Below are 126463 nucleotides of genomic sequence, written 5' to 3' on the forward strand. Positions count from 1 at the left end.
AACTAACGACAGAACACAGATAACTAAATGATGTGCAGCTGTGGTGGGAGATTAGTCTCCATGGGAACAGATGAGTGGCAGGAAACAAAGACAAAGAAACATGTGATTGATAACAACAAACTGAAAGTCCATGAAAGTGAAACTAAAGATGAATGAGTCCAGATAACCGTGACAATATACAACTAGGCTATATAGTGTGTGTCTAGTGTATGCCTCTTCTACCTCTTCGTCTGTTAAGCCTCCCTACCCTTCCACCACACATCCTTACCCTTCTTCTTCCCGGCTGTTGACCCTGTTTGTTTTCTTGTTTTTCTTCCATTGTCAGAATTAGTAACACTATGTTGTGCTCTGTCTATATGATTGCCAAATGAAGCTTATGAGATGCACCTCTGAGCTCTTTTAGAGAAATGGTTGATCATTGGTTGATCTAGCCCTTTACATTTCCCTTTATTAGTGAAATTCAAAATTCTCCTCCGCAATTCATCAATTCACAAAACATTTACTAAAAAAGTCTAATAGAAATGTATATAAAAATACTTGATGCATTACTGTATGAAAACTAGTTTAACCATTTTGCATTTAATGACTTGTGCAAGAAACTAATGCCTAGATTTACAGATTTACACATCTGTTTAGCTGTGCATTTACTGAATGAGCACTGTGCCACTGTTCGTCCGACTGTTTGCACTGTATTTTATTTTATGTTTTAATTATTCTGATTTCTGTATTTTATCTTTTATTCTAAACTGTTTTAATTATTCTGCCTTCTTTTGATTATTTTAATTTCTTCTATGTAAAGCACTTTGAATTACCATTGTGTATGAAATGTGCTATATAAATAAACTTGCCTTGCCTTGCCTTGCCTAGATGTTTTGAGGGGTAAAACTATTCAACAGAGAACCAGTATAAAGCATTTTGATAAACATGACATAAGCAATTGATAATTTGGGAAACAGCAGACAATTGCACATTATCAATTGCATGAATGTACCAAAACATTTGCAATTTGTTCAAAACAATAAGAAATTGCTTTTATGATGTTCACAAGTGACTTGTGGAGGTTGAACAAGTGGTTTTGAAAATTTCTTTTGTGATCTGAGAAATGCACCAAAGCGACTGAGGAAAACTGTGTTATGTGCCTCAAGGAAATATGCAGTTCAAAGTACAATAAAGCAAGAGTTTTCATCCTGCTGGAAGATTATTATTATTGCATTCAAGGATTCTGAAAGTCCCGATGAAAGGCTGTTCCATTGTGATAGGTGGTACCTGTAGTACCTAATGCTTTTTCCTGAAATAATTTACAGTTCAAGCTGTGTTATAGTTTAAAAATAGCTCACACCAGAGAAACTATGGTAAAAATAAGACTGAAAAAAACAAAAAACAATCCAATGTGTTAAGTGTATTTTAATGTTTTTATTACTGTAAACTCAATGTGTATGTGCGGAATAGAACAATTGCTTTTAGTACAATGTCAGTGCAAATATAAGTACTAGATTCTACATCTGACAGTTATAAATATTCACATTTTAATGCTTTAAAATCCAGAGAAAAAAAAAAGACGAAAGACAAACCATGAGATTATAAATGTCAGCTCATTCGATCTGCTTTTTTGCATTCATTCACTCACATGTGCTGTCTCTCTCTCTCCTTCCTTCCTTCCTTACATGTTTCTTTTATATCTCTCTTTCCATCCTCAGAACTGTTTCTTTTTTCTCCTTTTTCTCTATCCCTCCTTCTCTCTATCTTTATCTGGGATAGGCCTATAAACCCCTCCCCCTCTCCCATTCCGGCTGGATTTATTGGTGCAGGAATCGAAGTGAGTTCAGCACCTTTGCTGGCTTTCTATTGCCAAACACAGCATTAAAGATCACTAGTTCTAACACCAAGATGAGCACTTCACATTTGGATCTGGTTAACACAGCCGCAAGGCTTTGTTAACAACCAAACCAGTCACAGTGAGACTAATGCAAGAACACGAGACAAATGTGCTAGACTTATAAGGTAATAATGGAAAGAGTAACTTCAATCAATAAAACATTTTAGGTACACATTAGGTAATCAGAACGACATGGGCTTTCATAGCAGTAGGGAGTGAGACAAACTTGCATTTTAAAAAGGTCAATAGCTATTTGCATGCTCACCCTAGCAATCAACTTGGTTAGCAAACCATTAGTGAATGGCTTGTTTGTTTTATCCTCCGGGTCACATACCCTATTTTGAAAGCTTAGAAAGGTTAATATAATCATGCAGTCCTGAATCAAATTTCTTAAAAGCCAATTAGGAGAGCCTTTTAGACACATATATGCCCTATTGTTCATTAATTATGTTTATAATTTATTAAGAAAAAGGCTGAAAAGTAGTAGTAGGTGAATAAAGAGGGTGAATCTAGGTGTGTAAGAGAGACATGACAGGTGTTAGAAAGAAAGAAAGAAAGAAAGAGAATGGGAGAAGAGCGAGTAGACAGTATGACGAAGGATCACATGAAGCTTTAATAGAATCCTGAGTCGGTTATGATCTGTCCTCTCCAACTGCAGCTTTAATAAGAAAAGCTCTTTGCAGGGGGCAGATTAAAAATATAATTTCCTGACTTCAGCTTTTTTTCTTGTTGCAGGCATGCAGACGGGAAGGAAGTTCATACAGAGAGCAGAAGGTATAATAACAGAGAGATAAAGATAGCTTACACACATATGTTCACATAGACACCACCATACTAATGCATCAGTCTGAAGAAAGATTCATGCATGCAGACAGACACACAATGCTAACATGTATAAAAAACACAGATATATATTTATAAAAAACATATACACTAACTGAGACTTACAGGCATTGTAAAGCTGCTTTAATCAAAATTTGACAACATTGCTTTGATTTGTTTTCATTCTATATTCTAGCGGACCGGCTGCCTAAATGCCGCACGCACGCGCGCGCGCGCGCACACACACACACACACACACACACACACACACACACACACACACAGACACTAAATGAGTAGCTTTATAAAGATAAAGTGATAGTGCAGTGTTTACGGCTCTAAATCCTTATTTCAATCTCATTCACTGATTATCATGCATTAATATCATTATTATTTTTAATCTCTGAGCTGACGTGCATCATTGTTCAGCATTTTTTTTTTTTTTTTTTTTTTTTTGTCATAAAGGGGTCCATGGACAGGTTTGTAGTCTGCATACAGACATGTAGGCCTATGTGGTTAGTTCAGTATCAGGAATGAAATTTGGGAGAGTGATGAATGTTCTAGCTCACAGATGAGCCAAGCATGGCCACAAGGCATCTGCTCTTCCCGCTGGTGTCATCTGGAGATAATAAGCCAGTCCAGCTGGATTCAAGACCATAGCCAACGCCTGACCATAGCCATAGCCTGGCAAGGGGTTTGGAAAGATATGACCACCTGCACAGTTAGAGAAGGTGTGAGTGGAATCTGGCTGCACCAGTGGTTCGAATGAGCCAGTTGCATTGCATTAAGCCTCTTCTGAAATAGTCTAAAAGAACATGTACAACCAAGGATAATAAAGAAAGCAACCACAGCAGACAGGGAAATTACAGCTGAACTTCGGCATTCAGCTCAATAAAGGAAAGTGAGGGTGAGATCTGGCAAACTGTGGATGTAGGGAGTGTGTCTGAGACTAGATCCCCCTGCTAGTTTGATCTGCCACCTGAGGGCACTAGTGTGGTATAAGCAAGGTAACAACACACTCTGGCTGTCAGACACGCTGAGCGCAAAGTAACACGTTTCTAGTTGCACGTCTGCTGAGATGTGACAAATACACACAGCCTCAGCATGCAAGAAGGCTGCCAAAAACCTTCACTACTTTTAAGCCCAATTTATACTTCTGCGCCGTAGCTACGTCGTATGGCTGTGTAGCGCGCGTACCCTTCGGCGTACCCTGACGCGCACCTCTCCAAAAATGTAACAACGTGTCAATTATACGCTAACGCAAGCACTGTGATTGGTCATGCTAGAACCCCTCCCTCGGGTTTCACATGCTCCCTCTGCATGTGTATTTGCACGTCAACGCGGACAACGACGCAGAAGTATAAATGAAAACCAACGCGTAGTCTAGGCTAGTCTAGTCTAGGCCCCTGCATAGGTCCGACGCAGAAGTATAAATCAGCCTGTATATTATTAGCTTTTTTTCAGTTAGATTACAAAATAAAACACAAATTTTATGTAAATCCTTGGGTATTCATACCCGTGATGCACACCCCACAGAATAAAAAAGTAAACTCCTTTAATTTTTTTATATATATATATATATATATATATATATATATATATATATATATATATATTTAAAGAAAAATTCTGCTCCAGATATTTATAAGCAGTATTGTTTCTAAATATGGTCTCAAACAATGTTTTGTTCAATAGTTGTTTCCATTATGTTCATTTACTGACAATGAACTGTACAGATTACACATTGTGGATTTACTTCTTTTTTTTTAAACAAACCTTGCAAGTAAAACACAACCAAGATTCAGTCTGTGGATCAATGATAAAAAATTAGTGTTCATGACAAGGAAACTGAAAATCTTGTTTAAAACATGGTTCTTAGAAATGTACTCTTTGTATTAATGTTGTATTAATGTTATATTCATATATATATATATATATATATATATATATATATATATATATATATATATATATATATATATTATAAAATATTTATTATGCCGAACTAAGGTAGGTTACCCCCAAAAAAATTAATTTTGTTTTGGTAATGAAAAAAAAAACATTCCCAAAAAATATCTATGTTCCACAGAGAAGAGAAGAGAATTTTAATTCAGCTGCGTATGAGTGTGTGATTTGCTTATACAGGTCCTTTATATATATATATAAAAATAAAATAAATTAAAATAATTATTAATATAATTAATAGAACTTTTATTGTTAAAGAATGAAAGAACTTTTTGCTTTCTATCTGTTAATTTATATATATATATATATATATATATATATATATATATATATATATATATATATACATATAGACCAAAAAAGTGTCATGTCATTTACACCAAAATCTGAATAATTATGTTGGCTCTGACTATAATCACTAACCCCCATGTCATCCAAGATGTCCATGTCTTTCTTTCTTCAGTCGAAAAGAAATTAAGGTTTTTGATGAAAACATTCTAGGATTTTTCTCCATATAATGTACTTCACTGGGTACCAAACGGTCCAAGGTCCAAATGACAGTTTCAGTGCAGCTTCAAATGGCTTTATGTTCGTGACTCTCCTGTTCGATCTCGTTCATCAAAATGACAAATCTTTTTTCAAGTCATTTCGTTCATTCAACGAACAAAATAAACAAAATGACTCGTTCGAAGATTAGTTCATTTTGATGAACCAGTTCGAACAGGAGAGTCACGAACGTGCATCACAGAACAGAGCAAGGCGAGCATTTGTGCTTATAAAACTACAAGCATCAGTCAGTTTCGTCCTATTTCACTATTAAACGTCTAAGGTAAGATATTCTTCAGCATTATTGCTCAGAGATTGTCAACCTACCTATTAAAGCATGGCTTCATTGACACTTCAGTTCAAAAAGCAGGCATTCCAGGGTTCTCAGGATGCTTAGAACACGTCAATGTTATCTGGCAACGAATTCAATCAGTTAAAAAGGAGAGGAAGGAGCTCCAGGTGACATTCCTGGATTTGGCTAATGCATACGGTTCAGTGCCACATGAGCTTCTTTGGGCAGCATTTGATTTTTTCAGCAGGGATGTGATTTTTCCAGATTAATCCGGAATTCCGGATTTTCCGACCTGAAAATGTGACCTACGTGAATCATGCAGATCTGTAAAAAAAATAAAAATAATAATAAGGGGGGGTGGGGGGGGGGTGAAAGCTGTCGGAGTGAAAAGGAGAGGATATGAGGACATAACAGGCTGACGTGCGTACAGATTTGCGTTCAGCTTGTTCCCCTGCTCAATTTCGTACCTCAGTCGCTATCGCGCTACAGTGGTATCGTTGTCAGTTGACAAGAACATCGCCGTTAGGCCACCAGTAGGGCTGGGCGATATATCGATATAAAAAATATATAGATATATTTTTAAATGTGATATAGAATTAGACCATATCGCATATATCGATATAGTTCAAATTTGCGCTATGATCCTTGCTCCAAGCAAGCTGCTGACTGCTTTTGTAGAAATATGTATATCGTGCATTCTATCAGTTGCAGTTCTGGCGCCTCCGTCTCAACAGCATTAGTGTACAACGCGACAAATAGCCTACTCACATCAGATATTAACGTAGCGAAACGGGACACAGCACTTCACTGAGTTCATAAAAGTTCATTGTTTGCATGTGCTTTAAAGAGTTGGTTCGCACAGTAAAGAACTTATCTGAAGCAGCAGAGAGGAGCAGCAACTGGCTTTGGTTGAGACGGAAAGAGTCTGGCTGGCTGTAAAAATTTGATGAGTCTGTTGGTTTATTTGTATAGTTAGCATAGTAATTACAGTTATTGCGTTCCTGTGTATTTTGCGTGAATGAGGATTGGTGTTTGGACAGATATTGTGTTTTGCGGTAGTATGCCATACGGAACCGTTGCCACTGACCGCTTTAACGTCCGCAGTGGGGCTCGACAGCCTTAGTCAAACGGGTTGGCGCGTATGGTCGGGTTGTGGAGAGGTTGTGAGAGATTGTGGTTAGGTCAAAGGAGCAGCCTCAGCAGCAGGAGGGATGTAAAGGTCAGTAAGCTGGGCTGAGTTGAGTGGGGGACGGAGGGGGGTGATTCTGGGACGCCAGAGTCACTGTCAAGCCCTCTTGAGGTGTCGTGGGCTAGTCGACGAAACACTGAGGACGGAAGGTGCCCATTTGAAGACCCTAGAGATGTCCCCTACTCGGCTCAATTCAGAGGGTTGTCATGAGGCGACCGCACTGTGGTTGCAGCTGTTGTGTGTGCAAATACACTGCAGCTATTAAAACAAGACAGAAGGTGATTCACATCACCATTTGGAAAGAAGCGTAAATGGATGGAGAAGCATAGGTTACTGTAAAGCTACGTCTTAGTTGGTGCTTATGTTGGCGAAAGCCGAGTACAAATAAGCATGAAGTTTTAACATCTACTCTCGTGTAATGGAAATCAAACTTTTTTATTTATTATTGAAATGACCGATCGTTTCGCAAGATAAGACCCTTATGCATCATCTGGTGTCGTTTAAAGCCATTTGAAGCTGCACTGAAACTGTCATTTGGACATTGGACCGTTTGGTACCCAGTGAAGTCCATTATATGAAGAAAAATCATAGAATGTTTTCATCAAAAACGCCTCGGTTACGTATGTAACTCTCGTTCCTTGAGTAGGGAACGGAGACGTTACGACGGATGACGACGAATGGGGGTTTCGCTTAGAACACCTATCGACTTCGAGTATTACAAAACGAGCCAATAGCGATGAAATGCCATGGGTCTGCGGAATTTGCATAGCGTATCTCCGCCCCACCGCGTGGGTATAAAAGTAGGACGCCGGCAACATGCAGATATGTCTTCGGTGAAGAGCCGAGACTAAACTCAGGCATCTACCCAGCGGTACAGCGGAAGTGGCAGGGAGACGTAACGTCTCCGTTCCCTACTCAGGGAACGAGGGTTACATACGTAACCGAGACGTTCACTTTCGTAGTCACTCCGAGCTACGTCGGATGACGACGAATGGGGGTCCCCGTGTAATCACGCCACTTCACAGCTGTCTTCCAGTGCCCAGCGTAAAACTGAGATCCCTGTCGTAAGACTAGCAAGGACTCCTATTTAACACAGGAATACCAAGGTACACTGGGGAGCATATTTAGAGGAAATATGCAAAATATTGCCAGCCCAAACGGGGGGGACTTAGAGAATACACATATGACCCGAAGGATGCATATGGAGAACACTGGGGTGTCCAGCCGCAGGTGGAATATTTCAACCCCAGGGGTGGCAAGGTGGCTTGCCAAGGGAAAGACACATGCTCAAGGAGGCTTACAGTGGAAATACACATGTGGGGGTTACTCAGGGGAGGAACCATGCACACGGAGGCACCTAGCCGACGCACAGGCAATAGACACTGGTGCCAGCGTCAACAGTGCTGGAGGGACTCAGGGCCTCAGGGCCTCAGATAGGAGGCTCACCTGAGGAATATATCGCACGTATCCAGTCCGTAGAGTGGAATGGCGAGCAAGCGAGACATCTGAGCGGGTCCAATACTAGCTGGTAGAAGCGAGTACATGAGAGGACACTGGCTCCACTCAGAGATTATAGAATCTGGTGAATGAGTTAGGTGTCGCCCAGCCTGCAGCTCTGCAGATGTCTGTTAGCGAGGCGCCATGCGCTAGAGCCCAAGAGGACGCCACACTCCGGGTGGAGTGGGCGTTCACACCAAGGGGGCACGGTCGACCTTGCTGCTAGTATGCCAAAGCAATGGAGTCCACTATCCAGTGAGACAACCTCTGCTTGGAGAGAGCCTTTCCCTTCAGCTTCCCACCATAACAGACAAAGAGCTGGACTGAGGTCCTGAAACACTGTGTTCTGTCTACATAGGTGCGGAGAGCACATACTGGACAGAGCAGTGCCAAGGCTGGGTCTGCCTCCTCCGAGGGCAGCGCTTGCAGGTTCACCACCTGGTCCCGGAAGGGAGTAGTAGGAAGCTTGGGCACATATCCAGGCCGGGGTCTCAGGATCACGTGAGAGTAAGCCGCCCCGAACTCAAGGCACGCTTCGTCAACAGAGAATGCGTACAGGTCCCCTACCCTCTTGATAGGGGCCAGTGCAACCAGGAGCGCTGCTTAAGCTCCACTGATTGCAAAGGCTCAAAGGGGGAACGAGAGGAGAAGAGGAGGATTCAGTCTCCTCGCTCCTCTCAGGAACCTGATGATCAGGTCGTGCTTCCCCACGGACTTACCTTCTACCAAGTCATGGAATGCTGCAATAGCGGCAACATAGGCTTTGAGGGTGGAGGGAGACAGCCTTCGCTCCAACCCTTCTTGAAGGAAGGAAAGCACTACACCGACGGAGCATCTCCGGGGGTCTTCTTGGCGAGAAGAGCACCAGCTGACGAAGAGGTTCCACTTCAACGCGTAGATGTGTCTCGTGGACGACGCTCTAGCGGAAGTGAAGGTAGCCACCACCACAGGTGGTAGGGTACTCAAACCTGCCTGGTCCCGCCCAGGAGCCACACGTTGAGGCTCCAAAGATCGGGACGAGGGTGCCTTTCATCGCCATTGGCTCGTTTTGTAATACTCGAAGTCGATAGGTGTTCTAAGCGAAACCTCCATTCGTCGTCATCCGATGTAACTCGGAGTGACTACGAAAGAGAACGACTCATGTTGTTCAAAACCTTTATGAACTTATTTCTTCTGCTGAACACAAAAGATGATATTTTAAAGAATGTTGCTAACCAGACAGATGACAGCACCCATTGACTTCCATACTATAGAAAAATATATATTAAGTCAATGACTACCGTAAACTGTCTGGTTACAAACACTATATAAAATATCAACTTTTGTGTTCAGCATAAGAAAGAAATTCTTTCAGTTTGAACAACATGAGGGTGAGTAAATGACAGAATTTTTTTTATTTTATAACTTTCCTTTTACATAGGGTCTTACAGTTAAAGTAAGGCCGTCTAACTCGATCCAATGGCGGTATTCGAATTAGCGAAGGTCTTTGCGTATTACTGTCTTTTCTCGCGGCAAAGTATTTTTGGTTAAATTCAATACATTTTTTCATATGTATATACTCGTTATTTCATCTGACTCCATAAATGAAAAGGCTTTAATGATATCTATGCATCATTAAATGTGAGCGAATGTTTTACTATTCTTACTATTCTATACTATTATAGACTATACTATTCTTTACTAACTCTTGAATGAAAATAATGTCAAAGTCAATTAGAATAATCAAATGTCACAATTTAATATGTCAGGTAAATGTATCATTACAATTTCATAATCAATTGAAAGATAATCAATGCAAAACACAGATTAAACTCTAGAACAAAGAGGAAAAAGTTTACCCGACAAGAAATGCGTGAGGCTGAGAGTCTCGCAACTCGTGAGGCTGAGAGTTCTGCAGAGCAGAAATCCTTGACATCTTTATCCTTAATGATATCATTAAAATCCATTAAAATTCATTAAAATCCAGTCACTGTTTTAATAATCGAGTCATTCATTCAACCGATTTGTTCAAACGGCTGTTTGATTCAACGAAGAAGCAAACAAGGAGTCATTTAATCATTAAATGAATGGATTTGTTCAAAACGCGGATTATTCAGTAACAAATCAACACTATCAGTTTCAGAGATTGTTTCTGCTGTGGTTTCATTTTGGAATTTTCATCGGCGAAGTGACGATAAACATAAACGTAACTCTCAATGTTAACTTATTGGTCAACTCATTTATTGTTGCATAACATATATCATATTAGCAACTGTGCTGATATTTGGGGAAAACTGCGGTTTTACTTGTGAATATATCACATCATTTTATATTAAGTAATATTACAATAAGACAAAAACTCATCAGGGCAAAAATGCCCATGTAGACCTTGGATATTGGACCTTGATGTTCGTCAAAAAAAAGTAATTCGGCTTTTTTTTTTTTATAATATAAAAAACGTGGAAGACCCCGTGGAAGATTTTTACACGGGTGAGTGGTGGGAGAAAAAACACTGACATTCTGGATTCAGACTGCAATAAAATCACCGACTAGCCCCTATAAATATTGAAAATACCTTACGATCCACGAGAAACAATTACCATCCAAATAGTGCTTAACTCATTAACTTACTTCAGCTACTTGTTTACCTTCTTCGACTTATAAAACACGCAGATCGGTGACGACGCAGGAGGGTGAAGCTAACTGTGGGCTGCTGTCGCTGCATTTGGGGTCTTCCACGGTAACGGATGAAAGTGAACCAAAGTATTTAGTTAGTTTAGGAATTATTGCATCCATTTTCTGTCTTTCGAGTTTGTTTTTCCTTTTTTGTGCACCACTATCACTTTTTTTCATAATTTTTGCACTCACAGAAATAAACACTGGTTCAGGAACAGGCGCTGGCTCCGGCTCAGGTACAGCAGACACTGGCTCCAGCTCTGGAACAGCAGACACTGGCTCCAGCTCTGAAACAGGTACTGGCTCTGGTTCAGGCACTGGTTCTGGCTCTGGAACAGCAGACACTGGCTCCGGCTCTGGAACAGCAGACACGGGCTCCGGCTCAGGAACAGCAGACACGGGCTCCGGCTCCGGAACAGCAGACACTGGCATGTCTAGGATCCGAGCCAGACACTCCAGATAGTCCAGCATTGCCTTGGTGGCCAGACGAATGGGCATCTCTTGATCTGTCTCAGACTGGGCATACGGAACGTGAACAGTCTCTGACTGGGCAGACGGGACGTGAACAGTCTCTGACTGGGCAGACGTGACGTGAACATTCTCTGACTGGGCAGACGGGACGTGAACATTCTCTGACTGGGCAGCTGGGACGTGAACATTCTCTGACTGGGCAGATGGAACGTGAACAGTCTCTGACTGGGCAGATGGAACGTGAACAGTCTCTGACTGGGCAGACGGGCTGTGTCTCCTCCTTCTCCGGACCACCGGAACAGGGATCATCTCCCAACTACCTCCTCCACTCTGACCTCCACGGGACCCGCGAAACTTGACCAACCGGGTCCCCTTAAAAAACTCCCTTCTCTCCCGCTCGGTGGCTGGAGAAGAGATATTAGAAAACATACCGCTGGATCTGGGTTTGACGGAGTCCTTCTGTCACGATCCACACTCAGGAAACAAAAGGCAAGAACCAAAAGCAGTAGTTTATTTGAGGGTAATCCAAAATCGTAAACAAGTCCAAGCAAGGGTCAAAATCCAAAGGCAATCCAACATACACAGGAAACAAAACAAGAAGCAAGGAAACCAGGACATCAGAAGTGGTGTGATAAATGCAAGGACTCCGTGACACACACTGAAACAGACAGGGTTATATACACAGGGAATTGTCAATGATAATGGGGAAATGGCTGAGTGAACTAAACTTCTGTATGAAAACAGGTAATGGCAATAAAATAATATATAAATAGCAAATAAAAATAAAATAAATATAGCCTTGCAGTATAAAGATGTTTCTCAAAACACACACACACACACACACACACACACACACACACACACACACACACACACACACACACACACACACACACACACACACACACACACACACACACACACACACACACACACACACCCTATTGCAATCACTTGTACATCAATGGCAAGTTTTATTTCGCAAACAGTTCCTCTCTCGTCTGCCACATGTCCAGCCAGGCTAAACAACAGACTCTGCGCCGAAACCCCGCTTCACTGCTGCTCACGCGACGCTCCTGCTCCACGCTCACGCGCTGCGCCTGCTCTCGGTGTGAATGCACTCATTGATTAACATGCACGCCGGGCTGCTCACGCTTGTGGTGTGAAACGGCCATAATTCACGAGGTTTCCTACATGTGCGTTCTGTGTGCACGTGTGATGCTGATTTTGCACGATGTTAATCATGCGGCGCCCGAGTGCATTTGACCAGCAAAAAAAAAAAATCGGCATTTGTCAGACTGACCGGCCGGTCGCTGATCATGGCCGATCACGTGAAAATCGGCCGATTCCGATCACCAGCCGATCAATCGGTGCATCTCTAGTTTAAACAAATTTGGAAAAAACTTATTTTTGGGGAATTCTACCTACCCTGCCTTTAAGATAGACTCCCCTCACTGCTCAAAACAGACTTTTTGTTCAGAGCTGAATTCTGTATGCTGGCAAATCCCTTAATTATAACAAACAAAGTGTATATATTATGAAAGATTCATTGTGTAGTCAGCTTCATTGATAATAACAGAGATGTGTGAGATCGCGATGAACTGATGTCAGCTTTAGGAAGGTTTAAGGGAGCGCACTTTGTCCGCATTCAGTCATGCCAAACCATGCACGCAGTAGCCTGCTTGATTTTATGTTATAACAGTGGTTTGTGTGTTAATGCTTTAATAACACATAATTTAGAGCATTTATGCTGTTGTGTATAATGGCGACACGTAGGCTAACTTGAAAGTATTTGGAGGTGCAGAACAGAAGAGGAGGAGGAGAAAGTAACATAGAAAGTAGTTGAGAACGTCAGTTATAACGACCCTGTCGACCCACGTATTAAAATGGTCGGGTTTAAATCGGGCTCGGGCTCATAATTATAGTTAATGTGTCGGGCCGGGCTCGGCCACAACGTGCACGGGCTCGGACACAACGTGCACGGGCTCGGGTAGGGTGGGGCTTGATGTTTTGGGCCCGATCTAAGCTCAGTTCAGCATCACTTAAGATTAAACATTAAAAATAGCACTCATATTCATGAATGAATGTGTATTATATTATTAGCCTGCTAATCGCTAGTAAAGCTAATTATTAATTAGCCATCATGCTAGGTAAACTTGCATGAGTGCTATTTTTTAATGTTTAATCTTCAGTGATGCTGAACTTGCTCAGCCATCTACCCATCGAGTTGTGTGTGTGTGTCATCATCTTACCAGTGTTGCCAGATCTCGCGAGACAAATAAGCAACCAGGCCCGTGAAAACAAGCCCAAAACAAGCGACTTTTTCTCATAGACAGCAAAAGAGCTTTTTTTAAAGAGCCCCCATAGGTTCCGGGAAGAGAATAATAAATAAACTGTGTGCACAGTTTTACAATCCGTGGGGACGGATAGTTTTAAACTGTGGGTACAGATTGTCAATTTACATCCATTTGGACAGATTGGTAAACTGTGCCCAGTTTTGTAAAACTGTGCACACGGTACAGTTTATTTTTCTTCTGTAATGAAGCTTGGCTGTCCATCTAGTGAAAAATGTTGGTACTGCGGACAAATAAAATCTTACTGAAAGCTCATTTTTTGAGATATCAACCTAAAATTTGGAACATAACTTCTTCAGATTTTTGGCTTACATTTTCTTGCAGTTTTAGAGTAAAATATATTTTGTAATATATATATTTTATATAAAATATAAATAATTATATTTTTATATTGTTCATTTTCATAAACTCAAACTTGTATAACTTTTTTTCTGTTTCACTTACATAATTTCATAATACTTCACTTCAACAATAATTTGGCAAATGTCTTCTTTAAAACAAGAACCACCAATTACCACCATTTAAGTTTGAATAGTGATTTTCATGTCTATGGGAAAAAAGAGGGAGTGACAGTTAAAGGGTTAAACGATATTAAACTATAATATCTATATCTAAAATATCTAAAATATAATTAATATATAAAAACTCTCCTACAGTCCAGTCACCATCAGTCGCGACTCGCACGTATTTTCGTTTAAACGTCACTCACTGACGTTTTCCTAACCAGAAAAAAACGATTGCCCTGCTCTGCCTCTGATTGGCTAGTACTCATTGCCATCTGAGTCAGAGCCAATTAGAAGCAGGATGTGGGTGGGAAAAAAAATCTGTGTATAGGGAAAGGGGAGAGACAGAGGGAACAGGCAAGACAAACTCCTATGTTTAAATAATATAGAAAATATCTGCTTGACAACGAGCTGAGAACAAGCCCAAAAAAAAGGCGACCCGCGACTACCAATATTTGTAAGCGGCTTTACAGAAAAACAAGCCCTTAAAAATAAGTCGCTTATAATAAGCGGATTTGGCAACACTGCATCTTACCCAAACATTGGAGTGTCCGTGTTCAACTAAGGCAGAGACGGCATCTATCTAGGTGAACCGAACGCGAACAATGGTGTAATGATTCAGTTCGACTCCCAAGACAAGACGATGCTCACCCGACTGGCCAATAGGAACGTTCCAATAGGAAAAAAAGAACGTCGCCCCGCCCATGACACAATTTTCACAGCTTAAAGGGTAACTAAACCCCTGGTCAAAGCCTGACTCCACCCACTGGCAATATTTGAAAAATGCTGGAAAAGTGGGCAGAGCCCAGCGGAGATAGAGGCGACGAAACGAGGGCGGGGCTGAGCGGGGGGGCGTGCACCTGAGACCCTCAGTGACAGCTGCTGTCAAACTAGCTAAAATGGAGTGACGCAAGTAGCTTTGCAACAGAGCGGTCATTTGAAGTCGAGAACTTTTCTCCCCAACCTTCACCTGAAGTGGAGGAGGGTGAATTGTCTGTGGACACCAGCTCAAACTGCGGTCTTGACTCCCGCATCGCGATCGGCATCCAATTATTCTTATATTCAGTCATTTTGAGGTAATTTTTTCCAGGATTATTATTACTATTACGTTCAATATATTTTGCTGCTATGTGAAAAAAATAATCAGCAAATCGTGCCGGCGCGTTTGTCGACACCAGAGGATTAACTTTAGCCTAATAAGAAGGAACATAAATTGTGATTAAAAATATATGCTCACTCACATCATGACGCCGCTGCGGTGGTGGAGTTCATGCAGGTATGAAGAGCAGCGTTTGGCAGCGCGAGCTGTGTGGAGAAGATCATTTCCACCTCCATTGCGTTGGAGAAGCAATCCCACGTAAAATGCAGGTTGCACACTGGAGCGATAGGCGAGATTAACTACCTAGGCTACACAAAATAATCTAAATAACTATATAAATGCTATGCTAACTAGATGCTAATATATACAGTATCTATCCTGATCGTTTTCAATACTTGTAATTACAACTCCTGACTCGCTACAGTAGTTTTGACAGAACCAGATGCTTTTATACCAGGGGCTGCCAAGGGCGTGGTGAGCTTGCACCAAGGGCGTGACCGAGTGACGTCAGAGAGTATTCTACGTCAGAGAGTACCCCTACTGCAGGAGCTTTCCGTTTAACCTGAAGAGGGCAGCACTCAGACGTTTTTACACCATATATTTGAAAATTAAAACACTTTATACCCAAATGTCAAAAAATGTACTCTAATCAATGAACAGCATTTATGAAGCTCCATTCTTACAGATAATTAACTAAAAAAAAGTTGTTTTAGTGTTTAGTTACCCTTTAAGCAAAATCCTGACACGAGAGCAAAAAATTGCATAGAGAGAAAAGAAATGCGTTTTGAGAGAAACACTTTTTTTTTAGAGAAAATGTTTTCACACTGATAGCAAAAAATATATATTTGAGATTTTTTTCAAAGTATTTTGAGAGAGATTTTTTTCTCAAAAATAATTTTTACAAATTTCAAATTTATGTTTTTTTATGTTCTATGAGAAAATACTTTCAACTTTTGTATAAACTTTTTTAGTCTCAAATATTATTTTTTGCTATTGGTATGAAAACTTTCTCTCAAATAATCTTTTTTCTCTCATGAAATGCTTTTTTGCTATCAGTGTGATAACTTTTTCTCTCAAACTTTCTTTTTTCTCTCTCAGATCATTTATTTTCTCCCATATAATAAAGACACATTTCTAGCTCCATAGTGCAGCCGTGCACTTAGTTTAAAGGGTTAGTTCGCCCATTTAAGACATGAAGTTGTATGGAATCCTTACCAGCACTATAGTGCATACACACTGACCCACTCTGTAGTCACCTCCCTGGTCAGAGTTTTGGCCGCTGGAAGTTTTTCAAGAAAGTACTCCCGGTTAGTTTCCAGGGCCTCAAAACTGTGCGTTTTTACGTGGAAAAACTATTTGCGTTTCAAAGCTTGATTAATTTAACACACAAAAAACACGCCGGTCAAAATTCATACCTCAGTTCCCTTTCGAGAGGTCTCTCCTATTGCGTAATGCTTACGCTATGGGAAAACTCCTTTTCTCGAGAAATATTGAAGTCTTTATGTAAAACGCATTGCAGCTGCACAGCATACAGCAATGAGCGAGGCAGCTCGGTCATTGGCTGTGCTGCGGCAACTTGCACGAACCAATGACGGGGCGACTCTGAACCCGCTTCCAATGAGCGTGCTTCACGTCCACGCGCGTCAGAGCCCGCCAAGATGGGCGTGGCCAAGGGCTATTTATTGGGCGCCCCGTCGTCTGAGTTCTTTAGATTTAATCTCCTTCAGCAAAGAACCTTCTCTTCGCTGATCCTCCGGATTTGTTGGAGTCTTTTCGCCGCCGCTGCCGTCGACAAGCCTACAGCAGGACTGCTTCGAGGACGCCGGCGCCTTCAGCCGCCTTCGATCGCCCTTCTGCTAAGCCATCCGGCGCGCATCATCACTATATCCTTTTCAAAGCTTTCAGTGTTCGCCCCCGCGACACTTTTTCTAAAGGATAAATTTTTCAAGGCGTCAAATGCCTTCCTGCGCTTCGTGTCGAGGCCCTCTTCAAGACGGGGATCGTCACATCATTTGCGCCCGCTGCCTGGGACCGGACCACGCAGAGGCTGCCCTTACTCGAGGCGGATGTCCCGAGTGTGACGCCCTGGGCCTCACCGAGCTGCGCGCTCGCTTCGCCGTTTTCACCGCGAAAGAGCCCACCTCTTCCGTGCTGCCATCTCCTCTGGTCGAGCCGCGAAAGAAAAAACGCCGCTCACAGAGGCTGCCGGAGCTTCACCGCCACCCGAAGACTCCCCGCCGCCAGTCCAGTTCACACAGGCGGACCAGCACCCCTCCAGCGGAGCGATGGGGCTCGTCTCGTTTGGCGCGTCAGGGGATGACGAAGATAAGGATGACAGTTTTTCCTGTGATGCTGCATCCGACGACTGGCCGGGCTCGTCCTTCGACCCCGCGCCTTCGACATTAGCGGGCACGAAGGCGGGCTCCAGCATGGACTCAGAGATCGTCTGCATTCTCTCCAAGGCCGTGGAAGACCTCGGGCTCGATTGATCTTCCCCGGAAGAACCCGCCCGCAGCCGACTGGACGAGTGGTTCCTGCAGGGGTGCCGACAGGCCCCTCGACAAAGACCCTCCCCCTTCTTCCCGGAAGTTCACGACGAACTCACGAAGTCGTGGAAAGCCCCGCACTCCGCTCGCCTGAAGCCTTCTTTTTCTTTGTCGCTCTCCTCCGTGGACGGCGTGAAAGAAAGAGGCTATGAGGGGACTCCACCCCTCGAGGAGGCTGTGGCCAATCATCTGTGTCCACCCTCCAACGCTGGATGGAAAGCTAAAGCTTCTCATCCCTCGAAGCCTTGCCGGTCCACTTCAGCTCTCGCCGGTCGCGCATACGCCGCCGCCGGCCAAGCTGCATCAGCGCTTCACTCTATGGCTGTCCTCCAGGTGTTTCAAGCCAAACTTCTCCGCAGTATGGACGAGTCTGGACCCGAGCCTGAGGCATTTAAGGACCGTGTTTGTGTTTGGAGCTCCGTCGAATTGATTCATCAATCCTTGCTTTTCTTCTTTTCAACTAATTTTATAAACAAGCACTTTCTATTTTTATATCATGGGAACTTATCCTCGCTACTATTCCTTATAAAAAACAATCGGATTACTTTGATATCGCTACTTAGATCCAACTTTGCGAATCTCGGCTACTAGCCTTTAGTCCGCTAGCATTTCACGCGTGGCCTCGCGCCTACCGACCGTCTTATTTTACACCCGTTTCACTGAAAGGATACAGGTTATATCCAGCATTTCACTCCTAAATTAGTAGTGATATTGATAGTATCACTACTAATTTACTGTTCATCTGTTATAATGGCGAACATATCGGATGTGTGTCTAACGTTACCTCTGAGTGCAGGTGAGGACACATTCGAGCGGATTTCGGTACGATTGGAGCTGGAATCGGTGGAGAAACAGATCCGTGGTCTGCTGGAGAAACAAGCAGAGCTGCGGGATCGGCGATCAGCGCTTGAAACGTCACGCGCCGATGCTCATAAGTCAGTGGTTAGAAACTTTTTGACTCCGACTTCGTCTACTCCGTGCGTTTCTCTGCCCAGGAGGACGCGATCATCTCTGGCATCATTCACTCCGGCACCGACACAACACCATGGACCCTGGGTGATCCCACAGCAAAAGACACGAGCCAGGACCAGAGCAAGAACCTCACCGCCCCTCCCGGTCTTCGAGATCTCCACCCGGAACCGCTTCTCCCCCCTTCGCGAGTCGGAACGCGACGACGCCGTGATCATCGGCAGTTCCATGGTTCGTCATGTCCGCGCTACCTCAGGTAAGGGTACGGTGCGCACTCACTGCTTTCCTGGTGCTCGTGTTCTTGATGTCGCCGCACAGGTTCCCGAGATCCTGAACGGTGACGAGCGCGTCGGAGCTGTTGTGCTGCATACGGGAGTGAATGACATCAGGCTGCGGCAGACGGAGGTTCTGAAGAAGGACTACAAGAGCCTGATCGAGACGGTACGCAGCACAGCGCCTGAGGCAACGATCATCGTGTCTGGACCGCTTCCCACGTACCGACAAGGACAGGAAAGGTTCAGTAGATTATTTGCACTAAATGAATGGTTAATGTCATGGTGTAATGAACAGAAACTGCTCTTTGTAAATAATTGGAATCTGTTCTGGGAGCGACCTAGGCTCTACCGTGCTGATGGCCTGCACCCCAGCAGAATCGGAGCGGCTGTTCTGTCGGACAACATCTCCAAGACGTTACACACCATATGACTAGAAAATCAAAGTCCAAATCACAGTCTTTGCTGTGCCAAATTAATTGAAATAAGTAGTGTAGAACATTATATAGAAACTGTGTCTATTCCTCGTTTAGTGAGGCCATATAATAAATCTACTGTAGGATCTAGGGAAAATCTTATTGTAATTAAACCTGAAAATCTAAATATCAGTGAACAAAAACAATTTCTAAAACTAGGTCTTCTAAACATTAGATCGCTCACACCTAAGGCGGTTATTGTAAATGAAATGGTCACAGATAATAGCTTCGATGTACTTTGCCTTACTGAAACCTGGCTTAAACCAAATGATTATTTCGGTCTAAATGAGTCCACTCCACCAGGATACTGTTATAAGCATGAGCCCCGTCTGATCGGTCGTGGCGGCGGTGTTGCAACAATCTATAGAGATATTCTTAATGTTATTCAGGAAACAGGTCACAGGTTTAATTCTTTTGAAGTACTTGTACTAAATATTACGCTCTTAGATGTAAGAAAGAAATCCCTATTATCTCTAGCCTTGGCTACTGTATATAGACCTCCAGGGCCCTATGCTGATTTCCTAAAAGAGTTTGCAGAGTTTTTCTCAGATCTATTGGTCAATACCGATAAAGCAATAATTGTTGGAGATCTTAACATACACGTAGATAACACAAATGATGCGTTAGGGACTGCGTTTACAGATTTATTAAACTCTTTTGGGGTCAAGCAAAACGTCAGTGGTCCCACTCATCGTCTAAATCATACACTAGACTTAATTATATCATATGGAACCAATCCAACTGATATAGATATTATACCGCAAAGTGACGATCTCACTGATCATCACATGGTAACTTGTATAATACGTACTGCTGAAATTTGTCATGTTGCGCCACGTTATCGACCAGGCAGAACAATCGTTCCAACCACTATAGATAGATTCTTAAATAGCTTACCTGATCTATCTCAGCTGCTCAGTGAACCCAAACAAACAGATGAACTAGAGGAAATGACTAGCAGTTTGAGCACCATTTTCTCTAGTACATTAGATATTGTTGCACCAATTAGATTAAAAAAGGTTAGAGAGAAAACTAAAGCACCTTGGTACAACAGTGCTACGCATGTTATCAAGAGAGAAACTCGTAACTTAGAGCGTAAATGGAAACAAACTAATTTAGAGGTCTTTAGATTCGCGTGGAAAGACAGTATGTCACGTTATAAAAAGGCTCTAAAAGCAGCCAGGGCTGAGCATCTCCACAAACTAATAGAAAATAACCAAAATAATCCAAGGTTTTTATTTAACACCGTGGCTAGACTAACAAATATACAGACTTCACCAGAGCAAAATATTCCGTTACAGTATAGTAGTAATGATTTTATGAACTACTTTAATGAGAAAATAGAAAGCATCCGTAACACAATTGTAAATGTACACTCTTTTATGGTGTCTTATGATTCAGCCTCAATTATCGCCCCTCTGGAACAACTACACCGCTTTACAACTATAGGACAGGAAGAGCTAAATAAACTTATCATTGCATCGAAACCAACAACATGTTTATTAGATCCAATACCCACTAAACTACTGAAAGAAGTGTTACCTGTAGTGGAAGAGCCTCTTCTCAATATTATTAACTCGTCTTTATTTTTAGGTCATGTTCCAAGAATATTCAAGCTGGCAGTAATAAAACCTCTCATTAAGAAACCGCAATTAGACCCAAATAACTTAGCAAATTACAGACCCATTTCAAATCTTCCATTTAAAATACTAGAAAAAATTGTGTCCGCTCAATTGTGCTCTTTCTTGCAAGAAAATGAGACATATGAAAAATTCCAGTCAGGATTCAGACCGGATCATAGCACAGAAACTGCGCTAGTTAAAATTACAAATGATTTACTTTTAGCTTCTGACCAAGGCTGTATCTCAATACTAGTTCTACTCGATCTAAGCGCTGCGTTCGACACTATCGATCATAAAATACTCCTGGATCGACTACAAAACTACACTGGTGTTCAGGGACAGGCATTAAGCTGGTTTAGATCGTACTTATCAGACCGTTATCATTTTGTCTGTTTAAATGGGGAAAAATCAAAGATAACGTCAGTAGACTATGGAGTGCCGCAGGGATCGGTGTTAGGCCCTCTGCTATTCTCAATATATATGCTCCCACTTGGTAATATTATAAGAAAACATGCAATTAATTTCCACTGTTATGCTGATGACACTCAATTATATATTTCATCACGGCCAGATGAAAACACTAACTTATCAAATTTGACAGAGTGTCTCAAAGATATAAAATGCTGGATGACGCGTAATTTCCTGCTACTAAATTCAGATAAAACGGAGGTATTACTTATTGGTCCAAAAAACTACCCACAAACTAACTTACAATACAACTTTAATATAGAAGGATGTCTAGTTACTTTATCCACTACAGTAAAAGACCTGGGTGTTATACTAGACCGCAACTTGTCTTTCAAAAATCATATTTCATATGTTACAAGAACAGCCTTTTTCCACCTTAGAAACATTACAAAGCTACGTAACATGCTATCTGTTTCTGATGCAGAAAAGTTAGTTCATGCATTCATGACCTCGAGACTAGATTATTGTAATGCTATATTAGCTGGCTGTCCTGCATCCTCAATAAACAAGCTACAGTTAGTGCAAAATGCAGCTGCTAGAGTTCTTACTAGGTCAAGAAAATATGATCATATAACACCAATTTTATCATCTCTACACTGGTTACCTATCAAGTTCCGTATCAATTACAAAGTACTATTACTGACCTATAAAGCCCTAAATGGTTTAGCTCCTGTGTATTTAATGGACCTTCTATCGCCCTACAATCCATCACGTTCTTTAAGATCACTAAATTCGAGGCTTCTGGTCATTCCTAAGGATATCTAAGTCCACTAAAGGAGGAAGGGCGTTCTCACATTTAGCTCAAAAACTCTGGAATAGCCTTCCTGATATTGTTCGAAGCTCTGACTCGCTGTCCCAGTTTAAAACTAGATTAAAGACGCATCTCTTTAGCCAAGCATTTACATAATGCTTACCTTTTATAACACTGCTGAATCAGATCAAATGCATTTAATATTATAAAACTTGAAGAGTCTGTAGGTTATTTGTATAAGTTGCATAGTATTTACAGTCATTACGTTCCTGTGTATATTGCGTGAATGACGGGTGGTTGGGTAGATATTGTGTTTTGCGGTAGTTGGTATGCCATACGGAACCGTTGCCACTGAACCTGCATTAACGACGACAGTGGGGCTCGACAGCCTTAGTCAAACGGGTCGGCGCGTATGGTTGGGTTGCGGAGAGATTGTGAGATTGTGGTTGGGTCTCAGCAGCAGGAGGGATGTAGAGGTCAGTAAGCAGGGCTGAGTTGAGTGGGGGACGGAGGTGGGTGACTCTGGGACGCAAGAATCACTGTCTTCATGTTTTTTATCATTTACGCCCGTGTTATGGAAATCATTATGAACAGCAGCTACGTTAATTATTTTCCCTTTTTGCTTTTCTGCTGTTATCTCGGGACGCGAGTCCCGAGAAAAACGGCGTTCGTCAGCTCCAGTTTGTATCCAGCCTTTCACATAGACTTCAGATACGCCAATCACAAAGCCTGTGAAGAGACGACTCAACACCGGCGATATGGACCCTCTATGGTGGACGGCACTGATCCTCAACAACTCGTCTCAACACCGGCGTGATTACTTGGACTTCCAAAAGATAGAAATGGATAAATAATGTTCATCTAAATGTTCCGATCCAATCTGACTTGTAATGCTGCCCGAATCATAAATCATGCACTGTTCCTTCGTTGGCCAGAGGAGAACTGGCCCTCCGACTGAGTCTGGTTTCTCCCAAGGTTTTTTTCTCCATTCTGTCACCTGATGGAGTTTTGGTTCCTTGCCACTGTTGCCTTGGCTTTTGGCTTGCTTAGTTGGGGACATTTAATATTCAATAATATTATTGATCTGCCTTACTTAAGGTGGACGTTGACTCAATTTTCTTTTAGAAACAAACTCTGTTATATTATTTTTATGTTATCACTGTGAAGCTGCTTTGATACAATCTGTATTGTAAAAAGCGCTATATAAATAAAGGTGACTTGACTTGACTTGACTTGACCTACGCAGCGCCACTGACATAGCGCTGCGAGCCACAAAAGCCACCGCCCAATCCATCGGCCGTGCTATGGCTAACCTGACTGTCCTTGAGCGCCATCTGTGGCTGACGCAAACAGATATGAAGGATGCAGATAAGGCGTCTTTCCTCGACGCGCCTATCTCCCAAGACGGCCTGTTTGGACCAGCGGTGAAGGAGTTCGCCGAGCGCTTCACCGAAGCCCGTAAGGACTCACAGGCTATGCGTCACTTCCTGCCCAAGCGATCTAGCTCATCGCAGAGCCGCCAACGGCCGCCTCAACAGCAGCGAGCTAAGACGGCGCCCCCCGTTTCTCAGTCCAAACCTGAAACGGATTTTCGACGCCGCTCGCGCTCTGCCAACAGGAAGCAACCGCCCGAGCGACGGGGACCTCGGCCCAGGATTGTGCTGAACCCAGAGCCTCGTAAGTCCTCCTAGCTACAGGGAGGAAAAGGGAGTGCGCGTGTCTCGCGAGAGCCGGACCGTTCTCTCCAAAACGTCTAAAGCATTACCCAGTCCCCTTACAGGCGGCTGGAAATGTCTATACAGCAGCCAATGTGCCAGCAACACAGCTCGCCCACCTGCAAACAAACGCCGTTTTTACGGCGACACACAGAAATCACATAAAGAGCTATTTTCTGCCGGTGTCATTAAAGGGTCACTTGTCCACACCGAAGTGCGCATTCCCACATATCAAAACTGTCAACGCAGTGCCAAATGTTTTCCCAGCTCAGGCTGGACGCCCCATAAATGTAGATTGTGTTTCGAACTGTTACGTATGCACCACTACACACAAGCACTGTTCCCACAGTTATAAACACTTCCCCAGTAAAAGCGGGAAGTTGTATAAGAGTAGCGCGTGTGCCCGCTGTTATGCACGCACCCCAACTCACAAACACTGTTTATATGGCCAAAAACCTCCCGCCACGAGCGGGAAGTTTTATGAAAGTGGCGCGCGTGCCTACCACAGTCTATGCACCCCCACCCATAAGCACTATACACACAGTGTTAAACATTTCCCCATCTCACTCTGTGAGCATTACAGCGAGCGTGCCTGTTTTTTGCAGCCGCTATTTTCTCGTCCCGAAAAAGGATGGCGGTCTCCGCCCCATTCTAGATCTCAGACATCTGAACAAAGCTGGTTTTTGCAGCCGCTATTTTCTCGTCCCGAAAAAGGATGGCGGTCTCCGCCCCATTCTAGATCTCAGACATCTGAACAAAGCTGTAATGATTCGTTCGTTCAGAATGATAACTACCAAGCATATCCTCGCGCAAGTTCGCCCGAGGGATTGGTTTCTGTCAGTGGATCTGAAAGACGCTTACTTTCACATTCCAATAGCGCCTCATCACAGGCCATTTCTGAGATTCGCTTTCGAGGGACAGTCATACCAGTACACAGTACTACCATTCGGCCTGTCACTGGCACCCCGTATATTTACGAAATGTATGGATGCAGCACTTTCCCCCCTGAGACAGCGGGGAGTGCGAATACTAAATTATCTCGACGATTGGCTAATACTAGCACAATCAGAGAGCCAGTTAGTGACACACAGGTCTTGGATTATCAGTCATCTAGAGTGCCTAGGTCTAAAAATCAATTTTGCAAAGAGCATGCTATCCCCCAGCCAGAATATTTCTTTTCTGGGAATAGTGCTAGACTCAGTGCAGATGACGGCGCGCCTCTCATCAGAGCGCGCGCTCACTATCCGGCGCCTTGCAACATCGTTCAGAGCGGGCGCGCGCGCCCCCGTCAAGCGGTTTCAGAGGATGCTCGGTCTCATGGCCTCAGCATCAGCTGTACTCCAGCTAGGATTGTTGCACATGCGTCCTCTCCAACGCTGGCTCAAAAGCCGTGTCCCCACCCACGCGTGGCGCTCGGGCCACTTTTTAATCAGAGCAAATCACGGCTGCATAAAAGCCCTGACGCCCTGGAAAGCTGTCGACTGGTATAAGTCCGGCGTGAGTTTGGGTGTAAACACAAGGAGAAAAATGATCACGACAGATGCCTCCAAAATAGGTTGGGGGGCCCTTTACGAGGGCAGGCCTGTCTCCGGCTTGTGGTCAAACACGGAGAAGCGCCTACATATAAACTGTCTGGAATTGAAAGCGGTCGCTTTGGCTCTCAGAGCCCTGCTCCCGTACCTGAGGGACGACCACGTCCTAGTCCGAACGGACAACATGACGGTAGTCTCGCATATAAATCGTCAGGGTGGACTCAGATCGAGCTCCCTGCACTCGATGGCCAGGGAGCTCCTCCTATGGTCCCAGCGCAACCTGCGCTCACTGAGAGCAGCGCATGTGCCAGGTGTTCTGAACCAGGGAGCGGACATGCTGTCCAGAGACAAAGTTCTCCCAGGAGAATGGTCTCTCCACCCCCTGACGATTCAGTGGTTATGGCAAACCTTTGGCAGAGCAGAGGTCGACCTCTTTGCCTCCAAGGAAAATACGCACTGCCCTCTCTTCTTTTCAAAGAGCACGGACGCGCTCGCCCAAGTCTGGCCGAGCCGCCCGCTGTATGCCTTCCCTCCGGTTGCGATGCTACCTCAGGTCATCAGTCGGATCAGGGAGGAGAAATGTGCAGGGCTCCTGGTAGCCCCACTCTGGAAAAAACAGACGTGGTTTCCAGAACTGATGCAGATGATACAATCTGCCCCATGGCCGATTCCACTGAGGCTAGATCTCCTCAGGCAGGCCAATGGGACGATCCTCCATCCCCGCCCCGATCTGTGGGCCCTCCATGCGTGGCCCCTCAACGGATTCCCGGGAACCTCCCCAGTGGAGTGTTGAGAACCATCACTGAGGCGCGAGCGCCCTCTACGAGGCGCTTATATGCCCAGAAATGGAAGGTGTTCAGTGACTGGTGCAAGTCCAGGAACCTGAATCCTGAGACATGCGAAGTACCGAGTGTGCTCGTTTTCTTACAAGAGCTGTTGGAGGCAGGCCGCACCCCCTCCACGCTCAAAGTATATGTGGCTGCCATAGCGGCATCACATGAACCGGTCGAAGGACGCACACTAGGGAAAAACTACCTAGTTGTTCGTTTCTTGAGGGGCGCCAGGAGGATAAATCCCCCACGCCCCCCCTCGGTGCCGATTTGGGACCTGGCCACGGTCCTGGACGCACTTAAGCGTGCCCCGTTCGAACCCCTCCAAACTGTGCACCTTAAACAGCTCTCGCTCAAAACTGCTCTCTTGCTGGCTCTCGCCTCGGTCAAGAGAGTGGGCGACCTGCACGCGCTGTCATCAAGCGCTACCTGCCTGGAGTTTGGACCTAACGACAACAGGGTTGTCCTCAGGCCAAGACACGGGTATATTCCTAAAGTGCTCTCTACTCCTTTCAGAGCACAGGTGATATCTTTGCCCGCGCTATCGTCCCCAGCAGACGAAAGTGACGCTAATTTACTCTGCCCGGTCAGGGCACTCAGAGTATATTTGGAACGTTCTGCCCTGTTCAGACAGACAGAGCAGTTGTTCGTATGCTTTGGCGGCCGCACTAAGGGTCTGGCTGTGTCAAAGCAAAGAATATCGCGCTGGATAGTTGATGCTATAGCGCTGGCTTATGAAGCCAAGGGCCTTCAGTGCCCCTTGGGCATCAGAGCTCACTCTACGAGAGGCATGGCCTCCTCGTGGGCGTGGTCGAGTGGGATACCCATTCAAGATATTTGTGCGGCTGCAGGCTGGGCCTCACCGTCCACATTTATCAGGTTTTATAACCTACAGGTCCCCTCATTGCACTCTAACATACTGTCGGTCTAACTATGCATAGGCTGGGGTGTGTACATGCTGAGCATTGTCTCCTCCCTCATAGAATCACATCTTTGCATCTGATGTGGAGGATTTTTCATACATGACAGTACATAAAAATGTGCTTGTGTGTGTCTTTGGACGCCCTTTGGGCCGTTCCACGTTGTCCCTTTATAAAGCCCGCCTTCGGCTGGCTCGTTGGATAATTACTTCGCTCAAAAGCTCAGGCACCGGCCTCCGGCTTAATAGAAGCGAAGTCAGCACGCACGGCGTTTTACATGGCGTTCCCATAGCGTAAGCATTACGCAATAGGAGAGACCTCTCGAAAGGGAACGACTCGGTTACTAACGTAACCTCGGTTCCCTGAGAGGAGGGAACGAGTATTGCGTAATCTGCCGTGCTTGTGCTTGGTAAATTTGCTTCAGTCGATTGAACCTAAAGAACTCCGACGACGGGGCGCCCAATATATAGCCCTTGGCCACGCCCATCTTGGCGGGCTCTGACGCGCGTGGACGCGAAGCACGCTCATTGGAAGCGGGTTCAGAGTTGCCCCGTCATTGGTTCGTGCAAGTTGCCGCAGCACAGCCAATGACCGAGCTGCCTCGCTCATTGCTGTATGCTGTGCAGCTGCAATGCGTTTTACATAAAGACTTCAATATTTCTCGAGAAAAGGAGTTTTCCCATAGCGTAAGCATTACGAAATACTCGTTCCCTCCTCTCAGGGAACCGAGGTTACGTTAGTAACCGAGTCGTTTTAATCGGCACTATTTTCTTTCCATTTCTATCAATCCGCGCTGCTGTCAACGTCAACAATGCGCACGTTCCGATCAGCTGTTGATAGCGCGACTCGCGGACAACATGTCTGACTGCGAAACTTCTGATGATGAAACCAATTTTAGCACAATTTCAGACGAAACAGATGAGGATGAAATTTATTTTAGCACAACGCCAAAGGGATCCCTTTATGAACCGGAGTATACCGATGCCGAACTTCAACAGATGGAGATAGAACTGGAAGAGAGAGAGCGAGAGACACAAGATCAAATAAAATGTTATTGATTGAAACACAAAACCTCAATTGTGTGTGTGTTCAATCAAATAGTTTTCTCAGCAAATTGTACCTATATCCATATATACTGTTTTTATATTAGAAATCTTTTCACGTGTTTTCCACTGGAGTCTAAACATCAGCTTGTTTACCGTACAGTTTAGACATGGGATCACAAAGTTAGTAAATAGAGCTTAGTGGTACTGGTACAGCAAAACTCTTTAAAATCATTTTTTTTCTTTTTCCTCCTTGGTTGGGGATGTAATCGTCTTCGCTGAAGTGAGCAGTGCACGATAATCGGTCCGTGTAGCCTACTTGTCGGCCAACGGATTTTCGTTTTGAAAGGAAAAAAACAAAAACGAAAAACGGCCGGTTTCCCAATTACCATTAGTAAATAGGAAAACAAAAAACGGAAAACAAACCATTTTTCGTTTTTTGTTTTGATATTAAAAAACGGAAAACGAAAAACAATCTCGTTATCTAATTGTCCTTCATGTGTTTATGGAAATCAAAATACGTCGTAATCCTTAATTCTGCATTGGTATTGTTCGTGACCCGGAAGCGATCGTAAGTAGTAATAAGCGGTTGTCATAGATATAGGCCGTTTCTCAATACCAACAAGTATACGCAAACTTCGGACTTGCCAAGTTCGACTCAGGAGAACGAACTCCCGAGGACGAGAGGACGGTTATTCTGCATATGGAACAGCGCGTTCTTGATCATGTCACTCAGCACGCTCTGGCTAATCCAGTTATATCTTTATGTATATTTTAGGCAACAATAAAACGAAATATGGTATAAAATACAACTCTGCCTCTTTTCATCAACAATAAAACGAAATATGTAATAAAACACCACTCTGCCTCTTTTCATTTAAAAAAATCTTCAACATATTAATGGCCACACAAATGTGTTTCAGGCAATGCACGTTGATTATCTTCACTGCATATATTTATAACAACACAAAATATAAAACACAATTTTGATCATTAAAACTGACATTTAACAAACAGAGACAGGGTGTCATTTTATTTTATTATACAGGTCCTTCTCAAAAAATTAGCATATTGTGATAAAGTTCATTATTTTCCATAATGTAATGATAAAAATTCAACTTTCATATATTTTAGATTCATTGCACACCAACTGAAATATTTCAGGTCTTTTATTGTTTTAATACTGATGATTTTGGCATACAGCTCATGAAAACCCCAAATTCCTATCTCAAAAAATTAGCATATTTCATCCGACCAATAAAAGAAGTGTTTTTAATACAAAAAAAAAGTCAACCTTCAAATAATTATGTTCAGTTATGCACTCAATAGTCAATACTTGGTCGGGAATCCTTTTGCAGAAATGACTGCTTCAATGCGGCGTGGCATGGAGGCAATCAGCCTGTGGCACTGCTGAGGTGTTATGGAGACCCAGGATGCTTCGATAGCGGCCTTAAGCTCATCCAGAGTGTTGGGTCTTGCGTCTCTCAACTTTCTCTTCACAATATCCCACAGATTCTCTATGGGGTTCAGGTCAGGAGAGTTGGCAGGCCAATTGAGCACAGTAATACCATGGTCAGTAAACCATTTACCAGTGGTTTTGGCACTGTGAGCAGGTGCCAGGTCGTGCTGAAAAATTAAATCAGATGGAAGCATGAAGTGCACCAAAATCTCCTGATAGCTAGCTGGATTGACCCTGCCCTTGATAAAACACAGTGGACCAACACCAGCAGCTGACATGGCACCCCAGACCATCACTGACTGTGGGTACTTGACACTGGACTTCAGGCATTTTGGCATTTCCTTCTCCCCAGTCTTCCTCCAGACTCTGGCACCTTGATTTCCGAATGACATGCAAAATTTGCTTTCATCTGAAAAAAGTACTTTGGACCACTGAGCAACAGTCCAGTGCTGCTTCTCTGTAGCCCAGGTCAGGCGCTTCTGCCGCTGTTTCTGGTTCAAAAGTGGCTTGACCTGGGGAATGCGGCACCTGTAGCCCATTTCCTGCACACGCCTGTGCACGGTGGCTCTGGATGTTTCTACTCCAGACTCAGTCCACTGCTTCCGCAGGTCCTCCAAGGTCTGGAATCGGTCCTTCTCCACAATCTTCCTCAGGGTCCGGTCAACTCTTCTCGTTGTGCAGCGTTTTTTGCCACACTTTTTCCTTCCCACAGAGTTCCCACTGAGGTGCCTTGATACAGCACTCTGGGAACAGCCTATTTGTTCAGAAATTTCTTTCTGTGTCTTACCCTCTTTGCTTGAGGGTGTCAATGATGGCCTTCTGGACAGCAGTCAGGTCGGCAGGTTGCGGTTTTGAGTAATGAAACAGGCTGGGAGTTTTTAAAAGCCTCAGGAATCTTTTGCAGGTGTTTAGAGTTAATTAGTTGATTCAGATGATTAGGTTAATAGCTCGTTTATAGACTCTTTCATGATATGCTAATTTTTTGAGACAGGAATTTTGGGTTTTCATGAGCTGTATGCCAAAATCATCAGTATTAAAACAATAAAAGACCTGAAATATTTCAGTTGGTGTGCAATGAATCTAAAATATATGAAAGTTTAATTTTCATCATTACATTATGGAAAATAATGAACTTTATCACAATATGCTAATTTTTTGAGAAGGACCTGTACATGTACATACAGTTAAGAGAATGCATAGTAAAATATATAAAATATTCTATATATTTTAGAATATAAAATTACACAACCCTGTCTTTTTTGTTAAATGTCAGTTTTAATGATCAATAATATCCAATATAAAAGTATAAGTAGCCTAATAGGTATAAGAAGCTATACAATGCATAACAATAAAGCAAACAATGAAGTCAAACATAAGTCAGCTCTCTAATAGGCCACAAAGTTAAAGTTAAATAGCCTAAATATATAAAGTTATGAAACTTCACTTTGCCCTCAGCCAAAACGATTTGCTATGGAACAAACTATAGATTAATAAGACCAAAGATCGATTTATACACAAGACAAATTATATCTCATATTTAACCATTAGACTAAAGACATCAGAGCCAGCGGCAAACATCAGAAGCACTAGCCGAGGAAAAGCTGTTCCAGTCGGGGTTAATGAGCGATGAATGCCTGTGATCGCCTGGATCTCGCAACTCCGAAAACATCCCATACATTTTTCAAATAGGGCGGGTCTTGGCGTGGCGGGAGTAACTTCCGGGTCACGAAAAAATACCAGTGCAGAATTAGTGTTTATATCTATGGAATTAAGGAATACTATTTATAGCCTACATAGGTATTTTGATTTCCATCTATAAACACATGAAGGACAATCGGATAACGAGATTGTTTTTCGTTTTCCGTTTTTTAATATCAAAACAGAAAACGAAAAATGGGTTGTTTTCCGTTTTTTGTTTTCCTATTTACTAATGGTAATTGGGAAACTGGCCGTTCCCTTTCGAGAGGTCTCTCCTATTGCGTAAGTAGCTTACGCTATGGGAAAAACTCCTTTTCTCGAGAATATTGAAGTCTTTATGTAAAACGCATTGCAGCTGCACAGCAGACAGCAATGAGCGAAGGAGCTCGGTCATTGGCTGTGCTGCGGCAACTTGCTCGAACCAATGACGGGGCGACTCTGAATGCGCGACCAATGAGTGCGCCTCGCGCCTGCGCGCGTCAGAGCCCGCCAAGATTGGCGTGGCCAAGAGCTATATATTGGGTGCCCCGTCATGAGAGTTCTTTAGATTTAATCTTCTTCAGCGAACACCTTCTTCGCTGGATCCTCCGGATTATTGAAAGCCTTCGCCACGTGGAAAAGCATACCAGTGGGATTGCTACGACGACGTCGGCATCTTCAGCCACCTTCGAACGCCATCCTACTGAGCCATCCGGCGCACTACACGCAAGTATTTTACATCTGTTCGCCCCGCGACATTTGTAAAAGAGCAATTTTCTGAGGCGTTGTTTCAAATGCCTTCCTGCGCGTCGTGCAGAGACCTTCTTCCAGACGGGGATCGTCACATCATCTGCGCTCGCTGCCTGGGCCGGGACCACGTAGAAGCTGCTTTTACCAAGGGCGGATGCCTGGAATGTGACGACCTGGGTCTCTCCGCACTGCGGGCTCGCTTCGTCGCTTTCACCGCAAGCGAGCCCATCGCCGCCACCCCTCTGTTTGAGCCGCGCGTTAAGAAAAAGCACCGCTCACAGAGGCTTCCTGAACCTGAGCTCAGTGACGTCACGCCGAGCCAGTCTTCGCGTGCTTCACCGCCGCTCTTGTCTTCCCCACCGCCGGTTCAGTTCACTCAGCCGGACCCACACCCCTCTAGCAGAGCGGTGGGCCTTGTGACTTTCGGCGCGTCCGAGGACGACGGGGGAGTAGATGACACCTTGTCCATCGACGCTGCATCTGACGACGCCCCGTCGACGCTAGCTAACACGAGTGGGGGCTCCACTATGGATACAGAGATTGTCCGCATCCTCTTGAAGGCCGTGGAGGACCTCGGGCTCGATTGGTCTTCTCCCGAAGAACCAACCCGAAGCCGACTGGACGAGTCGTTTGCCCTCGGCAAAGGCCTTCTCCTTTCTTCCCGGAAGTTCATGACGAACTCACCAAGTCATGGAAAGCCCCCCACTCTGCGCGTCTGAAGCCTTCTTTTTCTTCGTCGCTCTCCTCTGTGGACGGCGCGAAGGAAAGAGGCTACGAGGGAACGCCGCCCCTCGAGGAGGCTGTGGCCAATCATCTCTGCCCGCCCTCCACCACCGGATGGAAAGCCAAGGCTTCCCACCCCTCGAAGCCCTGCCGCACTACTTCGGCTCTCGCTGGTCGCGCCTACGCCGCCGCCGGCCAAGCTGCGTCAGCGCTTCACTCAATGGCGGTACTTCAAGTGTTCCAAGCCAAGCTTCTCCGCTCCCTGGACGAGTCTGGCCCCAAACCCGAAGCCTTCAATGACCTACGCAGCGCGACTGACATAGCCCTGCGAGCCAAAAAGGCCACCACCCAGTCTATTGGCCGCGCCATGGCTAATTTGACTGTTCTCGAGCGCCATATGTGGCTGACTCTGACGAAGATGAAGGACGCGGATAAGGCCCCGTTTCTCGACGCGCCTATCTCCACCAGCGGGCTGTTTGGACCGGCGGTTAAAGGTTTCGCCGAACGCTTCACTGAGGCCCAGAACGCTTCATAAGCTATGAGCCATTTCCTGCCTAAACGCTCCAGCTCATCGCAGAGCAGACAGAGGCCGCCACAGCCGCAGTGGGCTAGAGCAGCCCCCAACGCCTCTCAGAACCGCAAGCCACCTCCTGAGCGACGGGGTCCTCGGCCCAAGATTGTGCTGAACCCTGAGCCTCGAAAGCCTTCCTAGCCACAGGAATGAGCAAAAGCCGGACCACTCTCTCTGCAAAATCTCAAACATTACCCAGTCCCCTTACAGGCGGCTGGAAATGTCCATACAGCACTCAATGGGCCAGTCACAGAGCTCGCTCACCTGCAAACAAACGCAGTTTTTACGGCGACACACAGAAAACACAAAAAGAGTCTTTTTCTGCCTGTGTCAGTAAGGGTTCACATGTCCACAAAATGTGCATTCCCAGATACTGTCAAAACAGTGCCAAATTCATTCCCAGCTCAGGCTGCACGCCCCATGAATGTAGATCACGTGCCTACGGTCATGTACGCACCACTACACACAAGCACTGTTCACACAGTTATGAATTCATCCCCAGTAAAAGCGGGAAACATTATAAAAGTGACGCGTGTGCATAGCACTGTCTATGCACCACCACTTATAAACACTGTCCCTACATTGTCAAACACAACCCCAGCTCAGGCTGCGAGTTTTACAGACATAGCGCGCGCTGTTGTAATCACACACGTGCCCATTCACTCAGCTGCTCAGCGCGCGCCCGCGCCTCTGAGAGCTGCGAGCTCAGGCGATTCGCTGGCCGGGTCCCTACGTCACAGCGGCCCGCCCCGAGCCTGTATTCAGCCCATATCTGTACACGCAGCGGCATGGGAAAACTTTCCATATATGCCGTATTGGGTATTGAATATAATAAAGCACGTTCTCGCTCCAGTTCGCTCGCAGACCACCACGTTTTACGACTGTGGTCGAGACGAAAGTGAGAAAGGACTGTTCGCATGTTCTACGCACCGAGGTGCGCAAATTAATAGAAAAGGGCGCTGTGGAAACTGTTCCCCCCTCTATGAGCGGGGCAGGTTTTTACAGCCGCTATTTTCTCGTCCCGAAAAAAGATGGCGGTCTCCGCCCCATCCTAGATCTCAGACACCTGAACAAAGCACTAATAATTCGCTCGTTCAGAATGTTAACAACCAAACATACCCTCGCACAAGTACGCCCAGGAGATTGGTTTCTCTCAGTGGATCTGAAAGATGCTTACTTTCACATTCCAATAACGCCTCATCACAGGCCTTTTCTGAGATTCGCTTTCGAGGTACAGTCTTACCAGTACACAGTACTTCCGTTTGGCCTGTCCCTGGCTCCCCGTACATTCACGAAATATATGGATGCAGCACTTTCCCCCTTGAGGCGAAGGGGAGTGCGAATACTGAATTATCTCGACGATTGGCTGGTCCTAGCACAATCAGAGAGTCAGTTAATAACACACAGATCTTGGATTATCAGCCATCTAGAATGCCTGGGTCTAAGAATCAATTTTGCAAAAAGTATACTATCTCCCAGCCAGAAGATTTCTTTCCTGGGAATAGTTCTAGACTCGATGCAAATGACAGCTCGTCTCTCATCAGAGCGCACGCTCACCATCCGGCGCCTTGCAACATCATTCAGGGCGGGCGCGCGTGCCCCCGTCTAGTGGTTTCAGAGGATGCTAGGTCTCATGGCCTCACCATCGGCCGTACTCCAGCTTGGATTGTTGCATATGCGTCCTCTCCAACGCTGGCTCAAGAGCCGCGTCCCTGCTCGCGCGTGGCGTTCGGGCCACCTTTTAATCAGAGCGAACCACGGCTGTATAAAAGCCCTGACGCACTGGAAAGCCGCCGACTGGTACCAGTGAGGCGTGAGTCTGGGTGTGAACACAAGGAGAAAGATGATCACAACAGATGCCTCCAAAGTAGGTTGGGGGGCCCTTTACGAGGGCAGGCCTGTCTCCGGCTTTTGGTCAAACCCGGAGAAGCGCCTACACATAAACTGTCTGGAGATGAAAGCGGTCGCTTTGGCTCTCAGAGCCCTGCTTCCACATCTAAAAAACAAACACGTCCTGGTCCGAACGGACAACATGACGGTAGTGTCGTACATAAATCGCCAGGGTGGACTCAGGTCGAGCTCCATGCATTCAATGGCCAGGAGACTCATCTTATGGTCCCAGCTCAACTTGCGCTCGCTGACGATTCAGTGGTTTTGTAAAATCTTTGGCGAGGCGGAGGTCGACCTCTTCGCCTCCAAGGAGAATGCGCACTGCTCTCTTTTCTTCGCGAAAAGCACGGACGCGCTCGCCCAGAGCTGGCCGAGCCGCCCCTTATATGCTTTTCCCCCGATCGCGATGCTACCACAGGTCATCAGTCGGGTCAGAGAGGAGAAAAACGCAGTGCTCCTGATAGCCCCACTCTGGAAGAACCAAACATGGTTTCCAGAATTGATGCAAATGCAATCTGCACCACGGCCGATTCCACTGAGGCCAGACCTCCTCAGTCAGATGATATTTCATCCCCGCCCCGATCAGTGGGCCCTTCATGCATGGCCCCTCAACGGGTTCCCAGGAACCTCACGAGAGGAGCGCTGAAAACCATCGCTGAGGCGCGGGCGCCCTCCACGAGACACTTATATGCCCAGAAATGGAAAGTGTTCAGTGACTGGTGTAACGCCGAGGGCCTGAACCCTGAAACATGCGAGATTACGAACGTACTCAATGGTTTTGAACATTATGATATGAACATTATATGATTGTAGATGGAAAAGACCATTTACAGCTAATACAGGCAATTTACCATAGGAAATACATGGTTTTGAAGCTTTTTAACAGTTATAGCGCCACCTATGGTCCAATCTCCATGAAACTTTGCATGCTTCTTCGCCATGTTATGACACATATGCTCATCAATTTTTGTGAAGTTTTGACTTTTCGTTTGACTCAACGGTCGATGAGTTATGAGCAATTTAGTACTTTTGGTTGCTGTAGCGCCACCTATGGGCCAATCGGGGTCATACCCTGATAGGTTCTCCCCAAAAGTGTGGCCTACCATCTGACCAAGTTTCAAGTCTCTAGGCCTTAGGGTTTGGGCTGCATGATGCGTTTTAGGGGATTTTTTTTTTTCCAATAGCAATTACAATAGGTCAGGGGTCTCCAACCTTTTTTCATTTGAGAGCTACTTTTTAAAAAATATAGTGGCCGAGAGCTACTCATGTAGGCTAATACAATACTTAAATCTCTTAAATAATGTCTCATAACTCTCATATTAACAACTATCTAAACTGTTTTAGACCTAAAAGAGTTTTTGTAGGCCTATATATGTCACCCTTAAATGTCAGAGAAAAGAACAGAATCAGAGAATAATTTTTTTAAAGAAAATTGTACTTTGCATATTATACTATAAAAACACATAATTATAGTTGATTTTATAGTGCATCTTAACTAGAGATGAAATGGCCTGAAAATTTCATTTCATGATTATAGTGACCAAAATGATCAGTTATCACAGAATCGTGTTCAAAAAGTACTAATACTACACAATAAAATCCATTCACCAAGGTTTATGTCGAAAACCAGCAAATAACAAATATAATTAGAATTCATTTGCACTTTTTGTTTACATAAACAAAATAACAAAATTAAAAATAATGGTCAGATTTTAAAGGAGTGTCTTGCCACATGTTATCTACTAACATGTAGCCTACAAGTTCAAATAAAGTTTTGACAAAAAAAGATTTATAAAAAGCTCGCATATTTCAGCCTTTAAATCATTTTTTAAAAAGAATGAGTCAAAAAAGATAAATTACTGACGTTCACAATGCACATTAGCTTATCTTTCCTTATTAATAGTAAAATTCGGTCCGATTTTCCCGTGGCGTCTGTCATTGCTATGAAACCATGCACTGCGCTCTCCACAATGACAAAGAAGTTTTAGTAGCTAATGGATTTTTCATCTTGGTGCGCATGGAAAAAATGAGTGCGTCGCTTCAATTATGAGCTTCCTTCATTTGAAATAACGAACTTGAGCGCGCAAAAGATGCGATATGTGAACGCCCCCTTGGTGAGCTACCTCCAATCAGGCCACGAGCTACTGGTAGCTCGCGAGCGACGTGTTGGAGACCCCTGCCATAGACCATTGGCAACCGCAATGCGTGCTCCACAGATGAGGCATACAGCTTTATCTTTAACATTAGTGAAGAGGAATTCTGTCTCCCACTCCTCGTTAAAATAATAATTCTTCTTTTTTGCATGACCTGCATCGTCAGCCATAATTAATCTTTTTTTTTATTTTTTATAGTTCAATTTATCGTATGTATAAATTTATCGGTCTGCCCGCGACCGCCTCAACTCACTGAAGTTACGTTACGTTTTTTTTTTTAAACGTGCTCGACGTGCAGATTCTAAATATTTTTAATTATTTTATTATGTTTTAATGGTATATGAAATGTTACCATTAGTTATTTTCTCATGTTATGCCATCATCATAAATAATAATAAAAAAAACTAAATGAAAGACAATTCAGGCTATTTTTAGAACGTGCTCGGGGGGCGACTCAGAGACTCCATGTTGGAGACCACTGCAATAGGTTTTCAGCACTTCGTGCTTGAACACCTAATAATAATGAGACTTTTTGACAGTTATAGCGCCACCTATGGTCCGATCTCCATGAAACATTGCATGCTTCTTCGCCATGTTATGACACATGCTCTTCAATTTTTGTGAAGTTTTGACTTTTCGTTTAGAATTTATAGGCTTTTGACTGTATTTCGCACCCGCCCATTTTCTAAATGACCCTGCTACAGCCACCCAAATGCAAAATTTCAACTTTTTTTCGATAATTATTGATCTAGAGAGTCCAGAGAATAGGCCTAGACTGGTTTTGGTTCCGATCAGGCGAAAAACCAGGGACTAGTTCGCAAAAGTAGATTTTGCACAAAATTCGACATAGCGGACAATTTGTCTTGCCTAAATCGAAATTGGAGATATACATTTTGTCCGTCTTGAGCCAAGGATCATAGCGGTGTAAAAAGCTTGAGGCTAGGACCAACGGTCGATGAGTTATGAGCAATTTAGTACTTTTGGTTGCTGTAGCGCCACCTATGGGCCAATCGGGGTCATACTCTGATAGGTTCTCCCCAAAAGTGTGGCCTACCATCTGACCGAGTTTCAAATCTCTAGGCCTTAAGGTTTGGGCTGCATGATGCGTTTTAGGGGAATTTTTTTTTTTTTAAATAGCAATTACAATAGGTTTTCAGCACTTCGTGCTTGAACACCTAAAAAAGATTTTGAGGACAGTTACACTGTATTGACACTTTATTTTTACAGTTTTCAACAATAATTGTCATTGTTGAACCCTTGCTCTTATTATGTTTCTGATTGCTCAGTTTTGTCATTATTTTAGCAAATAATTTATTTTATATGTTTTGAGACAGTTTGTTCTAAGAAGTTTCAAATAGTTAGTAAAAGAGTAAAGTAAAAGTTAAAACTTTTTTATTTAAGTAGGCATCTATTTTTTATTAAGTATTTATTTTGTATTAATACATAACCTCACTGTATTCATTTATAATGTATCATTATTACCAAAGGGCTGGCAAGACCTGGTAACTGGTAAAGACTCTTGATCAGCACGCATTGTTCAACTGATAGAGTTAAAAGTGCCATGGGAGGATGCTGTAGATGAGGCATATGAGCGGAAGAAACTGCGGTATGCTTAGCTGGCCACTGAAGCAGAACAGCGAGGAAGGAGAGTCCGGGTTTATCCAGTGGAAGTGGGTTGTCGAGGATTTGTGGCACACTCCACAACCCGGTTCCTCAGAAACGTCGGATTCAGTGGCCAAGAGTTGCGTCGCACAGTAAAGAACCTTACTGAAGCAGCAGAGAGGAGCAGCAACTGGCTGTGGTTGAGAAGGAAAGAGTCTGGCTGGCTGTGTACAGGCCGCCATGCTACGGTTTCGAAAAATTCTTGAAAATTTGATGAGTCTGTTGGTTTATTTGTATAGTTTAAATACTAATTACAGTTATTACATTCCTGTGTATTTTGCGTGAATGAGGATTGGTGTTTGGACAGATATTGTGTTTTGCTGTAGTATGCCATACGGAACCGTTGCCACTGACCGCTTTAACGTCCGCAGTGGGGCTCGACAGCCTTAGTCAAACGGGTTGGCGCATATGGTCGGGTTGTGGAGAGGTTGTGAGAGATTGTGGTTAGGTCAAAGGAGTAGCCTCAGCAGCAGGAGGGATGTAAAGGTCAGTAAGCTGGGCTGAGTTGAGTGGGGGACGGAGGGGGGTGACTCTGGGACGCCTTGAGGTGTCGTGGGCTAGTTGACGAAACACTGAGGACGGAAGGGTGCCCACTTGAAGACCCTAGAGATGTCCCCTACTCTGCTCTATCCAGACGGTTGTCATGAGGGGACCGCACTGTGGATGCGGCCGTTGTGTGTGCAAATACACAACAGCTATTAACACCAGACAGAAGGAGATTCACATCACCATTTGGAAAGAAGCGTAAATGGATGGAGAAGCATAGGTTACTGTAAAGGTACGTCTTAGTTGGTGCTTATCTTGGCGAAAGCCGAGTACAAATCAGCATGAAGTTTTAACATCTACTCTTGTGTAATGGAAATCATTATTGTGTGACATTTGTGTCAATAATCGTCAAGCACAGGTGCCTTTGCGTAGTGGGAGGGGGCCCCCCAAATCAAATTCTGCTTAGGGCTCGGACCGGCTCTGGGGTAAAGGCACCGGGGACCGGCTTGGGCCCGTCATCGCTGCTCGCAGCTATATTTTAAGTTAAAGACTCACATCTGACCCTCACAAAGCACTTTTGTAGGCTTTTGTAAGTCCTCTTGTGATGAAAGTATACATTTGTGGTATAGTAACAATGAAAGTTGCAATGAAGAAAAAAAAGTGTTTATTTGGTGTAGTTAAGTTGGACTACATATCAATGGAGAAGAAAAATAAAAATGATTACATATTCAAGACATACTCTATAATAGAATACAAATATAGTATACAATAATAGTACATAAATGGTAAGACAAATGTCATATGATTTCTAAGGAAATAGAATATACAATAAAAGAGAACATTTACATTGTAATGTGTATTGTCTGTAATTCACTATACAATAGTTATTCAATTTCAGTTTTAAACTGGTTGTTATAAAACTGTGAAAAGTAAAACGTTTTGTTTTACAAAGTAAAAACATTCCCAATGTATGAAAGACAGTTTGGTCTGGCGGAATGCATGCAGGTTCGTTGAGATACAAAGCTTGAGGGGAAGTCCGCATTCTTTGGATTTCTGTTTTATTTGTATCTTTCATAAGTTGAACAAAGACCTCTATTTATGAGCCTGAATGAGGTAAACAGCACTTTTAAGTAATATTAACACTGAAGGTTGTGTTTATGCTCTTGAAAGAAAATTATGTAACTGGCTCACTGTAAACAGAAATCCACAAGTTTTTACACACAGATGGTTACTGTGAAATGCCATTAAATATTAATCTATTGTGCCGTTTTGAACATGTTATCTTTTTTAAATTATAAATATCCCTCAGTGGATATGATTTACAGCTTCCTGTAAATGTTCCAGTAAATGTTTAAATGCTTTTTTTATTATTATTAGTATTATTGATGCACAAAACATTCAAAACAGTAGAACAGTATTAAAGAGAAAGAGTAGACTAGTTATAGAAATGATAAAGTATAGCATGCACCATACTATCATGTCCCAATAAAGCCCCTTATATTCCCATTTCTAAGAAATACTTTAATATATAGAAAATTATTTTACTTTAAGTTCTGGTACATATACTGATTGATAGTCATGGAACCCTCAGGGTTCAGCACAAGACAAATGCCTAAAATGGACAAATCCATTCAAAAATATCTTATGCTCACCCTTTATCTGATCAAAAATACAGTAAAAACAGCATATCATAGCATATAATAAAAAATAAGTGTTTTCTATTTTAATATATTTTAAAATGTAATTTATTTTTGTGACGGCAAAGCTGAATTTTAACCAACCATTACTCTAGTCAAATGATCCTTCAGAAATCATTCTAATATGTTGATTTGATACTCAAGTAACATTTTACTATTAATGTTAAAAACATTTGAAAAACTGAAGGAAAAAAAACAGTTGATAAGCTGAAAACAGAAAACATTAATTTAACGTGTCCTTGCTGAGTAAAAGCATGAATTTCTTTTTTTTTATCCTTCTGACCTCAACACTAGTGCTGTTTGAGTATTGCACTAAACGCATGGTTTATAAGTCTGAAACAAGGCAAAATTTCACGTGTTACTTCCTTTAGCTCTGTAGCAGATCTCAATTTTTTTGCCCTCAATGCACAGAAACGGCCCATTATACTTCTGCACTGGACCTGCGGTGTAGCCTCTAAGCCTCAAGAAAAGAGTTTGCATCATTTACACAGTAATAAAATATTGCAATATATTTCAAATATAAAAAATTAAATGCAATCAAAAGAATTAGATGTAGCTGAACCCCTACATATGGACCATGCAACATATTATGCAATTAATTCTAAGCAGTAGAGATTTGTCATTCTTGTTTTGTGACATTTTTTTTACGAGGGTCAAGGGTAAGGAGGAAACTGTGTTAAGAGTGTTGAAAAAGTGACCTTAGTACTGAGAAATGTGTCAGTGATAGTAAAAAAACAACAAAAAAACCCAATGTTTAGTGGAATCCTCTATTCATTATGTTATGACTGATATTGTTGTTATAGGGACAAACAAATATATGAATGATATTTTTGGATAACTATGTTAATTTATGGTTTATCATAATTTCTGTCTAACTTGCTGTGTTTTAATCAGCCTCACTGCTTTCATTAAAACCATCAAGCAATCAGGATCTATTATTCATTATCCATGGATGCACTTTTTTCCATCATCCTGGGGGAAGTTCTGTGGTTATAAAACGTCTCAGTTACGTATGTAACCCTCGTTCCCTGAGTACAGGGAACGGAGACGTGTCGTCGGGGGAGTTCCCTGACGAATTGGGATCACGCTAGGGAGACCAATTGCCTTCGAGTGAATTAAAACGAGCCAATGAAAATTGGCATGCAAGATTTGCATTCCGCGACCCGCCTACCAGCGCGGGTATAAAAGGCGGAAGTAAACATTGCGCAATGCTTTTCGCTGAGGAGCCGAACGGTGTCCAGTCCTCCGCGAAGGTACAGCAACATGGCGAAGGGACGACACGTCTCCGTTCCCTGTACTCAGGGAACGAGGGTTACATACGTAACCGAGACGTTCCCTTTCGTCCTGGGAACTCCGACGTGTCGTCGGGGGAGTTCCCTGACGAATTATGATCCCTAATAAAACGCCATGGTGCTGGCCCCTTCCAGCGCCCGGCAAAGCTTCCCTGCAGCAGTTTCTTGAAATAAGTTGCGGGAGCTAGCACGGGAAACACACTGCTGTTCCGCGAGACCCGCACAGTGGATATTGGATAACACTGGGAAAGCGTTCCCTCAAGAGAGGAGGGAACGCTGCGGAAGCCCCAGCCTGACGGAGGAAGGCCAGGAATATACATATGTACTAGCCCGAAGGAATAGTGAAACATATGGCAGTCCCTGAGATAGTCCCAATCCAAGGGAAGTGGGAGCGTACTCAACAGGGACGACGAACGAGTCCGTCAAGGGGAAGACACGGCTGAACTGCACGTGGCCTCATGGGTCACAAATAGAAACCACTGGAGCACCCAGTCTACTAGCAGCTCCTTACTAGAGGTAGCAGACCTGGTGCCGGGCGGTCCGCCACGCCCAGCACCGGAGGGGTGAAGGAGGAACTCACGAGGCTCACCAACGTAGGGCGCCATACGGAGCAAAGAACGCACGTATCCGCTGTTTGAGGCGGAGTGGCGCAGCAAGCCGACACAACCTATTCCCTCGACCCACTGGCCGTAGCCAGAACTCGGGAGGAAACAGGTTCCACACGAAGGCTATAGAACCTAGCGAACGTGTTAGGTGTCGCCCAGCCCGCAGCACTACAGATGTCTGTCAGCGAGGCGCCTTGAGCCAAAGCCCAGGAAGCGGCAACACCTCTAGTGGAGTGAGCGCGCAACCTGGGAGGACAAGGCTCACCCAGAGACTCATATGCTCGGGTGATAGCATCCACTAACCAGTGGGCTAACCTCTGCTTGGAGACGGCCTTCCCCTTCTGCTGGCCTCCGTAACAGACAAAGAGCTGATCTGAGGTTCTGAAGCTTTGCGTTCTGTCAATATAAACCCGCAGGGCACGGACGGGACAGAGAAAAGCCAGGGCTGGGTCTGCCTCCTCCTCGGGCAGCGCTTGCAGGTTCACTACCTGGTCCTCGAAGGGAGGGGTAGGAACCTTGGGCACATATCCGAGCCGGGGTCTCAACACAACGTGAGAAAGGCCCGGCCCAAACTCTAGGCACGATTCGTCGACCGAAAAAGCCTGCAGATCCCCGACCCTCTTGAAAGAGGCCAATGCCAACAGGAGCGCTGTCTTAATGGACAGGATATTATCTCTACCATCAGCAAAGGCTCAAAGGGAGGACTTTGAAGAGCTCTAAGTACCAGAGCAAGGTCCCAAGAGGGTACAGAGTGCGAAACACGAGGTGGATTTAACCTCCTGGCACCCTTAAGGAATCTGATGACCAGGTCGTGCTTCCCTAGGGACTTACCTTCCACTGCATCGTGATGCGCAGCTATTGCTGCGACATACACTTTGAGGGTGGAGGGGGACAGCCTCCGCTCCAACCCATCCTGCAGGAAGGAAAGCACGACAACGATCGGGCAAGTCCGGGGGTCCTCCTGACGGGAGGAACACCAATCGACGAACAGGTTCCACTTCAACGCATAGAGGCGCCACGTAGAGGGGGCTCTAGCGGAAGTGATGGTGTCTACCACTGCCTGTGGTAGACCACCTAGAACCTCCGCGTCCCGTCCAGGGACCAGACATGGAGTTTCCAGAGGTCTGGACGCGGGTGCCATAGAGTGCCCCATCTCTGAGGAAGAAGGTCCTTCCTCAAAGGAATCGGCCAGGGAGGGGCTGTCGCGAGGAGCATGAGTTGGGTGAACCAAGTCCTGGTGGGCCAATATGGCGCCACAAGAAGGACCTGCTCCTCGTCCTCCCAGACCTTGCACAGAGTTTGTGCAAGAAGGCTCACTGGGGGAAACGCATACTTGTGCAAGTCGCGGGGCCAGCTGTGAGCCAGGGCGTCCGTGCCGAGGGTCCCCTCGGACAGGGAGTAAAACCACTGGCAATGGGTCGTGTCCGGAGAGGCAAACAGGTCTACCTGTGCGACTCCGAAGACACTCCAAATCAGCTGGACCGACTGGGGATGGAGTCGCCACACTCCTGGCAGGGGAGGCAGCCGTGAAAGCTCGTCTGCCACACGGTTGAGGTCCCCTGGAATGTGAATGGCACGAAGCGACCTCAGATGCTTCTGACTCCATAGGAGGAGGTGGGAGGCGAGTCGCGACAAACGACGGGAGCGTAGACCACCTTGATGGTTGATGTACGCAACGGTCGCAGTGCTGTCCGTACGGACCAGTACGTGCTTGTGTCTGAGAACCCCTCTGAGGCGACGCAAGGCTAAGCGTACTGCTTGCAACTCTAGGCAGTTGATATGCCAATGCAGTTGAGGCCCCGTCCACAGACCTGAAACTGCATGCCCGTTGCACGTGGCCCCCCACCCGGTGGCAGAGGCATCTGTGAAAACCACAGCATGCCTGGAAACCTGGACTAAGGGCACTCCGGCCCGTAGAAACACAGGATCTGACCGCGGGGAAAAGGTTTGGCGGCAGTGCGGGGTCACTTTGACCCGGAACGTGCCGCTGTGCCACGCCCACCTCGGGACTCGATCATGAAGCCAGCGCTGAAGCGGTCTCATATGTAACAGGACGAGCGGCGTTACTGCGGCTGCCATATGCCCCAGGAGCCTCTGAAATTGCTTCAGTGGAACCGCTGTTCTGCCTCGAAAAGACCTGAGGCAGGTGAGCACTGACTGGACGCGTTCCTCTGTAAGGTGCGCAGTCCGGGCGACCGAGTCCAGCTCCATACCGAGATAAGAGATCCTCTGCACTGCTCTTGTCCCAGTTGACCTGAAGCCCCAACCGGCTGAGGTGCCGAAGCACCATGTCCCTGTGATCGCACAATACATCTCGCGAGTGAGCTAAAATGAGCCAGTCGTCGAGGTAGTTGAGGATGCGAACGCCTTGTTCACTCATGGGAACAATGGCCGCCTCCGCGACTTTCGTGAAGACGCGGGGTGACAGGGCCAGCCCGAAGGGTAGGACCTTGTACTGATACGCTCGACCGTCGAAAGCAAACCGAAGAAAAGGTCTGTGTCGAGGGAGAATTGAGGCGTGAAAGTACGCATTCTTCAGGTCGATCGCTGCAAACCAATCCTGGGGACGGATGCATTCGAAAATGCGCTTCTGCGTAAGCATTTTGAACGGGAGTTTGTGCAGGGCCCGATTCAAAATACGCAGGTCCAGGATTGGCCGTAACCCACCGCCTTTCTTGGGTACAATGAAGTAAGGGCTGTAAAACCCAGACCTCATCTCGGCAGGAGGGACCGGCTCGATCGCGTCCTTCGCCAGCAGGACATCGATCTCTTTCCTCAAGACCCTGAACCTGGGAGGCCGGCGTGCAAACTAAATTGCATAGCCGAACCGGACGGTGCGGATGAGCCATCGGGACGGACCCGGAAGCGCTCTAGCCAGGCTTCCAGATAGCATCGCAATGAACCCACCCGAACCACCGGCGTACCCGCGGAGGGGCAGCGAGGTGGAAGACAGGGACCCGGCTCTGGTGGCGTTGTAGCGACCGAGAGCGGGGGTCTGGGTGCGCCTGACACCAACCTGCTTCCACCGAGGGGCAGACGGCAGAGAAGGCTCGTGGGCGTTCTGCTGCGGACTGCCCGGTGGCGAGGGGAGGGGGAGAGACGAGGAACGAGGCCCTGACTCCTCGTATGCTGGTCTCTGCGCCTCCGGGCCCAGCTGCAGACCGGAGCGACGCAGCCGAGGCTGCGTCACTGCTATCTGCAAGCTGGGGAGAGGGGAACGGGAGTGGTGCAGCTCGGGGGCGGCACGCACTACTATTCTGACCCTCTCGGACGGAGGAAACTGGTCTTATTATACTGCCAGTCTCGACCGTGAGGGGAACGAGGGACGAGGCCCGGGGGCATCGAGTCCTGGTTTCCCCTCACCCAGCGAGAGACGAGAGTGACAAGGCCGTAGCCCTCACTGCCATCTGAGCGCTGGGGCCCGTGAACGACTCAGAGGAAGTGGACTGCTCAAACTTTGGGTACCGCTGAACAGCGGCGGAACAGAAAAGAAAAATTCTCCACCCTGCCCTCCCCCGGGGGAAGGAGTAGTGATGACACGCACTCCCAGAGAGCAGATCGTCACACACTCTGGGTCGCTCATCTCAGGGTTGCTTCCCTTCGCTGGGGAAACAAACTCTGAGCGGGCTGGTTTTGAGGCGCTTCTGGACCACCAGTGTGGACATCGTCTAACCGAGGGCCAGCGCTGTGACTAATCACGGTCAGTCACTAAGCACAGCTCAACCCCGAGTTAGAACTACGCACGTGCAGTGGTAGTGAGAGAGGAAAAACTTCTGCAGATTTAGGCATGTTTGGCTTGCCATATTGGCACCAAAAATGCTTGCATGCTGCCAAAATTCTTCACACACATCCAGGCACTTTAGAACAGCCCAGGAAAGTGTGGCTGTTAAGTCTGAATCTTCAGCATGAGAACACACCATTATAGTAGGAACTCAGCATCATTTCAGAGTATAACAGCCCTCTCTCCGATGTAGCGATCGACATCTGTCCTCCCTGGGGCCCCGAATGAAATGCTTGGTCCCTCATGAGAAGGACCAGATTCTCATCCGAAAGCTTCGACGGCACACGGCACGCTGAGCGGCTCAACCCTTACGAGAAAGGGGAGACGAACAACGTGCCGACGTGGTCATGCACTCCTGAGAGAACATGAACCACCCACGAACGCAGTCTCAACACCCTGATTAGGCATGTGAAACCGTGATCGTGGCCGTCAACCAGGCATGCAAGATAGTGAACGTGGCCATCGCTTCGATGACACACGGCACGCTGGGCGCTCAAGCCTTCAGGCAGGGCGAACAACGTGCCGACGTGGTCATGCTCTCATAAGAAAGCATAAACCACCCACGAACACAGTCTCAGCATGTTTGCGATGCGCTAGAGGAGTGAGTGGTTCGTGCTCACTGAAACCCTCAGATCACCAATGTTATTCACCAAAGTAGCCCTCCTCTGGTGCACCAGAAGAGAAACTAGATCGGGAAATAAGCAAAGGGACTCACCTCATAGAGGCACGCGAGTCTTGATCTTGACCGCGCATCTTGAGCGCCGAATGACGCGCGCTGGGTTGCCGTGACAACCCGCCCTGTCAGCCGGCGCTCGACGGCACACGGCACGCTGAGCGGCTCAAGCCTTTACGAGAAAGGGGAGACGAACAACGTGCCGACGTGGTCATGCACTCCTGAGAGAACATGAACCACCCACGAACGTAGTCTCACACACTGATTAGGCATGTGAAACAATGAACGTGGCCGTCAAATAAGGACAGGAAACGATCGCATCCAGAAACACACGAGTGAAACGTCATCCTGAAAAGGACGCGATCTTCACTCGTGTTGCACTTTCAGGAAAAAAGTACTCTCTCTATCGTGCTGAAGCACACAGGGACCCAACGCGGCAACACAGCGGGGAAACTGCAAGCCCGCTGTGCGCACTCAACCGTTTACCAGCTGTGAAAACAGCTTTTGAATCAACAGCATATAGACGCAGCCGGCAGACAGGAAACCGCGCGGTCGCTGAAACGCCATCTCACCAACACAGAGAGATCCCCTCCCGAAACAGCAGACTCATAGCCGTAAGAAAAATACAATCTTAAAGCTCACTCACTCAGAGAGGACACAATCGGTCGGCTCCGAAGCTAAAAGCATTGCGCAATGTTTACTTCCGCCTTTTATACCCGCGTTGGTAGGCGGGTCGCGGAATGCAAATCTTGCATGCCAATTTTCATTGGCTCGTTTTAATTCACTCGAAGGCAATTGGTCTCCCTAGCGAGATCCCAATTCGTCAGGGAACTCCCCCGACGACACGTCGGAGTTCCCAGGACGAAAGGGAACTGACCAATCACAGCATTTCTGGAAAGTAACCAAACTACACCGTAACCACCTTTGCTACACAGGGTCTACACAGCATAGGTTTGAAGCAGAATTATAAATTAGCCTTAATACTAATAGTTAGCTGCCTGTAGTGAGGGAATTTTGAATTTATGCCCTCACTCCCATTAGTCCCTCACCAGGGATCTGCCTCAACCCACACAATATTATTCTGCTCCTCTCTCACCACAGTTTTCACAGTGTCCACTAGGCTGGCACTGTCATTCCAGCTCTCTGGTGGAATGCTTCGATAAAGGCAGGGTAGTTTATCCAGAAGGGGCTCCTCATTGCAGGAACACTCCAGCACCTGAGACTCAGTCACAGAGTTCTGCCGAAGTTTGTGTCTAAGAAACAATGACAGAATAGATAAATACAGCAATTGTAATACTCAGAACAGAATTTTTTTGTCTTAAAAATCAGAACCTTTATAGCAAAGGCTAGAACGTGTAGATTGATTTAATAATGCTCTTACAGCCACAGAGAAAATCATAATACCTCAATTTGCGGAGAGTTCTCTCTGTAGACATGATGTAGACAATGATGGGGAAGATTTCAGCACGGTGGAGACGACGCACACAGTCCAAACCCAGCGGTAACACACAGTGAGTGCCCTATACAATGGATATCAAACAGGATAGCATTATATGACCATACTTTTCTGGACACACATACGGTCTAATATATGGCTTATGTTTTACCTAATATATACTGTAGGTAACTATAAGTATTTTTAAATACAGGTCACTTTCAAAGCTGCAAACTCTGTCATATAAAATGGTCTTACTGGAATCAGGGATGGATGCAAAATGTGGACTTTTGGTCATTAAAATGAGTTATCAATGGTAATCAAACAGCAATATTAGGAAAAAATACAATGGAAGTCAATGGCTACCGTTAACTCTCTGGTTACCAACACTCTTTAAAATATATTTTTTAGTAGAAGAAAGAAACTCATACAGGTTTGGAACAACTTGAGGGTGAATAAATGATGAATAAATAATGTTTTTGGTGGTGAACTATCCCTTTAAGCTCACATGGAAACTCTTTAACATTTAAAACAATACAATATTGTTTTGTTGATTTTATTTTTTTTTTTTCTTTTTCATTTTATAATAATGTTCAAAGCAATTGTCTTATAACCCCTTCATGATATAGCTGTTTAAAAGAAGACTTAACTTTTGTTACTTTACTTAAAGCAGACAAAGACCTGTTATAAATATTAAGTGCTTTAGATGTTTAAAAGAAGATTTTGTTTTTGTCACTTTACTTTAAGCAGTAAAAGACTACTTCATAAAATTTAGTATGATACTGTGCAGATCTTAAGTAAACAATGTCAAGATATGAGACTTGGAAAGTAAAAGATATTAAACTATTGGGAATAAAATCCATTATAACTTAAGTGAATAAAATTATGTCCATTCTGTGTTATAAATCATCATATTCTTAATAGTTACCACAAAAAAGTATGTATTATTACTGTTGTTACGATTATTCACGAGACACAACACTTTATAAGGTTGTTTATAAGGAATTATGTGTGTAATATAATGCATTAATAATAATTTAACCACAAACAGGTAAGTATTATATACTGTATTATACCTGTTGTTGTGATTATTTATAAGATGATACAACATATTATAAGGTTGTTTATAAGGCATTATGCAAATAAGGGCTTCATAGAAAGTGTTACCAAACAGTTTACTACAATGAATTGAATATTAATTCATACCAGTCTTTCGTATTGAATTCTATTACTTACTAAATAAAATTGCTCTGAATCCTGTTGAGCAGGCAGTTATATGAAAACAATGTTTTATGACACACCCGTTTCATGATCTTCTCCACTCCCTGCAGTGTATAGCAACGGTGTGTTTTCGAATCACATTCTTCAAGAATTTCCCCCTTCTGCATTTTTACGGCATGCTCACTTGCCATCAGCAATTCTAAAATATAAGAGATGGATGTCAGATGTGAGGAAAGGAGGGAGCAGCCAGAGAACAAAGCAGATAAATAAAACTATACAGAGGGGAAATTAAAGTCAGACAGAAAGAAACAGAGATGGCCATATATCACGGGACAGAAATAAACATAGATGGGCATATAGGTCAATATACATCACCTCAGTCTTAATTTTCATTAATGCCAGGACTTATTATAATATATAATTATAATAAATAATTCTATAATAATTTGTCTTTAAAGTTTTAAAGTAAAGTACTTGTATTTTTTTTCTCGTCACCATTTATAGTGCAGCCTATGGAAGCTTGTTTCCGCCACGGAATAAAACAGTTTAAAAGATAATTGCCACTTTGTATCTCACAATTCTGACACTTTTTCATACATCTTGCAATTGTGACTTTTTTTCTCGCAATTGTGAGGTTATATCATAAAATTCTAAGAAAAAAGCCAGAATTGTGAGATAAAAAGTCAGTCACGTTCGATGTTACGTCAGAAAGAACTGATGTATTGTAATCCCTATGGAAAGTGCCACAACTGCCCCTTCCAGTGCCCGAGTAAGCCACCTAGTCCCACCGCACCTGTTGGGGTGGAAGAAAGGACAGGGCTTTGAATGTTGCTGACCCTATACAGAGAGACTATTTGATAACTGCAAATGAGCGCTATAGAGACCACATCCTGCCCGTAGGGAGGTAACATGTAGAGTTACACATATGAAAGATTTCTCTGGTATATCCCGCCTTGTGCAGTGGTGGAGCCAATACTGTTAGAGAGATAAAGACATGGGCTTGCCAACAGGGAAGCCCTACTGTGGAAGAATGCGAACATGGGATCAACTAGGAGGGGAATCACAACATATAGACATCTAGTCTAGTACAGGGGCTGAACAACCGGGCATACACACAAGTACTAGACCTGGCGTCAGATGCCTTCGCCGCAACTGACTGCTGAGGATGCTGGAGGAATTCTACCAGGGTTCACCAGCCAGGGAACTCACCTGAGGAGCAGATAAGTGCTCGTATCCCGTCCTCGGAGGAGAATGGCACAGCAAGTGATACACAGAGCCAGCATTCCCGCATATTATCTGTTTGTACCCAACACACAGGAAGAAACCGGCTCCACTCGGAGATTGTAGAATCTTGTGAATGTGTTAGGTGTTGCCCAGCCCACAGCTCTACATATGTGTGCCAGAGAGGCGCCGTGTGCCAACACCCAGCAGGAAGCAACAGTCAGAGTTGAGTGTGCTCTCACTCCCAGAGGGCACGGCTCGCCTTCTGATTGGTACCGTACACCAAGACGATGTATTCACTATCCAGTGTGCCAACCTCTGTTTAGAGATAGCCTTTTCCTTCTGCTGGCCTCCATAACAGACAAAGAGCTGTTCTGTGGTTCTGAAGCTCTGTGTGTAGTCCACGTACAAACGCAAGGCACGAACAGGACACTGCAACACAAGGGCTGGGTCTGCCTCCTCCGGGGGTAGCGCTTGCAAGTTCACCACCTGGTCCCTGAAAGGAGTTGTTGAAACTTTGGGCACATATCCAGGCCGGGGTCTCAGGATGACATGAGAGCTGGCCGGTCCGAATCCCAGGAAAATGCCTTCAGGTCCCCCATCCTCTAAATGGATTTGAGCGCAGTCAGGAGCCCTGTCTTCGTTCTAACATGTCTTGCAGAAAAGAAAGCATGACATTGATTAGGCATCTAAGGAATCTTGTCACATGGCGACAAGACGGCGGCACGCAGATCAGCACGCTGCTCAGCTATTGAATGGAGCTCTGGCTTTGTTGGTATTTCACCACATTAACTCATACTACTAATTTCTAATTACACTTTATAAAACAACTTAAGCAAGTATGGGGGGACCCACGATTGCACAGATGAAAAGAGTGGAGGAACAATTGGAACTGATCAGCATAACGCTGAGAAACGTAACTAAACAGGAAAACTTGACGGCATTGAATGAGAAACTGTCAGCTGATATTCAGTCGCTTAAGTTGCTACTGATGAAAATTGCTATGCTGGAGAAACAAATCGACGATCTTCAACAGCACACGAGAATGAACAACCTTATTATAACTGGCTTGGAAACAAAACACCGTACCTATACGAGGGTGGTGGATCCAGTGGAAGGAGCCCTCGATGCTAGTGCACCGGAGACAGAGACCCAATCTCTGGAACAGCAGGTTGTTTCATTCTTGGTGAGCAAAGATATTGAAGTTCAGAGTGAAAACTTTTCTGACTGTCACTTGCTACCTAGGAAGCGTCACTCAACGATTCCTGGGCCTCCTGCCATCATTGTGCGCTTTGTGAACCATAAACACAAAGTTGCGCTGTTGGGACAAGGGGGGAAATTGAAGGGCACGAAAGTCTACCTCAACGAATATCTCACAAAGAAGAACGCCGATATTGCTAAGGACGCCAGAATGCTACGTAAGAATGGAAAGATTCAGTCGACATGGACCCGGAATTGCAAAGTGTGGATCAAGATGAATGGATTACGACCAGAGGACGTGAAGGTTTTGGCGATACGGGAATCAAATCAGCTGGATGAATATAAATGAATCACCTCAGTCTCAAGAACTCCTGTTTCCACTGCTGCCGATGGATAGTTCGGGTTTCTCGAGTGAAAGGAGTAATCCTGATGTGTTGGTGGAACTTGAGTCCTTATGGTGTGATGTCGTTCTTACAAGGTACTATCTTACTATCTCCTTACTATGTCAACATTTGACTCTAGTTTCATAACAAGTGACTGGAATCACGAAGCACCTGTAATAGATTCACGGACTCTAAACCCATTTGAGCTGAATGTGGACAACAACTCTCGAATTTATGAAACCTTTTTTAATCCTGACTCCGATAATAATTATTTGAACTCTGTTAACTTGTCGTGTGAATATTATACCGAACAGCAATTTAATTTTTTGTCATGCTTGGCTCCTACATATTCTGACCGAACTTTGTTTTCTACGATTCATGTGAATGCACGTAGCTTCAGAGAAAACTTCGATCACTTTAAAACTTTCTTATCTACCTTGTCACACTCCTTCTCAGTTTTAGCATTTACGGAAACATGGCTCCATAATGATACATCACACCTCTATAATCTATCACACTATAATGCTATTCACTCTTGTAGAGAAATGAAAAGAGGAGGAGGAGTCTCTCTGTACGTGGCTGATTCATTTAATTATATTCTCAGAAAGGATTTAAGTAATGACTTCAACTTAACATTAGTAGAATCATTATTTATTGAAATTCCTTCATGTAATTTATTTAAAGGGAAAAGCATTGTGATTGGACAATTTATAGACCACCGGCTACAGCTATAAATGCTTTCATTGATGCACTTGAGTCAACTTTGGATAATATTTCAAAGGAACATAAGCTCTGTCCGTTACACGGTGATTTCAATTTGAATATCTTACATGCTGATTTCACTGCTACACATGATTTTCTTAACACCCTGTACTTTGTACATTTTTATCCTTTAATAACAAAACCTACTAGGGTTACTACTCACTCAGCCACTCTTATAGATAAGATTTTGTTCAACTCATGTGACTACAAAGTGTCAGCAGGGCTGTTATGGTGTGACATGTCTGACCATTTTCCAGTCTTTCAAATGATGCACTCTGTTTTTGATCCTTGTACTACTAATAATGTGCATGTAAAATATCGAAATGTCACCCTTAAACATATTGGAATATTCAAATCAGCCAACAGCTCTATCATATGGGATGAGGTCATTTTGTTGCAGGATGCTATTAAAGCCTATGATTTATTTTTGACTCTCTTTAATTCTGCTCTGGAATCCAGTTTTCCTCTGATAGCTGTGAAATCCAAAGTAGTTAGAGAGAAATGTCTCGGTTACGTATGTAACCCTCGTTCCCTGAGTAGGGAACGGAGACGTTACGTCGGATGACGACGAATAGGGTTTCGCTTAGAACACCTATCGACTTCGAGTATTACAAAATGAGCCAATGGCAAAGAAATGCCATGGGTCTGCGGAATTTGCATAGCATATCTCCGCCTTACCTCGTGGGTATAAAAGGAGGACGCCGGCAACATGCAGATATGTTTCTTCGCTGAGGAGCCGAGACTGAACTCAGGCGATCCCCGCAGCACAGCAGAAAGTGGCAGGAAGACGTAACGTTTCCGTTCCCTACTCAGGGAACGAGGGTTACATACGTAACCGAGACGTTCCCTTTCGTTGTCACTCCGAGCTACGTCGGATGACGACGAATGGGGTTACCAGCCTAATCACGCCACCTTCACAGCTGTCTTCCAGTGCCCTGCGTAAATCTGAGATCCCTGTCGTAAGACTAGCAAGGACCCCTATTTAACACAGGGATACCAAGGTACACTGGGGAGCATATCCCATAGTTTAGAGGAAATATGCAAATATTGCCAGCCCAAACGGGGGGGGGGCTTAGAGAATACACATATGACCCGAAGGATGCATATGGAGAACACTGGGGTGTCCAGCCGCAGGTGGAATATTTCAACCCCAGGGGTGGCAAGGCTCAAAGGGAACCACCGCGAGGTCCCAAGAGGGAACGAGAGGAGGGCGAGGAGGATTCAGTCTCCTCGCTCCTCTCAGGAACCTGATGATCAGGTCGTGCTTCCCCAAGGACTTACCTTCTACCAAGTCATGGAGTGCGGCAATAGCGGCAACATAGACTTTGAGGGTGGAGGGAGACAGCCTTTGCTCCAAGGAGGGAAAGCACAACACCGACCGAGCATCTCCGGGGGTCTTCTCGGCGAGAAGAGCACCAGCTGACGAAGAGGTTCCACTTCAACGCGTAGACGTGTCTCGAGGACGACGCTCTAGCGGAAGTGATGGTAGCCACCACCGCAGGTGGTAGGGTACTCAAACCTGCCTGGTCCCACCCAGGAGCCACACGTGGAGGCTCCAAAGATAGGGACGAGGGTGCCACAAGGTGCCCCGTCCCTGAGAAAGAAGGTCCTTCCTCAGAGGAATGGGCCAAGGAGGTGCTGTCGCGAGGAGTATGAGTTCAGAGAACCAGGTCCGGGTGGGCCAGTAGGGCGCAACCAGAAGGACCTGCTCCTCGACCTCCTTGACTTTGCGCAAACATGCGCAAGAAGGCTCACTGGGGGAACGCATATTTGCGGCCCCGCGGCCAGCTGTGCACCAGTGCATCCGTGCCGAGCGTGCCCTCGGTCAGGGAATAATACAGGTCGCAATGGGTCGAGTCGTGAGAGGCAAACAGATCTATCTGTGCGTCCCCGTGCTGGTCCCAAATAAGCTGAACCGACTGGGGATTGAGTCGCCATTCTCCAGGGAGGGGCTGAAGCCGTGAGAGCTTGTCGGCTGCACAGTTCAGGACTCCGGGAATGAAAATGGCTCGAAGCGACCTCAGATGCTTCTGACTCCATAAGAGGAGGTGGCGGGCGAGTTGCGACATACGACGCGAGCGTAGACCACCATGACGGTAGATGTACGCTACTGTGGCGGTATTGTCTGATCGGACTAGTACGTGTTTACCCGAGCAACGCCGGGAAGTGGTGCAGGGCAAGGCGTACTGCCAGCAACTCGAGGCAATAGACATGCCATACTGCTCAACACTACATGCGAGAATCACTGAGCTTCAGGAGCAACCTTGCTCAACACCTAAGTGTGAAGAAATTCATTGAACTTCACGAGCATTTCTGCTCAACACCTGGGTGTGATAAATCTCACTGAATTTTTCAGGAGCATTTCTGCTCAACATGAGAGTGAGACAGCATGTCCATTGCGCATGGCGCCCCAGCCCGTGGAGGCATCTGTTGAGACAACAACATGCTGGGAAGCTCGTTCCAGGGGCACTCGGACCCGTAGAAAACTGAGGTTCGACCACGGGGTGAGTACTGACGGCAGGTCGGAGTTACTGGTACTCGGAGGGTGCCGTATTGCGATGCCCACCTCGGGACTCGGTCGCGAAGCCAAAGCTGAAGCGGTCTCATATGAAGCAATCTGAGCGGCGTACCGCGGCTGCAGATGCCATATGCCCCAGGAGCCTCTGAAAAAACTTCAGTGGAACCGCACTGTGCTTGATAGTCTCAGGCAAGTCAGCAATGGCTGAGTGGAGAAGGCGACCAAGTCCATACCGAGAAAAGAGCTCCTCTGCACGGGGCAAAGTTAACTCCTTTCCCAGTCGACCCGAAGGCCCTGACTAGCTAGGTGCCGGAGCACTGGGTCCCTGTATTCGCAAACCTGGTCTCAGGAGTGAGCTTCAGACAGCCAGTCACCGAGATAGTTCAGGATGCGAACCTCGTGTTCCCATGGAGGAACAAGGGCTGCCTCAACAACCTTGTGAAGGCGCGAGGAGACAGGGCTAACCCGATTGGGAGAACAGCGTACTGATATGCGCGTGCCCTGACAGCAAACCGTAGGTATGGTCTGAGTCGAAGGAGAGCGGAGACATAAAAGTAGGCGTCCTTCAGGTCGATCGCTACAAACCAATCCTGTGGCCGTACACATCCAGAAATGCGTTTGGCCAGGAGCATCTTGAACGGCAGCCTGTGAAGGGAGCGGTTCAGATGCGTAGGTCCAGGATTGGCCGTAACCCACCAGACTTCTCCGGGACAATGAGGTAGGGGCTGTTAACCCGGACCTCATTTCGGCTGGAGGAACAGTCTCAATCGCACCCTTCGCCAGTAGGTTAGCAACCTCCGCTCTCATGATAGCGGCATAGCCATCGACCAAAGTGGAGCGGACTCCCCAGAAGCGGGGAGGAGACCGTGCGAACTGAATCGAATAGCCAAGCCGATGGTTCGCGCGACCCAGCGGAGCAGATAGGGAAGCTCTAGGCAGGCTCCCAACTGTGCCAGCGGCATCAAGAACCACAGACGTCACCCCGGTGGTGCAGCGAAGCGGAATGACCGGCCCAGACGTGGACGGCATAGCGGCCCGGTGTGGGGGCAAGGTCATAACCACAGTCATATCCGCAATCCGCCCGACATCGTGCACATCAGAGCGGTCAGCCCCAGACTGGTGAACATCACCTGACTCCGAGAGCGTACGGCCACTTTCGTCGTTGGAGAGCAAGGTCAGGGGCGGCGCGTAGCTCACTGAAGAGCCTCGGGTCAGTCCCGCCCTCCTGCATGTCCATGAGCATCTGGGTCAGGTAGACCAGCAGATCATGGGATGCAGTGAGGCGGCTGCCTGTCCTATGGCACTATAGGATTTCGCCACAGATTAGTGTAGACGAAAAGAACTACAGGCTTTGGACGGGTGCTTAGGATTGCTACCGGAACAACAGAGCGTTCAACCGGGGGGACCCCAGTGTACCCATGGGCAGCGGCCCCTGAGGGGAGGAAAGGCGGATGAGACCAACGAGAGGATCCGTGATCTCATCATCTCCTCTGTAGCTTCAAATGAAAACACACGGGCCACCCGAGGGTAGACTCGTGGAATCATCAGTTCGCTAGCGGGCACCATCATTAAAGAGGGGGGGCTGGGGCGTGGACACAGAGTCGGCGCTTTGTTCCAGACCAACACCCTCAGGTCACCCTGGCCACCAGCCGAAGATCGGGTGGTGGATGAGGGGACTCTCACTCTTGCGAGTTCACTGAGTCTCGACCTATATATGACGCGATGATCACGTTCCCAGAGAGAACATGAGTCATCCACGAGCGCTGTTCAAGCATGATCAAAGCCCAAACATACTAGACAGCGCTCGTGCCCATCAGAGTCCGATACCAGTCCGCTGCAACCAGAAATGGACGGGCGAGCAGTCTTTAAAAAAACGTGCCGCGTGCAAGCTCTTTTATGAGTTTTAAAAAACTCTGCGATGTTGAAGCGCACAGGGAGACACACACACACTGGCAGATCACTGCACAGATCAGCAGGCACTGTGAGCTCGCTGCCGATCGCCGTCACACGAACACCGGAGAGAGCAGCTTGTCTCGTAGAGCGAAGTCAGAGATGGCTGTGGAGTGAAGAAATACTCTTGGCTCCGAAGCGAAAACATATCTGCATGTTGCCGGCGTCCTCCTTTTATACCCACGAGGTAAGGCAGAGATACGCTATGCAAATTCCGCAGACCCATGGCATTTCTTTGCCATTGGCTCTATTTGTAATACTCGAAGTTGATAGGTGTTCTAAGCGAAACCCCATTCGTCGTCATCCGACGTAACTCGGAGTGACAACTAAAGGGAACCCTGGTTTACTAGTGAATTGAGGAAACTTTCTAGAAAGAAAAATCGGTTGTATTGCAAGTCATCAAGCCCACTGCTCATAACCTAGAAACATACAAAAAATATAGGAACCAATTCACAACATTAATTAGTGCGACCAAAAAAAAGTTTTATGTCGACCAGTTTAATCGTGTCTCTAATTACATTAAATCAACCTGGAACATTATAAATCAGGTAATGAGTCGTGATAGGAAGGCTACATCTGCACCCACAGAGATGAGGGACCAAGATTGGTTTCTATCAGACCCCCTTTATATAGCTGATGGCTTTAATAATTTTTTTACCAAAATTGGTTTTGACTTAGCTCACAATATCCAGAAGACTGATAATGATCCATGTTGCCAAATAAATGGGCGGTACGCTCCCCTCCCTAATCTTGATCACCCAACTACGCAGGAGGTCCGAGATATTATTTTTTCTTTAAAAAATTCAGCCCCTGGATACGATGGTATTAAGAGTATCCTCCTCAAGGAGACCATTGATCATATTATTCAACCTCTCACTTAAGTTATCTCCTTATCATTTCAATCCGGAATTATTCCCCAAGCTCTCAAAATTGCAAAAGTTATTCCCATTTTTAAATCAGGTGATATAAAGGAGTTTAGCAATTATCGTCCCATATCCATTCTGCCTTGTATCTCTAAAATATTTGAAAAAACTCGTCTACGAACGATTAAATAAACATTTAATTGCTAATAACATTATATATAAACACCAATATGGGTTTCGGAAAAAATATTCAACAGAACACGCATTAATACAGGTTGTAAATTATATATCAAATGCCCTTGATAATAAAAAAATTTCTCTTGGTGTTTTTCTTGATTTAAGTAAGACTTTTGATACTGTTTCACATATTTTGATTTCTAAGCTTAATAGATATGGTGTGGAGGGTACTGCCTTAGTTTGGTTCCGCAATTACTTTATTAACAGAGAACAATTTGTTTATTTCAATGGTTTCTTTTCTAAAACTTCAAAAATTTCATTTGGGGTTCCTCGGGGTTCTATGTTGGGTCCTTTATTGTTTCTAATTTATATTAATGATTTATTTCTTTGTTGTAAACATTTACTACCCATTTGCTGATTGCTGATGATACCAATCTCATTGCAGTGCACAAGGATTTTGTCACTTTGATACGGCATGTTAATGACGAGTTAAAAATATTATCAAATTGGTTTCGCACTAACAAGCTAACGCTCAATGTCAAAAAATGTAACTTTATGATATTCCACAATATTAACAAATTCTACCCCAAAGAACATGCTTGTATACAAATTGATGGAGCTCCAGTTATTCAAATGGCTTCAACAAAATTCCTCGGTGTCCTGATTGATGAAGGTTTAACTTGGCTCAAACATGTTGATCTAGCCTGTACAAAATCCTCTAAAATGTTAAATATTTTAAGAATTGTTTTACCTTCAATTCACTCATCTGCTCATCTAATGCTTTACTATAGCTTTTTATTCCCCTTTATGAATTATTGCAATATTGTCTGGGGTGCTACTTTTCCCAATTATCTTGCAAAATTTCTGAAAATTCAAAAGAAGTTCTTGCGGATGATTTCCTACTCGTCTAAATATGCTCCTTCGGCACCGCTATTTCTTAGATTCAAGATTTTACCAATTGAGAACGTCAATGTTTATTTATCATGCATATTTATTCTTAAGTTTATTTACAAGAGAGAAGATTTTCCACCAACATTTCAACACTTTTTTTGCTTGTATCTCAGATACTCATATCCATCAAACAAGGCATAGTGAATTAAATCTTGTCTTACCGTTTTCTAGAACTTCAGGTTATAAAACTGACCTCAGTTTTAGGGGTCCTCAATTATGGAGTAAATTAAGTTTGTTCCTAAGATCTATGTCTTCTTTGTTTGTCTTTAAAAAACAGTTGAAAGACCTTTTGATTTTACTATGACAGAATTTGGTTCTAGTCTCCTGCAGTACACTTTATATGCTGCTCTTCACTTTTGATCCTCCTTTACCATTACTCTTCAACATCTGTAACCTTAAGTTAAAAGGATAATCAGGCTTCGGAAAATATGTTTTTTCCCTCTTTTTACTATTCAACTTATTTGTCTGCGTGTCTTTATTTTGTTTTTTTGTTTTGTTGTTTATTCATGTAAGCGGAGTGGAACTCTGTATAAACCCATGTGGGTTTCGTTCCCCTCCTTGTACTGTATCCTTGTGATATCCATCCAGAACAAATAAAATCAAATAAATAAAAAGGGGGGTCTTTCCTGCAGGAAGAACACCAATCAACGAAGAGGCTCCACTTCAAAGTGTAATCATGCCTCTTAGAGGGGGCTCTAGATGGAGTGATAATGTCAAGTACTGCTGGAGGTAGGCCACTTGAGTCCTCTGCGTCCCATCCATAGACCACACGTGGAGGTTCTAGAGGTCTGGGCGCGCATGCCATATGGTGCCCCGTCCCTGAGAGAGCAGGTTCTTCCTCAGGGGATTCGCCAGGTGGGGGCTGTCACGAGGAGCATAAGTTCTGGAAACCAGGTCCAGGTGGGCAAGTAATACGAACCATAAAGCCCTGCTCCTCGTCCTCCCTGACCTTGCACAGTGTCTATGCAAGTAGGCTCACTGGGGGAAACCCATCGCCCATGCCCATCGCATACAGCACTGGCTGGAGGCATCTGTTGACACAACAACATGCCTGGACACTTGTTTTAGGGGAACTCGGTTCAGTCAAAAGCAAGGTCAGGACAGGCTGAAAGTATGGCGACAGAAGGGAGTGATTTCCACCCGATGTGTGCGATGCCATGCCCATCTCGGGACCCGGTCGTCAAACCAGCACTGAAGTGGTCTCATATGAAGCAGTCTGAGCAGTCTGAGCAGCTGCAGATGCCATATGCCCTCTGAAACAGTTTCAGTGGAGCTCATGTCTTGCCCCTGAATGAATTCAAGCAGTTCAGCACTGACTGAGCGTCATGTCGACGAGTCCAACTGCACACAGAGAAAAGAGATACTCTGCACGAGGTAGTTTGCTCTTTTTCCAGCTCTATCTTTGTGAAGACGCGGGACGACAGGGACAGCCCAATGGGGAGGACCTTGTACTGATATTCCCGTCTCTCGAACGCCAGGTGCAGTAACGGTCTGTGTCGAGGTAGGATCAAGACATGATAGTACACGTCCTTCAGGTCAATTGCTGCTAACCAATCTTGGTGATGAACGCACGTTAGGAAGCGTTTCTAAGTCAGCATCTTGAACGGAAGCTTGTGAAGGTCCCGATCCAAGATTGGTCTAACCCACTGCCTTTCTTGGGCACAATGAAGTATGGGCTGTAAAACCCTGAGTTCATATCAGCTGGAAGGAAAGCATGGCAGTCAGCTCTGGTTCAGACTCAAACAATGCTACTCTCTCCAAAGGGGGCAGCACAGTTGAATCTTCAATTCCAGAGGACTCAAGCCCACCCTCCGATGCAGTGATCGACATCCGACTGGCGGGAGCTCTGAATGATGATGATGATGCATTATATTTGTAATGCGCCTTTATCCAACCCAAAGCGCTACACAGTATGGTAAAATAATATAAAATAATTAAACAATAATTAAAACAGGAAAATCAAACAACGATATACAAGATAATACCAGACATAATACACTTCAAAGACAATAAGCATTTGTAAAAAGATGGGTCTTTAAAGACCTCTTAAAGCAGTCCAAAGTTGGGGAATTTTTAATCGCAAAAGGAAGTTTATTCCACAACCGTGGGGCGTTAACCGTAAAGGAGCGACCACCCATCGACTTTAATTTGAATGTGGGCTGCTGTAGAGTAGAAGAGTCAGACGGGCGTAATGGATTTGGGATGTAAGGAACAACTAGATCACAAAGGTATTCCGGTGCTATTCCATGAATAGCTTTATATGTTAAAATCAAAATTTTAAAATCGATACGTGCCGTTACTGGAAGCCAGTGGAGTTCGTAAAGAACAGGGGAAATATGCTGCTGAACAGTTGTGTGTGTTAATACACGCGCTGCCAAGTTTTGGATATACTGTAGTTTCTTAATATATTTATCAGGGAGACCAGAGTATAGTGCATTACAGTAATCAGGGCTGCCAACTCTCACGCATTGGCCGTGAGACACACGCATTTGATTGGTTTCACACGCTCACACGCCACACCCCCGATTTCTCACGCTTAAGTGTCAACCCGGTCGGTCAAATGCCTGAAAGATGAGTTTATCTATGATCTACCTGTTGAGCCACTCGTGATCGACTAGTTATGCTTTCGGTGAGGGTTCAAGAGCGCCCCGCCCTGTCTGTGGAATTTGCGACATTTTCTCACATGCGATCGCTACTTCACAAGCCCAGGCGCATTTTCCCTCGCATTTCCCTCCGGCTGCAGGTAAGTATTTATTTTTATATTTATTTATATTTATTAAGTATATGCTTGAGTATTTATGCTCTTAAACTTTATAACATTTGCTTATTCGTTTTATGTGAGTTCAGTTGTTATATTAAAGGCATTTTCGAGAGCTTTGTGAACATAATTGTGACCCTGCACAAAACCAGACTAACGTTACACGTGTATGAACTTGATTTATCAAAAATCGCCTTTAAAGTTGTTCATTTATGTTCGCAATTGTGCTGCATTCACTTACAAAAATAAATGTTTTATATATTTACGGTAGGAAATTTACAAAATATCTTCATCACATGTATAACTTGATTTACCAAAAATTCCCTTTACATTTGTTCATTTATGTTGGCAATTGTGCTGCATTCACTTACAAAAATAAATGTTTCATATATTTACAGTAGGAAATTTACAAAATATCTTTGTGGAACATGATCTTTACTTAATATCCTAATTATTTTTGGCATAAAATAAAAATCTATAATTTTTACCCATATGATGTTTTGTTGGCTATTTCCACAAATACCCGTGCGGCTCATGACTGGTTTTGTGGTCCAGGCCAGGGTCACATTTTAGTAAGGGCTATATACATGCTGTAAATGATACATTAGTGTATGTATTAAACATGATCATTTAAATTCCTGAAGGTTTCAAGTATGCCCCGCAATAAGGCAAGGCCAGGAGAAAAGAGGAGTGAAGACATTTTGTTTTTTTTACTGAAAGATCAGAGCCACACAACAGAGTCACACAACAGACAGAAGAGCAACAGACAGGACAGCCCGGACGACAGACCGAACGACAGACAGAACAGCAACAGACAGAACAAACCGAACGATAGACAGAACAGCAACAGACAGAACAAACCAAACGACAGACAGAACAGCAGACAGAACAGACCGAACGACAGACAGAACAGACCAAACGACAGACAGAACAGCAACAGACAGAACACCGACAGACAGAACAGCGACAGACAGAACAGCGACAGACAGAACAGCAAAAGACAGAACAGCGACAGATAGATTTGCTTGTTGCCGATTTTGATTTAGAACAAAGACAGACAGAACGACAGGCAGAAAACCACCACCAACCACCAACAGCTGCAGCCCGAGCTGAGGTCGAAGATTAGAGCCTTGTGTGGAGCTGCAACATATAGATGCACATTCAAGAATGAGTGGACCACAAAATGGCCATTCATCACTAAAGGTAGCCTCAGCACACATTACTGGTGTTCTGTATGTCGTGTGGAAAACACATGTTGCCACCAGGGTGTTTCAGATATTTTCCGACATGTTAAGACCAAGGGCCACCAGGAAAAAGAACGGGCCATTGAATCCACCACTAAAATTGACAGATTTTCAATGTCCGCTCCCTCAGTTGGTTGGATGTCAGACCAAGAGGCTAAGGTATTCTATGTGTCATGGATGGTCCTGTCAAGGTTCTAGAGTTTTGCGTAATATACTGTTCTGTCATGGTTTATAGTTTTGACTAATTTACCATCTTGTTTAGGTTTTGTATTTCTGTGTTCTATTTCACAGTCAGGTTTTCTTAGTTTTATCTCCATCTCCATCTTAATTGCCCATTGTGTTCACCTGTGCCCTGTTGGCTCTGGTGTCTATTTAAACTAACTTTTTTTCTTACAGACAAGAAGGGCTGAGGTTAAAATGACAGCAACATTTGTTCAGCATAATGTGCCACTTGCGTTGACTGACCACCTGGGCCCTCTTCTGAAGGAGTGTTTCAAGGATTCCAAAACAGCCCAGGAGTACAAGTGTGCCAGAACCAAGAGTTCATGTATAGTTAACGAAGCACTGGCATCACATTTCATGAGTGAGTTGGTGGTACAAATGAGGGAAGGGCCATACACCCTCATTACAGATGGATCCAATGACACAGGTATTTCCCAAACTATTGGACATGATGATGTTTTTCTCCTTCTCCATAATAATCAGGCATGATATAGTTTTTTAAACATGTATATAAGAAGATGGAAGGCTTTATGCTTACATGCTGTCACTGGAGGAGTAGAGAAGATGAACCCCCTGACTGTCCGGATGTTTATGAAAGATAAGGTTGTCCACCGCTTCCTGGGGATGTGTACTACTAGCGGAACAAGGTGTGAAACAGCAGACATCATCTTCAGCAAGATAAATGCCACCTTAGCAGAAAAGGCTATGCCATGGCAAAACTGTGTTGGTCTGTCCGTGGACAATGCTGCTGTGAACATAGGTTCAAAGAATTCCATCGCCTCCAGAATCCTGAAAGAACACTCCAGTATTTACGTTCATGGTTGCCCATGTCATATAGTCCACAACACCGCTAAAAAAGCTGGAATGGGATTTCTGGATGTGAGTAATTGTACTTTACATACAACTTTATTTTTGTCAACTGATTACATGCATTAACTGAATGTTTACGGTCTGATTCATATATTGCAGGTGTCCAAATTTGATCTGGAGGACTTGGTAGTTGATGTTGGCTACTGGTTCAAGGGTAGCACAAACAGAAAGGGGTACTTGACAGGTATGCCCTTTGGACAGTACCAATTATAATATTGAAATGTTTTTGTATACATATGATTTATAATGAAATGTCTGTGACAGAATTTTGTGAGCTCCATGAGGCGGAGTATATGGAGATCCTCATGCATGTCTCCGTTCCTTGGTTAAGTCTGGAATGCTGTCTGACCCGGATTCTGAGGCTATATGAACCTCTGGCCAGCTACTTCAAATCTGCTAGTATGATCCCTCATACTATTTTCACTATGCAGCTACTACAAGTATCACAGAATTGTTAACTGTACACTTGTGATATTGACAACCTTGTATTTTTTTTTTTTTTATTATTCAAGATGATAGTCAGGCGAGGTTCAGGAGACTTCAGAAGGCGTTCTCTGACCCCATGACGGAGGTGTACTTCCTTTTCTTCCAGGCCACCCTACCAGTATTCACCTCATTCAACCTTCTGCTCCAGAGAGAACAATCCTCAATATTTTTGTTACACGATGAGGTACAATGGGAGGGTGGGATATGCTTCTGCTGTTGTGTTTTTTGTTTTTGTTTTTTTTTGCTGCTTCTGGGAGCTTATGCAAATTTCACCCACTGTTTTATACCTGTAAATGTCTGCGTTGTAGATGATGAACTTCATTCGCAAGTTGTGCGCCAAGTTCATGGTGCCTACAGCGCTGCAGGAAGACAAACAATTCTTGCTTTTTAAAGAAAAGGCAAACCATTTGCCAGGTCAGTGTTTGATCATTAACTATCATTATTTTTAATTCTTCTAATTTTACAAGTGATGAAATCAGACTGCAGGGGAACCCCATGTCATGCTTTGCCTTGTACCTAGCTTTACTAGTCCCTATACCACTCTATAGATAAAGCGTTGTGGAATTTTTCGGTTCGCGTACCTACCCAAAGTGATAAGATAAAATAAAAATGCTGCATCAAAATTTATAGACAAGTAGTTTGTTTAGGCATGGTTTGTAAGGAATTACAAACCTGCGCACATTTATTCAAACGCACATAACTATAGAATCAATTCTTAATGCGCATGTGAACGCCATCAGCGTCTATCACAGGTTCACGTTTAAAGTCTGTTTAGAGAGAACGGTGTCGTCTTAGCGGCCCCTAATTTAATAACAAATGATCATTTAGACGGAAGTGAATCAATCAAAACTAACTTTAGCTGGAAAAAACATTTTTCAAGAGCCACTATAAAACCAAACCAATCTCTGTTACCTTAAACTATATGTTGATCTCTGTAAATCTGCTTTGAAACAATCTACATTGTTAAAAGCGCTATATAAATGAGGATGACTTGACTTGACTAAAGTTGTCCTAGTTTTTTGGGCTAACCAGAAGCTCAGTGTTAAAGGATCCATCCATTGATCCACATCTTCCATTAACACTGACCTTCTGGTTAGCCCAAAAACATTGGACTTCATGCCTAGTGTCATGCTGTTGTATGATCAGCATGACAAAGCATTTCTGTTAACATGATTTGTTGTATCTGTGACTGGAAGAAAGCTGAATATTGGATTCACCACCAGGGTGAAGCTCAACAAGCTACTGGATGATGGAGACATCACGCCAGAGCAGATGGAGCAATTCCATGAAGCTGCCTTGGCGTTTCTGACCTCTGCTGTGGACTATGCTCTAAATAAGCTGCCCCTACAAGAGCCACTGCTCAAGCACGCAAAGTTTGTTGATTTTCGGCAGAGGTTGGAATGCGGTGTAGGAGATGCCCTTTACTTTGTTGAGAGGTTAGGTTATTTTTTCAGCAATTTATGCTTGTTATCTGGCATTAAATACCCTGAATTTAATACAAAGGCATTAACACCAGAATTTCGACTCTAAGCACGTGAGGCATTCCTAAGTGTTTTCTTTTTTTTAAAAAGATCTTATTTGCTCCTTTTGGTTGATGACCATATATATATATATATATATATATATATATATATATATATAGCTTTCTTAAATTAGGTTTCCCAACCTGCTCCCCTACCATGGGCCTCAGGAGTATAACCAACTCAGCGACGAATTCCTGGAATACCAGACTATACCAATACCACACCTGCAGGTCCCAGAGGAAATTGAGATGGAGAGCTTCTGGGCTGAAATGGCTAGCCTAAAACATAAGGTAAGAATTATTCTTTACCAAAAACACAGTGGAAATAGTTTTTTTTTTTTGTAAAAGTATGCTGTAGGTTGATGTTAATCAATTTGTTCTATTTAGATAAAATCATGCCTCTATAGTGCTTTAAAATTATGTGTGTGTGTCTATAGGATATACTGTATATACAAATGATCATATAGATGCATGCATTTTGTCTTAATAGACAGAATTGATTATGTATCAACCTATACTTATCTATCAACGGCAAAAAAAAAAACAAAAAAAAAAAAAACAATACTACTTGAGAGCTTATTTCCACTGTGTTCTTGGCTCATTCTTCACAGGTGACAGGTGTAGGCCTGTTCCCGAGGCTTGCCACCATAGCAAAGATTGTCCTGGTGCTACCCCATTCAAATGATGATGCGGAGAGAGTGTTTTCTGTGGTGGGACTCAACAAGACAAAGACCAGGAACAGCCTTGCCCTGGATGGCACCCTGTCATCAATAATGACAATAAAAATGGCTGGCCTGGAGCCCTGCTTCAAGTGCGACCCACTGGCCTTATCTAATGAGGTTTGGTCTTTGGCCACAAGTCCCCCTGGTGTCCATAAATGGTTATTTCTATTTATTTAGTTTTGAAGGATTAGAATTTATGTAAATCAGTGGTTCTCATTCTTTAGAATTTCAGTGGTCTTAGTAGATCCCTTTGGTAGACCAATGTTACCCTGGTTCCTACACTTAGAACCTGTGTGTGTGTGTGTGTGTGTGTGTGTGTGTGTGTGTGTGTGTGTGTGTGTGTGTGTGTGTGTGTGTGTGTGTGTGTGTGTGTGTGTGTGTGTGTGTGTGTGTGTGTGTGTGTGTGTGGTTATTATAATTTTATTTTTTGCTGTACGGTAATGATGCTGAATGAGCCAAACAAATTGCTTTGTACGCGGCAAAATTTTGGTTGGCCCCACCAAATCTCACTCCAAGGTTTTTTGAAAAGTTGGCAGCCCTGCAGTAATCCAGTCTCGACGTGATAAATGCATGAATGAGCTTTTCCGCATCTGGCAGGGATATAGAAGGCCGAATTCTGGCAATGTTTTTTAGATGAAAAAAGCTGATTTTGAAACCAATTTGATATAGGCATCAAAAGACAAATGTGAATAAAAAATAACACCTAAATTTTGCACCTGTGATGCTGGGGCCAGTAAATCAGAATAAGTGAACCGATTTTGACAGTTAAACTTGTGCAAGGCTGTCGGCATACCAACAAGTAGAAATTCTGTTTTTGATTCAATAAGTTTAAGATAATTGGCATGCATCCATGACTTTATTTCTTCCATACATGCGCTCAGAGCTGTGATTGCAACATTAGGATCCGGGAGTCTGTTAACATAGATCTGTGTGTCATCAGCATAACAATGAAACCCCAGACCGTATTTTCTAATAATGTCACCAAATGGGAGAATATAAATGCAGAACAAAGTCGGGCCTAGCACTGACCCCTGCGGGAGACCCTGCTGAACTAATGTGGCCTCAGATTTATTTTTCCCCATGCAAACATACTGAAAACGATCTACTAAATAGGACTCAAACCATTTGAACACAACACCAGTGTTGCCTAACAACACACGCAATGTCTAGCAGGACTAGAATGCTGCAAGCATCAGTGTAAGCGGAAACAAGTAGGTCGTTGGTGACCCTTACAAGTGCAGTCTAAGTGCTGTGACCAGATCTGAAACGGTTCCAATAAGTTGTTATTGGACAGATATTGCTGTATCTGATCAACAACAACTCGTTCGAGAACCTTTGCCACAAAGGGCAGGTTCGCAATAGGCCTGTAGTTAGCTACATTTTGAACATCACAACCAGTTTTTTTTAGAACAGGTGTGATAGCGGCCACCTTAAGGGCCGGAGGAACCTGGCTTGTGGCTAGGGAGTTGTTAATAATTACAGTGATGGAAGGGCAGGCATGTGGTAAACACTTTTTTAGAACCTCAGTAGGCAAGGGGTCAAGAAAGCATTTGGATGAACTTATAGTCATGATCAATTTAAAAACATTGTCTACATTGACAGTAGCAAACTTCGAAAGGGCAGTAGAGAGTGAGTTTTTTTAATAAGACTCACTAGTCAACAAAGTAGAGTCAAAGGAGATAGAGCTATAAATACTCTGAACTTTCTCTGTGAAATATTTGTTAAAATTATTACACATCTCATCAGAAAGACAGACAGTTTTCTTTTGGGATTTAAAAAGGCTATCAATTATTTTAAATAACGTCCTAGGATTAGCAGCACCTTTATTGATAACATGAGAGTAATATGCCTCTCTGCTAGTCTTCAAAGCAAGATGATACTGCAGCTGGTGCTGTTCAAACATTAGTTTGTGAATGGTGAGGCCTGATTTTTTATACAACCACTCAAACTTCCTTCCGTCAACTTTAAGTGCACGTAATTCATTTGTGTACCAGGGAGATGACTTGGAAAAGGATACAACTCATTCTTTCACTGATGCAATAAACATTAAGAATTGAGGAAAGTGCAGAGTTGTAACAGTCAATAGAGTCAAGCACAGGAATCTCCGCAACAAGGTAAGAAATCCTTTTAGGGTCAATATTCCTAATATTTCTTTAAGATATGACATGCTGTTTAGAAGACTTCAGGGTGGCAGAGATGGTAAATTCACTTGTCAGTAATTTATGATCACTAAAATTAACTTCATCTTTTGAAAGCTGATCTATACCAATACCCACAGAGCATACCAGGTCCAATATATGTCCAGATTTATGAGTTGAAAAGTCAACATGTTGAATGAAGTTAAAACACTCTAACACAAGCAGGAAGGCAGCTGAAGAGGAACAGTCAGGATTATCGACATGAATATTCAAGTCCCCTATTAGCAGCATGTCTGGACAAATAGGACTTAGCATAGTCAATAATTCTGCAAGTTCAGAAAAGAACCTCGCATCAGCCTTAGGTGGGCGATAGATTAAAACAACAAGTACTGGTGAAGTGCTGTTAACTTTGATAGTCAAGCATTCAAAAGATGACACAGCAGGTGTTGTAACTTCTGCAATAGACAAATCTGATCTGTATAGAATAGCAAGACCGCCACCTTTACCAGTGAATCTAGGTCTGTCAATGTACGTAAATCCAGGTGGTTTGGCTAAATTAAGATTGTAAAAGTAATTTGGTTGATGCCATGTCTCACAAAGACAGAGACAATCAAGTTTTTTTGTCCTATATTATATCGTGAAGCAGCGCTGATGCAAAAGTTTGAATGATCGCAAGGTTTTAATATTACGGGTGCTGGGAGGGAGATGATGATCCAATGAAAAAAGCTCAGAATATGATTACCTTATAATGTTGGTATTCCACAGCCTTGATTCCAATGTTCCACAGAATCCAGTTTATAGCATAGACCAGTGAAAAGAATTTGGTAAAGGAAAACAGCATGCTTATATCCAATGGAATCCCGATAAAATTGTGAAGATCACAACACTCTGAGTCGCGAGAGTCGTTCAGCGATTAGAATGCAGAGGCCACAGCAGCATCGGACCGTTAATGAATCCACACACGCAGGCATACACCGACTTCAGATTGAAGATGACACAGTTTCCAGCCTCGTTCAGGTGCCGCACCCGCCACACGAAACAAGAAGAACGCCGAGGAATCACCCCAAAACCGATCAGCAATCCAAGCTCAACAGGTACCTCACATTCAAATGTTGAGATGAGAGGTAGGCCTAATAGGCTATTAAATTATTTAAAAAGTTGGTAACAAGTAAAACAAATGTTAAAATAACAAATAACTAAAACACATGGGTTGAGAAGCGGCATCCAGCTGAGCCAGCATCCTCTCACACCCCGGAAATATACCACAACACTGTAAAATCTGTGAATGAGATGCTGGGTCCCCCATGGCAAGTACCAGACACCGCAGCCAGAAGCTCCACAGGCTGTGATGTGAAAGAGGAGTGGGAGGGCCCGGCGGGAGAGCTTCCACTGTAATCCTCAGATCACAGTGATGTATGGAATGACATCTTAAAAAAAAAACAACGTCACACCAATGTTTACTCTTTTAGGGAAATTGCTCTTTAAATGTTGAAGCGCCCAGAAGAGTAGCAACTGCACTTGCCACTGAAAACACTCAGCAAACGTAACCTCCGCTGAAACGTGCCATTACACCAACACAGGAACAGCTTTCCTCTTGCTCCGTAGACTCTCTGAACGATGATTGAAGAACAGACTGAAACAATGCCTGCTCGGCTCTGAAGCGAATGCTTAATGTGTGAGTTTGCAGGCTGCTTTGTATACTCGGAAGCGAGGAATGGCTTGCGATGCAAATCTCACTCGCCGGTGTGCATTGGTTTTTTCTGTTACCACTCGAAGGTGATTGGGCTCTCAGGCGAGACCCCAATACCTTAGTTTAGTCCGACGTAATGTTGAATGTGACTGACTGATAGGGAAACTTGTTGATACTGTGACTCAAACCTGAATTTCTCACCGTAATGGGAAAGTTTTCTCTATGGTATCTTTATCTATTTTTTCCATTTTCTTTTCCTCTTGCTTGAAAATAAAGTGATTTTTTTTACCTGGCTCACAGAGCTGATAACCTTCCTGTTCTGCCAACCGTTTGTGCAAGACATGGCCAAAGATTGTGGGAAGGAGGAGGACTGGGCGACAGATGGGAGGGAACTGAGGTGTGACCAGGGTGTAAGGCATCAGAGTCACACATCTGCTCTGCACACAACCATGACCTACAGAAAAGAAAGATTAACTTGACACTTAAAGGTATTGTAGGTAGAAATCCCCAAAAATAGTTTTTTCCAATTTTTTTCAAACTGTCTTTATATATCAATGCATAATTAAAATGTAAGTACTCTGGAAAATAAATTATAAAAATCGAGTGTCTGTAGTTCTCTCAGGACTGTAATAAACACAGCTCATTATTCAAACCGGGACGAAAGAAATGATTGGCTGGGGCGACTGTCACTCTCCCTCGCTACCATGGATACCACCTCTGCTGATACAGGAGGAGCCCAAATGCGCGCACCCGTTTGAAAAGGAACGGAAGCTAGTAATAACAAACAATTATGGCAGAGAAAGAACAGTCACAATTCTCAGTAACGTTACCTGCATATAGAGGCAGCGAAGTCAAACGAGTTAAAAAAAGGAAGACAGTATTTGAAAAGGCTATGAACAAAAAGTCTTTGGATAAATAAAGAAATCATAAGAGAGTCGGCGTGGCTTTCCAGCGTCGGCTACTACTGAGTGATCTCAAGGGGCTGAAAAGTGACTCCATGATGGCTTTATTTCTGCTGGACAGGTAATCTTGCTGTTTTCATTTTGATGGCATTTATTTTTTCATGAAGCATGTATCACTAGCACACCTAACTACCTAATATTAGCTACCTAACTTTACGTAGCATAACTAACGGTACTGGCTTAGCTATGACAGTGTAACTTTGGTGTCGACTAGTATAACGTTACTGTTAGTGAGCCAGGGTTGAGACGATAAATAAGCAATAGGCCTATCTGCAGTCGAAAGCTGTTTTATTTAATTTCGCCGAATCTAACTTTAGGTTAAAAAGTTTAGGGGATCTATTTTTATACCTAGCTTTACCCTCTGCCTAAACTGTGTTCCTATTTTCACCGTGAACTCTACCTACTCCGTTTTTTCACGTTTGGTTTGTTGTTATATGCTCTACATATGTTTACATATGTCTTTATGTTGTATCTGTATGTGCTATACAATATATGTTGTGTGTGTGTGTGTTATATTATCTTGGGTCTGCAATGCAGTTGTGAGAAGGTGTTTGAGTGTATGTAATTCAGTTTATCTGTAAACAATCTTATGTTATGAATCTTACAAATTCACCTTCATCACAGTGTAACTGATAGTAACGGCAAACGTGTATCAATGAAGCTATTTATAGCTTTGCCTTATATTGAGTTTGATTCCGTTACGAGCTAGTAAAATATTTTAAACTTTACAAGTATCGTTATGCGAGCTGGATAGTGAGTACTAACAGCCATGTTAATTGTTTATATTCATACTGATAAAGTTAGTTATTTTATTACTTGTGATTCTGACATGATGTCACTACATCTGGTAAAGCTGGTAAACACGTCCGACTCTTCCAGCTGAGCGAATGGCCGGGATCGCGCGTTCATTTGTTTTGGGGGCGTGGCTTTGGAAGGAGCCGAGTAGGGAGGGAGTGGGAGTTAATGGAATAATGAGCTGTGTTTATTGTAGTCCTAAGAGGACTACAGACACTCGATTTTTATAATTTCTTTTCCAGAGTACTTACATTTTAATTATGCATTGATATATAAAGACAGTTTAAACAAATTTTGACAAAAAGTATTTTTGTGGATTTCTACCTACAATACCTTTAAGATAAAAAAAAAATTTGCCTGACACGTATTAATTAATTGAATGATTAAAAGTTAATAGCATCTCACACACACACACACACACACACACACACACACACACACACACACACACACACACACACACACACACACACACACACACACACACACACACACACACAGGGTCTTATCTTGCAAAACGATCGGTCATTTCAAAAATAAATAAAAAAGTTTTATAAGCACAAATGCTCGCCTTGCTCTGTTCTGTGATGCACGTTCGTGACTCTCCTGTTCGAACACGTTCATCAAAATGAACAAATCTTTTTTGGAGTCATTTTGTTTATTTAACGAACGAAATGACTTGAAAAAAGATTTGTTAATTTTGAACGAGTCTTTTTTCGAGTCATTTCGTTCATTCAACGAACGAAATGACTCGAAAAAAGATTAGTTCATTTTGATGAACGAGTTCGAACAGGAGAGTCACGAACGTGCATCACAGAACAGAGCAAGGCGAGCATTTGTGCTTATAAAACTTACAACTTTTTTATTTATTTTTTAAATGACCGATCGTTTCGCAAGATAAGACCCTTATTCATCGTCTGGTGTCGTTTAAAGCCATTTGAAGCTGCACTGAAACTGTCATTTGGACCTTGGACCGTGTGGTACCCCATGAGGTCCATTATATGGAGAAAAATCCTAGAATGTTTTAATCAAAAACCTTAATTTCTTTTCGACTGAAGAAAGAAAGACATGGACATCTTGGATGACATGGGGGTGAGTAAATTATCAGCAAAAGTTTTTTTAAAAAGTGAAATAATCCTTTAAGATGGAAGTGTAAAAAACTTTTGCAAGAAGGGTTTGAATTTAAAAAAAGAGAAATATTGAAACTATCTCACTTTTCCAATATTTCCTCCTAAAAAGTACTAAAAGATTTGTTAATGGAACTATTAAGAATCAGAAATACCTTATGTTTCCCATGCCTAGTTATGAGTAAAACAGCTGAATGAGTTTGTCTTGTACTAACTGTCCAGTGATGTGCTGTTGTCATCTTCCACACTGACCCACAGAGGGTTTCTGCTCTGTTGACAGGTGCTGACGATCCTCACATCTCTCTGCTTCTCATTAGCTGCAGTTCTCTCCTGTGGACAGAAAACAAGTACTGAGGACTAATTTAACAGATATTTTTGTGCTAACAATGCTTTTTCATGACAAATCTCGACAGAATCTAACATTGCAAGTCTACAATAATTGTGTACATGACTGTCTCTCTAATCTTGATGGCAAGAATGCATGACTCTTTTTTGTTTAATTAGTTTAAATGGTTTCTGTCTATGGCTAGTTTCAGAGTTATAAGTTACACATTATTATTCACTCAACAAAGATTTTCATTCCACACCCAGAGTTAAATATTTTGGCGAGCATTTCCGTAATTCCACATTATGGCGATACAAATCTAGACAACAATTTGTTAGATATTTCACAACTAGTCATCTGAAACATGAATTATGACTAACCTATGACATGAATTATGACTAAACTTTTATTCGTCATGTCAAAAGGGCAGCAAAGACAATCAATTTATAGTTCAGTTTAGCATTGTGCAGGATCACATTAACTTCATGTGAAATTGTTTAAACACTGAGAAAAATTACATGTGAGCTTTATTAGTAGAATCTTAAAATACACAAATCACAATAAAATAAAGTCAAAGAAACAGAGAAAAATATTTTCTGCAATGACTATTTGGACTGTGTGAATTTACTGATGGATTCTTACCTTTCTGTGAGTTTTGCGAGGGTAGGTCATATCCTCTATAGCCCCGATTAACAGCCTCTGTGCTCTGAAAGATATGCAAAGATTATGTGTGAGTGTCCATGTGTAAAGTAACAGTAATATTGTGAAATATTACTACAATTTAAAATAACTGCAATTTAAAATAACTGCAAAATATTTTAATGTATTTTATTATATTTTGAAATGCAATTTATTGCTGTGATGGCAAAGCTGAATTTTCAGCAGCCGTTACTGTGTCACATGGTCCTTTAGAAATCATTTGAATATGCTTTGGTGCTCAAAAACATTTCTTGTTATAATCAGTTGCAAACAGTTGCTTAATATTATTGTAGAAACTCTAATACTTTTTTCAAGATAATTTGATGAAAAACACCATTTATTTGAAATAGAAATCATTGTAACATTATAAATGTCTTTACTGTCACTTTTAATAAACTTAGTGTGTACTTGCTGAATGAAAGTAATAATTTCTTGCAAAGCAAATTAACTGACCGCAAACTTTTAAAATATAGTATACTGTAGATAATGAAACTAAAGGTCTAATGGGTCCACATTTTTACACACAATGATAATTGAAAAATTTGTGCTTTTCTTCTGAATCCCAGGAACTATACGCAGGAAAATTGTACATTGACTGGGTACATTTTACAATGTAAAAAAAATAATAATAATAATGCCAAGATGTAAGTTTTGCTAATAATACAAATTATTTTACTACCTGTAGTAGTTGGGTAGAGCCCCACTCTCAAGGTCTTCCAGGTGAGAAGGGTGCACATGACTGGCCCACCAGAAGCCGTCATTGGAATGGTGAGTGTTTGTAACATGGACAATGTCATTACACTTGACCGGCAGTGTTCCTGCTACATCGCCCGACAACGTCATATTAACACGGACGTAAAAGGAATCACCCGACATCACTTCTCCATTTTTTAGCTGCTGTAGAAGGTTCCCGTAGGCTAGGAGAAAAGCAGCAGATCTTTATTTTGGTTTATTACATCTCTGACCTTAACGAGCAATATTGGCTATTTACAAGGTACGTTAAATAAGCCATCCCAAATCAAGGTTAAACACTCTAATTAAAAACTCTTAGCTTTAAATTAAAAACTCTTAGCTCATTGCTATTTTTTGCACTTTGGCATATTTGCACCATTGCATTATTAGGTACCCCATGTGGGCACATTTTTGTGTTATTATATCCTATATGCTGTATGTTATATGTATGCACCTTCCTGCCAAAGTAAATTCCTTGTCTGTTCAAACATTCAGGGCGAATAAACCCCATTCTGATTCTGATTCTGAACATTATAAATCATTTTGGTTCAATTAATGAACACGTACAGTGGAAGTCTACACACACCTGTTAAAGAGGTCATGAATTAAGAAATCAAATTTTCCTTGAGCATTTCTTATATGTAATGATTCATGTAGCTACAGTCAGATGTTCTTTGTCAATGTGTCAGTAAATCAAACCAGTGACTAAATGGCTAAATCAACTTCACATTGTTTCTCTTAGTAGGATGAAAATGATCTGTTATTTAAACTGTGATTAAATTATATATAGAAAGCGATCAAAGAACGCTCCCTTTACTATCGCTGCAATCAAATCAAACAGCGTGAGTTTATCAATAACTGAGTTCTGGACTCTAACCAAATTGCCCCTTATAATCAGTGATGAATCTCTTATTTACATCGTGTTTGCACTGTTAGTTATGATTAAAGCATTCGCGAGAGTAGAGAAATCGAGTTACAATGAAAAGATCACCTTGAGAGCTGTAATAGTAAAAACGTGGTAAAAGTTTACATGAGGGTTCCACATGTAATACTTGGCTATTTCATTTGCAAAGATGTTAGCCAATTGTAGCAGAGGGCATTTACATTGAAATCACCCCTTCAAACAGAGCATTCAAATCATAAGGCTAACATCAGGGTAGGAAAAATGTATTTTATTTTTTAATTATGACCATTTTTTTATGTGATTTTTTTTTCTCCTTTTTTTTTTTCCACACTAACATTATAAGTGCACCCCAGGAAAAAAATGATAAAATTATTACAAAATGCAGTTCATGACCCTTTAAAAAAAACATTTTTTTTTTCTGATGTGAAAAATGAACAAAGAAAAAAGAACTTTTGCACCTTCAATGTTGCTGTCAAGAGGCCTACTGCCACATTAAAAGAGTTGCAGCTCTATCTGGCAAGTACTTGCTCCCTACATTTGATAACTATCTCTAGTGTTCTCCATCCGTCTGGGCTATGGGCAGGGCCAGTGATATGCAGAATTTCAACATTACCCAACACAAACAGCTGACCAGATTTGTGCCACAGAGCTGCTCTATGCATATATGATTCTAGTGCCCTAACTGGGCAAAGCAGATTTATTTTCTCCTGTTCCGAAGTTCAAAAGGGGGGAGGACAAAAGGCCTCCAGAACAATAGATCTTGCCACATTAATGGGGACCTTAGGTACATAACCTGGTGTAGGGTTATAGAAAGGCTTTCACAGTGCCTTGTGCATATTACAAACACAAAGGGGAAACCGATAGGGCTTGTAATCAGGGGTTGAAAGAAACGAGTTGCCAATGGGTATCTCCCTAAAGACATACAGCCCAAAGGCATTTGGTAAGCAACTATGGCCGCCACATTCACCTTTAAATTGTTCGGGGATAACCCTGCAGAGAACCACTCCTGCAGGAATTCCAGCACTGTCCCAATCAGGAAGTTAACTGGGTCCAGCTGGCGATTGTCGCATCATGAAGTGAAAACTCTCCACTTCAGGGCATACAGGTTTACTCATGGATGGAGCACTGGAGAGTCTATGATCTGGGCCTCCTCCTCAGAGGCCAAGCCCACAGCTTCAATAGCCGCTTTCCGACCGGAGGGATTTTTGCAGTTCCTAGAACCTAACGTTCATATAACCCTTTTTTCTCGTGTTCCGACCGGACTAAGTTGGGGATTTTTCAGTTCCTCGGACCGTAATTCCTATAACTCTTTCAGTACCTAGTCTAGAGCGAGGACTTTTTTAGTTCCCTTTCCCTAGGTCTACATTGATTGGTTCAACTTATAAGTCATGCCCAGTGTCAACACGGAACTTGCAGCGCGCTGTCTGCCATACCGGCTGTGTGTTTTAGCAAAACATTACTACGAGGATGGACGGAATGCTGAACTCTGAAAAGTGGACTTACCCGTCGTTTTGTTTGTCTCCTGCGCTCTGCTCTTCTATCTTCTTCCATCATATTACTTAAGATCATATTACGCTGGAGCCTTCGTCTTCTGTGTTTCTTTGTACAGAACTCAAGCATAGTCTTTAAACGCCGCCGTTTATACTCTGTTATTAAGGTCCCGGCAAGGCAGAACAGGAACATTCCGATAGCCTCCTCCATGCTGGTTTGTTGTTGTTGTATGTGGCCGCGCTACGTCTAGTGATGACGCCATAAAGACCGTCGCCGTGCTTGCGTCACTCCCTTACCCCTCCTACCAGTTCCTATGGCCACTTCGCCAGTGCGAACGCAAACAGCAGAACCGAGTTTGGGGGAGAGTAGTTCTTAGAACTGAAGTGGACAGTTCCTATAACTAAGTACCTGTAACTACTTGGTCGGAAAGCGGCTATTAACTCTGGGTGGGGGTGAAGGATTGAGCCCCCTGCCTGAGACAGAAGGTTCCTCCTGACCGGAATCTCCTAAGGAGAGCCGGGGAGGAGGGACACAAAGTCCGAGAACCAAACTCGGCCCGGCCAGAATGGGGCAGCTAACAGAAAACGTCCCAGCGAACTCTCTCCAGAACTCCCGGAAGCAGAGCAAGTTATATAAAAGAACTAAATTAATAACTTTTTTACAACAAAAACGAACCATCACTGAACTTACTTACAGTAAGCTGGACTGTGACGCTATTGTCTTCTAGAAACAAACTTTGTTGCATTATTTTCCTGTTATCTCTGTAAAGCTGCTTTGAAACAATCAGAATTGTTAAAAGCGCTATTTAAATAAAGTTGACTTGACTTGACATAGGAACTGAACCACCTCAGGGTGGAGTTTCCATTACCCAGGCCTCAGCCCCTGCTTCAACAGGATGTCTGCTCCCTAGATTTGGCACCCAGGGAAGTAGGTTCCGACTGAGCTAAGATAAAATAGTCATCTATGTAGTACAGCCCTGGAGTCGCAAAAGAGCCAGTGCTGCATCCACGTATTCGTGAAAGTGCGGAGTGACAAGGCTAGGCTAAAAGGAAAAACTTGATATTGGTACTTTACGCCCCCGAGAACAAACCTCAGAAACTTCCTGTGCTGTTGAACGATGGATAAATGGAAGTATGCGTCCTTGAGATCTATTATGACAAACCAGTCCTCTGACCTGATTTGTGACACCATTTGCTTCAAAGTCAGCCTATTGAACTTGAGTTTTTTCACAGAAGGATTTGGTTGGCATAGATCTAAAATCAGATGCAAACCCCTATTCTTTTTGGAGCAATAAAACCGGTTGTAAAACCCGAACTCTGTCGGGAAGAGGAACATGTTCTATGGCCTCCTTCCCCAACAGAGCTTTTACCTCCTGTTCCATAACCAGGGCCTGCCCGGGTCATTCCACTGTGGACAGGACTCCATTGAACCTGGGAAGGCAAGACCCGGACAGAATTTTGTAGGGTGTGCAGGGCCCGCTGAGATCTATTAAGGAAACCAGTCTCTCAAGACTACTCTCTGGTGTAACTTGAGCAGCAAATTTGGTGCCCTGAAGATACGAACTGGCAGGGAACGACCAAACTGACTGCTGTGGGAACCTCTTTATATGGAGCAATCATCCCAGTGCCGCAAAACATCCCCGGACAGACACTGAGGTATGGGCTTGCTGGAGACCTCTGCGCCCCAAAGCTACTGAGGTGGCAGGGTTGGCAGAACCGCCTCCTGAGGGCACAGAAAGGGGATGGGCACGGTAAAATGAGGTGTGTCTTCCCTCAGAGGCCTGACACCACTAGCATCAGAACATGTCACCAAAGTCTTTTTAGGGACAAAGTATACATTTTATTTAGAGATGCACCGATTGATCGGCTGGTGATCGGAATCGGACGATTTTCACTTGATCGGCCATAATCGGCGACCGGCCAGTCAGTCTGACATATGCCGATTTTTTTTTTTGCCGGTCAAATGCACTCGATGCATGATTAACATTGCGCAAAATCAGCATCACACGTGCACACAGAACGCACATGTAGGAAACCTCGTGAATTATGGCCGTTTCACACCGCAAGCGTGAGCAGCGCAGGGTTTTTTTTCCCCCGGCGTGCATGTTTATCAATGAGTGCATTCACACCGAGAGCAGGAGCAGCGCGTGAGCGTCGAGCAGGAGCGTCGCGTGAGCAGCAGTGAAGCGGGGTTTCGGCGCAGAGTCTATTTTTGCTGCGCTGCTCGCGCTCAATTCAAGTGATTGTTTAGCCTGGCTGGACATGTGGCAGATGAGAGAAGAACTGTTTGCGAAATAAAACTTGCCATTGATGTACAAGTGATTGCAATAGGCTGTGTGTGTGTGTGTGTGTGTGTGTGTGTGTGTGTGTGTGTGTGTGTGTGTGTGTGTGTGTGTGTGTGTGTGTGTGTGTGTGTGTGTGTGTGTGTGTGTGTGTGTGTTTTGAGAAACATCTTTATACTGCAAGGCTATATTTATTTTATTTTTATTTGCTATTTATATATTTTTTTATTTCCGTAACCTGTTTTCATACAGAAGTTTAGTTTCGTAAATAAGTAAATATGTCACTTTTTTTTTAGTTGAATATATGGAAATGAAAATGGTTCTTCCATACCATAACTCTGCATTTAGATATGTGTGAATTTCCCACACCAGGAGTAATAATTTATTTAGTTTTATTTTATTTTATTTGTTAAAAAAAAATTCTGTGTTCTATGTAAAATGTTCTATTAAAGAAAAGATAGAAAATAAATATTTGTGTTTGCTGTAAAGTGGTTAGAAAAAATGAAATCGGAATCGGCTAAAATCGGTATCGGCAGGTCAAACTCATGAAAAATCGGAAATCGGAATAGGCTTAGAAAATTGTAATCGGTGCATCTCTAATTTTATTTGTCTTACCCATAGAAGATCTCAGCCAAGAGCCATCTCTAGAACGCCGCAGCCTTTTTTTCTCCTGAAACCTCTTGACGACTGAGGTGACATTGTCGCCCAAGAGGCCAGAAGGGGAAAATGGGGCATCCATGAAAAAACTCATTCTCTTTTATACCAAACAAGTTTAGCCATTGATGTTTCAACATAGCCACCTGGGCTGCCATAGACCGGTCGACTGACTTGGCCGTCTCTGTAACGTTTAGATTACATTCAAGATGAAGATGATCCAGAGTCAAAATCAAAGTTAGTTAAATTTATTAAACTAAATCCAAACAGGTACAAACAAAAGCGAGAGTCTACGAAACAGAGTGCTGTGCACAAACAATACCAGACAACTGAATTAACCAAAACGAGGGACTTAGATACACAGTGATAATGAAGAGAATACAAACAGGTGTGATCGTTAAATCAATAACCATGGTTATAAACTAGTGGCGGGAAAATGAGGACAAAGGAAACAGGAAACCATAAGCAAACTAAGAGTCCTTGAAAATGAAAACCAAACACAATGAAAGTGTGACAGTCTCCTTGGTGGCCCGGCGCAGCTCTATTATTGCGTCCGGGCTCACACCCTCAGCCTCAACAAGGTCTCTTATCAGGTCAGCCTGCTGACTTACATTGCATTCAAAGTATACATTTCATCAATTCATGCATTCCCTGTGAATCAAAATCATGAATTTTACCATTGCCAGCCCCATACACTACTCTAATTTTCTCTATAGCTCATAAGTGATTGCTTTAAAATAAATAATTTAATATATAGCGTGTACCTGTCACCATGATTTTGTCAAGTAAGACGTGTCAAGAGATCCTGGAGCAACATTCCAGTCTGAAAATTCTGTCCTACCCCTATCTCTACCCCTGAACCTAACCCTACCATGGGCGTAGGTTTGGTCTCAGCTTTGGAGGGGACCCCTTCCCCCCCATGAGACTGTGCTGAACAACCAAACATTTTATTTAACATAAATTATTATGTACATTAGTATTTACACTAACAAAAATAACTACACAAGGAAGTACTTTCAGAACTTGTGGAGCAAAACAAATCTAAATAAATAAACATAATATCCTTGGCTAGCAAGTTTAACTCTCCTACCAGATATTGTTATTTGGATATTATCAATCAAATAATGATTCATTATATTTGAATCATTGTTAACAACAGTGTTAACTTTTGCCTTTGTAACATTGCCAACATGTTTTTCCAGCACGTGTCTAGCAAGTAGGCTACACTCACAAATACATTACATAAACAGAATGTAGAAACGAAAAATGTCTCAGATGATCCACTGTTTATGACTGCAAGAATCTAAGTTTAAGGTAGGCTAATTAACATTCAGTGACTTGCTAACGTAGCATTCTATCATGATAGCCCGACTTCTACGAGTCTATCCGTGCTGCACACCCCTAATTAATGCTCCTAACCTTGAAAGATTGCAGAAGCTAGGTTTAACTGTAACAATATCCTGGGTAACCAGGGTCAACAGTTAATTCTATTTTCCACAGTAGAATCTGCATTTGAAAGCCTGGTCAGTCACTACTACTGCTAGTTATTTGTGTGGGTAGTTATTTTGCCTACTTACACTCTGCTTTATGAAAAAGCTTTATGTGTCCCCTTTCTTCTTCTTGGGTGAGATAGCTGATTTATAAAGTACAAAAAGGGACAAAAAAACGGAATATTAAAATGTTTTACTCTGGCCTTTGTATATGGCAGGCAGAGAGACAGCCCTGGTAACTTACCGTTGGCGTCATCACGCGCACACACACACACGCACACATCGCTCGCTGCCAGTGAGTGCAAGCACAAAAAGTAGTCCCGGCCCGCGCGTGTAGCCTGCCTGTCAGATAGCCCGCCGCCAATCAAATTACGGCGTATCTTGTACTGTCGTCGTCCTGGCTGTTGGAATCGATACAAATAGCAGCGCAAAGATCCAAATGCAGCACAAATATCAAAATAGCAGTTCAAAGGAGCTTGCTAAATATTGGTGGGGACAAATTTGTCATCTCAAAATATTGATTGGGACTAGTACCTAGCGTCCCCCCTAAACCTACGCCCTTGAACCCTACCCAGAACTTATTTCCCTAAAATCAGAGGGAAATTATAGAAGAATAACACTGATGTAGAACCTAACCCTGGTTATAAGCCTAAACTTGACATAAACTTGTCCCTCAAATCTGATTGGTTGATTGGAATGTTGTTCCAGGATCAACAAATATGTTGATCCAGGAACATGTATTTGGTGACATTACATTCAACGGTATGTATGATTGAGCGATTGTGATTCTTTGTCCTTACCATCTTGGCTGGGTCGCAGTGTAATGTGGCATGGTCCCTGGACCTGCCCCAGGGCCCACATGGCCTCCTCCATAGTGGTGTCTTCCAGAACCATTTGTACAGTTCTCTGCTCCTGCTCATACTTCAGCTATAAATGCACAATTTGGGCTTTGATTAGTTCCCACTCAATTTAACTGCAGCTAAAAAACCTGAATATCTCTCCAGGGATATATATTTACGCATAACACATTTTAGACTAATATAATTAAATGTTAGACTGCATAGATTAGGTCAGCGGGAACCGGGAACACTTCCCATAAATCCTGATGTACTTGTTACATCATTAGAAGGATGGCGTGTACGCTAATTTTAGTCTCTCTGTTTATCCCGAGGTTTACCGCAGTCCGCCGGATCCAGGCCGTATCCAGATCGGATGAAGGACCTGGGCCTGGACACGACGACAACGCAGCCCTGAAGTGTCAACTAGTCTCTCCCCTGTGAAGGCATCCTTCCCTTCTCTTTACCTGTGTACAGGTTGTTGGGATAATTTCAGTTCACGTGGCTATGCAGAAGCGATAAATAATTATTTATTATAAATTTTTAAGGCCAGACAAGTAGTTTGTTGAGGGTTGGTTTGTAAAGAAAAACGCCGTCAGCGTTTTCGCGGGTTTGCGTTCTTAAGGTTTGCGCAAAGATAACCTTTTCTCAAGATCTTTCAAGGCTTGCACCTTGGAATCTATTTTAGGGTTTGCTTTCTCAAGCCACCAGGCACCGCTGAGCGTGTTGAATGTTTTCTGTTAGAACGGTGTCGTGTTAGCAGCCCCTAAGTTAATAACTAATGATCTTTGCAACGGAATTGAATCAATCAATCAAAACTAACTTTAGCTGGAAAATAACTTTATTCTAGAGCTGCTGTAAAGCCAAAACAATCTCTGTTACTGTACTTTACTATTATCACTGTCAAGCTGCTTTGAAACAATCTATACTGTTAAAGGCGCTATATAAATGAAGGTGACAACACTATATATATATATATATATATATATATATATATATATATATATATATATATATAGTATCTTTCCTTATTCAAAGAGAAAGAGAAAATTACAGCTTACTGTTATTTGTCAGTGCATCTTAGCTTTGAAACAATCTATACTGTTAAAGGCGCTATATAAATGAAGGTGACAACACTATATATATATATATATATATATATATATATATATATATATATATATATATATATAGTATCTTTCCTTATTCAAAGAGAAAGAGAAAATTACAGCTTACTGTTATTTGTCAGTGCATCTTATCTTTGAAAGAATCAGGAGAGACCTGCCACTGCTTTCATAACTGAATTATCTTTGTCTCCTTCCACTTTGTTTTTCAGAGTAAATTACTTCACTATCAAGTTAGACTGGTTCCCACTCCCCACCTCCCCTTAGATTAAGCCTTGTCTGTTAAGTGTCAATAGCATGACATGTAAGTAGCTTTTATAAATGTGCCTAAACACTTTATAAACATTACTGGTGTGCAATGAGATAAAACAATGGCAGTGACATAAGAGATTCCAGTGCAAGTTGCCTTTAGTTTAGACAGCTCAAACATGCATTTTATCCTGGGACTAGGTTTAAGCCTTGTCCGTGAAACCAGCCATAAGTGTTATTATAAATATACCCAAATCTTCCTCAAACAAAAATTATAGAGTTCAGAATCCAGATGTTCTCACCTGAAGTATCTGAGTTCCAGAGCTGATGCCACTGGTATGAGCAGATGATCCTTCGGTCACATGATACACGAACACACCGGTCTTATTACCCCCAATGACCTGTAGTTGGTTCAATAGCATTTCTCCTTGGAAAACCACGGTGAGTACGCGACCAGTGATCCGCAGGGCCTGAGGTCTGGAGCGCATTAGGAAGGGAGGAGCTGATGCTCTTGAGATGCTAGATTTATACAAATTTATATTCTTTTTTTAGCAGTGTGACCATTTTAAATAAATAAATGTGATAATTATGTTTTATCTTTAGTTTTTATTGTACCTGTCAGTAGGGATTCTCTTGTCAGGTGATGTAGGTGATTTTGACTCGTTCAAATTATTTCCTATCAAAATGGAGATAAACGAGGGGTCTATTGTAATTCATTCTAATTGCAGAGTGTCCCTAAAAAGTATTTGGACACTGTTCGACATTTAAGCTACAAATTTCTGAATGTACTTGTATTACCTAGCAAAATATCAAAGCAAATAGAATCTGCAAACAAATGATGCTAGAGATGTTCTTAGAAATAACTACACTTTGCTGAGCCATTTTTGGAACTTACTGGTCCTACTATCACTTTAGTGGATGTATGAAGTGGTGTATGATGTAAAAAGATTTAGTATATTTAGTATAGTTTATGTATTTGTAATAAAGCTTTTAATCCTGTATTTTGAAGATGATGTGCACGGTAATGCTCAGAATATTTCATCTCTTTTCTCTGAAAATGTACACACTGTAAACTTGAAAATGTAAACTTGATTTTCTTAATCAGTAATTAAATGGAATACCTGTACTGAGCTTCATGACATACTTCCAATAAGTACCAATATGCCAAATAAAATGACTCAATTCTGATTGTGTTGTGCCATTGCCACTTATAATTCAGAAAAAGATATTTCAAAGTATGTAATGGAAGTATGTCATGAAGCTGAGTGCAAGTATTCCATTTAATTACTGATTAAGAAAAACAAGTTTAAAAACTGAAGAGCAGAAATGACCGAATTCTTTGAGATAGTTAATGAAGGGGAAAAATTATGTTGTTATACAGCAGCATAAAGAAAACATTTTTAGTATATTCTGATTTAATAGTACATTTTTTGTTTGTCGATGAAGGGGTTAAGCCTTATCAGAGGTGTTGTTCATCACATGAACTGCAACCAGAAATTGTACAATACTTTTGTCTTAATTTTGAATATTATTATCTTATTCCTAACACACGTTTTGCCTGAAAAGTGTGCTTGTTCTTCAAAAATAGATGGCACTTGGTTTGATATTTAGTGATCAAAGAGTAATACAAAGACGTTTTTACGTGTATTTTGGGACACTGTATGTAACTGAGTGAAAGTATAAACATTTGTGTCTTTAACCACAGTGTAATGTAGGGGGAAGTAACAGTACCTTTAGGAATGACAACATAATCAAAAGAGTCATCGGTCAGCTCCTGACTGCTGAAAATGGAACAAAGAGGGTTTTTTTTAAAATTATTTTATATACAAGTTCTCTGGAGAATCTGCATGCAAACTTCCTCTCTCTGAGGTCAGAAGTTATTTTTAGATAGGCCTACTAAACAACAATTTATCTCCACCACAAGGTGAATGTACATACGGAAACATTGTTGACTTATGAGTTTATTATAGTGTGTCTGAGTCATGGGCACATACAATGTAACCTTAAGATCATGAAGACAAGGAAACAGGAAACACTATTTGATGGTTTAATAATACTGTGGAAGACATACAAACAATAAAAAGAAAGAAAAGTGCCCTTAGTCTTGTTTACCACTGGTCGCAAAATCAGGATGTAAGCATTACCTTTTCATTTTGGTGACCATATTAACAGGTTATAGAGGGAATGCATTAACGTCACTTTCCCGCCAGAACACGCCCCCTCAGCCGGACTGAGTGGCAGAAGAGCAGCTGCGTGACTGGATTTAATAGGAGAAACTGCGAAAACGCAAGTAAAACAAACGATTATCAGTTTAAACTAAAGATTGGACTCAATGTAGTGTTCCTTACAACTTACTAAAGATCCAGTGATCCATGAATATTGACATGCAGCCAGAAATCGTGTTTCCTGACATTTATATGTGCCTGATTTTGACACCGGGGAAATACATACAGCAAATTTGCCTGTGAACGCTTTATATAAATACAATATAGGCAGGTCTAAATCCAGGTGATCACTTATATCAATGTTATATATATCATCATATCGTCTAGACTTAAAACTTGTATAGTTTTTTGTCAGTGTTTATTTAAAAATGTCAAATTATACAGAATATACAGTGGTAAATATTTGATTGATGAGTTGTCACTACAATATATAACAATACAATATATAGAGAATGGTTTTACCACCAAATTCAGCATATTGACACAAAAATGATAACTGCAAATCCACCTTTCGCTACCTGGAGTCCAGTTGTTTCTATGAATTGCAGCGATCTATTTGCTTCTCTGTTCTGGAGCTTTCGTCAGTCTGTAAAAATATACTTCAGATTTCTTGTCAAATGTAGTTGTACAGTCAATCGCTAAGCTCGTTCCCGTTTTAGATATGTTTTTTGTGTTTTTCACGGCATTCACGCTCAAAACCAATGCTGTCGCTCAGTCTTTTTGCCACTTAGTGGGCGTGGCCTCAATCACGCCAGCTGACGGTGACGTCACGCGCATTCCCTCTATAACACTCATACTGTGGGTGCTTCTCAATAGCGTGATTTTTTTTCCCAAACCACTTCAGCGGAAATCCCGCCCTGCAGCCGATTTCATTGGTTTAGGTTACAGTGAGGGGTAGGTTTAGGGATCAGTGTTTGGTGTAGGCAATCAGTACAGTGATTGACATGACCAATGAAAACGTCTCGGTTACGTATGTAACCCTCGTTCCCTGAGTACAGGGAACGGAGACGTGTCGTCGGGGGAGTTCCCTGACGAATTGGGATCACGCTAGGGAGACCAATTGCCTTCGAGTGAATTAAAACGAGCCAATGAAAATTGGCATGCAAGATTTGCATTCCGCGACCCGCCTACCAGCGCGGGTATAAAAGGCGGAAGTAAACATTGCGCAATGCTTTTCGCTGAGGAGCCGAACAGTGTCCAGTCCTCCGCGAAGGTACAGCGACATGGCGAAGGGACGACACGTCTCCGTTCCCTGTACTCAGGGAACGAGGGTTACATACGTAACCGAGACGTTCCCTTTCGTCCTGGGAACTCCGACGTGTCGTCGGGGGAGTTCCTTGACGAATTGGGATCCCTAATAAAGCGCCATGGTGCTGGCCCCTTCCAGCGCCCGGCTAAGCTACCCTGCAGCAGTTTCTTGAAATAAGTTGCGGGAGCTAGCACGGGAACCACACTGCTGTTCCGCAAGACCCGCACAGTGGACATTGGATAACACTGGGAAAGCGTTCCCCAAGAGAGGGGGAAAGCTGCGGAAGGCCCAGCCTGACTGACCAGGAATACACATATGTACTAGCCCAATGGGGTAGTGAAACATATGGCAGTCCCTGAGGTGGTCCCAATCCAAGGGAAATAGGAGCGCACTCAACAGGGATGACGAACGAGTCCGTCAAGGGGAAGACACGGCTAAACTGCACGTGGCATGATGGTTCACAGTAGAGATCACTGGAGCACCCAGTCTACTAACAACTCCTCACTAGAGGTAGCAGACCTGGCGCCGGGCGGTCCGCCACGCCCAGCACCGGAGGGGTGAAGGAGGAACTCACGAGACTCACCAACGTAGGGCGCCATACGGAGCAAGAAAGCACGTATCCGCTGTTCGAGGCGGAGTGGCGTAGCAAGCCGACACAACTTATTCCCTCGACCCACTGGCCGTAGCCAGAACTCGGGAGGAAACAGGTTCCACACGAAGGCTATAGAACCTAGCGAACGTGTTCGGTGTCGCCCAGCCCGCAGCTCTACAGATGTCTGTCAGCGAGGCGCCTTGAGCCAAAGCCCAGGAAGCGGCAGCACCTCTAGAGGAGTGAGCGCGCAACCTGGGAGGACAAGGCTCACCCAGATACTCATATGCTCGGGTGATAGCATCCACTAACCAGTGGGCTAACCTCTGCTTGGAGACGGCCTTCCCCTTCTGCCGGCCTCCGTAACAGACAAAGAGCTGATCTGAGGTTCTGAAGCTTTGCGTTCTGTCAATATAAACCCTCAGGGCGCGGACAGGACAGAGAAGAGCTAGGGCTGGGTCTGCCTCCTCCTGGGGCAGCGCTTGCAGGTTCACTACCTGGTCCACGAAGGGAGTGGTAGGAACCTTGGGCACATATCCGAGCCGGGGTCTCAACACAACGTGAGAAAGGCCTGGCCCGAACTCTAGGCACGATTCGTCGACCGAAAAAGCCTGCAGATCCCCGACCCTCTTGAAAGAGGCCAATGCCAACAGGAGCGCTGTCTTAATGGACAGGATATTAAGCTCTACCGTCAGCAAAGGCTCAAAGGGAGGACTTTGAAGAGCTCTAAGTACCAGAGCAAGGTCCCAAGAGGGTACCGAGTGCAAAACACGAGGTGGATTTAACCTCCTGGCACCCTTAAGGAATCTGATGACCAGGTCGTGCTTCCCCAAGGACTTACCTTCCAGTGCATCGTGATGCGCGGCTATTGCGTCGACATACACTTTGAGGGTGGAGGGAGACAGCCTTCGCTCCAACCCATCTTGCAGGAAGGAAAGCACGACTCCGATCGGGCAAGTTCGGGGGTCCTCCTGACGGGAGAAACACCAATCGACGAACAGGTTCCACTTCAACGCATAGAGGCGCCTCGTAGAGGGGGCTCTAGCGGAAGTGATGGTGTCTACCACTACCTGTGGCAGACCACCTAGAACCTCCGCGTCCCGTCCAGGGACCAGACATGGAGTTTCCAGAGGTCTGGACGCGGGTGCCATAGAGTGCCCCGTCTCTGAGAAAGAAGGTCCTTCCTCAGAGGAATCGGCCAAGGAGGGGCTATCGCGAGGAGCATGAATTCGGTGAACCAAGTCCTGGTGGGCCAATACGGCGCCACAAGAAGGACCTGCTGCTCGTCCTCCCTGACCTTGCACAGAGTCTGTGCAAGAAGGCTCACTGGGGGAAACGCATACTTGCGCAGGTCCCGGGGCCAGCTGTGAGCCAGGGCGTCCGTGCCGAGGGTCCCCTCGGACAGGGAATAAAACCACTGGCAATGGGTCGTGTCCGGAGAGGCAAACAGGTCTACCTGTGCGACTCCGAAGACACTCCAAATCAGCTGGACCGACTGGGGATGGAGTCGCCATTCTCCTGGCAGGGGAGGCAGCCGTGAGAGCTCGTCTGCCACACGGTTGAGCTCCCCTGGAATGTGAATGGCACGAAGCGACCTCAGATGCTTCTGACTCCATAGGAGGAGGTGGGAGGCGAGTCGCGACATACGACAGGAGCGTAGACCACCTTGATGATTGATGTACGCAACGGTCGCAGTGCTGTCCGTACGGACCAGTACGTGCTTGTGTCTGAGAACCCCTTTGAGGCGACGCAAGGCTAAGCGTACTGCTTGCAACTCTAGGCAGTTGATATGCCAATGCAGTTGAGGCCCCGTCCACAGACCTGAAACTGCATGCCCGTTGTACGTGGCCCCCCATCCGGTGGCAGAGGCATCTGTGAAAACCACAGCATGCCTGGAAACCTGGACTAAGGGCACTCCGGCCCGTAGAAACACAGGATCCGACCACGGGGAGAAGGTTTGGCGACAGTGCGGGGTCACTTTGACCCGGAACGTGCCGCTGTGCCACGCCCACCTCGGGACTCGATCGTGAAGCCAGCGCTGAAGCGGTCTCATACGTAACAGGCCGAGCGGCGTTACTGCGGCTGCGGCTGCCATATGCCCCAGGAGCCTCTGAAATTGTTTCAGTGGAACCGCTGTCCTGCCTCGAAAAGACCTGAGGCAGGTGAGCACTGACTGGACGCGTTCCTCCGTGAGGCGCGCAGTCCGGGCGACCGAGTCCAGCTCCATACCGAGATAAGAGATCCTCTGCACGGGGCAGAGTTTGCTCTTGTCCCAGTTGACCTGAAGCCCCAACCGGCTGAGGTGCCGAAGCACCATGTCCCTGTGATCGCACAACACATCTCGCGAGTGAGCTAAAATGAGCCAGTCGTCGAGGTAGTTGAGGATGCGAACGCCTTGTTCTCTCATGGGAACAAAGGCCGCCTCCGCGACTTTCGTGAAGACGCGGGGTGACAGGGCCAGCCCGAAGGGTAGGACTTTGTACTGATACCCCGACCCTCGAAAGCAAACCGAAGAAACGGTCTGTGTCGAAGGAGAATCGAGACGTGAAAGTACGCGTCCTTCAGGTCGATCGCTGCAAACCAATCCTGGGGACGGATGCATTCGAAAATGCGCTTCTGCGTGAGCATCTTGAACGGGAGTTTGTGCAGGGCCCGATTCAAGACCCGCAGGTCCAGGATTGGCCGTAACCCACCGCCTTTCTTGGGTACAATGAAGTAGGGGCTGTAAAACCCGGACCTCATCTCGGCAGGAGGGACCGGCTCGATCGCGTCCTTCGCCAGCAGGACATCGATCTCTTTCCGCAAGACAGGGGCGTCCACCGACCGCACACGGGTAAAGTGGACGCCCCTGAACTTGGGAGGCCGGCGTGCAAACTGAATTGCATAGCCGAACCGGATGGTGCGGATGAGCCATCGGGACGGACCCGGAAGCGCTTCTAGCCAGGCTTCCAGATACCGTCCCAATGAACCCACCCGAACCACCGGCGTACCCGCGGAGGGGCAGCGAGGTGGAAGACAGGGACCCGGCTCTGGTGGCGTTGTAGCGACCGAGAGCGGGGGTCTGGGTGCGCCTGACACCAACCTGCTTCCACCGAGGGGCAGACGGCAGAGAAGGCTCGTGGGCGTTCTGCTGCGGACTGCCCGGTGGCGAGGGGAGGGGGAGAGACGAGGAACGAGGCCCTGACTCCTCGTATGCTGGTCTCTGCGCCTCCGGGCCCAGCTGCAGACCGGAGCGACGCAGCTGAGGCTGCGTCACTGCTATCTGCAAGCTGGGGAGAGGGGAACGGGAGTGGTGCAGCTCGGGGGCGGCACGCACTGCCATTCTGACCCTCTCGGACGGAGGAAACTGGTCTTATTATACTGCCAGTCTCGACCGTGAGGGGAAACGAGGGACGAGGCCCGGGGGCATCGAGTCCTGGTTTCCCCTCACCCAGCGAGAGACGAGAGTGACAAGGCCGTAGCCCTCACTGCCATCTGAGCGCTGGGGCCCGTGAACGACTCAGAGGAAGTGGACTGCTCAAACTTTGGGTACCGCTGATTACTGGATAACCAGCGGCGGAACAGAAACTAAATTCTCCACCCGGCCCTCCCCCGGGGGAAGGAGTGGTGATGACACGCACTCCCAAAGAGCAGATCGTCACATACTCTGGGTCGCTCCTCTCAGGGTTGCTTCCCTTCCCTTGGGAAAAACAAACTCCGAGCGGGCTGGTTTTGAGGTGCTTCTGGACCACCAGTGTGGACATCGTCTAACCGAGGGCCAGCGCTGTGACTAATCACGGTCAGTCACTAAGCACAGCTCAACCCCGAGTTAGAACTACGCACGTGCAGTGGTAGTGAGAGAGGAAAAACTTCTGCAGATTTAGGCATGTTTGGCTTGCCATATTGGCACCAAAACGCTTCCATACTGCCAAAATTCTTCACACACATCCAGGCGCTTTAGAACAGCCCAGGAAAGTGTGGCTGTTAAGTCTGAATCTTCAGCATGAGAACACGACATTATAGTAGGAACTCAGCATCATTTTCAGAGTATAACAGCCCTCTCTCCGATGTAGCGATCGACATCTGTCCTCCCTGGGGCCCCGAATGAAATGCTTGGTCCCTCATGAGAAGGACCAGAATCCCATCCGAAAGCCTCGACGGCACACGGCACGCTGAGCGGCTCAAGCCTTTACGAGAAAGGGGAGACGAGCAGCACGCCGACGTGGTCATGCACTCCTGAGAGAACATGAACCACCCACGAACGCAGTCTCAACACACTGATTAGGCATGTGAAACAGTGATCGTGGCCGTCAACCAGGCATGCAAGATAGTGAACGTGGCCATCGCTTCGATGACACACGGCACGCTGGGCGCTCAAGCCTTCAGGCAAGGCGAACAACGTGCCGACGTGGTCATGCTCTCATAAGAAAGCATAAACCACCCACGAACACAGTCTCAGCATGTTTGCGATGCGCTAGAGGAGTGAGTGGTTCGTGCTCACTGAAACCCTCAGATCACCAATGTTATTCGCCAAAGTAGCCCTCCTCTGGTGCACCAGAAGAGAAACTAGATCTGGAAATAAGCAAAGGGACTCACCTCATAGAGGCACGCGAGTCTTGATCTTGACCACGCATCTTGAGCGCCGAATGACGCGCGCTGGGTTGCCGTGACAACCCGCGCTGTCAGCCGGCGCTCGACGGCACACGGCACGCTGAGCGGCTCAAGCCTTTACGAGAAAGGGGAGACGAACAACGTGCCGACGTGGTCATGCACCCCTGAGAGAACATGAACCACCCACGAACGTAGTCTCACACACGGATTAGGCATGTGAAACAATGAACGTGGCCGTCAAATAAGGACAGGGAACGATCGCATCCAGAAACACACGAGTGAAACGTCATCCTGAAAAGGACGCGATCTTCACTCGTGTTGCTCTTTCAGGAAGAAAGTACTCTCTCTATCGTGCTGAAGCACACAGGGACCCAACGCGGCAACACAGCGGGGAAACTGCAAGCCCGCTGTGCGCACTCAACCGTTTACCAGCTGTGAAAACAGCTTTTGAATTAACAGCATATAGACGCAGCCGGCAGACAGGAACCGCGCGGTCGCTGAAACGCCATCTCACCAACACAGAGAGATCCCCTCCCGAAACAGCAGACTCGTAGCAGTAAGAAAAATACAATCTTAAAGCTCACTCACTCAGAGAGGACACAATCGGTCGGCTCCGAAGCTAAAAGCATTGCGCAATGTTTACTTCCGCCTTTTATACCCGCGCTGGTAGGCGGGTCGCGGAATGCAAATCTTGCATGCCAATTTTCATTGGCTCGTTTTAATTCACTCGAAGGCAATTGGTCTCCCTAGCGTGATCCCAATTCGTCAGGGAACTCCCCCGACGACACGTCGGAGTTCCCAGGACGAAAGGGAACTTTAGAATCGGCTGCAGGGCGGGATTTCCGCTGAAGTGGTTTGGGAAAAAAAAATCACGCTTCTCAATATCCCTCCTCGTCTCCTCGTTCCTCTGTCCTCCATCCTATGACCCGGAAACCGATCGAGCTCAGCCATCTTGAAGGACATCTCAATTCTCTAATTGCACCGCGAGGAGGCGAGGATCGAGGAGTGAGGAGGCTTCCAGAGGGGTCATGAGCCAGGATACACAGCTGTATCCTATGCGGAAGAGTTTTATCGACTAAACGTGACGCGCGTATACATTCTCCTCCCCCTTCACATCGATCACAATCTGTTTTAATGTATACTTTACCTTTGCAGTTTATATAAACCACACATTAGACATATTTCAACAGGGTATCTTGCTTTATTATTATTTATTATGAATTTCTTAAATAAACAAACTTCAACAACATAAGGGCAGATCCTTTGAGCGCTGCTGATGACGCTATGAAGTGACGCTCGAGTGATCAAGTATTCCAATGTATAAAAAAAGCTTTCATTCGATTCCTCCGTCCTCATTTTCTTTCCTTGCGTCCTTCCCTCAAAACCTACAGGGGGTGGAGCTGAGACGCTAGGAAAGGAAGCGAGGAAAGGAAACGAGGATGCACAAATAAGAAATGAGAAGCACCCTGTGTATGTAAATCACCCTACGACAGCCACTGTTTGAAAGTGTCTACTGGGCTTGATGCAAATTCCACATGCAGTGACATGCAAACCACACTTTCTATTCAGTAAATCTGACTGAATCCAGATGATTTAAACACTTGGTTTTGGGTTGGTTTTCGGTTTGGATTCTGGTCCGTGTAGACTCATTTATGCAATTGTATGATTGTACAGCACTTTGGTCAACATGTTGTTTTAAAAGTGCTTTATAAATAAACTGACCTAATGAAAGTATGGAAATGGGTTTAAAAGTGGTCCTTCTCCTCATGTAAATTAGATTATACAATTCTCAATTTAAATTATTACAATGATGTAATAATTCTCAATGGGCAACCATTTTAAAATGTCAATTAAAAGTAATAACTCAATATTTAATGTAGCCAAGCTGAAAAATTTCAATACCAAACTTATTTTCACAGTTTTACAGTTCACTGCTACGGACCAGATGAGCAGCTCACCTGTAAATGTCTTCCATGTCACTTCTGGAGTGTGTCACATCTGGAAAGTGTAACTCTCGTCTACGGAGAGATTCAGAACAGGGGGGCTCCACTTGATTGGAATTGATACTGTTGGTTACTTCATCATTGAACTGTAAACACACACACACACACACACACACACACACACACACAAAACATATATACAAAATCTATACAAAAACAAAAGCTCTATATTTCCTACCAATGCCATCAGGCAGAACAATGCTTTTTCCTCCTTTAGAGCCCGTTTTCACATTAATAGATGCAAACAAAGTTATTGTTACTAACACTGCATTTACAGTTGACACAAATTAAATATAAGTGTAAAGGCCCATTCACAACAAGATCAATAAATGTAATAACCATATTAGTAACCACACCAATTGAAAATGAAGTTCTGATTATAAAGCTTTTTTAAAGTCGGATGAATTTTGACTGACTAATCATAGGCTGGAAAAAAATTGCTTGATCAAGTGTGGACTCCACTATTTAATTAAATTAGGACCATTTTTAAAGCTTTATATCAATGGTTTTCATAATAGTTATTGTTCTTTAATGCATGTGCTTTGCACTCTTGTTTACACTAACACTGTCAAACTGCATTCCAGTAATACCGTTCATACATTTTCAATGGAGGGACAGAAAGCTCTCGGACTAAATCTAAAATATCTAAAACTGTGTTCTGAAGATGAACGGAGGTCTTACGGGCTTGGAGCGACATAAGGTTGAGTCATTAATGAAATCATTTTCATTTTTGGGTGAACTAACCCTTTAAGTGTGCATGGTGTGTACTTCGAAAATCTACTGGAAAGTGTAGAATCTCTGGGGACTTTTGGCAGACTCTTTTCAACGTGCTGTGCTTTGGGGCACACTTATTCTAATCTCACATACTATTTAGAATGCATAATATCCACATTATTATTATGCAGAGTCAGTAGTATCCACATTATTCTTTGTGGACAATCTGAGGCCAAGCCTAATGTTAAAGCCTAAAGCCAAATGATGCACTACACTATGCACTTATACACCATCTACTCATCAGTGTAGTGGTTAAGGTTATTAACCACCTTTAAGGTTTTTTTTCATTCAACATCAGAGTCTGATAGCCCCTCAGCTACGTAATCAAAGCTGCAACAGTTCAGTGCATGAAGTGTTCAAAATTTCAAATTTCGTTTTTTCAGTTAATTAAGTGCATCATCAGAGTAATTAAAGTGTACTTTTCTATTTGGAATTTTCAGTATGAACACACTACTCATACTATTTATACTACAAAACTGCATAGAATGGTGCATAAGTACGCAAATTGGGGTGCAGCTTAAGTCACTCTAGGCTTAGTTAAGTAGAACATTAACAGTATAAATGTACCTCATATGAGCTGAAAGACTCAGGAAGGATTGCTTTCAAGCGACACAGCCGTCTTCTGGGTGCGGGGCTGGAAGGAGGGTCCTCGCTACTCTCGCAACTGATCTTCCTGTCCTACTCATTCAAGAGACATAACATTAAAAATAAAGGCCTGTGGGATTGTATTAGGTTACAGATGTAATTGACTCTGCACAATATTGAAAATTACTCTGAATTTGCAAAGTCATTGTGGTAAGCTACTGTATGTTGGGTATTGAATTTATAATAGAAAATTGTCAATTTTACCCTGGATTTTTCTCTTCTTTCTCTTTCCCTGCTACAGGCTTTCATGGTAAAAACTTTCTCCTGTAGCTCCATTAGTTGGCCTCTGAGCATGTCCTTCTCGGCAAGACTCCGTGCGATCTGAACCTGGGCCTCATCACGGGACAAATATGCCTGAAAAAATAAATAAATTCATGAGCAGTATCTGTCATAAGAAATTTTTCATTTTCCAAAAGCTAATAATTTATGTTTTCCAGCATGATTTCAAAATGACCCTAAAAGCTTATTGTGTGGTTCAATAAAAGCAAAAACATCAAGGCCCGTATTCATAAAGATTCTAAGAATCCTCTCAGAAAACTCTAAATTTAGCTTAAAATCTTTTACGTAGTAGTCTTAGCTTAAGAGTGATTCGGGACCGATCTGAGAGCAACTCTGAGTAAGGAAAAGACAAAAACTTTTATCTTAGTGAGGAGGCGGGGCTGACCCCGTTGCTATGTATGACACAATCTATTGAAGACTGTGATTGGTTGGTTGTCCAAGAAGGAAAAAAAAGTGATTTTAAGTATAGGGTCTATTCTAAGCCTTCACTTTGAAATTACATGCGTAAATTTTCCTATTTGACCATTCTCATACACACACACACACACACACACACACACACACACACACTATATATGTGTATATAAATCCTTTTTTTATTTACCATACTGTTAATTTCCTATAAGGTATTTGATTGGATTAGAATGATAAAAATTGTTCCACTGTCTATTTAAGTGGTGGTTTGAATGTTGGTTTTAATGTAGCAAACATGGAATAAAAAAACAAGAAGGACAAGAAAGCTCAACTGGACAGAGGAACAGTGTTTACTGTGAGCCCAGTTAGTGGATGAACACAAGGCCATCCTTAAAGGAAAATTCAGCCCGGGTGTCACAGCACAGAAGCAGAAGTGGGAGCTTATAGCGGTTAATAATAAATTATTTACGGTTCATTCCCCCTGCTTGTGCGGAAGCCTGCTATATTCATAAATGCATTTTTTTGAGCCTGCAAGGTGGGAATGTCCAGTGTAAACAAAATGAACTGCGACACAATAAGAGGTTCTGGAATGCTGTAATTGTTTGTGATCACTCTGCTTACAGAAGGTTGTGATAGACCCAAATCATCACTGCTGCATTGATGCATTTTCCCAGCAGCCAAATATCTTAATGTACAGTAGTGATTTAATTTCTGGCACTACGCCATTCCTGCGCTGTGTCGGAGATGTTATTGTGTCTCTAATAAAATCGGTCACAAACATATTCCCTGCACGATCTAATCTATAGTGTCTTATTAACTCACTGTCATCTATTGGCTACGATACATTTCTTCTCCCTCTACGTCTTTCTGCCATTTTCTCCTCTGCTAAAGAAACTCTTAAGCCTCTTAAAAGTCCTTGTCCGTGCTCCTAACAATTTTGACCTTAAGACCTCTTTTAAGGGTTAAGATGCTTTCTGAATTACTTTTTTCTTTACTAGGATTGTTTCTTTAATTTTAAGAGTAAACGTCCACATTTCTAAGAATTTTCTTAGAATTTTGTCACTAGGAGCTACTCTTTGCATTAAGATTCTTTATGAATACGGGCCCAGACCTTTGGAAGAAAGGAGTTCACAAGGTCAGTGACACAAATTGTCTTATTTGATTTATGAACATGATATAGAGCAGAATCAGAATTTTTTCTTTTCTTTGCTGTTTTCAATTTTTAAAAATACAAATAAATTGTGAATCCCAGATTTTTCCCAGAATTGGTCCCATACTTTTGGACTCAAACGTATATGCATTTACTCCATATAATGCATGTAGGTTTCTAGATCTAAAAATGTTATTTCACTTACATACTGTAATGATGTTGGTCCAGTATACTGTGTTCATTTGTTTGAAACACTAACACTTTACTGACAGTTTACTGTACTGCTAGATAGCTTAAGTGTAAACTGATCTCATTGTTGAAACTAAACACTTATTTAAGACTTAATGATTTTGTATGATATTTGTTAATTATGAGCACAGATGATACTGACTTTATCTCTCTCTGCCTGCACCTCTTCTAGCTGACTCTGGAACAGTGTGCTCCTGTGCTTGTACATCTCACAGTCCACGGTCAACTTCTCCACCCCCAGGGCTAAATAGTCCTTCTCTTCTATGAGCTAAAAAAGGTGAGAGGAGAGCATGGTGAAGGTGACAAAAAATAAGAAAATTATTTGTTTAACAGAAAAAAATATAAACAGAAGTAAAGAGGTAGATAGAGAGGTAGAGAGAGATAGAGAGAGAGAGAGAGAGAGAGAGAGAGAGAGAGAGAGAGAGAGAGAGAGAGAGAGAGAGAGAGAGAGAGAGAGAGAGAGAATGATACAAATATGAATTCCTCTTAAGAAAAAAGTAGGCTACAACACAAAAGTACAACATTTTGAAAGACAAAACAAACAAATAACATTAGGGTTAAGGAGAGGCCAGTTTTACCTCCTCTTTCTCTTGCTGGAGTCGTTCATTCTCCTCACTTAGTCTAGTGACATCCTCAGCAAGCTCTAAACGTCTGGTCTCTGTCTCCTTTAAATCATTCTCAAGGATATCCTGCTGTACCTGATTGAATGAGACGGATTTACTGTGAAGGTCAGTCAGATTAGATTGAGTTCCAAAATTTGTTGACTTGTTATATTACTATAATAAATGAGTCTCTTATTCACCGGGGAGAATATCTCAGTCTCCAGTAACTTTGTGCGTACAGAGTTGAGTTCATCTTTGAGCTTTTGTGTGTCACTGGGATTCTTTAAGGAGCGGTGCCTCTGGAAGTCTGTCTCTTTCTGTGCCTTCCTTAACTCACACTGCAGCTGGTAAATCTGCAGAAGAGGTGAGGAGAAGAGATTTCATCATTATGCCCATGTTATTGTAAAACAATCCAGCAAACTGCATTAGTCGTATGTATCCCAATGCAGTTAATAATATATTTCCCACATGTGCACTGCAATAAATTAGAAACATCGGCTTGTTGATGGACATACAGTTGTTAATGCTGATGGTGAGGAATTGAAACATCTCACAATGTACATCAAACTGAGTAGCGTATCACTGAGAAACGTCCTGCTAAAGTCATCCTTGTGTTGGAGGTTCGGGTTGAATAACTAGTTCTTCCTGTTTCATCATCTGGCGCGTGCTCGGACTGATATTGTAAAATTTACGCCATCGTTACTGTCTTTACAGTGTGTACAATTGCTGAGCTTTAGGAAGCCTCCGTGGTTGAACTTCAGTTATGGTAGTATGGTGGTTACGTTTCGTTTCCGAAAAGTGCTGTAAGCGGTAGACCAATCACAAAAGACTGTGTCATCTGGCCAATCAGAGTAGAGTAGTCTCGTGAAAAGGAGGGATTTAGAGAGAACGAATAATCAGACGAGTCGTTTGTGAATCATTGAAAAATGTGGTGATGTGCAATGTATATTATGAGAAAATGAAAGTGTTTTTTGACCTTTGATGCATGTAAACCCGTTGAAGGAGAACTCCAAAACAAAAGTAGGAACCTTTAAAATAGCATAACAGTGGCACTTTAATGCAGCAAAAAATGCAAAGCAAAAGGGTTCAGGTTTCTTGTGAACAGCAGCTTAAAATCCATTTCCCAGCAACCATTTTAATAAATTTGAACCAAACAAAACTCAACTAAACTATTAATATGAAAGTATGCTTGCAATTACTATGCAATACATTCCACAGATTTATTTTACACTTGGTTTTATTGCTACAAAGATTAAACTTAATTTAAAAAAAGCCTAACAAGCCTTAACATTTGCCTCTCTTTAACCTCTTTATGGAATTTTGCTCTCTATCAGGCACTTGAATGAGACAATCTGTTTTTTGTAATGTACTGAAATGAAAATAAAGTCCAAGTAAAAGCATACAAACAAAGAAATAAAATCTGGTTCCTTGCCTCAAGTTGCAGGTCTCTGTTGCGTATGATGGTTGCAGATTTCTCCTCAAGAACTGAAGTATATCTGACATAGAGATCACATTTCTCATCCTTCAGTTTCAGCAGTTTCCTGTTTAAACCTACACAGAAGACAAGTAGACATTAAATAATCTTGACACAGGCAAAGAAACACTGTCTAATTGTGCGAAAACATTCTGAATTTCTCAAAATTTAAAACACTTAAAATTAACTTTCATTAATTTCATGAACAATTTGTAGTTGTAGAACTGTAGTTAATGCTATACAACTAATTTTAATGTACATAAATGACAATATATGTCTGTTAATGATTGTTAATGAAACATTAGCCACATTGATGTAAAACTGTGTTAAGTCCAAACCATCTAGGTGACTGCGCAGTTGTCCATGCTCTTGTTGCATCTGGCTGAACTCTTCATTATTTTGTTGGACCTGTTTAAGTTTCCCCTCCAGCTCACAGCATCGAGCTTGCAGACGCACAGCCTCTTGCCGTGCCACTTGTAGCTCTGTCTGCATACTGCTCACCGCATTAACTAGGTACTCTGTCAGCTCAGTGTAATTTATCAGGCCTGGCAAGCAGAAAAGCAAGGTTTTACTTATTAGCCTTAAATAAGGTGATAAAAACATCCCTCAAACATGAAAATATATTCAGTTGTGCACATTTGTCTCTGGTTTATTGGCATTTGGTTCAAATCCACAAATGTTACAGCTACCAGCAACTAGAACACACACTGTGTGTGCTTGCAATGCATCATCAGAAACTAAGATTAAAAGTGCAGTGACTGACCACTGAAGCCTGAAGGCTCAATGCTGGGCTCACGGCCAGTGATCTGTGTGTAGAGAGCTGGGTAATGAATCATCAGACTTTCGAGCAGAGCTATTGCTCCATTACGACCCTGTACACGTAACATGTCAAGCATATGACCTGTAGAAAAAGATTAACATTTCAGACATCAAATCACAAATACTGCAAGATACATTAAAATGTTTTATTAAGTTGGCTTGTGAAAGCCAACTTACTGAAATCCTATTTAAACTTATTATTAAGTTGGCTTGTGAAAGCCAACTTACTGAAATCCTATTTAAACTTATTATTAAGTTGGCTTGTGAAAGCCAACTTACTGAAATCCTATTTAAACTTATTAAGTTGGCTTGTGAAAGCCAACTTACTGAAATCCTATTTAAACTTATTATTAAGTTGGCTTGTGAAAGCCAACTTACTGAAATCCTATTTAAACTTATTATTATTCTTTTTCTTCTTCTTTTTCTTAACCAAAATTGTCTGACTGCTACTCCTCCTAGAGCTTTAACTCTACAAACTCCAAACTCGGGTTAGACCTTCAGACTGTTCTGACTTAGTGTGCTATATCTTTTCAGACTGATTTGACTTTCAGATTTCTTAAAAATTAATATTAAAAATCATAAAAATCCCATTGACTTTCATTGCAACAGTTCAAATTGAGCCAAGGCTACGGTGGCCCAGCAGTGTACAACACAAAAACTCAAATCTAAACTCCCTGAAGCCCAAGACTCAATTAAACTACCATTCTATATGTACTAATGAACTTATCTATCTATCTATCTATCTATCTATCTATCTATCTATCTATCTATCTATCTATCTATCTATCTATCTATCTATCTATCTATCTATCCATCTATCCATCTATCTATCTCTTTCTATCTATCTATCTATCTATCTATCTATCTATCTATCTATCTATCTATCTATCCATCTATCTATCTATCTATCTATCTATCTATCTATCTATCTATCTATCTATCTATCTATCTATCTATCCATCTATCTATCTCTTTCTATCTATCTATCTATCTATCTATCTATCTATCTATCTATCTATCTATCTATCTATCTAATCTATCTTTCTTTCTTACTAACTAATCTATCTTTCTTTCTTTCTTTCTAACTAATCTTTCTTCTTTCTTTCTTTATTTCTTTCTTTCTTTCTAACTAATCTTTCTTCTTTCTTTCTTTCTTTCTAACTAATCTTTCTTCTTTCTTTCTAACTAATCTTTCTTCTTTCTTTCTGTCTTTCTTTCTTTCTAACTAATATTTCTTTTTTCTTTTTTTCTTACTAACTAATATATCTTTCTTTCTTTCTAACTAATCTTTCTTCTTTCTTTCTTTCTTTCTAACTAATCTTTCTTCTTTCTTTCTTTCTTTCTTTCTTTCTTTCTTTCTTTCTTTCTTTCTAACTAATATTTCTTCTTTCTTTCTTTCTAACTAATATTTCTTCTTTCTAACTAATCTTTCTTCTTTCTTTCGAACTAATCTTTCTTTCTTTCTAACTAATCTTTCTTTCTTTCTAACTAATCTTTCTTCTTTCTTTCTTTCTTTCTTTCTTTCTTTCTTTCTTTCTTTCTTTCTTTCTAACTAATCTTTCTTCTTTCTTTCTTTCTTTCTAACTAATCTTTCTTCTTTCTTTCTTTCTTTCTTTCTTTCTTTTTCTTTCTTTCTTTCTAACTAATCTTTCTTCTTTCTTTCTTTCTTTCTAACTAATCTTTCTTTCTTTCTTTCTAACTAATCTTTCTTCTTTCTTTCTTTCTAACTAATCTTTCTTCTTTCTTTCTTTCTTTCTTTCTTTCTTTCTTTCTTTCTTTCTTTCTTACTTTCTTTCTTTCTTTCTAACTAATCTTTCTTCTTTCTTTCTAACTAATCTTTCTTCTTTCTTTCTAACTAATCTTTCTTCTTTCTTTCTTTCTTTCTTTCTTTCTTTCTTTCTTTCTAACTAATCTTTCTTCTTTCTTTCTTTCTTTCTTTTTCTTTCTTTCTTTCTAACTAATCTTTCTTCTTTCTTTCTTTCTTTCTAACTAATCTTTCTTCTTTCTTTCTTTCTAACTATTCTTTCTTCTTTCTTTCTTTCTTTCTTTCTTTCTTTCTAACTAATCTTTCTTTCTAACTAATTCTTTCTTTCTTTCTTTCTAACTAATCTTTCTTCTTTCTTTCTTTCTTTCTAACTAATCTTTCTTCTTTCTTTCTTTCTTTCTTTCTTTCTTTCTTTCTTTCTTTCTTTCTTCCTTTCTTTCTTTCTTTTTCTTTCTTTCTTTCTAACTAATCTTTCTTCTTTCTTTCTTTCTTTCTAACTAATCTTTCTTCTTTCTTTCTTTCTTTCTAACTAATCTTTCTTTCTTTCTTTCTAACTAATCTTTCTTCTTTCTTTCTAACTAATCTTTCTTCTTTCTTTCTTTCTTTCTTTCTTTCTTTCTTTCTAACTAATCTTTCTTCTTTCTTTCTAACTAATCTTTCTTCTTTCTTTCTAACTAATCTTTCTTCTTTCTTTCTTTCTTTCTTTCTTTCTTTCTTTCTTTCTTTCTAACTAATCTTTCTTCTTTCTTTCTTTCTTTCTTTCTTTCTTTTTCTTTCTTTCTTTCTAACTAATCTTTCTTCTTTCTTTCTTTCTTTCTAACTAATCTTTCTTCTTTCTTTCTTTCTAACTATTCTTTCTTCTTTCTTTCTTTCTTTCTTTCTTTCTAACTAATTCTTTCTTTCTTTCTTTCTAACTAATCTTTCTTCTTTCTTTCTTTCTTTCTTTCTTTCTTTCTTTCTTTCTTTCTTTCTTTCTTTTTCTTTCTTTCTTTCTTTCTTTCTAACTAATATTTCTTCTTTCTTTCTTTCTTTCTTTCTTTCTTTCTAACTAATATTTCTTCTTTCTTTCTTTCTTTCTTTCTTTCTTTCTTTCTAACTAATATTTCTTCTTTCTTTCTTTCTTTCTAACTAATCTTTCTTCTTTCTTTCTTTCTTTCTTTCTTTCTAACTAATCTTTCTTCTTTCTTTCTTTCTAACTAATCTTTCTTCTTTCTTTCTTTCTTTCTTTCTTTCTTTTTCTTTCTTTCTTTCTAACTAATCTTTCTTCTTTCTTTCTTTCTTTCTTTCTAACTAATCTTTCTTCTTTCTTTCTTTCTTTCTTTCTAACTAATCTTTCTTCTTTCTTTCTTTCTTTCTTTCTTTCTTTCTAACTAATCTTTCTTCTTTCTTTCTTTCTTTCTTTCTAACTAATCTTTCTTTCTAACTAATTCTTTCTTTCTTTCTAACTAATCTTTCTTCTTTCTTTCTTTCTTTCTAGCTAATCTTTCTTCTTTCTTTCTAACTAATCTTTCTTCTTTCTTTCTTTCTTTCTTTCTTTCTTTCTTTCTTTCTAACTAATATTTCTTTCTGTCTTTCTTTCTAACTGATATTTCTTCTTTCTTTCTTTCTAACTAATCTTTCTTTCTTTCTTTCTTTCTTTCTAACTAATCTTTCTTCTTTCTTTCTAACTAATCTTTCTTCTTTCTTTCTTTCTTTTTTACTTTTTCTTTCTTTCTTTCTAACTAATCTTTCTTCTTTCTTTCTTTCTTTCTTTCTTTCTTTCTTTCTAACTAATCTTTCTTCTTTCTTTCTTTCTTTCTTTCTTTCTTTCTAACTAATCTTTCTTTCTTTCTAACTAATCTTTCTTTCTAACTAATTCTTTCTTTCTTTCTTTCTAACTAATCTTTCTTCTTTCTTTCTTTCTTTCTTTCTTTCTAACTAATCTTTCTTCTTTCTTTCTTTCTAACTAATCTTTCTTTCTAACTAATTCTTTCTTTCTTTCTAACTAATCTTTCTTCTTTCTTTCTTTCTTTCTTTCTTTCTTTCTAACTAATCTTTCTTTCTTATTTAATTCTTTCTTTCTTTCTTTCTAACTAATCTTTCTTCTTTCTTTCTTTCTAGCTAATCTTTCTTCTTTCTTTCTAACTAATCTTTCTTCTTTCTTTCTTTCTTTCTAACTAATCTTTCTTCTTTCTTTCTTTCTTTCTTTCTAACTCATCTTTCTTTCTTTCTTTCTTTCTTTTTCTTTCTTTCTTTCTAACTAATCTTTCTTCTTTCTTTCTTTCTTTCTTTCTTTCTTTCTTTCTAACTAATCTTTCTTCTTTCTTTCTTTCTTTCTAACTAATCTTTCTTTCTAACTAATTCTTTCTTTCTTTCTAACTAATCTTTCTTCTTTCTTTCTTTCTTTCTTTCTAACTAATCTTTCTTTCTTTCTTTCTAACTAATCTTTCTTATTTCTTTCTTTCTTTCTAGCTAATCTTTCTTCTTTCTTTCTATCTAATCTTTCTTCTTTCTTTCTTCTTTCTTTCTTTCTAACTAATCTTTCTTTCTAACTAATTCTTTCTTTCTTTCTAACTAATCTTTCTTTCTTTCTTTCTTTCTTTCTTTCTAACTAATCTTTCTTTCTTTCTTTCTTTCTAACTAATGTTTCTTCTTTCTTTCTAGCTAATCTTTCTTCTTTCTTTCTTTCTTTCTTTCTTTCTTTCTTTTTCTTTCTTTCTTTCTAACTAATCTTTCTTCTTTCTTTCTTTCTAACTAATCTTTCTTCTTTCTTTCTTACTATTCTTTCTTCTTTCTTTCTTTCTTTCTTTCTTTCTAACTAATCTTTCTTTCTAACTAATTCTTTCTTTCTTTCTTTCTAACTAATCTTTCTTCTTTCTTTCTTTCTTTCTAACTAATCTTTCTTCTTTCTTTCTTTCTTTCTTCCTTTCTTTTTCTTTCTTTTTCTTTCTTTCATTCTAACTAATCTTTCTTCTTTCTTTCTTTCTTTCTAACTAATCTTTCTTCTTTCTTTCTTTCTTTCTAACTAATCTTTCTTTCTTTCTTTCTAACTAATCTTTCTTCTTTCTTTCTTTCTAACTAATCTTTCTTCTTTCTTTCTTTCTTTCTTTCTAACTAATCTTTCTTCTTTCTTTCTAACTAATCTTTCTTCTTTCTTTCTTTCTTTCTTTCTTTCTAACTAATCTTTCTTCTTTCTTTCTTTCTTTTTCTTTCTTTCTTTCTAACTAATCTTTCTTCTTTCTTTCTTTCTTTCTAACTAATCTTTCTTCTTTCTTTCTTTCTAACTATTCTTTTTTCTTTCTTTCTTTCTTTCTAACTAATCTTTCTTTCTAACTAATTCTTTCTTTCTTTCTTTCTAACTAATCTTTCTTCTTTCTTTCTTTCTTTCTTTCTTTCTTTTTCTTTCTTTCTTTCTTTCTTTCTTTCTTTCTTTCTTTCTAACTAATATTTCTTCTTTCTTTTTTTCTTTCTTTCTTTCTTTCTTTCTTTCTAACTAATATTTCTTCTTTCTTTCTTTCTAACTAATCTATCTATCTTTCTTTGTTTCTAACTAATCTTTCTTTCTTTCTAACTAATCTATCTTTCTTTCTTTCTTACTTTCTAACTAATCCATCTTACTTTCTAACTAATCCATCTTTCTTTCTTTCTAATCCATCTTTCTTTCTTTCTAACTAATCTTTCTTTCTTTCTAACTAATCTATCTTTCTTTCTAACTAATCTATCTGTCTTTCTTTCTAACTAATATTTCTTTCTAACTAATCTTTCTTTTATTGAAACCAATCTTTCTATCTATCTAACTAATCTTTCTTTTCTTTCTAACGTATCGTTTTCTTTCTAACTATTCTTTCTTTCTAACTAATCCATCTATCAAACTTCAAACTATTTTAAACTTCTTCAAACTCTCTGGTCCGGCTTTCTCAAGCCAACTTAAAGTTTGTGTCATCAAACTTTTTTTCTAGTTTTCAATACTGTCAATCAACTTTATTCTTTAAAGGAAGTGTTCACCCAAAAATGGAAATTATTTACTCCACGCCCATGTTATTCCATGTTATTCCTGCTATTTATATCCGGGTTCCAAAATGTACGTTGATATTTTTGATTCTAATTTCACATTGTTTCTCACATAACTGGACACTATGCCCTGCTTTTGAGTTCTACATGCAAGTAGGCTAGACTTTATATTACTCACACAAAGCATTTCATTCTAGAAGAAAAGAGTATAAGATAATTTTATTATATAAACATTTTTTTTTAAGTTATTTTGTCCTTTTTGGAGCTTGGCAGCCTTTTGGTCACTTTGAACATTGTATGGCAAGCAATTCTACTTTTGTATGTCTACTTTCATATTTCAGTGAAAAAATAAGAGCATACAGCAGGTTTAGAACAACATAAGAGTGAATAAATAGTGAAAATAATTAAATTTAATTCATGGAGAACTACTACACTGTAAAAACATATGATTATTAACTCATGGCAACTTAGGTTTTTACATTACATTACTATATTTTAAGCAATATCAAACCTCTTTTTTTTACAAGTCTTAAAAATTGAAGGCATCTACTGAACTAAGTCGATTTTTTTCACTCTTGTCATTTCAAAAACTAAAGTTTTTTCTTTGTTTGTTTATCAGCGTAACCTATGATAGCTGAAATGTCTATCTGTATCTAACCCATATTTCCATAAGCTTGCTCACATTTCAGAAAGATAAACCCCCCAACCTTGAACCTTCCAATAACTCTTAGTTTTCACATTCATCGCTCTAATCAAAAACAAAACATCAACTTCAATCCTGGAAGAACATATCTTAATTTACACCTTTGCTTTAAATCTTTTAGGTAAAGCATGCTTTTTTTTATTATATCTCTACTTCATTAACTTTTTTCATGCTCTGGTATAGAATATTTCAAATCTCTCCCCTGATAAGTCAGAGTGTCTTACTGGTCCTCATGCAGCGGTTGGTGAAACGGGGATTGGTAAAAATCTCATCCTCATCCAGGTTTGTGAGGACACGTGCCTGGCGCAGGTAAGGGATGAGAACACAGGGGCGGATGCCTAGAGAGATGGCATGGCGGTTATCGTCGATAAGATCCCACAGTTCTTCTTCTTCTAGATCCTTCAAGTCAGGAGTGTTCAGGACACTCTCAGCCATGCTGAAATCCTGGAATCAGACACTTTGCCAAAAACATAAAAACTGGATTTTTCAAATTAAGGCTTAAAAATAAATAACTCCAATAAAAACAACTCCAATGCAGACATAAACAGAACAGAAGTGAAATGAGAAATAAGAGGGAGTGAGATTGTACGGGAGGTTAAGTTAAATCTCCTCCCCTTTCACACCCACAGGTGCGTGAGGAAACCTGAATAACAAGGAGAGGTTTTCCTGCTAACAGACACAGACTCACATACATATATACACAGAGCATGTCATGTGGATTTCCCCTTGAATAAAAAGAAGCACACAGCATTTTAAATATTACTTAAAGATGCCTGACATTACAAATTGCATAATTTCATTAGGGGATTGGGGAATTACAGTAGGATAGTTATACAGAGACGAAAGCAAAACAGAGATTTTATTTACTTAGCAAACCGCAATTGATATAAGAAAACATATACTCGTCTGCTGTTCTTGTGTGATTTGTCTGTGTCAAGCAAGTTCTTCCTATCTAAAGCAAATGAAACAGGCTGCGAACAGGTACAAAGTCCAACAGGAAAAAGGAAATGAAAGAGGGATTCTAAAGTTTATGGGAAATTACATGTCACATGCAAACACAGCATGTACATCCTTTGCTGATGATAATCTGCCTTTGCGGAGGTATGATGGTATGGTGGTGCAAAATCTGCTCATGTCACTTCAATGACAACTGTCTGCAGGGGACATACTTTAGTGTTTCACTGTGCCAGATGAAAAGATTTCACGTCAAAGTGTCTGTCAAAAAAAAGGAACTAAAAAAATTACTAAATAAAAACCCCAGAGTGGTTTAGGCACTATGACATTTTACATCAGTCATAGTGACATGCACAACATTCCAGCATCAAGAAAACAAAACAATGTCCAGATCTAAAACACGCTCATGTATCCGCATTCAAAGAGTTGTTGTTCTTTAAAGGATCCAGAAACCCTGACAAACAAACAAAAATATAGAATTATCTACACCAAACCACCGTCAAAGCTATTACTTCAAAATTTTGGAATTTCGAATCCTATTGCACGTTCTTCCTAAACTATGAAGTCGAAGAGTTCCAAGTGAGCTCTTATAATAAACAGTGCAATATTAAGTAATTTATAATATTATGATTACAGTAATATAATTAGACCCATTGTACTGATATCACCTATGGAAATAAATATGTCTATTTTTAAGCACACAATATCTTGGAAAAGCCTCATTGGCCTCAATAAAGCATAAATGAGTAAACTTTGTCATCACCTCCATTTCCTCTTTTTTTCAAAGATACAAGTCATGATTTTTATGTTTATGTTCTGTTAGTTCCCATACTTTCGTTGTTATGGCTGTGAACAACTGTTTTTTGAACAAATTAGTGAAAGACTAAATGACTAACATATAAAACACTCACTGGTCTATTCTATTATTGGTGTAATGATTTAAACTTTTAAACAAAATACCTGCTATTTTTGGGATCTCAAACGTGTTAAACACGGATAAGTCATTTACTGGAGTCGATTCTCCTGAGTAGAATTCCCTTGATTCATAATTTTAAAATTAACTCTTTTAGAGACGACAATTGTTGACAGGCTGACTATTTCTGGTCAATTAGTAGACCAGCACTACCCAGCACCCACCCACCTGGATGTTCTTATCTAATCAGTCATCAGACTGGTGTCATTTCCTACAACCTAAAAACAGAACAAAAACAACAACAGGAAATGTAAGAATGGATGAGAATCTGTTCAGTATTTGAATATTGTTTTAATTAACCAAGGATTTTTGCATGTGTATTTATTATAATCTGTATTCAATTGGACTAATAACACAATGGATCAATATTTTAAATGTAGAGATGCCAATCTGCCATCTCTAAATAAATAAAAAACACACACACATAACAAAACCTGTATGAATATATTAGGCAGTCATTGCCAAGGCCTGAATGAAGGGTTGGGTGTATGACTGAAACAAGACTCCTGCTGTATTAGAACAGTAAACAAAACCTGTGCTGCTATTATGTTCCTGAAGACTCAACGGAACAAGTGTCATTACACACACACACACACACACACACACACACACACACACACACACACACACACACACACACACACACACACACACACACACACACACACACACACACACACACACACACACACACACACACACACACACACACACACACACACACAAACATACATGTTGGGTTTTCATGTTTTATGGGGGCATTCCATACATAGACATAAGGATTTTTATACAGTACAAACTGTATATATTCTATCCCCTAACCCTAAACATACCTCTAAGAGAAAATCACAGAAAATCAAAAAAAACAGTATTTAAAAGAAATTCTGAATTTCTCAAAGCACAAAATTAAAATTTAAAACACTTAAAAATAACTTATAATAATTGCATTTTACATTTAATAGTTAACTGTAAGTAATGCTATCAAAAACAGCATTTAGTATGATTTAAAAGCCGTTCTCTTACGAGAGGTTCTCTCGTATTGCGTAAGTTGCTAACGCTATGGGTGAAGTCATCTTTTCTCCAGTTATTGAAGCCAAAAAATTATCCTAATTTTTCCATTTATTGTCAACGCAGTGCAGCAGCTAGCAGACCTAGAGCAGGCTATCTTGCGTGCTCATTGGCTGCCCTGCGGCAACTGCTGCAGCCTACCAATGAGCCTCGCGCATGACGTCACGCGTCAAGGCCTGAATGAAGGGTTGGGTGTATGACTGAAACAAGACCCTCTACGCGTCACAGCCAGCTAAAAGGGGTGTGGTTTAGCGTATACTCAGGCTCGGAGGCTGTTCACTGATTTTCATCTCTTCAGCGAAGCTCTCCGCATCGCTGGACTTTGAAATCAGCGACCAGCACGCAGAGGAAAGAGCCTGAGAAAGCCGGTCGTCTTCGCCGCCTTCAGCCTTCCGTGCCTGCTACGCCATCCGGCGACGAGTATCCTTTTAGTGCTTTGCTTGCTGTGGGTGTTCGCCGCCGCGACACGCACTCTCTAAAAGAGCGCGAGGCGTTTTTTTAAATATGCCTCGCATATCCTGTGGCTCATGTAGAGCCCCGCTCAGCGCCGGAGACCACCATGTGATCTGCGCTCTCTGCCTGGGCCCGGAACACGCAGCCCTCGCACTGGATTCGGGAGGCTGCGTGCACTGTGAAGCGCTTCCACTGTCGACACTGCGGGCTCGACTCGAGGCCTTCACTGTGGATGCTGTCACTCCGCCCTCTGGACCGCGCAAGAAGAAGCGCCGTTCACAGAGGCGAGCGGAGCCTGAGGTCACACTGAAGAGCTAGCCGGATTACATCCCACCAGCTTCTCTCTCTCCTTCTCCGCCCCTCCCGGACGCGCAGCTGCCGGCTTCGGCCCTCACTGCCGCCGCCTTAGGGGACGAAGCTGAAGGAATTGACCCAGGTGACAGCTGTTCCATCCTGGCATCGGACAGCGAGGAGTGGTCGAGTTCTCATCACTCCGCCTCCTCCTCGATCCAGGAATCCAGCAGGACTCGAGCTGGCGTGGACGCGGAACTTATGCGCCTCCTGTCTAAGTCCTTCGAACCAACTCGGCTTGGATTGGTCACCGCCGAAGGAGCCCGCGCCCAACAGGCTTGACGGCTGTTTTCTCCACAGCTGCCGTCCACCGCCCGTTTCCAGATTGGCACCATTTCTGCCGGAGCTTCACGCCGAGCTTGCTAAATCTTGGAATGCACCATTCTCAGCGAGACTCCACACACGTCTCCTCGACGCTCTCCCAAGTGGACGGCGCCACCGAGAAGGGGTACAAAGCAATCCCCCCAGTTTATTGTCAACGCAGTGCAGCAGCTAGCAGACCTAGAGCAGGCTATCTTGCGTGCTCATTGGCTGCCCTGCGGCAACTGCTACAGCCTACCACTGAGCCTCGCGCATGACGTCAAGCGTCAAGGCCTGAATGAAGGGTTGGGTGTATGACTTAAACAAGACCCTCTACGCGTCACAGCCAGCTAAAAGGGGTGTGGTTTAGCGTATACTCAGGCTCGGAGGCTGTTCACTGATTTTCATCTCTTCAGCGAAGCTCTCCGCATCGCTGGACTTTGAAATCAGCGACCAGCACGCAGAGGAAAGAGCCTGAGAAAGCCGGTCGTCTTCGCCGCCTTCAGCCTTCCGTGCCTGCTACGCCATCCGGCGACGAGTATCCTTTTAGTGCTTTGCTTGCTGTGGGTGTTCGGCGCCGCGACACTCACTCTCTAAAAGAGCGCGAGGCGTTTTTCTCGAGGAGTGGTCGAGTTCTCGCCGAACTCGAGGAGTGGTCGAGTTCTCATCACTCCGCCTCCTCCTCGATCCAGGAATCAAGCAGGACTCGAGCTGACGTGGACGCGGAACTTATGCCCTCGAGCGTCGAGGCAGGAAGAGGTTCATGGCCTGCGAGGTCTTCTGCACTTCGGAGAAGCCGACGATCCCGTTTACCACTGGGCCGAAGAGGCCAGTGGGAGAGAGCGGCGCATCGAGAAACACGGAGCGCTCGGCTTCCCTCATGTCAGCGAGCGTCAACCAGAGGTGCCTCTCTGTGACGATGAGCGAAGCCATACATCTCCCGATCGCCTGAGCTGCGGATTTCGTGGCGCAAAGGGAAAGATCCGTCACGCTCCTTAAATCCGTGATGGCGGCTGGGTCCTTGCTTTTCTCGTCCCATTCGCGGAGGAGATCAGCTTGAAGGATCACAGCCATCGAGAAGGAGGAAGCAGCTTGTCCGGCGGCTGTAAATGCGCGGCCGACAAGAGCTGAGGTGGTCCTGCAGGCTTTAGACGGGAGGGCAGACTTTGAGCGCCATCACCCGGAGTCCATTCTGCCCCTAGCTATACATGTGAAAGCATGGAAGGCTATTCCAGGAGTATCAGAATGGGTGCTGAGCACAATAAGACAGGGCTATTCACTGCAGTTTGCTCGCCGTCTCACTCGCTTTCGAGCACGGACCGAGACGAAAGTGAAAGCGTAAGTAGCACATCTACTCAGCGCAGAAATAGACAAACTGCTGTGCAAAGGGGCCATAGAACCAGTACCTCCTTCTCTGAGCGAGTCAGGCTTTTACAGACGCTATTCTCTCGTACCCAAGAAGGACGGAGCTCTAAGACCTATCTTAGATCTGAGATATTTGAACAAAGCTCTCATGAGAAGCCCGTTCAAAATGCTCACGACCAGACAAATTCTCGCGCAAATTCGCCCGAGGGACTGGTTTATCTCTCTCGAACTGAAAGACGCATACTTTCAGATTCCGATAATACCCCGTCACATGCCATTCTTGAGATTCACCTTCGAGGGTCAGGTATATAAATATACCGTCCTTCCGTTCGGCCTGTCTTTAGCACCCCGTACATTCACGATTGCATCCCTCGCCCCCTTGAGAAATCAGGGCATGCGATTCATGAACTATTTGGACGATTGGCTGATTTTAGCACAGTCAGAGATAGAACTCTTATCTCACAGAACAGTGCTCCTCAGTCATCTGGAAAGCCTGGGTCTCACGGTCAACTGGACCAAAAGCTCATTACTGCCCAGTCAGTCAGTTTCCTTTCTAGGGATAGAACTGGACTCTGTGGCTATGACGGCTCGTTTATCGACACAGCCGTCCGTGTCCGACACATGGCCACATCTTTCCCTCAGGGCAGCATCGCTTCTCTGAAAACATTTCAGAGGATGCTGGGCTGTATGGCAACAGGTGCAGCAGTGCTACAACACTGGTTAAATGCCCGAGTGCCCCACCAGGCGTGGGCTCTCGGCCACAGACAGATCAGAGTGATACAGAGCTGCGTTCTAGCTCTGCAGCCCTGGTTAGCAGCCGACTGGTACCAGCAGGGGGCGGCAATGGGAGCTGTCTCATACCGGAAGGTCATCCGGACGGATGCCTCCAACTCAGGTTGGGGCGCTCTCTTCGAGGGCAGACCGGTCTTTAGCCTATGGTCAGACAGAGAGAAATGCCTTGACATAAACTGTCTGGAAATGATAACGGTCGAGAACGCGCTCAAGTGCTTCCTCCCATTCATACGGGTCCACCACGTGCTAGTCCGTTCAGACAACATGTCTGTGGTGTCCTACATAAACCGTCAGGGCGGTGTCAGATCCAGGAGCCTTTGCGATCTGACAGAACGCCTTCTCGTATGGTCTCAGAACTTTCTGCGCTCGCTGAGATCTGCGCATGTGCCAGGCCACCTGAACGACGGCCCTGACAGACTGTCCAGGGACAATGTTCCCCCAGGGGAATGGTCCCTACACTCCCAGACAGTCCAATTGCTATGGAGCCTGTTTGGCAAAGCGGAGGTCGACCTTTTTGTGTCAAAAGACAACGCTCACTACCCAGAGTTCTTTTCGAAGAACAAGGCCCAAATATGGCCCAGCCGCCCGCTTTATGCCTTCCCTCCGGTCTCACTGTTACCACAGGTGATCAGGAGAATCAGGGAAATGCGCCATTCGGTACTCCTCATAGCCCCACGATGGGAGAGCCAGATTTGGTTCCCAGAGCTGATGCGGTTGTCACGCACAGCCCCATGGCCGATTCCGGTGAGGAGAGATCTCCTCTCTCAAGCCCACTGCTCAATCTGGCATCCCCATCCAGAGCGTTGGTCTCTTTATGTATGGTTAATCAACGGATACCCGTTGTCCAGCCAGAAGGGGTTATGAATACGATAACACAGTCTAGAGCTCCCTCTACGAGACGTCTAAATGGTCTGTGTTCGCCAAATGGTGTGCCGACAAAAATCTAAATCCACGAACGTGTGGGGTCCCGTGGTTGCTTAGCTTCCTTCAGGAGCTGTTGGATAAGGGCAGGTCCCCATCCACGCTCAAAGTATATGTGACGGCTGTTGCAGCGTTCGTTGAGCCGGCGCGCGGTCGGTCATTGAGAAGGAATGAGCTTGTCATCCGCTTCCTTAAAGAAGCAAGGAGGATGAATCCCCCGCGACCCCCGTCGGCTCCCATGTGGGACCTTTCTTTGGTCCTAGAGGCCCTGAAAGCATTCGCCTTTGAACCACTAGACTCCGTGGACCTAAAATACCTCTTGCTCAAAACCGTTTTTCTGGGGGATTTGCACGCGCTGTCTGTTAGCGCTGCGTGTCTTGAGTTCAGGCCAAATGACTCTAAAGTCATCCTCAGATGAAGGCATGGCTATGTCCCTAAGGTGATGGGCACTCCCTTCAGAACGCAGGTCATTTTCTTATCGGCTCTGCCAGCATCCGATAGCGAGAACGATGTTAATCCCCTCTGCCCTGTTAGGGCGCTGAGGGCTTACATTACGCGCTCCGCCCCTTTTAGGCACTCGGAGCAACTCTTTGTTTTGTTTGGCGGGTGCACTAAGGGTCTCTCTGCCTCGAAACAGAGCCTGTTTAGATGGATAGTGGATGTTATCGCATCCACTTATGTGTCTAAAGGTCTGCAATGCCCTTTGAGCGTCAGGGCTCAATGTGTATGTTCTGCCCAGATCTGATCGTGCGCAGACTACTCTCACGCGACTTTAGCTTTCCTGGTTGACCTGCACTGTATGGGAAAGGTTTATATAGACCCGCAACGCCGCTCTGTATGCCCTATAAGTGCTTATGAACATGTGCTGGCCCGCGCTGCTGGCTGCCTGATTCCCACTATTTACGTTCCCCGGGAATCCCTGGGACTCATGAAGTGGATGCTGGGCGCGCACGGCGTTGACAATGGGTTCCCGTAGCGTAAGCAACTTACGCAATACGAGAGAACTTCTCGTAAGAGAACGTACTCGGTTACATACGTAACCTCGGTTCTCTCTAGAAGAGGGAACAAGTATTGCGTAACCCGACCGTGCGGGTGCCACGAGCGATTTTTCGCCTCATTCGATGAAAACCAGTGGACAGCCTCCGAGTCTGAGTATTTATACGCTATTTATACGTATTTATACGTCACAGCCCACCAAAAGGGGTGTGCCCCTAATTGGGCCTGACTTCACACGCAAGGCTAATAGTAGGCTGCAGCAGTTGCCGCAGGGCAGCCAATGAGCACGCAAGATAGCCTGCTCTATCCGTAGAGTAAGCAACTTACGCAATAATCTTTCCCTCTTCTAGAGAGAACCGAGGTTACGTATGTAACCGAGTACGTTTTTCTCATGGGGACCAAAAAATGTCCCCACAAGGACAGGGATTTCAGATATTGGCATCTGACACAGACGCAGACACACATTCACTTTAGCTATCTGAACGAGTACATTCCGGATGGTTTTTATACAAATTACTTACATTAACATTCATTGCTTCTTCATTTATTCTGTTCAGTATAAATGAGGACATTCTTAGATGTCCCGAATTGGAGTTAGCAATGAGCCGTAACATTATGACCACCTGCCCATATGCTGTTGGTCCATATATACTGCATATATATATATATATATATATATATATATATATATATATAGCCAAATGTTGGATAATGGAGCTGATCTGAGATAAGAGTGAAGAAAGTAATTTGCATCATTAGCAGTGGCTGATGCAGAAAGTGGATGATGGGTGGGCCTTTAAAAGTGTGGGTGGGCCGAAATAATTAGCATCATCCCATCGTCCCATTCATCCCATGTGCCAGCTTAATTTGGAAGAAAAAAAATTGACAGACAGGTGTAATGAGATTGTCGGTTTCCATGGGCAAAGTATACACTATATTCATGAGTTTCCCAAACATGCGCAACTACGCGTATGTAGCATACCTGCCCACCCGGGGACGCCAATTATGTAGTGATTGATACTCACGTCACCGGTGACTGTGATTTTTGATCACACGTCACTTAAAGAGTTAGTTCACCCAAAAATGAAAAAAATTCTGTCATAAATTACTCACCCTCATGTCGTCCAAACCCGTAAAACCTTCGTGCATCTTTGAAACTCAAAATAAGATATTTATGTTTGAATCTGAGAGGTTTCAGAACCAGCCATAGGCAACAACGTCATTGGAACTTTAAATGCCAAGAAAGGTTTACATAGTAAACAGTGCAGCGTTTGATGTAGAACCTGGAAGCACTGTTTACTATGTAATCAGCGTAGGAGACTGACATGGAAGAGAAGAAATTGTTGAATAAAGTCTTTTTTTTCTTCGGAATTTTTCAGCGCACAAAAAGTATTCTCGTCGCTTCATAACATTAAGGTTGAACCACTGCACATGGACTATTTAAACAATTACTCTCTTTCTGGGCCTTGAAAGTTGCCTCAATGACGTTGCGACTTAATTTGTGTTCCAAAGATGAACGGAGGTCTTACAGGTTTGGAACGACATGAGGGTGAAGAATTTGTCATGATCGGTAAAGGAGAACAGGAAGCAAATGCAGTATTCAACAATTTAATAAGGAACAGTAGACAGGCTCAGGATAGACACGGGTGTGGACAGGTAACGCAGGGACTTCGATGGTCAGAGTGCGGTGAATCCTCGTGCAGTGAAGTGCCAAGACGAGACGAAACGATCCAACACCGAGACGACAATCCACAGGAACACGATGACGGGAAAACCAGGAACAAGACTCAACACCGACACCCAGAATATCAAACAACGATCTGACAAAGGGAATGAGATGACGGTGAGTATTTAAGCAGTGAGGGAGATTAACAGCAGCTGGTGATGAATGATGATGAACAGCTGGAGCGGATCAAGGAATGACAACACAATCACGCCCACTACACACGTGCTTTCATACCACAACATAAACACGAGACGAGAAGGAAACATTGGATCAGTATACCGTGACAGTACCCCTCTCCTAAGAACGCCTCCTGGCGTTCTCAGACCTCCTTACCTGTCGATTGTAATCATCGATCAAGGAGTGATCCAGAATGTCTCTGGCAGGTACCAAACTTCTCTCCTCCGGACCGTAACCTTCCAAGTCCACCAAGTACTGGAATCCGCGCCCCCTCCGCCTAGAATCCAGAATCCGATTTACCGAATAGGTGGTCTCCCCATCTACGAGACGCGGTGGGGGAGGAACCGGGACAGGCGGATTAATGTGAGCATGAAACACGGGCTTAATCTTGGAAACGTGAAATACGGGGTGAATTCTCCAGTACGCAGGAGGTAAACTAATGCGGACTGCCACCGGACTAATGATCTTGGTGACAGTGAACGGGCCAATAAATTTAGGAGCCAGCTTATTAGATACGGAGCGGAGAGGAATGTTCTTGGTAGAAAGCCACACTTTTTGACCGACGACGTATACGGGAGGCTTCGACCGGTGGCGATCGGCCTTAGCCTTGGTGCGCACCCCCACTTGGAGTAAAGTCTCACGGGCTTTAGTCCAAGTGCGGTGACACCTCTGGATGAAGGCGTGAGCAGAGGGGACCGCGACCTCGGATTCCAGACTGGAAAAAATTGGTGGCTGGTAACCTACACTACACTCAAACGGAGAGAGGCCCGTGGCCGACACTGGTAAGGTATTGTGGGCGTACTCCACCATGCACAGTTGTTGGTTCCATGAGGAAGGATTCTTGGATACCAAACATCGTAACACTCTCTCCAGATATTGGTTGGCTATCTCGGTCTGACGATTGCTCTGAGGGTGAAACCCTGAAGACAGACTAACCGTCGCCCCCAGTAATTTACAAAATTCCTGCCAAAATGTGGACACAAATTGGGGTCCTCTGTCAGAGACCACGTCCATCGGGAGGCCATGTAAGCCAAAGACGTGGTCAACGACTGTCAACGCTGTCTCCTTAGCTGAGGGTAATTTGGGTAAGGGAGTAAAGTGAGCCGCCTTCGAAAACTGGTCCACCACTGTCAAAACGACAGTGTTACCCTGGGAGGGTGGGAGGGCGGTGATAAAATCTAGAGCGATATGGGACCAGGGTCTCGAAGGGACTGGCAGCGGTTGGAGGAGCCCATCTGGGGGTCGATTGGAAGTCTTACCAGTGGCACAAACCGAGCAAGCCAAAACAAAACTGTGAATGTCACGAGCCATAAGTGGCCACCAGAATCGTTGCTTAACTAAAAACTTAGTACGATTAACTCCTGGATGACAAGCTATGTTGGAACAATGGCCCCACCGGATAACGTCTGACCTTAATCTCTTCGGCACAAATAACCGACTCAGTGGACATTCGGGCGGAGGCGTTACCCCTTCTAAGGCCTTCTTGACCTTCGATTCGATCTCCCATGCGAGTGTGGAAACAAATAGGGTCTCCGGTAAAATGCACTCGGGAGTAGACGGGCGTTCGGAGCGATCAAAAATACGAGACAAAGAATCGGGTTTGATGTTTTTAGAACCCGGGCGGTACGAGAGAGAAAAATCAAAACGACCGAAAAAAATGTGCCCACCGAGCCTGCCTGGAGTTCAATCTTTTGGCGGTTCTCATATACTCTAAGTTCTTGTGGTCGGTCCAGACGATAAAAGGTACCCCCGAACCCTCTAACCAATGTCGCAATTCTTCCAACACTAACTTGACTGCCAACAACTCCATGTTACCAATGTCGTAATTGACCAATGTCGTAAATGAAATTCGCATTTCTCCACCTTGACAAAAAGCCCATTCTCTAACAACCTCTGAAGCACTTGTCGTACGTGTTGCATGTGTTCCTGGAGAGACGAGGAAAATATCAATATGTCGTCCAGGTAAACATATATGAATTGATCTATCATGTCTCGCAACACGTCATTGACAAGTGCCTGGAAGACTGCTGGGGAGTTGGACAGCCCGAACGGCATGACCAAATATTCAAAGTGACCCCTGGGGGTATTGAACGCAGTCTTCCATTCATCCCCCTCCCTGATGCGGACCAAATGATAAGCATTACGTAAGTCCAATTTCGTGAAGATGGATGCTCCCTGCAACCTCTCGAAGGCTGAAGACATCAACGGCAAAGGATAAGTATTCTTTACCGTGATGTTATTCAACCCTCGGTAATCAATACAAGGTCGCAGAGATCCATCCTTCTTCCCCACAAAAAAGAACCCCGCCCCCGCTGGTGAAGAGGAAGGCCGGATGAATTTGGTTGCCAGAGAATCAGAAATATATTTCTCCATAGCCTCCCTTTCTGGAATAGAAAGCGAGTATAACTTGCCTTTAGGCGGAGACTTACCTTGCATTAACTCTAAAGCACAGTCATAGGGACGATGAGGAGGGAGAGAAGCAGCCCTAGACTTACTGAACACTTCCTTCAGGTCATGATACTCCTCAGGCACGTTAGACAGATCCCCTGCTTCCTCCTGAAACACAAAAACAGGCACAGACGGACACGCAGACACAAGACAAGACTTATGACATTCCTTGCTCCACTCCAGTATAGCCTTGTGCTGCCAGTCCACTCGGGGGTTGTGACGGATGAGCCAGGGGTGACCAAGAACGACAGGTGCCAACGGTGAATCCAGAATATTAAAAAAAATAGTCTCGGTGTGATTGCCAGAAGTGATGAGGGTGATATCTTCAGTGGTGAATGAGATGGTGGGAAGTTCTTGGCCATTTAGTGCGTGTACAGCAATCTTCTGAGTGAGTGGTCTGAGTGGAATTCGAAACTTGTGTGCAAACATACTGTCCATGAAATTACCTTCAGCCCCAGAGTCCAGAAGTGCCTGACAATCGTGCTGGTGAGTTGACCATCTTAGTCTTACCGGGAGGAGTGTAGATGTGGATGAGGTCATCTCGGCGGAGATCCCACCCGATAGTAGCCTCATACTTACTATCGGGCTTCGCCTTTTACCGGGCAGCTGTACGCGAAATGTCCCGAACCTCCACAATATAGGCAAAGGCCCTGGGACCTCCGCCTCTCCCTCTCCTCCCGGGAAAGCCGAGCTCGACCCACCTGCATGGGTTCGTGATCGAAGACGGGGCTGACCATGTCCCTGCCGCTGGACCGTTGTCCCTCAATCCCTCCAGGAGGACGGTTGGATGCCACTCTGCCTCCGACTCGGGAAAGTCGCGCATCCACCCGTAGTGCCAGCTCGATGAGACCGTTTAACGACGTGGGTAGGTCCAGGGCATAGATCTCTCGTTGGACGCGGTCAGCCAACCCATGCAGGAACATGTCCCACTGCGCCTCCTCGTTCCAATGATATTCGGTCCGGAACTCGATGGAAAAGTCCGAGACCGACCTCTCCCCCTGACGAAGGTCGGCCAGCACCCTGGCGGCCTCTCTCCCCGCGACGGCTCTGTCAAAAACTCGTCTCATCTCTACGGAGAGAGTTTGGAACGAGGCGCAGCAAGGGTCTTGATTCTCCCACACCGCCGTTCCCCATAACGCCGCCTTTCCGGTCAGTAACGTGATGACAAAAGCCACCTTGGCTTGTTCGCTATGGAACGTTCTGGGCTGTAGAGCGAAATGCATGGAACATCTTGTCAGAAATGCACGACAGTAAGTTGACTCACCCGCATAGGGTTCCGGAACCGGTAGGCGTGGCTCAGATGGCGCGGGGAAATCCGGTGGTGTGGGGGGAACGGCTGGTGTGGGCGGCGCAGTGGGAGCACGAAGAAGTTGGACCTGCTGGGTGAGCTCGGACACCTGCGTTACCAAAGCTTGAATCGCACGACCCGTGTCGTTGATGTTCCTCTCGTGAGAGTCCAATCTTATGACGCTGTGGTGGACGAACTCATCCAGCGAGGTAGGTGTCTCTCCTGCTGCTTCCCTGGAACGGTCAGATCGTTCTGTCATGATCGGTAAAGGAGAACAGGAAGCAAATGCAGTATTCAACAATTTAATAAGGAACAGTAGACAGGCTCAGGATAGACACGGGTGTGGACAGGTAACGCAGGGACTTCGATGGTTAGAGTGCGGTGAATCCTCGTGCAGTGAAGTGTCAAGACGAGACGAAATGATCCAACACCAAGACGACAATCCACAGGAACACGATGACGGGAAAACCAGGAACAAGACTCAACACCGACACCCAGGACATCAAACAACGATCTGACAAAGGAAATGAGATGACGGTGAGTATTTAAGCAGTGAGGGAGATTAACAGCAGCTGGTGATGAATGAAGATGATCAGCTGGAGCGGATCAAGGAATGACAACACAATCACGCCCACTACACACGTGCTTTCATACCACAACATAAACACGAGACGAGAAGGAAACATTGGATCAGTATACCGTGACAGAATTAAAGTCAGAAATTTCATTTTTGGGTGAACTAACCCTTTAAGGTGTGGTTATGAGTACATCAGATTGGCAGCAATGAATAACATGACTGATAAAGGAAAAACGTGCATAAGATGGATAAGATACAAGTGAATAATTTGAGTGTGGCTGTGGAAGGGTTACGTTATCTTATGGAAAGATAAACTGTTGTTAAACTCTGATAAAAGATAAACTCTGAAACTAATAAGGTGAAGAACCTTAGTTTACACTGTTAATTTCAATGTACTTACTCATAATATTGATATGCATAATTTACTGTTATTACTATAGTAAGTAGCGTGTAACTAAGTTACCTTTAAATTGTGTTAACGAACCTTACATTACATCTAATGTAAATTAGAAAACAATATACTGATGATAAGGTCTCTGGAAAGAGGTTTGGTTAAGTGATATTTACCTTCCTCATGGTTGAGCGGGCAGTCCGATGGTGTTGACATATTCCAATGGTTGTGCTGGGTGACAATGCAGTGGGGAAAGGATATGGAATCCATTTCAATAGCCTTGAACGCAAAGCTCTGTGGGATGCTGATCTCCTTGAGCACCTAAAGTCTGGAAAATGCAGATGAGGCCCTGAAGTAAGTGCAGAAAGTCCTTAACAATCTGGAATATGCAGACGATTAAACCTTGAAGTGAAGGTTTGCTGTCCTGAGCTTAACCTTTTTGCAAATATCCGTTTGTCTTCTGCCTCTCTGGGCCTGACACTCAGTACTTGGTCAATCCACATTTGTCTCTCTGGCATGGAGACTTGGAACGTGCTGTAGTTGTTACAGTCTCACTGAACAAAGACTGAACGTCGTGTTTGTTAATGTCTCTTTCCTCACAGACTGGAGGCTCAGAATGTGGTCGAATCTGTTGCTGCCTCACAGGCTGTAGACTCAGATCATGTTGTTGTCTCTCTGTACGAAGAGAGTCTCAGAACGGTGTATTTATTATGTCTCACCTGATGGGAGACTCAGAACTTGTATCTTTTGCTGCCTTCCCCGTACCGGCCCACAGGCTCAGAACGGTGCCGTGTATCGGTTATAAATGTTAAATGCCTTGCAGTTCAGCCTTGCAGTTCAGGACTCAGAACAAGGAGTGTGTAGCAATGTTTAAGATTCAGGGAAGAAGGAGGCAGGAACCAGCGAACATTTAACATTTTAATAATAAAATAAAACAAATACAAAAACAAAAGTATAAGCCAGGAGCCCCTCACGGATGACTGCTGGCCACACATCAAGAGAACATCAAGAGTTCATCAAGAGAACATCAAAACATCAAGAGTTTGAACAACTCACTGAACAATGTAGACCAATGTTCAGCTCCAACCCCAATTAAAGGGTTAGTTCACCCAAAAATGAAAATTCTGTCAGTATTTACTCACCCTCATGTTGTTTCAACCCCGTAAGACCTTCGTTCATCTTCGGAACACGAATTAAGATATTTTTGATGAAATCTAAGAGCTGGATCACTCCTCCATACTCCTCCATAGGCTTCTTCAGGGATTGAAACTTGCCAGCCCCGAAAAGTCATTAAAGACATTGTTAAAATAGTCCAAGTGACTACTGTGGCTCAATCTTAAGTTTATCAAGCAACGAGAATACTTATTGTGCGCAAAACAAACAAAAATAACTACTTTATTTCAACTATTCATTTCCTTCTCTGTTGGCCTCTAGTCAGTTAACTTAGTATGATTGCGTAGAGCTACGTCACACGTAGGCTCACTATTGGCTGACGCTGGTCATATGGGTGATGCGTGTGACGTACAACAACAGAAGCTTACGTCATTACACTAGTGAACTCACTCGAGGCCCAGAGAGAAGGAAATAAATAGTTGAAATAAAGTTGTTATTTTTGAGTGTGTTTTTTGCGCACAAAAAGTATTCTCATCGCTTGATAAACTTAAGATTGAGCCACTGTAGTCACTTGGACTATTTTAACAATGTCTTTAATGACTTTTCAGGGCTGGCAAGTTTCAATCCCTGAAGAAGCCTATGGACTAGTATGGAGGAGTTATCCAGCTCTCAGATTTCATCAAAAATATCTTAATTCATGTTCCGAAGATGAATGAAGGTCTTAGGGGGTTGGAACAACATGAGGGTTAGTAAATACTGACAGAATTTTCATTTTTGGGTGAACTAACCCTTTAATTGGGGTTGGAGCTGAACATTGGTCTACATTGTTCAAACTCTTGATGTTTTAATGAATACATCATTGCCTCTAACAACTGAAATAAACCTGAATAAATATATCCGTGTTCATTCTTGTTCATTTTGATATACTGTTTTATATTTTTAATATGTGTGTAAAAAATACCATTCAAAAGTATGGGATTCGATTTGTTCTGTTTTATGTTCTTGTGGGCTGGGTTTTGAAATTATCTGTTAGTGCACTTTCAAAAGTTGTCCTGTCAAATTTGTCTAGACTTTTTTTTTTTTTTACATGTGTCATAGATAGCTGTTTAGCCATTTTTGTAATAATATAAACAGGGCTAGCTGGAATACAGATATTAGCGCAAAGAACATAACATTACTACTTTCGAGAAGTAACATTAAGAAAATTGTATAATTA

The 126463-nt window shown here is 43.3% G+C and overlaps 1 protein-coding gene across 1 annotated transcript; it reads right to left on the bottom strand.

Moving 5' to 3' along the window:
• Nucleotides 1-3129: 3129 nt before the first annotated feature.
• Nucleotides 3130-109975, bottom strand: card14 (caspase recruitment domain family, member 14). Its single transcript, XM_077198996.1, has 22 exons — nt 109579-109975; nt 102841-102978; nt 102416-102622; nt 102036-102154; nt 100804-100956; nt 100580-100699; nt 100144-100269; nt 98114-98263; nt 97832-97942; nt 96446-96576; nt 87566-87615; nt 86450-86510; nt 86137-86353; nt 84426-84552; nt 76753-76990; nt 76017-76080; nt 75265-75379; nt 72455-72619; nt 50569-50687; nt 49237-49352; nt 48929-49085; nt 3130-3412 (listed from the first exon to the last, which is right to left on the bottom strand). Exons 1-22 carry the CDS (start codon nt 109787-109789, stop codon nt 3347-3349), a joined length of 2961 nt encoding a protein of 986 aa, XP_077055111.1. The 5' UTR covers nt 109790-109975; the 3' UTR covers nt 3130-3346.
• Between the last annotated feature and the right edge of the window lie 16488 nt (nt 109976-126463).

Source organism: Siphateles boraxobius, unplaced genomic scaffold, assembly GCF_051911475.1.
Source record: "Siphateles boraxobius isolate OS27281-9 unplaced genomic scaffold, OSU_SipBor_1 41, whole genome shotgun sequence".
NCBI classification, from domain to species: domain Eukaryota; kingdom Metazoa; phylum Chordata; class Actinopteri; order Cypriniformes; family Leuciscidae; genus Siphateles; species Siphateles boraxobius.

Excerpts from the sequence above, each read along its gene's own strand:
- card14 (XM_077198996.1), bottom strand. The coding sequence starts at position 109,789 with ATGGCTGAGAGTGTCCTGAACACTCCTGACTTGAAGGATCTAGAAGAA. Across the intron at positions 102,155-102,415 it reads ACTGCGCAGTCACCTAGATG|GTTTAAACAGGAAACTGCTG; the intron begins GTTTGGACTTAA and ends TCTTCTGTGTAG. Across the intron at positions 49,086-49,236 it reads AGAACTCTCCGCAAATTGAG|ACACAAACTTCGGCAGAACT; the intron begins GTATTATGATTT and ends ATTGTTTCTTAG.